Raw genomic sequence first — 144179 nt, forward strand, 5'->3', positions numbered from 1 at the left:
GAATGTCAAACCGCAATTTCAGGTCTCTCCAGAGATATTTAATTGGGTTCATGTCTGGGGTCTGGACATTTAGAGTTGTCCCTAAGCCACTCTTGTGTGGTCTTGGTTGTTTGCTTAGGGTTATTGTGGTGTCTGAAGGTGAACCTTTGGCCCAGTCTGAGGTACTAAATGCTTTGGACCAGGTTTTCATGAAGGATATCTCTGTATTTTGCTACGTTCAGCTTTTCCCTCAAACGTCAGCAGTCTACCAGCCCCTGCTTCTGAAAACCAACCACAAAGCATAATGCTACCACTACAATGCTTCACTGTTGAGATGGTTTTGCATCGGTGATGAAGGTGCCAGGTTTCCTCCAGACACGATGCATTTAATTGCAGAAAACCTTTAAATAGTTTCATTACAACAGCGAATCTTGTTTCTCACAGTCTGGGAGTCCTTTTTGGAAATTCCAATCAGGCTTTCATGTGTCTTGGCAAATGGAAGCCTCTCCTCACTGCTAGTTTGCCATAAAGGCCAGATCGGTGGAGTGTTGCAAATATGGTTGTCCTTCTGCAAGTCTCTGCTATCTCCATGAATATTCTCAGTTTGGCCAGCTCTAGGAAGTCCTGTCTGTGCCAAACTTAAATCTAAAAAAAAAAAAAAATGGCCACTGTGCTCTTGTGAACCTTCAATGCAGTTAACATGTGTTAGTGTTTCTCTGAACTGTGGCTTGACTTAATCCTGTCTCTAATCTCTGCAGGCAGGTACTTTGACTTCATCGCTTGGTTTGTGCTCTGATATGTGAAACATTATGTAGACAGATGCCTTTCCAAATAATGTCTAATCAATTTGTCACTGGTGGACTCTGAAGTGTAAAAACATCTCATAGATAACCCAGAGAACTGTGATGAATCTCAGCTAAATTTCAAGTGTCTTAGCAATAGGTCTGAATACTTATGTCACTGTGATATTTCAGGGTTTTGTTTTTTTATTTAAATACATTTGCAAAGTCTTCCAAACGCTGCACCTAGTCAACATATATACTCCCCAAACACAGCTTACCGTCAATTGAGGTGGGACCTGGGTGAGCTAGTAAAACTTCTCAAGTCAGGGTTTATAGTGCTAGGCGGTGACTGCAATGCAACTCCATGCTCGGCAGCATACAGGGGCAAGGCCCTTTGGGCCAGGCGTTTCCATAACATGGGGGCAAATGATAAACTCCTGCATAAATGCATCTAATATTGTGAATTAGTAAACATCTGGAGGGTGTGACAACCCAGGGAGCAGAATTATACCTTTTATTCCACCCCTCATGGAACAAACTCTCACATCGACCTGTTCCTAGTCCGATCACGCAGACATACATCTCTGCTAAAGGGGCTTTTTGATCCCAACCCACTGGTCATGGTGTGATGTAATTCCAGTAAAATACAAGTTTAGCAGGCTAAGATTGCCACAAGGCATATGTATGTATATGTGTTTGTAGTATCAGTTGGTTAATTACACGTAGCTAAGATACTGTCATCACTGTACTGACCAGGTGCAGGAATGTAAGAACTGGAATTACGCGTCCCTCTCCTTTGTATCAGATGAGCCACGTGGTTAGACCGGATGGATGAGTTTAGACTCTATTTATTAAATAGGTTAAGGGTATGTGTGGGTGTAGTTAATTGTGGGAGGAGCTACAGTGCTATATAAGGAATGTACTCTATGTATTCAGTACTCAGACTTTGCTGTATTTTGGTGACGCTAGTCCCTCTGAGTCCCGATCGGTGATCCAATAAAGAATCTCTTCCTTCCTGAAGAAACCTGTGTCCATCTCTCTGTGCTTGGCTTCCGTCAGTTTCTCCGGTATCATTTGGTGCATTGGCCGGGAAGCTCATCGTTCAACGGTAGCTGAGAGGCAGAGGCGTGAGACGGTCTATCTTTGCCCACGTTCTCTACGGCTGCACCCCTGAACTTCTGCGTGGACCTCCCTTCGTCTCGGCGCCACTGGTCTGTTGTCCAGGAGATCATCGGCCTCTACGTAAGAAGTGCTGGGGTGTCCCCGTCGATGAGTGTGAACTCAGGTTCAGGAACGAGGAGGTAAGACAACTGCTGTTTTAGACGGCAGGACCCACTAGGGGTATACCGATTGTGCGGTAGGCCCAAAGGGGTTTTGAATCTGTGTATCTGCCCCCTCTGTCGGAGGGAAGGAGCGAAGGCGCATCGCTCGATCGAACGCTCTTTAGTCAGACCGTTTGATTTGGTTAGTCAGGCGGGGTCCTGGTGTAAGATAGCCCTAGCCGGACACCGGTGTCTTGTCTAGACTAGCGTTCTAGGGTGTATATTACGTTCGCTAGGTCGGAGGGACCGGGAGACTAAGCGGCGCCTGTGTAAATTCGGTTCGCTAGTTCTCATCCTATCTGGGCTAAGTGGGAAGGCGTGTAAATTTGGAACCCACTAGACTTTTGATAGTACGACTAAGAGGCGCCTGTGTAAATTCGGTTCTCTAGCTCGTTGTATAGTGCGACTAAGAGGCGCCTGTGTAAATTCGGATCTCTAGCTCGCTATGTATATGTGGTGATTGGGCAGTGTGGCTAACCAAAACGGGTGTATATAGTTTTAGGTAGTCCATTCAAGGTACTGGCCAATAGTTTAGTTGGGAATTGTAAATGTGTTAACGATTGTTTTAGTAAAGTGTATATCTTGTTAGATAGCGCGAGCTCAGCCGTCTAGCGAGAGTGTTAATAGTGTGTTGCTGTATTATAGTGCACGGTACCATAACCCTGTATATTTACTGACATTATATAATAAGTACTAATCATTGTCGTCCATTGCATGTTTAACACCATAACCACTAATAATTGTATTGTGACCTTAACTTGTGCTTTGACCTATGCTAACCGTACTGTAACCGCTATTTGTAAAAGACGATGTTACTGGGGTGTGTTATAGACGGGTAATTCGTATATAGAGAATTATAGCGTGGGTGACTGTGTAGTTACGCCAAAGGGCATAATATTGATTATATAGTGACTGGTGTAGCAGCTGTGTGTGTACGGGAATTCCCTGAGTGTTTATTGTTATTGTGTACGTTTCACTTGGTAACCGTACCACGTGGTGCTGTTGCCAGAGGAAACGGGTGTGACTGTTGAATAGTACGCGTGTATAGTAATCGTTGTCGACGACGTTCCATTGTTAAGTATGGGTGCGTCGCAGTCAACGATTCCGGATCCCTTAGGATGTATGGTTAAGAATTTTAAAAAGGGATTCAAAGTTTGTGATTTTGGGGTAAAGATGTCTCCTGTACGTTTGGTCACTTTGTGTACTAGGGAGTGGCCTACTTTGGTTGCGGCATGGCCGCCACGTGGCAGTTTGGATCCAACTCTGGTACAGCGCTTACACGTGGCTGTATCAGGTAGGCCTGAACTTTACGGCCAGTTTCCTTATATTGATTGTTGGAGACAGGCCGTAAATGACTCGCCAAAATGGCTCCGGACATGCCACGAGGAACAGTGTCGCCTCATGGTAGCTAGGACTTGTTCGTCCACTAGGGCTGGTGTTAGGCCCATTTTGGACACGCCCCCTGAGTCCGAGATCCCTTTGCCGCCCCCTTACTTTCCGGTAAGAGGAAGTGACGCAAATACAGGAAGTCCTGTAACCCTTCCCTCATTACCCTCATCCACTTCCGCTTTCTCCTCCAGTACAGGATCCACCCCCCCTCGTACTAAATCTCCCCTTCCGGAACCAGAACCCACCCCCATTAGAAACGAATATCCTGATTTGGCGCCACTTCAGACTTCCGGTCAAGCTTCATCTAGCTCGGCCCGAAGTGTTCTATTCACTACCTTTTCCCAAAACCAACCTCCCACATCCCCATACCCTATATCTCCCCGACCGGAACCCATGACTGACGCTTCCCTACGTAGCCCCATCCAAACCCGACAGTTGACTGGTGCCCAACAATTAAAGCACTATCAGATGCCTCTTCGCTTAAATCCCGGGTCAGCTTATATCGATGCCGCAGGTCAAATGGCACACGCTGACCCTGTCTTCGTATATGTCCCTTTCACCACTACCGACCTTTTAAACTGGAAGACCCATAATTCCTCGTATACTGAGAAACCACAAGCCATGACTGATCTGTTCACCTCAATAGTACAGACGCATAATCCGACATGGGCTGATTGCCAGCAGTTACTAATGACTTTATTTAACAATGAGGAAAGGACAAGAATAAATCAAGCAGCCATTAAAGCATTAGAAGATAGAGCCCGTGCTTTGAACCAAGCTAATCCAGCAGCATGGGCCGCAACACATTATCCCAACACTGATCCCGATTGGAACGTAAATGGTGCTGATATGGTTCAACTCAGAGCCTATAGAGACGCTATAATTGCTGGCATGAAAGCCGGAGGAAAGAAGGCTATTAATATGTCAAAGACAGTTGAGGTGATCCAGAAAAGCGATGAAGCGCCCAGTGTCTTTTATGACCGATTATTGGAGGCGTACCGCTTGTACACCCCCTTTAATCCGGAAGACGCAGACAATTCCCGAATGGTTAACTCCGCCTTTGTCAGCCAAGCATACGGAGATATTAAGCGCAAGCTACAAAAGTTAGAAGGGTTTGCAGGTATGTCCATCACCCAACTAATGGAGGTAGCAAATAAGGTCTATATGAACAGGGATACAGAAAGTAAGAAAGAGGAAGAGCGCAAGATGCGTAAAAAGGCTGATATGCTAGCGGTAGCGATCGCAGGCGTAGATAAACGGGGCCCAGATAGAGGCAATAATAGATGGAGTAGGGAGCCTTTGAGTAGGAATCAGTGCGCGTATTGCAAGGAAGAAGGGCATTGGAGGAACGAATGTCCGCAAAGAGAGCAGTACGAGAGAGACCAACCCAGGGCAGGCTACGGAAACTTTAGAGGTAGAGCGAGAGGTAGAGGAGGCCCCGGAGGGAGTAATGGTTATAGAGGGAGTAATGGGAACAGAGGAAGTGTTAGGGAAGACAGGTATATTCCAGCAGCGCAAAGGTCCCGCGATAGAGAAGGTAGGGACTTTGTAGGATTGGCTGACACTGTCATGGAGGACTATTGATACCGACCGGGCTCCATCCCCCTTGGTCGAGCGGAGCCTATGGTCGATGTATCAATAGGGGGGAAAAGGAGTGCGTTCATGATCGACACTGGTGCTGAACATTCAGTGGTGACTAATCTAGTTGCTCCTCCATCTGGAAGGACTATTACTGTGATAGGAGCAACTGGAAGAAGTGCTGAAAAACCGGTTCTTAAAAGTCGACTCTGTACATTGGGAGGCCACGTAGTAAAACACCAATTCCTTTATATGCCTGAATGTCCAGTCCAATTGCTGGGACGTGATATGCTATCAAAATTACAAGCGCAGATTACGTTCCTACCAAATGGAACAACATCCTTAAAGTTTAATGGACCTTCAGGTATTATGACTTTATCCGTACCAAAGGAAGAAGAGTGGCGACTTTATACAGTGTTGACTAGCCAAAACCCTAGGAGTGATGAGACATTGTTTAACATACCAGGAGTTTGGGCAGAGAACAACCCACCAGGACTGGCCCGCAATATTCCACCAATAAAAATTGAACTGAAACATGGGGTTTATCCAGTGAGCCTAAGACAATATCACATTCCGCAGAAGGCTAAGAAGAACATCCAATCCTATCTGGATAAGTTCATACGGTATGGTATCCTAAAATTCTGTACTTCCCCCTGGAACACCCCATTGCTGCCTGTTCAAAAGCCCGGCACAGATGAGTATCGACCTGTGCAGGACTTAAGAGCAGTCAATGATGCGGTTGTTAGCATACATCCAGTTGTACCCAATCCATATAACCTGCTTGCTTTAATTCCGGGCGGGGCTACTTACTTCACAGTCTTAGATCTCAAAGATGCCTTCTTTTGCCTCCGAATTGCCGCAGAAAGTCAATGTATTTTCGCTTTCCAATGGGAGAACGCTGTAACGGGCTCAAAACGCCAAATGACTTGGACAAGACTGCCCCAAGGGTTTAAAAATTCACCTACCCTATTTGGTTCAGCCCTAAGTCAAGATCTATTGGATTTCCATCCCAGGAGAGTGTGTATTGTTACAATATGTAGATGACTTGTTGATAGCAGCAGTTACAAAAGAAATCTGTCAGCAAGCAACGCACGATCTACTACACATTCTCTGGAAGGCAGGATACAAGGTGTCTAGAAAGAAGGCTCAGTTGTGTTTGCCAACTGTCAAGTATCTAGGATTCCATATCTCTGAAGGTCAAAGAATTATGGGGCCAGAGAGAAAAGAAGCTGTCTGCCAAATACCAATACCCAAGAATAGAAGACAAGTGCGAGAATTCTTGGGGGCAGCAGGCTTCTGTAGGATATGGATTCCCAGTTATGCGATACTAGCAAAACCTCTGTACGCAGCTATCAAAGGTACAGAGCACGACCCCTTCTTATGGACCCAAGAACAGCAAACGGCATTTGAAGATGTGAAGAAGGCTTTGATGAGTGCCCCAGCATTAGGTCTACCTGATCACACACGACCATTCTACTTATATGTACACGAGCAAAGAAGAATGGCTGTGGGAGTATTGACACAGTACTTGGGATCATGGCAAAGACCTGTTGCCTACATGTCTAAGCAACTGGATGCAGTGGCCAGCGGACTTCCACCTTGTCTAAGAGCCGTAGCTGCAGCCGCCCTGCTAGTAGCTGAAGCCGATAAACTCACTCTGGGTCAAGAACTTTATGTACGAGTCCCACATGCAGTACAGACGTTGTTGGATTACAAAGGAAATCATTGGTTTAGTAACAGCCGTATGACCAAGTATCAAGCAATGTTGTGTGAAAACCCAAGAGTGCATTTAGAGACTGTAAACACCTTAAATCCAGCTACCCTTTTGCCACAACCTACTGAAAGTCAACATGATTGTTTGGAAGTAATGGATGAAGTATTCTCAAGTAGACCAGATCTTCGTGATTTTCCCATCCAGAACCCCGATGTTCAATATTACACCGACGGCAGTAGTTATGTGAAAGAAGGGATCCGCTATGCAGGATATGCAGTGACAACAATAGACAAGGTGATAGAAGCTCGGCCACTGGCGAAAGGAACATCAGCACAAAAGGCAGAATTAATAGCACTAACACGAGCGTTACAATTGGCTGAAGGTTTAAGAGTAAATATCTATACGGACTCTAAGTATGCGTTTTTAACCACTCATGCCCACGGAGCTTTGTATAAAGAAAGAGGACTACTGAATTCAGAAGGCAAAGAAATCAAGTACGCAGCTGAAATCCTACAACTATTGGAAGCAGTGTGGGAGCCGAAAGAAGTCGGTATCATACATTGTCGAGCGCATCTGAGAGGAGATGGTGATGTAACCAAGGGAAATCGGATGGCAGATAGTGCAGCTAAGCGTGCTGCTGAATCAGGAAGACAGGAGTATGTGGGGCATATAGCTGCTCTTATACCAACTCCACTGTCCCAATGGACTCCAGTTTATACAGCTCAAGAAGAGGAGTGGTTAAAGACTGAACCGGGAAAGTATCTGGAGAACAAGTGGTATCAGCTAGAAGATGGAAGAATAGTCATACCAGCATCACTAGCGGTAGAAATTGTCCAAAATTATCACAACGGGACACATTCTGGGAGAGACAGTACTGAAGAATCTCTCAGGAAACATTTCTACATACCAAGATTGTCCAACTTGACTCAGGCCATTGTACGCAGATGTGTAACGTGTGCTAAGAATAATGCAAGACAAGGACCAGTAAAGCCACCAGGAGTTCAGTTTATGGGGGGACTCCCCATGTCCGATCTACAAATAGACTTTACAGTGATGCCTAAATCGGGTGGACATCGTTACCTGCTGGTAATTGTGTGCACCTATTCAGGCTGGGTAGAAGCATGTCCTACTCGTACAGAGAAAGCAGGAGAAGTTGTAAGATTCCTGCTACGAGAAATAATACCCCGATATGGACTACCCTGTTCTATAGGATCGGACAATGGTCCAGCTTTTGTTCATCAGTGCCTACAACAACTGACTCATATGCTTGGTATAAAGTGGAGGCTTCATACTGCATATAGACCCCAGAGTTCTGGTAAGGTAGAGAGAATGAATAGAACTATAAAGAACCAGTTGGCTAAAATGTGTCAGGAAACCCAACTTAAGTGGAACGTTCTCTTACCCATAGCTTTATTGCGAATCCGCAGTACCCCTACCAGAAGGATGGGCCTCTCTCCTTTTGAAATCATGTATGGGCGACCACCTCCCGTACTTGGTAACTTAAGGGGGGACTTGAGTCAGTTGGGAGAAGGAATTACCCGGCAGCAGGTTGTAGAGTTGGGTAAGACTATGGAGGAGGTACAGAAATGGGTACAAGATAGATTACCTGTGAATATTTATCCCCCTGTTCATAGTTATCATCCAGGAGACCAAGTGTGGATTAAAGAGTGGAATAATGTACCGTTAGGGCCCAAGTGGAGAGGTCCTTATGTTGTTCTTTTGTCTACCCCTACAGCGATAAAAGTAGCCGAAGTAACTCCGTGGATACATCACTCCAGGGTTAAACCAGCAGCAGTCGATTCTTGGCAAATTACAGCAGATCCAGAGAATCCCTGCAAGATCCGGTTGAAACGCACTACTCAGTCGGAGTAACGAGGAATTATTGTGGATTACAAATTTTATTGTTACAGGTGTGAGTGAGAAGGCCATAATAAAGCCTGTCCGCTTACCATCACATAGTGTATAAGCCAGGAAAGTCTCGAAGGGACACCTGTGAAGACGAGCAGAACTCCATTCCCTGCAGCCCCTCACATCCTGGAAGCTGAGGCGCCATCGCACGGACGAAGACTGAGGATGACGGCGAAAGATGTGCTTTTGATAGTGTTTATTTATATGTGTTTTTATATTCAGGAAGGTAGAGGTACCGACACTCCTAGCTGTGAGGTATGCATTAAGACTACGAGAACAGGTAACCATATTTCCCAAACCCTAATTTGGCATTCACAATACGAATGTAAAGGAGAGGTATCAAGATGTAGATACCTAAATATAGACTATAGTGTGTGCCATTTAGGAGTAGGAGAACCTAAGTGCTTCAGTCCAGAGTATCAGCCTCGTACAATTTGGTTGACTCTCAGGAATGGAGATCCTCAGGGGACCCTAATTAATAAAACGGTGTTAGAATCCGTACATTCTTCGGGTGTTCTGCTATTTGATGCGTGTAAAGCGATATCGAGTGGTAGAAAGCCGTGGAATGTATGTGGGGATCTTAGATGGGAGAGGACGTATGGGTCTAACGATAAATATATTTGTCCCAGTAGCAAAAATAAATATGTAAGTCCTAGATGCCCAAATAGAGATTATAACTTTTGCCCATATTGGTCTTGTGTGGGGTGGGCAACTTGGGGACAGACAGTAGACAAAGACATGATAGTGACTAAGTTGCCGACTAGCCCTTATTGTAAGTCTATGGAATGCAACCCAGTCCATATACTCATTAATAACCCCGACAAGTTCTTAGATAAGTATGGAAATTTATTTGGGTTTCAAATATACGGGACGGGTTTAGATCCTGGGACATTATTGTTTATAGGAATAGAGACTGATACGGTATCCTCCCAGACTCATCAAGTATACCATTCCTTTTACGAAGAGATGAGTATAGATAATAAGATCCCCCATAATGCTAAAAACCTGTTCATCGATTTAGCTGAAAGTATTGCCGGTAGTCTTAATGTTACCAACTGCTATGTGTGTGGAGGTACTAACATGGGAGACCAATGGCCTTGGGAAGCAAAGGAGGTAATGTCCGGTTCTGAGGCAGTTGACCAACTAATATCTACACAAGCCGATTATCATTTGAGTGTTAGAGGTAAATCTGAGTGGAGATTAAAGACCTCCATCATAGGTTATGTTTGCATAGCAAGGAAAGGAATAATGTATAATACTTCTGTAGGAGAATTAACTTGTCTAGGGCAAAAAAGCTTATGATGATGATACTAAAAATACAACTTGGTGGTCGGCTTCAAATGTCTCAGAACCATCTAACCCGTTTGCTAGATATGCCAGTTTAAAGGATGTGTGGTTTGATTTATCCATCACATCTACCTGGAGAGCCCCAGCAAATTTGTACTGGATCTGTGGTAAGAAAGCCTATTCGGAGTTGCCACAGGACTGGGAAGGGGCATGTGTGTTGGGTATGCTCAAACCATCCTTCTTCTTGTTACCGATTGAAACAGGTGAGACTTTAGGTGTTAAAGTGTATGATGTGAATCATAGGAAGAAAAGGGGACCCATAGAGATAGGCGCCTGGGAAGATGATGAATGGCCTCCCCAGCGTATTATAGATTACTATGGGCCAGCCACGTGGGCAGAAGATGGTACCTTTGGTTATAGAACCCCAATTTATATGCTCAACCGTATTATAAGATTACAGGCGGTGGTTGAGATTATCACAAATGAGACATCACAAGCGCTCAATCTTCTAGCGAAGCATAATACCAGGATGAGGACAGCAGTGTACCAAAATAGATTAGCCTTGGATTACCTTTTGGCAGTAGAGGGAGGTGTATGTGGGAAGTTTAACCTGAGCAATTGCTGTCTTCAAATAGATGACGAAGGGCAAGCAATAGCTGAGCTTACTAGCCATATGGTTAAACTAGTGCATGTGCCTACTCAGGTATGGAAAGGGTACAATCCAAGTAGTTGGTTTGGTAGCTGGTATGAGTGGTTTGGAGGGCTTAAGGCAGTGGTAGGTGGAGTCCTACTGATTTTACTGTTGTGTCTACTCCTACCGTGTCTTATACCCTTAGTAGTTAGGTCTGTGCAAAGCCTGATAGGAAGTATAGCAGAGAGGAAGGCTGCTGCACAGATAATGGCGATATATAAGTATAAGGCTCTAGATCAGGGAGAACCAATGCAAGAAGATGAATGTTGAAGATTCACATCATAAGATAAGTCTGGTCTGGTTCATGGTAACCTGAGGTATATGCAAACCAAGGTTAAGTGATGCCTCAAGTAATTGTGAAATATCAGAGGCATCAAAGGGGGGAATGTGATGTAATTCCAGTAAAATACAAGTTTAGCAGGCTAAGATTGCCACAAGGCATATGTATGTATATGTGTTTGTAGTATCAGTTGGTTAATTACACGTAGCTAAGATACTGTCATCACTGTACTGACCAGGTGCAGGAATGTAAGAACTGGAATTACGCGTCCCTCTCCTTTGTATCAGATGAGCCACGTGGTTAGACCGGATGGATGAGTTTAGACTCTATTTATTAAATAGGTTAAGGGTATGTGTGGGTGTAGTTAATTGTGGGAGGAGCTACAGTGCTATATAAGGAATGTACTCTATGTATTCAGTACTCAGACTTTGCTGTATTTTGGTGACGCTAGTCCCTCTGAGTCCCGATCGGTGATCCAATAAAGAATCTCTTCCTTCCTGAAGAAACCTGTGTCCATCTCTCTGTGCTTGGCTTCCGTCAGTTTCTCCGGTATCAATGGCAACTGAATACATCCTTACTAAAAGATAGTGAAGTAGTGGAGGAACTGAGGGAGTATTTTCTTTTTGACACTGCAGAGGTATGTGCAGCTGCGATTTGGCCTGTAAAAAGCTACACATAAAGAAAATATATAAAACAATGTAAAACGTGTAAGGTTAGTGAATTGCAGGAAGCACTTCGCAGAGCTTCACAAATCTGTCCCAGACCCCCAATCTCTGGAGGCATTAAAAGGAATTAGGACTGCAATAAAGGGGACCCTTTTAGATAAAGTAGCCAGAGACATGACATGGTATGCGAATGGATACGTTCCTGGCCAGAACACTGCGTACCCGTCTGAAGCCAATTACAGCCTTGTGGCATCCAAAAGAGGTGTTAACCACTTCACCAAGTGCGATAGAGGAGCTCTTCATTATTACCATTCTATGTATTATGTTATTTATATAGCGCCAACAAATTCCGCAGCGCTTTACAGTGGGTGGACGATCAAACATGGAGTTGTAACTAGACAAGTTGAACACACAGGAACAGAGGGGTTGAGGGCACTGCTCAATGAGCAAACATGATAGAGGGAGTGGGGTAAAGTGACACAAAAGGTAAGGATAGTATTAGACTAATGACAGTTGCAAGAGAAGAGTCAGTTGGGAGCTATTAACAGTTCAATTGATATGCTTTTATGAAGAAGTGGGTTTTTAATGATTTTTTTGAAGGAGTGGAGACTGGGAAAGCATCTAACGAAGGAGGGAAGTGAGTTCCACAGGAACGGTGCAGCCCTCGAGAAGTCTCGAAGGCGAACATCAGAGGTGGGAGTACGGACAGAAGATAGACGTAAGTCTTCAGCAGAGCGTAAGGGCCTAGACGGGACATATTTGTGCATTAGATAGGTGGGAGCAGCATTATGTAGAGATTTGAAAGCAAGAACCAGAATTTTAAACTGAGGCTTATATCTTACAGGAAGCCAATGTAGGGACTGACAGAAGGGTGAGGTGCGAGCGGACAGGAAGATGAGCCTCGCCACCGCATTCATTATGGACTGTAACAGTGCAGGTTGGGAGCACGTAAGACCACTGAGAAGCGGATTACAGTAATAAAGGTGAGAAAGGACCGTGGAATGGACCAGCACCTTAGTTGCATCTGGCGTTAAGTAGGGTCGGATGCACGGAATGTTTTTGAGATGGAAGCAAAAGGGTTTGGCGATAGACTGAACATGAGGCGTGAAGGAAAGGTCAGAGTCAATGAGAGCACCTAAGCAGTAAGCCTGTGTGGTGGAGCTGATGGTAGCACCGTTGACTTGGAGGGAGACCGACACAGGAGTAGCAACACTTGAGGGAGGAAAGTCCAGAATTTCAGTTTTTGTCAAGTTGAGTTTAAGGAAGTGGGCAGTAATCCAGTTAGAAATAGCAGAGAGTCAGAGACACTAGTCAAGAGGGACGGGGAGAGAACAGGTAGATTTGCTTGTCATCCGCATAGAAATGATATTGGAAGCCAAAGACGCTAATGAGTTTTCCAAGGGAGTATAGATGGAAAACAGTAGGGGATCAAGGACTGAACCGTGAGGGACACCAACAGAGGAGTTGGGGAGAAGAAGCAGAGCCATAGAAAGAAACCCTGAAAGAGTGCTGGGAGAGGTACCTCTCCATACCGCTCTCGAAATCTGATTTTGGGACCACTGAAACACATACACATTCATCTGAAGCGGCAGATGACATAGGTTAGCGAAGAACATGCTATATAGACCCAAGTCGAGGGGGTAATTGCGCTTACTGAACCTACTCATGTATTATTATGCAGCTCAACTTGCTACTCCAGGCGAGAGACAGGTCAAATTAGAGACCAAGCTTATGGGCTTTTACATGTGGCTTACTAAGTCCCAACGAGCGCTACTTAGAACAGTGTCCAGGTATCCTTACCTCTCTAGCAGTATGAGATAGGATCAGATCTACATTTGAGCTCCGCTCCAACGTCTCCCTCCTGTATTGCAAGAACAAAGACTTCTCTCCCCAGGGATACGGTAACATAGTATCTCTGCAGGCCAGCGTCTTCTATTACTTATGGGAGGGAGACATGCTTGTGACAAATGACTCATTGAAGCAACGAGCTTCACAACTACTTATGCTATTTACAAATCAGAAATTTTGCCCAACAGATGGAGGTAGCTGGGACAAAACATACACGACCCACTTTCTTCGAAACGCTCTGTCAGTGGGACAGACCTCACGCATTTTACAGAAATGTCTGATCGCTGATATATACACCGATATCTGATCTTACTCCGAAGCCTGGAGCCCGCTACGGTACATAGAACAGTGGGAGAAGAACCTTGGTGGGGAGATTGATGGGGATGAATGGCAAGATATGTGGGAGACCGCAGCAAAGGTTTCAGCGTGGGTGATCTACCAGGAACAGATGTGTAAGGTTCTCATCAAGTGGAACACCACCCCGTTACAACTGCACAAGTTGGGAATATGCCCCTCAGACGATTGCTGGAGAATGTGCGGGATGAGGGGAACATGCGCTTATATGTGGTGGTTCTGGGAACCTTGGCAAACGTAAAAAAAGATGCAATATAACTTCTCCTTCTCATCTCCAACACTGACTCAATTTTGACAACTCGAGTGGGGTCTAGAGGACACTCTTTTCCCTGCAAACTGCCTGTCTGGGGATCCTTCGCTACGGTTCCGCTGGTGGCACCCTCACTCTGGGAGACCATGGGTTCAGGGCCACAGCATGTTGCGTTGGTGCCCAGGAGGGAGGTCATCCTGGTGTTATTAAAATGTTCCCATTCAGCGGGGGATGGAGCCTAGCGTCTGAGCCGAACGGACACCATCTGTCACAGCTCCCGAGATTTGACTCTCAATCTATCACAATCAGTGGTACTACAACACCATCAAACTTTTTACCAGTCCACTGCTTTGAGTACTGAGGGTAGGCCTTGTTTATGCGTGCAAAAACGATCAGCGCAAATCTGGGACCTACCTTGAGTAGCCAACCTCACAGGCCGTACTATGTGAATTATAATCCAACCTTGAGGAGCTGCACAGTTCTCCTTACAACCAGACTATCATGCTCAGCACACAAGCACCATCTGACTGAGATCCCAGAAACCACCACCGGATCAGAGTAAAGACTCCTTAGATATTGGGGCTATGCTACAACATCCTGTGGCCTCCAAAATGGCAGCCTGATATGAGGGCAGGCTGAGCACCACAGACTCTTCCATGGATCAAACACCACAGAATCCCCATCTCCAACTACTCTCCTGGCAGTAGCTGACCAGGACTGGATTGTGGCAGCAGTTCAGGGAAAAACCCCATTTGAATTTGAGACTTCTAAGCTGACATTTTTTTCTCAGGACCTAGCCAGGAATACGTTACAAAGGCAGAGATCACTGGGTACGGTCACAAGTCAACTGCGTGAAGCTGGAATAGAATACCGCTGGACTTTGTAACGAACCCCTTACAGCTACTACAACTACGTTGAAACTTACCTCCATGACGGCAGCAGATTCCTTCTTTTAAGCTCTGGGGATAATCCTGAAGGCCACCACATTGTCTGCTCCTCACACATGGGATCATGCACGAACAGAGCCCTAAAGGAGGCCGGGAGCAGCAACCTGATCTGCTTTATGTACCAAGCATTACATTTTATTGTTATATTTTTCTTTATTTACTTTCATCTCGAATCTGTTAGGTAGATAATTTGCTTTTGCATCACCTAGGCTATTCCACCACTACCCCTAGTGGGATCACACTGGTCTAAGATGGCTCCTATCAGCCATGAGAGAGTCTTTGGCTCTCAGGAATATTTACTATTCTTCCCCCCCCATACCCGTTGGTTAGGTGTCTTAAATCTTCTTGCAGGTACCTGGCATACTGTCTGCGACACCATTTATGCTGCCACCATATTATGTGTGTATAATCTAGATGTAATTACTTGCCTCGACGGCTTGTAGCAAAACCGTTCAATAGTCATTACCTTTTTGTTTGACACTGACACCTTACTATGGTACCTGCACTTACTACATTATACCTTCATCTCCATTCTCCTTTTTTTAAGTTTATCAAACGACAAAAAATAAGCTGGATTCTACTGAAAGCTACCCGTTATGACTATGTACAAAACTGTATATTGTTATTTATGTATTCTTTCTGATGCTTGTATGTTTGACTCAATAAAACAAAGAATGTAAACAAAACCGTGCTTAGTGGCAGCTGTGTAGCAGAGTGTACCACCTTAGCTAACTCCATAAGTAAAATACAAATGCCCAGGCCAGAAGAGGACATAGCTTTCTGATTCAACATAAAAAGATTACTTTGAAGAAGTAGAAATAAAAATGCCAAAAAAAAAAACCACTTGAAAACAACCGAGCCAGAGTTCCACCATAACTCAGCCAGGCTAGTCATGAGGTTGAGCGAGATATTCAGCACGCTGTTCAGCCTATCCCTGCCAAGGGTAGGACAGTCTCTCAAAAGGGTGCAGTTCTGCAAACTTATTAACTTATGTTTTGTTGGCAAAAATAAAATATGCCGACAGGGCAGGCCCCTTGTCGCCTGTCACTTTCCCCTCCTGCCGGTCACCCTAGCCTTCCCCCGGGCATTGGCAGATGCTTAATCCACATAGTGGCTGCACCGGGCCTGACTTTACCTCCCCCCCCCCTCTCCCTCTAGAATGCAAGCTCATTTGAGCAGAGCTCTCCACACCCTCTGTTCCTGTGTGTCCAACTCTTGTTGCAAATACTTGACTGTTAGTCTACCTATTATACTGTGCTACGGAATTTGTTGGCGCTTTATAAAGAATGTGTTTGTAAGATATGTATATTAGTTTGTACACATTATGCAAACTGTACACCCTCATCAGACTTAACATTCCAGCAGTATCCATTTTTCTGTTTAAATATTTAATGTCTGTAGAGCACACCTTGTTCTGAAGCATTTGTTTGTCCTCTTGCCACTTTTGAGAATTCTTTGTTCACAGAAATTCTGGATGGATAGAAATAGTAGCAGCATATAATCTGCTCTTTAGGTCCAAACTTAGGTTTGTAGTTTACATTGGGTTTCAGAGGGAATTCTGCCTACAGGTTAGAGATAATGGAGAGGGGAAGGCGAGGGGGGTATTACTTAATGAATAAACCCAAGTCAGTAAAAGTAAAGTCACATATTTGCAACTGACTCACCCATTTACTTCAAGTTTGGTAATGCTTCACAAGAAAGCAGACATTGCAATAAAAGTGTAGCCACTGAAAATATCCTTAAGACCTATTACCCAGCTCTTAACTTTGGTATAGCGACTGTATTTGACATGAAATGCTCATCCTGAAGTTTTACAATAAATAATCTTGCTGGCTAAATTGAGCAGTCAGTTGCCACCAATCTATCAGTTATCCACAAATGTAAGGTTAAAATAGCCAAACTGGAAACATTTTCCAAGTCTGCTATGCTTTCAGTTCAGTTACATTGGCCAAAAACAATTCTCAATTTAGAGTAAAACCTTGTAAAAAACACACATGCCTTTAAAAAGTGGAGCCCATATATTATTTCCTTAGATATCTATGCACAAAGCCAATGCAAGAAAACACTGGAAGTCACTAATTGGTATACAAGTAGAGTCATATTTGATAAATCACCCTTACCTCAAAATATACAATAGCCATCATTAGTGTACAAATGTGTTTTACCTTTCTCCACCTCCCCACCCAAATAGACTTTAAATTGTCAATGTCTGTTTCTTGGCTTTAGATTTAAAATACAAATTTTAAGACACTTTAGACGATATTGTATGACACGCATTATACCAAACTATTTATTGTATAAATAAATGCACTTGATGAGTTTCTTTAAATAAAAAATAAAAAAGTATTCAATAGTGAAAGTAGGGCTTCTTTGGCAGTTGCATTGTCTCTTGATGATCCATTGATAAAGATCAGAAGGGGCGGAGGGGAAGGATTACTTTCATCACATTTTACTGTGGTTGGTACAAGTGTAAGCCTTTTTATATACCGGTAGTTATGAATAAAATTCCAATTACTCTTCTAGAGTGTGTGTGTGTGTGTATATATATATATATATATATAATAAAGCAGAAGGATCTTGCACTCCGCCAATCAAAATACCAAGTGCCTGGTGCTTATCAGCCAAAAATAAAAAATAAAAAAATAGTCCGAGATAGCACTCCAAGGACTAATATAAAATATAACTTTTATTACCTTAACTGAAACATCAAAAGGTCAATGTTTCAGCTTGATCCCCTCAAGCTTTTGTCAGTCCTTGGAGTGCTCTCTCTGGATATATATATATATATACACACACACACACACACACACACACACACACACACAAATCAGGCAGAATAAAAAAAGTTTTTAGATCTGATCCTGCTAACACTATCAATTACATATTGCTTCTCACATCATTATCTCTTTTCTTTTGTAGAAAGCACCTTCCATGTGTTGAGCAGCACTCATTTGTATTATATATGGTCATTTCTAATAATGGTTTGCGCTTTTTTGTCCACATTTTATATCATCTCTTTTCTATTAGAGAAGGTGAGTGAGGATTTGGCATTCCTCTGACAAAAAGGGGTTAATGAGATGGTTTGTCTTGCTCCTAAATTGGCCCTGGCTCAGCAATTCAGCACAATTCACTATTTAAGGATTAGCAAGACGCTGCGTGCCCAGTATACGTGTAAAGGGTGCCCAGCCACACTAGAACCACCCTACTGTCAGTGTTATCAGGACCTTTCACAAGCAATTTCATATAGTGGAACAGTGGAAAGGTCCTTGATATTTTTAACAAGGTGCTGCAGAATATTTGTTTGTATGTTTGTTTTTTGGAAATAAGAATGTGCCCACCTGACAGAGCAGCCACTTTATTTTCACAGTTCCATCTCCAAGACACAGAGTGCAACTATTTCCTCAAACAAAACAAAATGCAGGAACATGATTAGCAGCTCAAAACTGTCATAAGTAACTGGCAGTTAAACGTTAAGATGAAATGCTCACTTTGAAGCATGTATATTCTCCTCCCCCCCCCCCCCCACCCAAAACAAAACAAAACAAAACAAAACAAAACAAACCCCACACACAGTCCACACAAAAGCGATTCTATCTTCATATGATGTGGACTGTGTACCAGATTTGGAATGTCCTTGACAAACCATATTCCCTTTTCGGATTGAATACATTATTCTGACTTAATATACAAGATAAAACAAGAATGTTCCTAATTTCTTACAATAATAATAAAAAAATATTTACAGTAAAACAGTCCAGATAGTTAAATATAAAATATTAAGATATCCAAGTTTGTGCCAGTGTGGAGAGAAATCAAGCAATCAACATGGACATCTTCAGAGAAGAAGACATTTCTTCTGTCTCCTCTTTAGTTTCTCTTCCTTTTTCATACTGTTCAGTGCAATTAAAGTGGCTTCTCTAAATACATTATCTACATTCTCCTGAAACTTGGCAGAGCATTCAAGGTACTCCACAGCCTGGATATTTTTACAGATTGCTTCACCCTGCAAGAAAACCAGATAATTATTATAGGTAACAATACATACATAATATATACAAAATAATTACTACCCAATAAAATCTGACATGAGCAAGGAATTCCAAGACACCCTTAGCTCACCGTTTGTAAATTTAAATTCATTTTTTTTAATTCTTCTTTGTAATAGAAATGTAGTGAAAAGAGCAGAATTTCCTGCTACTTGTATTTTTATAAAAAAATTTTTTTTTTGTGTGCAGATTTAATTTAATTAGCTTTGTATGTTCAATACAGTTTTGTTGTGAAATACATATTATTGGATATATAATAATTTAGGCAAGCACGTACATATGTATATAATGCATGAAACAAACTTTGCTTTTCAAAAAAAACATACTGCAGGTAAGAATGCTGTACTAAAACATGCCATGCAGACAGGTAAAAGTGACACTGGGTCTACCCGCTAATTCTAAATACATTCAGGAGTCCCTGTTATGATTGCAAGTAGTCCATGGGAAAAACCTGAGTGCTCAACAGTGTGGCAGGAAATTTTGAACAAAGAGAGAGTATCTCCTAATCATGAAATACACTGAAGGAGAGTACACAACACAGGCCCTGTAAAGAAGTATATTGGGCATATTGTATGCTCTCATGCTGGAGCTGCATAGGATGGCATCCATTCAGTTTGATGGCCAGGCCCCGTCCCTCAATTAGCTACTTTAAAGAGAAACTCCAAAACATTAATCACTACAGTTTATGGTGTGGTTTCTGATGCCAGGAGGCTGTGGGCAATATTCTTCAATTTTCAAAGCTTTCCCCCAAATAGTTTGACAGAGACCATGGGAGTCCCCAGCTCCCAGTCAAAATTCTCTCTCCAAATATAAAAAGTCTTCTATTTAAAATATTTATATTACATGAAAAGAACAAAACTAGTTTGAATTCCTTTTGCTAATAGTGCAACTGATGTACCGTAATAATTATTCAGTGTCTGCATCTACAAAGTACTTGTTCTTAGTTTATTATAACCATGTGGCACAATAACATTATTCTGTGGCAGTCATGGTTGTCACACAAATAATCTTAACAGTCTCATTACATTGCATCAACTCTTGGAGTTACAGATTAAAGGGATACTTTAAAAAGGGAATCCTGGCACCACCGATTCCTCTGCCTCCCTCGTTCCCCCCACCTCGCCAGTAAGTAAAGGGTTAATAACCCTTACTTACCTGATCCCAGCGCAGATATCCCTCAGCGCTGGGTCGAAGCTCCGCCCCCTTTCGACGTCCTGCGTTCTGAGCATGCGCAGCAAATGCCACGCGCGCATTAGACCTCCCCATAGGAACGCATTGAATCAATGCTTTCCTATTGGTAAAAATCTGACGCTGTAGCAGAGCGTGAGGACGTCCAGTGTCAGATAACGGACCAAAAGTCTGTTACGATTCCGGAAGCGCCCCCAGTGGCTGTCTAGTAGACAGCCATTGAAGGCAGACTTTGTGCTGCAATGTAAATATTGCAGTTCTCTGTAACAGCAATGTTTTACATTGCAGCACTAGGTGCACAAGGGACACAGCACCCAGACCACTTCAATTAGCTGAAGTGGTCTGGGTGCCAGGAGTGTCCCTTTAAATTACTATCTTTATGCGTTTCTTTTCTCGAAGGGAACCAGGTCTCTCTTTTGTAATCTGTTATTATATTAAGGAGGAGTCCGTTAGATAGTACATTTGTTTACACTTTTTTTCCCCACCAACAAAGAACTCAATGTGACTCCAGTCTTATAGGGATTTGGGTTCCTTTCTATAATGATCCCTCTGTGTGCATACATTTAAACCTCAGTACATAAAGGAGGAACTTTATATACAGTGGAATAGTGTGTTTTTTTTAGACTATTAATTTTCTCTTAAGCTTGCCTACTGTTTTAAAGTTTTTCTTTCACTGTATATTTTGCCAGTGTTCAAGTGAAATGCTTAATAAAATATAACAAGCTTTTGTGTTTGGACCTTTTTTAATACTCCTGTTTGGGGTAATTGGTTCACCATTTGTTTGTTCTTTGGGTTAGTCCCTAATTAATGCCCCTACAGCACAACCCCTAGGACCCCTATCCTAGTAGTGTCCTTAGTTTTTTGCACCACAATAATCTGCCTAACATTTTATTTAGCTTACAATGATTAGTTAGAAGGCAATTTACCAAAGTCAAGAGAACACAATTATATACAATACTGGAATCTCAAATAGTTGTCTAATTGAATGCAGGCTCACGCCATGTGTTTTGGCATTATGCTTTAGCACAGTGCAGAATATAGTATTTGCATAATTAAGTACATGTTTTAATGCTATGTGAATATGCGCCTAAGAAAACTTTTCATCCACTTAGGGCTGTAAAATGTCAACTGCTGTGTGAGCTTTGGACTAGTTTTATAGCCAGACCTATGAATAGTTTGCATTTTTTCATGCCATCAGTGAGAAGGGTTTGGCTACCCTTTCTGTGAAACAAGATCCTTACAGCTTCCAATTATGAAACAGATCTTCTCATTTTGACACGTCATTTAATAACAAAGGTTTAGTTTTCTTTTATAGTTTGATGACTCGATAATTTGTTACATTACAAATGGCTCATTACAATCAGTTAATCAAACTTGTCCCCCTAACGCAGTGATGGCTAACCATGACACCATAAATTGTTTCTGGACTACATTTCCCATGATGCTCAGCTAGCTTTTAGAGTCTAAAAGGTTAAAGGATCTGAACATGTATAGCTTGGAGGAAAGACAAGACAGGGGGGATATGATAGAAACATTTAAATACATAAAGGGAATCAACACAGTAAAGGAGGAGACTATATTTAAAAGACGAAAAACTACCACAACAAGAGGACATAGTCTTAAATTTTCTAAATACTTTCATTAGTCCCTGGCCTTATCTTATAGTTAGGATAGCCTTATGCCTATCCCACACATGCTTAAACTCCCTCACTGTGTTAACCTCTACCACTTCAGCTGGAAGGCTATTCCATGCATCCACTACCCTCTCAGTAAAGCAATACTTCCTGGTATTTTTTAAACCTTTGCCCCTCTAATTTAAGACTGTTCTCTTGTTGTGGTAGTTTTTCGTCTTGTAATGACCAGGACACTTCTGTCACCATAACCAGCCTAGGGATTACCCAGGCCACATGTTGTTGAACTGACCTGCTCTTGGGTTTAGGAATCATTAATTAGAATTGCATATGTTTCTACCTGATTATATGTAATTGGTTCCTGCTGAGATGTTTTCAGCTTACGCAGCCGTTCCTTGTCCTTACGCAGATCTGTCTTGCAGCCAATAAGGATTATGGGAACTCCTCGGCAGAAGTGATTCACTTCTGGATACCACTACAGAAACAGAAAAGGAATATGTGTGGGGGGTTGTTCACAGAAGCCTCCTAGGTTTGTTTTATAAATACAAACAAATATATACATACATATTTACATTGTATAGGTATATGTATTGAATATGAACTTTCATATATATTTTTTTATTTTTTTTTTAAAGGTCTATCATGTTTTTGGTTTAGTCAGCTACAAGAGTGGTCAGGAGCCGGATTCAAGAGTTTGGAAATGTAATTGTATAGATAAAATATATCCTGAAAAAGCAAAACGGTTTTATCGATAATAATTATATTATTGTGATAACAACATGAAAACTCTGTAAATAAAAAAACAATATGGACACACACATAGAACAAAATCTTACCTTTATTAAAACATTGTCAAAACTGGTGGGGCTTGTAACATCGTAGCAAATTAAAACCAGATTCACGTCTTGATAGGAAAGTGGGCGTAAACGATCATAATCTTCCTGTCCTGTAACATTTTGCAAAAGCAAAATTAGAACAAACATCACCACATGCAAATCAGGCAGAGAGCTTTTGGTTCGCTTAGAGGCAGGAAGCAGCGCTCTAGTTAAGAAGTCAAACCATTCTAAAACAGTTTGACCACTTACACTAGGGGGGGCATTTCTGCCACAATAACCAGAACACACTGTTCTGATTATGGTGCTCTGAGTGTTCCTAAAACATGTTCAGGGCTGTAGCAGAGAGCAGCACGATACGAAGCTCTGTACTGGGGCACTATAAAGGCATACATAATACTAGGTATGGGTCTGATGAGTGACTCCATCTTCCACCCCATGTGCAGCGAGGTCAATGGTAATAATTTGAGACGTATAATTCTGTTCCAATACAGAAAGAAAATTCAGTCTCCTGGCACTAATGAAAGTATTAAGAAAATTGGGCAGACTAGATGGGCCGAATGGTTCTCATCTGTCATTCTATGTTTCTATATTCTATTTTTTTTACATGGAATGTAGTTTAACTGATCAATATGCAAAAGAGGAGCAATCCATATAAAATAATTAAAACATACTAACCTGCAGAATACAGGTGCCATTAAAATGCTCAACTATCCCTTTAGAAGTTCACATAAACAGTATATGTTCTCAAACAGAGAGGGACACCAAAACATTAGCCCCCCAAAAAGTTATATTTGAGTTAATTCAGTTGTTGCAATGTACTTCAACACCACACAAACAAGTGTCTGAGTTGCAAAACAAAGATCTTCAGACAAAACCAGAAACATTTTCTTCAGCAGAAACAAACAACCCAGTGTTCAGCACAGTCAATAAAAACATATAGACTATGAGGTCATTTGAACATTGTCCTCTTCAACCTATTGTTCCTGTAAGTTTTCTTGTAATTGTCCTATTTATAGTTAAATCCCCCCTATAATAATATTGTAAAGCGCGGTGGAATCTGTTGGCGCTATATAAATGGCAATAATAATAATAATAATGAAAACATTTACACTGCTTATTTCACCCTCACCAACCTCTTGTCGAGGAGATAATTATAACAGAGGTGCACGCTGTTCCTGTCCACAGCGAGAGGTGGACCGGAATTTTAAGCAGTGCTTTTTTCCTAAACATAACATTAAGAATACCAAGTAGTTAGTGAAGTGAATAGAGAGGGGGGGAAAAAAAAAAGTTAACTTTTTGGGAACCAGAAGAATGTTCAAATACTTACTGACAGCCAATAACTATTCGCAAATGATACACATTACAAACATGGTAATCCCTGCCCTTCTCGGGGTCGAAATGTTATTTTTTTCTGCAATTCGGCATTGCGCCTTACAATTAACCACGGCTTGATGAAAACAGTAAAAACAGTACAGTGTGTGTACTCTACTTATTGCAAGAAAATAGTTTCTTGCAATGCATAAAATGTTACAATATACATTTTCCGGATAGCTGTCTTATTGTAAAAGCAGTATATTTACCTATTTTTTTTTTATGACCGTAAACACTTTCAGACAAGTATATGTCCACAGGTTTTGAACTACATTACCATCCGGCAATTGAACAAGCCAAGAATTATTATTGGTTTACAGTGCGCCTCTATTTAACACCCACTTATGAAAGGTAATCTGCTGGATATTCAGACTAAGATAACTGATTTCTGTCCTAAATACGGTTGTAATTAATAGTCCCAGTCACTCATCGTCCTTCATTGCAGCTTCTACTAGCTGCAAATATCCCTGTGTCTACCAATGAGGCACACAACATAAACCATTTGCCTTTTGACTTTGGTAGTTAAAAAGGGGATTAAAGGGGCCGTGGCTTGGACGTCGAGCTGAATGGTGGCTTGATTCTGTGGCTCTGCTCCAAGCACCCGTAATCCACTACAGTCCGCGACCCAGCATGCTCATCCAGACACAGAGTCATCCCACAACAAACGCCAACTAGGTGGCTACTAAAACCCCCCAAAAAGAAAACAAATCAAAGGAGGAGTCAGTGACGGCCCTTTTCGCTCCGGGTAGTAAGCCTCGACAGGGCTCGCAAGATGGCGCCCGCGACGGAGAGTACTCCTCCCCAGCCAGAGATGCCGGCCTAGACGACTCGCTCCTGCGCATTCCTATGCCACATGGGCGACCTCAAGACATACCTCACCCATGTGATCTCCCAAAGCACCAGGGAGATAAAAGCAGAGGTCCGATCGATGGGACAGCGGACGGCTGAGCTAAAGGAGAGGAGACTGGTAACGGCTCATAACCACCTGGCTGACTGCTCCTTGGATCTGTTACGTCGGATTTCGAAGCAAGAGATCGCGGTGGAAGACCTCTCCAACCGGTCCCGCTGAAATATTCTCCACCTGGCCCCAGACTTCTGCGACGCCAGATGGGAAATTGATAGAATCCACAGAGTGATGGGGCTCCAGCGGGATGAGGGTGAGCAGCCTAAAGGTTCCATTACTTTGAAACTAAAGCAGCTGTTTTGCGGGGTGTGAGGCACTCCGAGCTACGCATCCAAGACAGTGTTGGCCAATTATACCTGGATATCTGCCATACCACCCTGCGGAGACATAGGGATTGGCGGCCTCTGGTGGATTTGCTAAGGAGGAATAAGCCCTTCAAAATCATGGCCTTCTACAGAGGAAAGACGGTGGTAATGCTGCCCACAACACCACTCTCCAAGTTCCTGGAGGCACTACACATCGAGCCACCAGAAAGTTTCAAGCTCCCAGACCTCAAGTCCTACACCATCCAACATTTGCCTAGAAACAGAAACATAGAATGTGACGGCAGATAAGAACCATTCAGCCCATCCAGTCTGCCTAGAGAATGGCGCCAAATGGGTGAAGATGACACTGAGGAGGGCTGATCCGGCTGGACATACTTCTTTGGAGCCAAGTGAAGTTTACATTAAAAGTATGGGGATCCTTTCCGGATAGCTCCTATGGGGCTTTGGGTGGGCTGGGGACCCTGGGGGTGTGGGTGGCTGGCCAAATAGAGATTCCCTGTTTTGACCCCCCTCCACCCGCACAGTTCCCCTGGGCTCCGTTACCAATTGGCTGGCACTCTGCCCTCCACGGCGCACCCCACTTCAACCCAACAGCTGGGGGTGCCACACTGGGGGGGGCGCACATACGCCCCCTCTGCCCATGTGGCCCTGTTGTGCCTAATCATTAAATTCATGGAGCGACAATATCAAAAAGCAATAATCAATTACCCTTTTAAAATTATTGGTGGGCACCAAAACCCTATTCGGGATGAGTGAATAGAGTATTTGAGCAAGGGAAAAAAAAACATCAAGTACTTGTAAATAATCAATACAAACTTTGACTAACAAAGACTTCATTAATAATCATTCAGCTTAAAATTCAGCTTAAAGAAACAACTCAAAGAAACAGCTTAATAAAAACAGCTCAATAATACATCACCATAAGAGAGACTTGCTGCACTTGACTGAGAGAACTTCTGGCAGTCAGGCTGGAAGGACTGGGAAATCAGCTTAACCAGCAATACTCATCCGTATTACTCCAATGAGTGCCAAATTATCTCGTCTTTTCATAAGTTATTAATAATCAATGGGGTGAATATTCTGTACTTTTTTCACCAAATCTTATCAGTGCAGCCCAGCAAAAACCTTGCAAAAGCGTTGGATGGGACCTTACAGTTGGCCAGACTTTCAGTCCCACAACGTTTTGCCAGATCTGTGCGGTTTTTATCTCTTTTCTCATAACTATCTAAAAAGCTAGCTCTGTTCTCATAACTATCTAAAAAGCTATGCATGACTGAGTTTTGTGGTTATTAACATTTTCAGTACTGTGTACCAGCGCCATCTTGACCATCTATAATAGTTTGATTTGCTCAATAGTGATCATTCTTAATTAATATGGAATATTATCACAGGCCCTACCATGGTGACCTGTACCCCGATTACAAGGATTCGCCAAGCCCGATCCTCTTGCTCCAGGCCCCAAGACACAAATAATTGTCTCAATGCTAAAGGTCTGAATAACCACCGAAAACCGAGGCTCTTACACAGGGAAGAGGCAAAAGGCTGATATAGCCTTTATAGAAGAAACACACATACCGCACATACCATCTCCTGAACATTTATGCACCAAACTGATATGACCCTCAATTTTTCATGTCACTCCTCCCCTTGGTCCAGTCTAGGAAACACGATTTCCTCCTCATGGGAGGAGATTTCAATGCAGCACCATGTCCTGGAATCGACAGAAGGACCAGACAAGGGCTCCAGCGTTCGCACGGCTTGGGGGGGGTCAGGATAAGTGTTGCATAGAGACTCCCGAACCCCCCAGCACACGGGACTATACTTTTTATTTTGCACCCCACAGCTATTGCCGTATAGACATGTTCCAAGTAAACACAAAAATCTTTATGAAATACTCATATTAATTGTGTTGGAATTTCAATTAACTCTCCACAATAATGTAACCTCATGATAATTATGAGAACCACCAATATATCATTTGTGTTAAAATACACATTTACACATATCATTTATACATATTGCCAACAGAAACAAACATCTGCAAAAATCACACAAAGTCTTTCCAAGTTTTCTTTGTAGCCCATTGTGGAAAGATTTGTGAATAAGACAGTAATTATATTTGTTCCCATCACCTCGTCAAAGTACTTCTTACAAACACAGGTCTGAATAATTGAAATTGCAGTAACATGAAGGGGATGGTTAGAAGGATGGTGGTCAATGTATTATATAGAAAGTTAACTGTGCTCACAGTCCCGAGGAATAATGAAAAAGCACATGTACACTGAGAAAATCCAATGGACAACAATCAATCAATCTGCATTCCTTTTTTTAATGCAGTACCTATGTCATGTAATCAATGAGGAAGGGACAACAATCAAAAAGGAATAATTTTCAGCACTCTTAAATCCATGTTCAGGTTTTCAGACTGTCATGGAGGCAAAATGACACTTACCAAGTATTAGTAGTATGAAAAAGCCATTGTATGGTGAAACGTGTTAAGTGTATTTAAATATTGTTTATATAGTGCTTTTACACCATTTTATTTTTTTTATCATTTATTGTTTATCAATAAAAAGTACTTTTTTATTGGACCCGTTTGCTGCTGGGTTCCTGTACCCCATATCCTTGGTGGGGATAATACCACCTTGTGGAGCCATACTTGTGGAGCCACTCTATAGTACATCTGCATCCACAAGAACCTTCTATAGCGTCTGTACTCTACCATATCCTCAGGCAGGGACTATTCCGCCCAAGCGTCTAAGTTGGAGCTGCAGCTAAGCTCTTATAAAAAGTGTGAGTGCATATCATTTTATTTTCCCTCACCTTACTGTATTTTTTACGTACTTCACTATCAGTTTCCTATTTCTCATCTTTTTTATGGAATATATATATATATATATATATATATATATATATATATATATATATATATATATATATATCACACACACACCAAGGACATTCCAGGCGCTGCACCTCCTTCTCTGTTTTTGCTTCTCTACGGGACTGTCAGGATCGGGACAGGGATCCAACACGCAGAGTACAAACAGTAGCCAGATACGTATACCGGACCTTAGAATGGCCGGACTAACGTAAGTAGTACAGTATAGAATGGTCAAAGACAAGCCGAGGTCGAGGGTAACAGAGATAAGCAGAGTAAGGAAAACAAGCCGGGTCAAAACCAAAAGGGATAATAGAATACACAAGCACTGAGTGACTAGAACAAGCTAGAACCACGACAGGGCAATGAGCTAATGAAAGAAGCTCTGTTAAATACCCTGTTCAGAGCAGTAACCACGCCTCCGAGGCGTCCTGATTGGTCCTGCAGCAATTGAGTGACAGGTCGTTCCGGAGGAGTGTCCTGATGACAACTTCCTGCCTAGATGCTGTAAAAGGCAGTCACTCCCTCGCGGCCGGCCTTGCATGACCGGATAGACCGTGGGAAAGGGAGCCATCAGGCCGTCTGGATGGAGGAACAGCTAAGTCTCTACCTCTTTCGGAGGTAGAGACCGCAGGTACCCTGACAGTACCCCCCCCTCTCAGATACGCCCACCGGGCGGAATACACCAGGGCGAGAAGGGAATCGAGAGTGAAACGCCCTGCGGAGACGGGGAGCATGCACCTCCTCCTGAGGTACCCAACTTCTCTCCTCAGGACCATAACCCTTCCAATCGACCAGATATTGCAGTTTCCCCCGGGAGATTCGAGAATCAACGATGGAATTGACCTCATACTCCTCCTGACCCTCCACCTGAACTGAGCGGGGAGGGGCGATCGTGGAGGAGAACCTGTTACATATTAATGGTTTTAGCAAGGAAACATGAAATTAATTAGGAATGCGTAAGGCATTAGGCAACGCTAAACGATACGCAACTGGGTTAATTTGAGACAGTACCCTGTAAGGTCCAATATATCGAGGAGCAAACTTCATGGACGGCACTTTTAACCGAATGTTTCTAGTACTTAACCATACTCTATCGCCTGGAACAAACACCGGTGCTGCCCCTCTACGTTTGTCAGCGTGTTTTTTAACCAGCGTAGAATTGTGCAAAAGAATTTGTCGAGTTTGATCCCACAACTCTCTTAAATTGGCAACATGAACATCCACCGACGGTATCCCTTGAGAAGAAGACTCCGAAGGAAGGATGGAAGGATGAAAGCCATAATTCAAGAAAAAAGGGCTAGAATGCGTAGAATCACAAATGAGATTGTTATGTGCAAACTCCGCCCAAGGAATCAAACCGACCCAATCGTCCTGGTGTTCTGAAACGAAACAACGTAAATATTGTTCAACTTTTTGGTTAGTGCGTTCAGCAGCTCCATTGGACTGAGGATGATAGGCAGAGGAGAAATTCAATTTGATGCCTAGTTGGGAGCAGAATGATCTCCAAAAACGGGAAACAAATTGGGAGCCTCTGTCAGAGACAATTTGGGAAGGTATCCCATGCAAACGGAAAATCTCCCTGGCGAATATCTCCGCTAATTCGGGCGAAGATGGGAGTTTAGGTAAGGGAATGAAGTGAGCCATTTTAGTAAATCTGTCTACCACAGTGAGGATGACAGTCTGCTTTTTAGAGATAGGCAAATCAACAATGAAGTCCATTGCCAGGCAGGACCAAGGCTTTTCAGGAACCTCTAAAGGGTGCAGAAATCCGCATGGAAGCGAATGGGGTAGCTTGGTCTTGGTACAAACTTCACATGCCCCGATGAATTCTTTAATATCCTTGCGTAAGTCAGGCCACCAAAAATCTTTAGAGACCAGCGCATAAGTCTTGCGGATGCCAGGATGCCCAGCCACCTTGCTGTTATGGAGACAGCGTAGCACCTCCAGTTGGAGAGCGGCAGGAACGAAGTGTCGATCCCCAGGAGTCTGTTTGGGTGCCAAATGCTGAAACTTCATGATCTCAGAAAGCAATGGAGAGTGAATCCTGAGATTCGTGTTCGCGATGATATTCCCCTTAGGAACTATGGAGGACAGAAGTGGTTCAGTTATAGTGGATGGTTCATATTGACGAGACAAAGCATCGGCTTTAGAGTTCTTAGAACCAGGTCTATACGTAAGTACATAATTAAAGTGAGTGAGGAACAAAGCCCAGCGAGCCTGCCTGGCGGACAAGCGCTTAGCCTCCCCAATATAAGACAAGTTCTTATGATCCGTTAGGATAGTAACAGGGTGTAGTGTCCCTTCCAATAAATGTCTCCACTCCTTTAAAGCCTTAATGACCGCTAACAGTTCCCTCTCCCCGATGTCATATCTGCTCTCAGGCCCAGAAAATTTTTTAGAGAAGAAACCACAAGGGTGTAACGGTTTATCCACCCCTAACCTTTGAGACAGAACAGCCCCAACTCCTGTCTCAGAAGCATCGACCTCGAGCAAGAAAGGCAGAGTCGTATCAGGATGAACTAGAATGGGAGCTGAGGCAAAAAGTTCCTTGAGAGTCTTAAAAGCACCAAGAGCTTCCTCAGACCAGAACTTAGTATCAGCCCCTTGTTTGGTCATATTGGTAATAGGCGCAATGATAGAGGAGTAACCCTTAATGAAGCGCCTATAGTAGTTGGAAAAACCAATAAACCTTTGGATAGCTTTGAGTCCTTTAGGCAAAGGCCAGTCTAAAATAGATTGGAGTTTACCAGGATCCATTTTAAAACCTTCCCCAGAAATCACGTACCCAAGAAAGTCTACCTGAGACTGATCAAAACTGCACTTTTCCAATTTGCAGTATAGACCATGTTGCAGAAGTTTGTGTAACACCTTTCTGACCTGTCTATGGTGAGTCTCAATCTCCTTAGAGTGTATTAGTATGTCGTCCAGGTAAACAATAACACAATCATGCTGAAACTCCCTAAGTACCTCATTAATCAACTCTTGAAATACTGCAGGAGCATTGCATAGTCCAAATGGCATAACAGTGTATTCGTAATGGCCATACCGAGTATTGAATGCCGTCATCCACTCGTGACCTTGCTGGATTCTCACCAAATTGTAAGCCCCTCTGAGATCTAACTTGGTGAAGATTTTGGAGCCCTTAAGACGATCAAATAACTCGGTAATCAGTGGGATAGGATAGGCATTTCTGACAGCTATTTTATTCAAGCCTCGGTAATCGATACAAGGTCTCAGTGTGCCATCCTTCTTCTTAATGAAAAAGAACCCTGCCCCGGCCGGAGAAGAAGACCTCCTGATGAATCCCTTTTCTAAATTCTCCTGAATATACTCCTCTAGAACCGAGTTTTCCTGAACAGACAAAGGATATACATGGCCCCTCGGAGGCATAGTCCCAGGTAGAAGCTTAATTTTACAGTCAAATGACCTGTGTGGCGGCAAAGAATCGGCATTCTTCTTGTCAAACACTGCCCTTAAGTCTAGGTAAAGGTCTGGTATTTGTCTTTCTGTGGACTGAGTAGGATTCTCCTGTATGTTAATATTAGCTAATGGAGAAACCTTGCACAAACACCGATCCTGGCAGCCCTGGCCCCACGAGAGTATCTCCCCTAACTCCCAATCAATAATAGGGTTATGTTCTTTCAACCATGGGTACCCCAGAACTATGGGAACGGAAGGAGACGAAATGAGCAGAAGAGATAAATTCTCCACGTGTAGGATACCAACATTTAACTCAATGGGTATGGTCTCACGAAAGATAACAGGGTCTAGTAGTGGTCTACCATCTATGGCCTCAACGGCCAAGGGTGTCTCCCTTAGCTGGGATGGGAAATTGTTTTTACTAGCAAAGGCTTGGTCGATAAAATTCTCAGCAGCACCGGAATCTATCAAAGCCATAGCCCTTACTACTTCCCTCCCGCAAGTTAAGGAAACTGGTAGCAGAAGCCTGTGATCTTTATAATTAGGAGTAGAGGACAAAATAGAAACACCCAAGGCCTGTCCTCTAGAGAGACTTAGGTGCGAGCGTTTCCCGGGCGGTTAGAACAGTTCGAGAGTAAATGACCCTTAGCTCCACAATACATACACAAACCCTCTCTTCTCCTGTACTGTCTTTCCTCCTCAGAGAGGCGGGTATACCCTATCTGCATAGGTTTAGGAAGCAAAGATACCGTGGAGTCAGGACTTGGAAAAGCGGGGGCTAACCTAAAAGAAGGTCTCCGGTTCCTCTCTCGAGTGTTCTGTCTCTCTCTTAAACGTTCATCTATACGAGAGATGAACGAAATTAAATCCTCTAAATTCTCAGGGAGTTCTCTGGTAGCAACCTCATCAAGGATTACTTCAGATAAGCCATTCAAAAATACATCCATATACGCCTGCTCATTCCACTTGACCTCTGACGCCAGAGACCTGAACTCTAGTGCATAATCCACCAGTGTTCGGTTCTCCTGTCTCAGACGCAACAGTAATCTGGCTGCATTAACCTTTCTACCTGGAGGGTCAAATGTTCTTCTAAAAGCAGCTACAAAGGCGTTATAGTTATAAACTAATGGGTTATCGTTCTCCCATAATGGGTTGGCCCATCTCAGAGCTTTCTCAATAAGTAGGGTGATGATAAATCCTACCTTTGCCCTATCTGTAGGATAAGAGCGAGGTTGCAATTCAAAATGGATACTAATTTGGTTTAAGAAACCACGACACTTCTCAGGAACCCCACCATAGCGTACTGGGGGGGGTAATGCGAGAAGAAGCACCCACTGTGGCTACCTCTAGACCTGAACCGACAGGAGAAACAGGGGTATTACGTATCTCCTCTGGTGGGTTATTGGCACGAGATAATAGAGCCTGTAGCGCAAGCGCCATCTGATCCATTCTGTGATCCATGGCTTCAAACCTAGGATCAGGAGAGGCAAGCTGACTGTTTGTACTCGCAGGATCCATTGGCCCTGTCGTAATGTCAGGATCGGGACAGGGATCCAACACGCAGAGTACAAACAGTAGCCAGATACGTATACCGGACCTTAGAATGGCCGGACTAACGTAAGTAGTACAGTAGAGAATAGTCAAAGACAAGCCGAGGTCGAGGGTAACAGAGATAAGCAGAGTAAGGAAAACAAGCCGGGTCAAAACAAAAAGGGATAATAGAATACACAAGCACTGAGTGACTAGAACAAGCTAGAACCACGACAGGGCAATGAGCTAATGAAAGAAGCTCTGTTAAATACCCTGTTCAGAGCAGTAACCACGCCTCCGAGGAGTCCTGATTGGTCCTGCAGCAATTGAGTGACAGGTCGTTCCGGAGGAGTGTCCTGATGACAACTTCCTGCCTAGATGCTGTAAAAGGCAGTCACTCCCTCGCGGCCGGCCTTGCATGACCGGATAGACCGTGGGAAAGGGAGCCATCAGGCCGTCTGGATGGAGGAACAGCTAAGGTAGAGGTAGAGACCGCAGGTACCCTGACAGGGACAAGAGGGACCCCGGATTTGGTGACTTAACTGCCCTTTAGACTGTACCAATCCTGGACAAGCACTGAATATCCTGTTGCTTCTATCCCAAACCTTGCCTTGACTGGCTTTAATGGACATTGGAATGGCACATTGGAAAAATCTCCTGTTTCAATGTGTATAGGGATTTTGGATAGTGCACAGGTACATTATAATTTATTATAAAAAGTGTGGAAATATGTAGACCCAGCGCACAAGTAATACAATTAAAGCACTAAAAAATTAAACAGTTATTACGGATTGCCAAAAAATAAAATATATATATATATATATATGAAAATGTTTTGCAAAAGATAGCATTCCAATGACTAATCTAAAATTTTACTTTTATTTACCGCAAATAAAAAAATCACAAGGTACCAGGCACTGGACATATTGATTGGTGGAGTGCAAGATTCGTTTGTGTGTGTGTGTGTGTATATATATATATATATATATATATATATATATATATATATATATATATATATATATATATATATATATATAGACATACACACATATATACTACACATTACACACATATATACTACACAAATACGCACACAAATGAACCTGGTTTTATGTGGACATTCATATATTTAAAGCAAGAAGCAGTCTTACTCTCATAGGCTTAATGCTGACCAAAGAACCACGTTATCTTGTGGGTGCAGAAGTAGTTATAATGAAAGACTCCCGGATATGACATGCAGCCTATTATTAGTACAATGAGATGTTTTTTCGCAACCTACCAAAACCTATCAAGAGCTCTTCTATCCTTTACCTGCCTGGTGCAATCATTTTTAAAATGTACTCAAAATTACATTGTAAAGAGTAGTTCCTGATCTGTGCTCTGCAGTTTCCATATAACTATTTCACAAACTTTCAAAGTCAGTCACGAACTAAAATGTATTCATCACATCCGAGAGCAAAGATTTCCTTTAAACTGCACTATATTGTTTCACACATCACAACATACTTAATACTAGTATTAATATAGACATTTGTGATGCAAAAATTAGTGGTGCAATTAGAAGTGCATAAACAGTGTTGGCAGCACCTCACAATTGGTGTATACTTACCTCAGTGCTTGACAACAGAGCCAGCTACAAAAGTTAGAAGCTATTTTTTTTTTAAAACTAACAGCATTATTTTCAACAGCAAAAATACAATACTTGAAGAGACACTATAGTCACCAGAACTGCTACAGCTTAATGTAGTGGTTCTGGTGTCTATAGCTTATCCCTGCAGGCTTTTCAATGTAAACAATGCCGTTCCAAAGAAAATGCAGTGTTTACATTGCTGCCTAGTAACACCTGTAGTGACAGTCACTCCGATGGCTACTAGGGGTGCTTCATAGTCCAGTGCTGCAGTGTGTAGCACCTACGTTCAGTGTCTCCATGCTCTGCATGGAGGCGTATGATGTTCCCCATAGAGATGCATTGATTCAATGCATCTCTATGAGGATATCCGGATTGGTGCATCAGCCTCCCAAAGCTTTGGTATGGGAAAGCATTGACTTGGATAAGATTATCAAGATTGATGGTCTCAGCCATGGAGGTGGAGTCAGCCATGGTGAGACTGGCACAGCCTGGGGAAAAAGGTGAGTAAAAACACCTTTCCCATGCGATTGGACAGGAGCCGGTCACCTAAACAGACCCACTCACTGAGACACAGAAACACACTTACTGACTGACAGATACACTGACAGACAGACACTCTAGTCTAGAACATGAGGCTCGACAGTGCTCCCTCCACAAACAAGGTGAACCTGAGGCTGGCTAGATCTTGGTCGATACCAGAAGAAACAAGATGGTCCGGGCACTCAAGGTGTGTATCAAGGCAGTTTTATTGAAGATTTGCCAGTTTTATGTCCACTAATCGCATAATACACCTGGAGACGATACTTCTGGAATCTGTATCCATAAGTTTGTGTCAAAATGGGCAAAACATACAGTATGTATACAGGAGGATTAAAGAGTTACTCTGCTTTCAGAAGTGATAATGGTGGTAGGCATCTGTATGTGCAGCATTTCTCCTTGAAACTCTGCACATACGGATTAATCTGCACTTCCGACATTAATTGCAGACATTCATCTATTAGGATAATGTCCAAGGCCGAACATTAACTTCACTATGAATGTGCGTTAGGGTTAATGAAAAGTTGGCCAAACGATACGTGTAATCAGAGATTCTGTATATAAAAAGGGAAATGGACTGTCTGGGCAAAGTGATATCCTGCACAAAAGCCTTCTATGTGTGGGATGAGATCAGTACGTACACTTACACTTAACACAAACTGGGGTAGCAAAAAACGAGAAGGAAAATAAAGAAATGAAAAGGGAACGGTCTATCCTTTTTCTAGCAAAGTAGTTACCATTGTGAATATTGTCATTATGCAATGCAGGGTACATCTTGCAAGCAGTTCCTTCTGTCATATGCATCATACACTTCCTGGCAAAGTAACAGACCTGCATTGCAGTGCACGGAGTATTGTCGCTGTCAATACAAAGTGGTTTCTCACATAAATTGAGAAAGAAAAATACACATGTATAGTAGCTGTAATACAACTGTGTTATTATGTGACTTCTAATGCTGCCAATTCTGTGTTCACTTTGTTATATCCAAAGGGTTTCAATCAGAAAAAACAATACCAAACCCCCAAACTTAACATGTCAAGTGTCACAACTTCAGACCTCCCTTGCAAATGAAGACACTCAGGAACATTTAGAGAGAAGGAAGGGGAGAGGGGGGGGGGGGGGGGGGAGGAGGTAAATAAAAGCCATACTTCTATTAAAAATGTGTATTTATATATATTTATTTTTTTAGAGTTCCGAAGTAAACTTTAATGAAAAGAATAAAACCATCTGAGCTGTGGTGGGAGGGGGTTGGGTGTATTCAGAGTCTGTCCAAAACGGATACACATCTAAAGATCTTTATAGCCATCGCTTATTTACAGTGCTTTTTACCACGGTTTCTGCTCATAAATATGCCTCAGACTCTGCTAGTTATAGGTTGCAGAGAATAGGAAGGAAATCACGGTTGGATTCCGGCTCTAGCTCCTGAGATATTGGAGCTTTTCTTCAGTAGAACCAGAGGCTTGTTAAAACTATGATGGCAGCCTACTCCTCAGCATCATGATGGGAATATAGTCTAAAAGATGACCAGTCAGACATCCCTCAGATGGGGGTTAGTCCAACCATACTTCAACCCCAGAGCACAAATGTCCCATCCAAAAGTGCTCTACTAATAGGGACCACAACACGGTCTTATGGCAGCAATTTATCAGACCTTGCACTAAGCTACTACACGACCATGAAATCTCCTGTATGTAGGAACCCCTTAATTTTGTTGGCAGAAGAGAATGGCTAGACGTAACACCCTCACTTATGTGGAAGAAGCACCTACCTTCCATCGTTCTTTTGGACTCTCGCCAGACTCCTTGCCACCTCAGGTGCAACATAAATGAAATGTCGCCATCATTGCACTATTTGTCCTAGAACTCACAGGGCAACAGAACTCTCACTAGGTCTTCTAAACCTTTTATTTAGCTAGACGGGATCCCCAAGACTATGCTCTGCTTCCATTATGCAGTTTTCCCTTCCACATTTTACATACATTGTTTCTCTTTTATTTGCATCTTATTCTCATATCCTTTCTGGGAATATTAACCTGACTGATTAAAAAAAAAAAAAAAATTTTTTTGTTCATTTCACCCACTTTTGTTTCATTCATCAGTACAATCTGTTCTGTGTTTTACTTTTTTTTTCTAGCATGGTTTGTTTGTACCCAGGAACACTGACCTTTAGCACCTTAGAATTTGTATCTTTGGTATTTAAATCATTGAATATTAATGCGTAGGTATTGAACAAATGCCCTACTGTGCAAAAGAACAACGACATAGGCTCAGAAACCCTGATCTGAAGTTTAAAAGGCAGTTGATGGCACATAAGTTAAGTACCAAATAATTACTCATACTGTCAGGTGCTCTCCATTGCAATTTAGGAAGAAAGAGTCGCCTCATTGGAAAGAGGGTGCAAAGAAGAAGGTTCCTTGCTCCATGTGTAATTATATATATATCTACTCCATAGATAGCTGAACAAAAACAATCCAGTTTCCACATACAAGTCCATACTGATGTCAACAGTGTATTCAATGTAAAGCAATAAATAAGCACAAGCTTACAAATCAATGGTCATATACTGTGGGGATTCAGGCAATAAATTGTGCTTGAACAAAAGACAGCCAAGACAGGTATTATACAGCATACTTTGCTTACATTCCTTTCCCATTAAAAGGCAGTGCTAAACAATATTTTGCATGGGAAAAAAGGCGTATTTGGACATTGTAAATCTTTTTATATTCCAAAATGTACTAAACAGAGATTCCATTTAAATAATCAGTGACAAGGACAATACCATATCAGAGGAAAAAGCACATTGTAAAGTTTCAAAAAATAATTTTCAGCCCATACTTTACATGTGGAGTATCTATAAACTGGCCACATCATCTTTAACAGAGAAAGAATCAAACATAAGTGTTATATTTGTTTGTGATGAGCAGCTGTGTTCCTAACATGGCATGGGTAATTACAGTACCCATGAAATGTAAAGGTTACTTGAATATCATGTGAAATATAATTTACATGCATCGGCAGTGCCAAGTTTAGCCTTCACTGGCAGACAATGATCAGGGCTCTAAGTGTACATTTGGCGTCTTACCACAGACAAGTGTGTACTAGGGCCTGGCAAGCTAAATGTAGTGGAGGCTTTCATAGACAGGAACCAAGGAGCAGTTTAATGGGCAGGTAGAGGGTGAAATTGCACCATTGCATTCACAAACACACTGTTATCCCGTCACACAATGAACCCCTTCAGGACCGCTGACGGTTCAGGACCGTCAGCGGTAAAACGTGCGTTTGGACCGCTGACGGTCCTGAACCGTCATAGCGAAAAACGGGCTGCGGGAAGCGATCAAAGACCGCTCCCGCCAGTATAACGCTGTTACTATCTGCCAGACATCCCAGGCAGATAGTAACAGCCAATTGCGGCGTGTGAGCGATCCGCGATCGCTCACAATTGGCTGCTGTCAAAGTGGGTGTTACAAACACTCACTTTGACAGTGATCTCTGCCCCTCTCTCTTCTGTAGCGTTTTGTGAGGCGAGAGAGACAGAGATCGTGATAGTTTGTTGCAGCAGAAGTGTTCCAGAGCTTTATACAGTATCTAAAGTGAATTAGAAAAATCAGTTTTAACCCCTTCCCTGACAGATCTGTTACAGCAGTGCATTTGTACTGTCTGTATTTTGTTTTTTGCCCTTAAAGGGTTAAATTTGTTTTAAAAATCTGTGTCTTGGTCTGTCAGTTTCCTTCCCCAAAATCTCCATTAGATTTTTGTGACAGGAGTTAGTTTAGGGATTGCTGTTTAGTCTGTTTTAGTAAAAAAAAAAAAAAGTATAAAAAAAATTTGTTTTAGTCATGTATAAAACATGCAGCGTCTGTATAACTTGCAGGAGGCATATGCCTTCTTGGCGTCAGACTCTGACGCCACTGACACTGCGTCAGATTTTGACCCAGGTCAGTTTTCTGACACGTCTAATCAAGACGACATATCATCTGTATATGAGCCGGCTGAAGAAAGAAGCTGTGCTTCCTCTGCTCCGCCGAATGTGGAGGAGGACTGGGTACCTCCACAGTTAGCCGAGGCCAATGTCCCCCCCTTTTAGTGCCAACGCAGGCATTAATGTTAATGTGGATGGCTTCTCCCCAATGCAGTATGTAGAACTATTTTTAGGGGATACCATCTGGGAGGAGATTGCTTCCCAGACTAACTTGTATGCTACCCAATTTATTGATAACAATCCAGGTAGCTATACAGCCAGGGAGCATGACTGCCATCCCACAGATGTCCCAGAGCGTAAAAAATTCTGGGCTCTTACAATGCTCATGGGGATTATAAAGAAGCCATCGATTCGCTCATACTGGAGCACCAACCCAATAATGTCTAGTCCAGTATTCTTCCAAACCATGCCTAGAGCCAGATACGAGTTACTGCTGAGATTTTTACATTTCAGTGACAATACCCTCTGTCACCCTAGAGATCACCCCCAATACAATCGGCTTTATAAAATACGCCCACTGCTAGACCATTTTCAGGACAAATGTTTATACCCCCCAACAAAATTTATCCATAGATGAATCTCTAATGAAATACAAAGGGAGATTAGGGTTCAGACAATACATCCCCTCAAAGCGCTCTAGGTATGGCATAAAACTCTACAAACTGTGCGAGAGCGAAAGTGGATACACATTTGCCTTTCGTGTATATGAGGGGAAAGATGGTCAACTGGACCCTCCTGGCTGTCCTGACTCCCTGGGGACAAGTGGGAAACTTGTATGGGACCTACTAAACCCCTTGTTTAATAAAGGTTACCACCTTTATGTGGATATTTTTTATAGTAGTGTCCGTCTGTTTAAAACACTTTATGGTTTACAGACACTGGCCTGCGGCACTGCCAGAAAAAATTCCAAAGACTTTCCACGATCTCTCATAGATGCAAAATTTAAAAAAGGCGAATGTAAAGCACTTCACAAAGCTGAAGTGCTTGCACTAAAATTTAGGGACAGGAAGGATGTCAACATGCTAACCACCATCCATGACGAATGCATGTCAGACGTCTCTGTCCGGGGCAGAGTAGAGTCCAAACCGGTAAGCATCAGGGCGTATAATAAGTACATGGGGGGGTGTTGATTTGGCTGATGCAGCCATATCTTATTTTACGAAAAACCAAAGCATGGTATAAAAAGGTGGCTATCTGATGCAAATAGCAACCCACAACTCATTTTTGCTTTTTTTTTTTTTAAAAAAAATCATCCAGGGAAAACCACCTTTCTCCAATTTCAGTTGAAAATAATTTCTTTAACAATTTATGGATATGGACAAGTTCCAACAACGGTGCAAGCTGAGTCCAGACATTTTGTTTTTAAGTTACCGCCAACTGCTAGGAAAAAGAAACCCCCAGAAACGTTGCCGGGTCTGTTTTAAAAACGGGAAAAGGACAGACACCCCTTTTCACTGTCCTGATTGCCCTTCAAAACCAGGACTGTGTGTAGGAACATGTTTCAAGCTGTACCACACAGAACAGTTGTAAGAAGTGTTCCTGAATTTTTATTTTATTTTTTGTTTCTTTGTAAAGCAGCCATTTTTTGTTAGTCAGTTTCCTTCCCCCAAATCTCCAGTTAGATTCTATTTGCAGGAGTCAGTTTAAAGATTGCTGCTAAATGTACATTTGCTACCTGCACATTTGGCCTTACAAGTTTTCTGGCAGTAACACATAACCAGCTGGCCAAAACCAGATGACGTGTGCATAAAAACCAGAATAAAAAAATGACCACTACACTTTCTTTGGGGGGCAAAAAAGTCAAAACACCCCATCCTCTATAACCTTTGATGTCTACTTTATAAAAATATATACTATATATACTGTCATGATGGTAACATTAACTGGGGGGTGCAAAAATATGTCAAACTGAAGATAGACCAAGCATACCTATATATCAAGTTGAAAAACTGACATGTACAAGTTCTGATTGTTGCCTTTTGGCCCCCAAACAACCCAGCAACCCTATACATGGGAGGTATCACTGTACTCGGGAGATGTTGCTGAACATATTGGGCAGTGTTTGGCAGTGACACATAACAGGATCTGTAAATTCATGCCTAAAATACAATGTGTGTGGGAAAAAAAAATGAAAAACATTTACTAACTCAATGTTTGACAAAGCCTGGTGGCAGAATTAGTGCATGGAAAGTGTAAAAATACCACAGGGTGTCTACTTTTCAAAAATATATGGTTTGATGGGGGCAAAATACATTGGCCGGCTTCAAAAATGTTCCAAATAGGACATGCATGCAGGTTGACTACATGTCAAAATTCCAAGCTCGGAAACGGATATGCGCACCTGCAAAATGTGGCCTTTTAGCCCCTTAAACAACCCAATACACCTATACATGGGGAGTATCTCTGTACTCGGGAAATGTTGTTGAACACATATTGGGGTGTTTGGCAGTGACACATAACAGGATCTGTTAATTCATGCCTAAAGTACAATGTGTGTGGAAAAAAAACTGAAAAATATTTACTAACTCAATGTTTGACAAAGCCTGGTGGTAGAATTAGTGTATGGAAAGTGTTAAAATACCACCATGTGAAATACCCTAGGGTGTCTACTTTTCAAAAATATATGTTTTTTGGGGGGTAAAATACATTGGCCGGCTTCAAAAATGTCCCAAATAGGACATGCATGCAGGTTGACTACATGTCAAAATTCCAAGCTGGGAAACTGATATGCGCACCTGCCAAATGTGGCCTTTTAGCACCCCGACAACACGACACACCTATACATGGGGGGTATCCCTGTACTTGGGAGATGTTGCTGAACACATATTGGGGTGTTTGGTAGTGACACCTAACAGAATCTGTGAATTTATACCTGAATTGCAATTTATGTGAAAAAAATAAAAAATAAACTACCTATTCAAAGTTTGACAAAGGTTTGTGGTAAAATGGCTGCATAGAAAGTATCAAAACATAATATTTTGAAACAGCAATTTCCTACTTGTACTTATAGCCATATAACTTGCAAATAAAAGCAAAAAAAAACACAAACATTGGGTGTTTTTAAACTCAGGACAACATTTTGAATCTATTTAGCAGTTTGTTTCATTCGATTTTGTAGATGAGTAAAAGATTTTTTTAAGTAAAAGTCAAAAAAATTATTTTTTTTACATTTTTCACCATATTTTATTATTATTTTTTAATTAAATTATATGGCATGATAAAAATAATAGTATGTAAAGAACGCCCTTTTTGTCCTGAAAAAAACAATATATAATTTGTATGGGAACAGTAAATGAGAGAGCGGAAAATTACAGCTGAACACATACACTACAAAAGTGTTAAAATAGCTCTGGTCCTTAACATACAAACATCGCAAAAACTGTCCGGTCCTGAAGGGGTTAATACTCCACACAAATATATAAATGGGCGTACACAGCACATAACATTAGAGTGCACACCGAGAAAAAAAAAAAAAAAAAAAAAAAAACTTTGCTCAAATAATAGAAGTTTAGCTAAAAGTGGTACAAAATACACATTTTGTTCTAATAGGTTTATACAGTGACCTTCTTTAAAAACCAAACTAATCACACAAAACACACACTCACACAAAGGTGCCAGACCTAGACACTGGGCAGAGAGGGCATTTTGGCCTTGCATAAGGGTGTGCCTAGGCACACACTTGTACATACACCCTGTATTTACACACCTACTAAAAAGGTGGATGATCTCATCGAAGAAGGAGCAGCCTCACGGTGCCAGATTACCGGTAAATTGACCAGTGTTTGTTTGTTTTTGTTTTTTTAAAAATCACTTTAGAATTTTTGAAGTAAAAATAAATAAAATTATATTATATATGTTTCATTTTAAACAGCAATTTAAGTAGGATAGTGCAAAAATGCAATACATATGGCCAATAGCTTAAAAATACTAAAGTATTACAGATATTTCCTATTTTTTTAAATTTATTTTTCATAAATCATCAGGCAAGACATAATATGTAAAGCACTTAAGTAGGTGGAAAAAACAAACATACAAAGAATTGTTTCTATGGTCCAAGAGGTGGTATAGTAAGCAGATGTTTAGTGTGCACTATGAAACTTTATAAGTCGTTATTTGCAAACCGTGTAACATCAAATAGGAGAATCTACAACGGTTTCATCAATAACAGATGTCTAGAGAACAAGGTCCAGAAACAGAAAGTAAAAGCAAACAATTGAACTTCATAAACACAAGAGCATCAGCAACCAGAAAGGCAAGCCCAAGACAACTTTTTATCTGTACCGGAGTGGAAAAGACAATCAAAAATAATAAAAATCAAACATTCATACAGATGAATAGCAGGAGAACACATCAAGGAATTCAAAGAAACCCCCACATTTTAAGCTAAATGGCTGATTAATTCCATCATTCAAAAGCAGAATATGAAAATCATATCAACATTTTCTACTAGAAAGCTACTTACGATTAAAAAGTGGAACAGTCCACATTTGCATGGTATGAAATATCATTGGTCCTTAAGGGGTTAACCATTTTCAGATACAGTATTTAACAAGTTCTCTTCTAGCATTAAAGAAATACCAAGGTTTAGATAAGATGAAAAGTGTTTCCGAAAGATGCAGTGACCAGGATCAGTGACTTTTTAATAAGCTTTAAAAAAACAGAAGCGGGTGGGGATCTGTCAATATTTTAAATGGGTGATTTATTGCGACAATAATCTCCTATAAAAATAAATAAATAAAAAAAGTATGCAGCACAAGTCAAGTGACAGCTTAACAAAGCATACCAACACCTAAATCACATTAAAAGTTTGGGATGGCCCAAACAATCATGATTACAAAAGGAACTGCATCATATTTTTATTCAACAATAATTTTTTTCTAACCAGCCACCTTCGGTGACAGTTTAGATTTTTTACCCAATAAATGCTAAAAACTCTAGATGTATTGTAAAAAATATATATATATATTGTTGCGCATGTGTAAGGACACCCCAAGCATCATAACCACTACAGTTTATTTTAGTGGTTATGGTACTAGAGATTAAGGGTGTAGTTTTGGTCAAAAATTTTAGTGGTTTGGGAGAACCCAGAAGATTAATTTTAAAAAAAGTCCACTCAGCTATGCTGCAATTAGGGGCTGCAAGCAATTAACTTATGGTGGACCAAGATATGTTGAAGGAACACTTTGAAAAATATTTTGAATTTAAAGTGTTCCTTTCACCATGTAAATGACGGGCAATAGCCCATACACACAAATTAAATTAAAAAAAACATTGCTTACTTTCTCTAGTGGAGAGTCTTCACTTTCTGTTCAGACAAAAATAACACATGCACCAATCAAATGCGGTGATCGCCAAATAGAATATTCTCATAGGCAAGCAGTCTTGCACTACTTAGCTACCTAGCACCTCAGCAACTACAATAAACTGTTGTAAAAAATGTGGTCCCTAAAGTGACGAGTGCCCCTTTATTGGAGGCTTCAATAGATCAGCTCAAATCACCCATGACAAGTGGCATAATGCCAGCTAGGCACTTTACAGCACAACGCGGACAAGGGCACCATTGTAGCAAGCAATAAAGAAAAGAACAGAGATCATGTTATGTGTAAAAGAATGGGATGTATGAAACCTGTTCTCCTCCTGTAGAAGTAAGAGTTAAATGTCGCAGCTTATTTTTAGTCAGTTTTTTCATGCCAGAGGCTAAATACATCAATCTCGAACTGCCAGAACATTCAAAATAGAAAGATTCTATGCCCTCTAAAAATGCATGGCTTTACATCAAACACTTCCAGGTATCCCAGAAAGCAAATTCTATTATTTCATAAACAGACTACCTTGTAACCATAAAATCGCAAGCAGTTTTATTCCATGGTTCTTCAAGTGCATTCATCTGATAAAATCAACTGTTTCTTTGAAATTTTACAACTGGTTTAAAGGGACTCTGTCACCAACAAAAGATTTGAGTGACAAGTTTCATGGAAGTATACACTAGATCAGGGGTAGTCAACCTTTTTCTACCTACCGCCCACTAATGCATCTTTCTTGATGGAAAAATTTCCTTACCGCCCACCAGTTTTCGCGCAAGTGCAGAATATTTTTTAGAAAGGAGGGTGTTTTTAAAAATAAAATAAATGTACGTACATTTATCTTTTTATTTCTACTTTATCCATGTTTATAATGTTTTTTTAACTTTATAAAGTTTAATGAGAAAACAATAAAGTAAATTGAAATTACCTTTACTAGTGATTAATGAGGTCCTTGAGGTTGATGCTGCGAGACTAAATATTATCTGGTTCGATTTTCGTAAGGTGGATGGGGGGGGGGCTGTAAGGTGGGTAGGTGTTCTGTAAGCTGGGTAGTGGTTCTGTATGGTGGGTAGGGGTTCTGTATGGTGGGTAGGGGGACTGTGAGTTGGTATGGGGGCTGTGAGTTGGTATGGGGGCTGTGAGGTGGGTAGGGGGGCCATATAGTGGGTAGAGGGGCTGTAAGGTGGGTAGAGGGGCTGTAAGGTAGGTAGGGGGACTGCAAGGTGGGTAGGGGGACTGTGAGGTGGGTAGGGGGCTGCATAGTAGGTAGGGGGACTGTGAGGTGGATGGGGGACTGTGGGGTGAATAGGGGGGCAGTATAGTGGGTAGGAGAGCTGTGAGGTGGGTAGGGGGGCTCTATAGTGGGTAGGGGGTTGTATAGTGGGTAGGGGAGCTGTGAGGTGGGTAGGAGGGCAGTATAGTGGTTAGGGGAGCTGTGAGGTGGGTAGGGGGGCTCTATAGTGGGTAGGGGGGGTTGTATAGTGGGTAGGGGGGCTGTGAGGTGGGTAGGAGGGCAGTATAGTGGGTAGGGGAGCTGTGAGGTGGGTAGGGGGGCTCTATAGTGGGTAGGGGGGCTCTATAGTGGTTAGGGGAGCTGTGAGGTGGGTAGGAGAGCTGTGAGGTGGGTAGGGGGGCTCTATAGTGGGTAGGGGGGCAGTATAGTGGGTAGGGGAGCTGTGATGTGAGTAGGGGGGCAGCATAGTGGGTAGGGGAGCTGTGAGGTGGGATGGGGGGCTCTATAGTGGGTAGGGGGCTGTAAGGGGGGGTAGGGAGGCTCTATAGTGGGTAGGGGGCTTTGAGGTGGGTAGGGGGGCAGTATAGTGGGTAGGGGGCTGTGAGGTGGGTAGGGGGACATTATAGTGGGTAGGGGGCATTATAGTGAGTAGGGGGTCAGTTTAGTGGGTAGGGGCAGTGAGATGGGTAGGGGGGCTGTGAGGTGGGTAGGGGGGCAGTATAGTGGGTAGGGGGCTGTGCGGTGGGTAGGGGGGCATTATAGTGGGTAGGGGGCATTATAGTGAGTAGGGGGTCAGTATAGTGGGTAGGGGGCTGTGAGGTGGGTAGGGGGGCATTATAGTGGGTAGGGGGCATTATAGTGAGTAGGGGGTCAGTATAGTGGGTAGGGGGGCAGTGAGGTGGGTAGGGGCAGTGAGGTGGGTAGGGGGGCAGTATAGTGGGTAGGGGGCTGTGAGGTGGGTAGAGGGACTGTCTGTGAGGTGGGGGCATTTGAATGGTGGATAGGGGGCTGAAAAAGGTAAATACCTTTCAGTGTCCTCTTGGTACGGTGGGCAGCTTCCCAGTAACGTGTGGGGGTGGAGCTTGTGGGCAGGAGGCAGAGCTTCTGTTTGGGGGCGGGGCATGCGACCGGAATGATTTTAGATTGTGCAGGGAGACTGAGAGGTCTCCCTGCAGCTGCTGGCAGCCACACCAGCCCCCAGCTCCTCCCTCCTTCCTCCTTCCTCCCCTCGGACTGACAGGCTGGCACAGTCTGAGGGGAGGATTAATCAGAATGATTAGGTCTGTCAGCCCCAGCCACACCAGCCCAGCCACCCACTCTCTTAAACAGAGGATTTAGCCGCCGAAATCCCTACCGCCCACCTGGAATCCTGAAACGCCCACTAGTGGGCGGTAGGGACCAGGTTGACGACCCATGCACTAGATCATTGGTTCCCAAACCAGTCCTCATGGCACACCAACAGTCCAGTATAGATGCATTTCCCTTTTGATTTCATTGCAGATGCTGAAAAAACCTGGAATGATGGTGGGTCGTGAGAATTGGTTTCAGAACGCCTGCCCTTGATGATTTAGCCCAGACATCTCAGTCTATCTTAGCCATTTAAATCTGAACAAATTTGAAATATTCACATTAGTTTGGTGGTTAAAAAAAAATAAAAAATAAAAATAGATGTGGCTTTTTTAGTGCTAGGTGGGCCATATTGTTTGTGTGCCCTCTTTTTAGTTTGCTAAACATGCAGATTTTAATTCAGTGGAGCTAAACTCAAGAGGCAGCAATTGCCAAGAGCACCTGCCTTGTAAAGACTTTTCATTGAGCTGCATTGAGAAGTCTGATGGGACAGTCACAAAAAGTCTAGGCTGGGGAAGAAGGGGAGGGCTTACAAAGGCAGCAGAAATCAGAAGCTTTTGCAACTTGTTTTTAGAGTTAGCCCCAATAAAAATACATAGTTAAATGGATGCATGTTTTCATTGGCAGTATATCTACTAAATAGCGGGTGTGTGATGGGTGAGGAAGTTTTTGGTCAGTGGAGTGTCGTTTTAAAAATCACTAAAATCACTCAAAATCTGTTTAACAGAGATCCCTTGCACCGGTCCCTAACCACCACAACAAGCTGCAATAATGATGATGTTTATTTTATAAATAATGCTAGAACCAGTAAATGGTGCAAGCACATTTATTAACCATGAAATTATGGGCATTGCATCCTTTCATTTTCGTGAGGCTTCAAGTCTTTTCTACTCCATTTACTAAATTTCTAGTTCTTTCGCTAAAGATGTGTTGAACAACAATGTGTACTAGTAAGTATATTTAAAATTATAGAACATGAAAACGTTGTTTGTTTCGCACCACATAAAGATGAAGTTAGGAGCACATTATTGCAAGACTTATTTTTCATTGTTCTAATTAAATACACATTATATTGTGGAGTCACAAAAATATTTTATTTATTTATAGTATTTGTTTTATAACCATGATACACTTACATTTCTAAAAGACAAGTGCTCTCCTGATTTATTTTCCTTTTTGTACCATGAAACTATAGCTTACTCAGGAACAGGTTTGGCCACTGTTCATTTATAACCATCACCTTTTAAAAACCGGAAGGTCTACACACACAAAAAAAAATAAAAAATAGATGACAGTAATTTAAACTGTGGAATGAGGTGCAACTTGTGGGCCATGTTTACCAAACTACGTTACTATAACATTAGAAGGATAGATAGGGAAGCCAGCATGTTTTTTAGCGATACATTTAAGAAAAGTCAAGGTGCTGTAATGCAGAAAAAAGTTCAGTTGACTGATTCCCAACAAACAAACATAGGGTTCTATATACTATTTTGTGTGGTTGCCAAGGAACAGACGCGGAAGGTTTTCTGCAAAATAACTTACCCTGGGAACCCTTATTTTCTGAGTATACATGAAGAGATTATAAACCTCAACATTTAAGTGCAAAGAAAATAAGTTTTACCCTTATAGGGTTGGTTTTTACATGTTTGCAGTATCTTTAGTTGTTCTGTACATACTTCGTGCACAGAGTTTCTTCCACAAATAAACAGCTAGATCAACACTGGGCTTCTGCAGCTCTGCCGAAACTGGTCAGACGCTATTAGAGGTGGCTGTAGTGGTTATCATGCTTGCGTAACCTTTTAAAAGACATTCCACTTTCAAACGTCTTCACATCAAAGCATGGTAACGCGGATAGCGCCCAATGCTTCTCATTGTGGAAGCATTGCTGTAACGATTTAAAGGGGGACATTCCTCTCATCTTTTCAATTAGTGAGAGGCAAGTACATTAGGAATGTTCAAGCAGCATTCCTGTGAGAACTTTGTAGATGAAACTTATGATCAAGTGAACCAACAAGGTTTTCATTTATTCTGATTTGTTGTTTGCACTGGAAATTGCAAATCATGTGCACTTTGTTTAAAGGGACACTGTAGGCACACAGACCACTTCACCTCATTGAAGTTGCCTGGGTGCAATGTCCCATGTCCCTTAGTCCTACAGTGGTAATGACTGCAGTTTCTGAGAAACTGCAATAATTACCTGTGAGGGTTAACTCCTCCTCTAGTGGCAGTCTACCAGACAGCCACTACAGGGACTTCCGGTATCAAAACGGACCTTTGGTCCTTTATTTGATGCTGGACTACTGCACGCTCTGCATTAAGGACCTCCAGCATCAGATTTTTTCCCCATAGGAAAGCACTGAATAACGTTTTCCTATGGTGAAATCCTAATGCAAGAGCGGCCATTGTGTGGGCGGAGCCTGCCCCAGCGCCAAGGGACATTCAACGGCGCTGGATTCAGGTAAGTGACTGAAGGGGTTTTAACCCATTCAGCCCTATGGGAGGAGGGAACTGTAGGATTCTATAGTGCCAGGAAAACAGCTTTGTTTTCCTGGCACTATAGCATCCCCTTAAGTGTGTTGATAAAGGAAAAAAAAATATTTCAGTGTCACCCCCACAAAAAGTATAAATATAGGCAGTGGCCAGTGAGTAGAGCTACAATTTATTAAATGATACTCAAAATACTTCAGTTCCTCTCTGCTCACCAAAACCTGATCCAAAGATTTGACAAAATATGAGATTTCCCTACACCTTCAACTGATTAAATAACTAAATAGGAAAATCTACTCTGAAGTTGCAGTGTTCACCAGCATTTATATTCAGTGACACTTACAGTAGTCTGCTGGACCACTGTGATAGATAAAGGTCTTATAGAATCATGTGGGAGAGTTATAAGTGTTTTTTCTGTGACCTGAAAAATGGTGCAAAGATCTAAAAGCGGGGCAATGACCACGGAAGCCAGTAAAGTCAGCAGGCACACAGCACAGTAATACATCCCCCCTCTCCCCCCAGTGTTAGGGGAGACTTAGACCGGAGTAGGAGCCGCAAATTTTACGAGCGTAAAATGTCAATATACATTTGCCGGAGGCTGTGTCACAAAATATAGCCAGTCTTGAAGAGGTAGGACAAATGAAGCCCATAATTTTCAGGCTGGATCTGTTTTTGACCAACTACAATTACAGCATGGCCCTGATCACTAAGACCTCTGAATAGTAGTTGTGGTTTGACAATGACGTCAATATTTTTCACAGATGAATCCTGATGGACAGCTGTAAACTGCTTGTCAATGCTCCGAGCAATTGTCAGATATGTGCTTACACTGAACTTGCTTTGCTGGGTGTCTCTTCAACAGTGCTGCCTCTCTGACATGCGGAAACCAGACTCATTTCTCATATGAAATTAATGTTCTTTCAAGGGTTAATTAACATTCAGAGAAAAACAAACATCGTCATTCAGTGTGGGCAGGAGGCAATAGAGGGTGTAAGGAGAAAGGCATTTGACAGTATTTTGTGACCAAATCTGCAGATGTGACAAATGTTCTTTAAAAACACTTACAAATAACCCATACACTCCTAACACTTGCATTTCTAAGAAAAACAAAACTAAGCCTGTTAAGACCCACTTACCTTCCCCTCCCGCACCTAAGGCAGAGGGATAAGATACACTGGTCCCCACTCTTCCTTGTCTAGAAATGCATTCGCTGCAGTCTAGTAGGAAGGGAAGAGGAAGGACTATGTACACCATGCAGGTAGCAATAGCATTTTGTGAAGTCCTATGCTGTGCATATACCAGCTTCTATTCAGGTAACGGTTTATTGTGGATATTATAAGGTACCCCTGAACAGTAGTCCATCAACAATACAAGACAAATATTATTTATCATAACTTTTTAGATCAGAGAGAGTTATTTTTGTTTCAGAAGATAAACATGGCAGAATTAAAAGATAACTTGAGAACAACTTAGTTATAATTACCTGCTGTATCATACAAATGTAAGTCAACATCCTTGTTTCCAATTGTGATGGTGGTCATATACTTTTCAAACACCGAAGGTGCATAACGCTGTTAAGAAGACAGACAAAAAAAAATAATATATATATATATATATATATATATATATACACACACACACACATACACACACTGAATATATATCTCCTTTAACCCCTTAAGGACCAAACTTCTGGAATAAAAGGGAATCATGACATGTCACATGTCATGTGTCCTTAAGGGGTTAAAACAAGTAAGGCATCAAGAACAAAAATGGAACAAACAAAAGGCATGTTTTGTGAAATTTGGCATCAAAGGTTTTCTAGGAGACTTTTTTCCTCATTAACATTTTATTGAAAGTGATATTGAGGCATATCACAGTAATACAGTCTACAAAGTTAAGTCGATTGAAAAGATACAGCTTTAAAAAAAAAAAAAAACAACACAACAACAACCTTGTTTTGCAAAACAAAAGGGATGGTGAGAGGTGCCACAATGGGATAAAAGAAGGGTGAAGGAAACAAGCAAAATGTAGTTCCTCCACTACCAGAAGGAGGGAAGACTGTAAATCCCAATATGACATCAAACTAATGTAAAACATAACTATGGTTGCATACCTTTCCACTCCTAAAACTCCTGGTAGGTTGGGCATTAGTTCAAAATAAACAGGGGATGGGGAAGTACGCAATTAGAATTGAGCTGTCAATTCCAATGTCTGTTCTGGCAGTCTTATCTTGATTATTTGCATTAGTCTCCCCCATCATTTTACCGAGCAAACATTAAATGAAGTTTCACACTCTACATTAGAGCTTCCATTAACTCTTTTCCAGATGTAAACATTAAATGAAGTTTCACACTCTACATTAGAGCTTCCATTAACTCTTTTCCAGATGTAAAAGTAATGTCCGCCTATGCCTTTGCCAGATCCCTTTCCCATCTAATAGGACTTGTGAGTGACTGCTTATAAGAACCCACACATGGCTAAAGATGGTATATTAATCATAAATATCTATGTTGTAGGGGATTTTTTTAATCTTTATTTTACAGCCCACTCTTTGCAACTGAAATTGAGCATTATGAGCTTATATCATGCATGAGTGTGTGTGTTTGGAAACATTTTAGATATCTCTGCAAATTAAGTGTGTGAGAAAGCTACATTTCGTGGTTGAGACATCTACAGAGGACAGGAAGTTCTGGCTGGCGACACCTCAATATCTTCATATACACGCAGCTCATGGTGTAAAACAAAATACACAACAAACCTCTGTTGCTACACAATTCTTAAACATGAAGTATTACATGCAGGCATGCCGAAAATGGATTACATAAATTTCCGCAACATAGTTCTAAATAGATCTCCAGGACAAGATTGATCGTTTTTTTTTAGAGTTTATAAAATACCACATGCGTTGCTGACATCACTGGGGAGCCACACACCCACCTTGAGTTTCATTGCTTAAACATGAAACTCCACACCAACCTACAGGAGGACCAATATAAACAACCACTCCATGGAAAATGTTTTCAGCTCATTATTTGTGGCACCTGTTTTTACTGCCGGTTCTTTTATTAATAGAGCAATGTATTCGTTCCATTTAACTTGGCTACTGAAGCTGCAGCCCTGTATGTGCATCTTGACACAGATTATTAAAACGCAGACCAACTTGTCACACAGATGACACATCGATGTTGCAAATGTGAGGTTTATTGTGAGCACTTTCAAAGAAGGAAGATGTAGGAAGCTTGATGTCTACAGCAACACAAGCTGACTTTAGATGATTTGCCTCCTCCTTCAAACCTGCCGTGCAACTTTACAGCAGCAGTACACACATGGGTTTCCTGAACAAATAGGACTCTAATATATAGCTTTAAAACAGCAGAAGCAATGCTTAGTGCATGGAACATCAAGAACATTTAAAATATTTACATTCTTAAAATTCCAAGGTGCACAATCATTATTGAACCGGCTACTGCATTCCTGACTTTGGCACTAAGAAGAGAATCAGAGCAAATACACTAATTGTTTAACCTATGAAAACATTTTAGCTCCAGACACACAGTAATACAAAAGTACACAGTTGCTTTAGTTCAGAAAAATGATGTGCTAAACTTGCAACCAAATAGAAATAATGGCTTTTTGCATACTTTTATTGAATTTAAAAAAAAAAATTTAATTGGGACCATAATTTCCAGTTGACTCATACACAAACTTTCTATTTTTATGTAAAGCTGTTTACACATTTCAGTAAAGACAGGTATACAGTAGGTGCCAGGGCAATGTAAACACCAAGAAAAGAACCAAAACAACCCACTGTAAGCCAAAGAGGAACCCATATTTTTTTTTGTCTATTTTACTTGAATACTAAATGTGGGTGTTTTGATTCATTGCTACCTAATTAAGCCCCTTTCTTCTATTACACATATCATTCCTCTTCCATGCGTAGGATGTGGGAGACAGTTGACCACACCACTCTCTCATTTTACTTCTTCCCCTCTCTCCCTTCCATCTCCTTGTCTTCTTCCTACACCTTCCTTCTCCCCAACCCTCTTATCTCCTCTATTATCTACTCTGTTTCACTCCTTCTACTGTTATTTTCAAGAGTGTTTTAAAAAATTTTGTTGGTTCACCAGATTAGTATACTACTACTGCCCGAAGTACATCTCTACCCTATGTAGAATTTTGCCATTATTTGTGTTACAGGGTCAAATGACAGATATGCCAATTTCAGGTTTCAAAATTCCACTATTGCTGGAAGTCTAATGTTGATATGTCCACCGTGACAGGGAGTCTCCATTCATGTACCCTACTAGGACCAATAATTATTTCTCACAGTTGGTATGTAATTGCCGTGGCATAGTGTCCTATTCGGTTAAGTCAGCTAAAGATTCTTGCCCTAAATGGTCTGCTATAGAAGTCTTTTCCTATACAAGTATGCTTTCTAAGCAGTCTCATCCTATATTATAATGTTCACAATACAGCAATGCAGGACTCATCATTTCCACTCACCACTAAGGAGAGAAAATGTTTCCCCGGTGAAAGAAAATTAACCCCCTGGTGAGTGCTATGGATCCTCCCGTCTTGCAGTGTCAAAGGGGTTTTAGGACCTAGAGTAGGGCTTGACATTTTAAGTCCTGCTGTAATGTATCTATATAAATCTTCAATGATACGTTTGCTATACAGACTTGTCCTTCACTGTATAGTCCCTCTATATGACCTTTTCCTATTCCATGTTAACCACACTGTTGGGCTTTATACTGTAATGTTCGCTATATAGTCTTGTCCAGATCTGTATTGTTCAGTGTACAGTCTAGCTATATACTGTGATATCCACTATAGAGTCTTGCCCTTCATTGTATGTCCATTATATAGTCTTGTCCCATACATACACTTGTTCATTCAATGTTGGTTATACAGTCTGGTCCATTTTCAGTAATGTGTGCTATTTACTCTTCTCCAATAATGTAATGATCGCTGTACAGTCTACTCCTTCACGTTTACGGTTCCTTATCTGGACTGGTTCTATTCTGCACTGATCACTGTACAGTTTTGTACTCAACTGTAAATTCTCTATACCTACTCCCAGATGCCTTTCGGGACTTATGTATTACTAGCTGGTGATACGATGCAACAAAGTTAAACATTTTCTGGTTCACCAGTTGTTTAACCAAAACCTATGCATGAACATCAGCATAAACACTTTCAACAAGGACCTGCAATTTCCTAGGATACGGATTAGCACACTTACTCCATAAATACAGCCTCGATATTCCCCCGTTAACAGGCAAAATAAATGGGACATACTGCATCAATAAGTCTCCGAGAGCACCAAACACTGTCTCAGGATGTTATTATGCAATGCCAAACTTATATGAACAAAACCACCAACTTTTGTTTTCATCAAGAACTCGCCAGATTCACTCTGCAGTGATGAAAACATTTGGCCTCAAATCAACAGAATAGCTCAATTGGACTAAAGATGAGAAGCTCCCCAAACCTGCATGGTATATAAAGATACTCTCAGCCAATGATCATGGCCCTGCTTGGCTCAGTCAAGTTAACCAAATTCTCCAGAAGTAGGGTATGCAACTGTGGACTCCAAGAGGAAGTTGTCAAACTGTTCTATTATGGTTTGACAAACTACATTGGGTTGGTGCCAGGGGCTATTGTGTTTGAAGTGTTCCTTTACGTTGCGTTGTTGCCCATAGTGTTCAGTACTGTGTTCCTTCACTCCAGTAAATACACTTTTTTTCAGGTGAACTTGATGGACACGTGTCTCTTTTCAGGCAATGTAACTATGTAACAGAGCAGTGGATGCAATTAAAAATACATACTTCCACTGCTTTTCGGTGTTTCGGAAGCTTTGTTGGCTCATGATGCCTCTGGTGCATGCATGCTTAGACATCTAACGGGCCTGCACAATCCAAAATATTTCCAGCTGCAATGTACACACACGCACTGTGCATATTGCAATACAAATGTTAACCAATTTTCATACTTTGCTCTGCCAGCAAAGTGTGTAAGCTAATTTAGTAATCGTTTAAAAAATAAATTAAAAGAATATTTTTTGTATTTATTATTATTTTTTTTTTTTTTTAAGCACAGCCAATTGGTAAATATTCCTGTTTCTCTTTAAGTCTCTCTCATCACCCCTAATAATAACATAAGAGTATGTGTTTTTCTTAATCTGCAATAATAATAATAATCTTTCATATTGCTATGCTATTTTATTTTCATCCACATAAAAATGAAAAAAAAGTCACAACGAATTCTGAAAAACCTGCTACCTATATATAACATTGGTAATATGCATTCTTTGAAAATGGTATGGGTATTGGTTACTGGGTCAAATCAAATGCCCACGCAATGTTCTATCTACAAAGCAGCACTACTAAGTTTACTAATGTTAAATGTTACACAGATAAACTGAAGTGTTTCTATCATTATTTATAAACATGTCAATGCTGCACAGCACGTAACCAAAACAAGTGTGTCATAGAAAAAGAGTGGTGACGATGGCTCTGCTAAAAAACAATGCAGTCAAGCAGGAAGTTTGGTATAATTCCATAGAAGGTAAATGGCCATGTATCCTGAAGGAATATAGATTGTAAGGTGTAACAATTATATCGGTAACATATAATGTTTTTCACCTGCAAGAGCTAAAAAGAATAGGTTGGAATGGAGTTTGTGAGGACCATTGTGGGAAGACATGCAATGATGGTTAGAGATAGAGAATTAAAATTGTAGGGGATGTGCTTCTCTGAAGTAGTGGTGATGTAGAATTATGTGAATCAAAATGTAACACCCCATTATTTCCTGTGAAGAAGAAAACTCCAAAAGGTGAACCAGAGAAGTATAGAATGGTTCAGGATCTCCATGCAGTGAATGAAGCAACAGTCCTGGACACCCCTATTGTGCCAAACCCACACACTCTGCTCTCTGGGGTCCCACCTTCTGCAAAATACTTCACAGTCATTGATTTGGCCAATGCCTTCTTCAGTGTACCACTGGATCCAATTTGCCAATACCTGTTCGCTTTCACACATGAAATGCAACAGTACACATGGACTGTCATGCCCCAAGGGGCACAAAACTCTCCAAGTCAGTTTGCAAAGGCCATGTGCTCTATCCTTGATCCATGGCAAGCAGACCATCCAAAAGTTGTCCTGCTCCAGTATGTGGATGATTTACTGCTCTGTGGAGATGACATACCAACAACTGAAGAATGTTCAATTAGTCTCCTTTGCTATTTAGCAGAACAAGGATGCAAAGCTTCACTTCTCAAGCTGCAATTCTGTCAACCTACAGTAATCTTCCTTGGACATTGTCTATCTCAAGGCACCAGACATCTCACTCGTGACCGAGTTAGAGCAGTACTGGATATTCCACCTCCAAGGACTTCAAAATCTCTACATGCCTTCTTAGGCCTCATTTCCTACTGCCGAGCATGGATCCCAGAAGCCTCTCTGCTCATGCAACCACTCTATGATGCACTCAAGTCAGACCCATTCTGCCTGACCAATGAAGCACTGGATAATTTCAATACACTAAAACGTGCCATTGCATCTGCTCCTGCTCTAGGCCTACCAGACTATACCAAACCCTTCAAATTGTTTGTCTCTGAAAGACAAGGCCATGCTACAGGAGTCCTTACCCAAACAAATGACTTAAGAGGCCGTCAAAGGCCTATTGGATTTTTCTCCTGCCAGCTGGATATCGTGGCCAGAGGGACCCCTTCTTGCCTTAGGGCCGTTTTTGCAGCAAGAGAACTCATTGAAAGAACTGCAGACCTGGTCCTTGGCCACCCTCTAGTTGTCTTGGCCCCTCATGACATTTCTGCCATCATCAACCAAGTACAACTCAAGCATGTGTCTCCTGCAAGACACCTACGTCTCCAATGTCATCTCCTGTTACCTGACAACATTACCATACAAAGATGTCAAGTTCTCAATCCGTCCACTCTTCTCCCACTACCTGAGGGAGGTATCCACTATGGGTTTATCATGGATGAAACCTACATCTACCTTCTTACTGGTACCATTAAGAAAATGCATCCTGATTTATCCTTTCATGATGAACAAGCTCCTCTCTGCGAGGGACCAGGATATGCCTTCTGTACCATGTGGTATAAGCCAAACAGCACTCCTGAGCCTTGCTACGAAGATGAGCTTTATCACCTGGTGGAGGTGAAACTCACTGCTCAAGATTTCTACTGTGACTCTGAAGGCAACAGCATGGCCTTGATTCAATTACCTTCAGAACTCAAATACTTGTACCGTCATTGGGATACTGCCATTCCACATGTCCCTGTCACCAAGTTGAAAACAAAATCATGGAATGATCTTGGGCCCATGGCAAAATTATGGGCCACCATGGATGAATCACAGCTACAGGAAAATGGCATTGCCAAGTACCCAACAACTGACATTCTTGAAGCATGGCCACGCCACTTCCTGGAGAATGAATTTCAAGATCTGGTCATAGTGAATGATTATGACCCAGAGACACCTCATGACTGTTTTGAACAGATGAAAATGGAGACAATACATCTACCAACTGTACATGAGAATCCATTAATAAATCCTGATTTCACTCTGTTTGTGGACGGTTCAAGGTATGCTGATGAAGAAGGAAAATACCACACAGGATATGCCGTAACCACAACAGATGAAGTTATCAAATCATCATCTTTACCCCCAGCAATGTCTGCACAAGAAGCTGAATTGCAAGCCCTGACTTCAGCATGCAAAATCTCCGAAGGAAAACGTGCCAACATCTATACAGATTCAAGATACGCTCTGGGTGTGGCACATGACTTCGGCCTAATTTGGAAAACAAGAGGATTTCTTACCACAGCCAGTACACCAGTCAAACACAGCTCTGCAATCAAGGAGCTAATGGATGCCCTCCTACTCCCTGAAGAAGTGGCCATCTTGAAAGTGAAGGCACATGGGAAGTTGGATACAGATGAAGCAAAGGGCAACCACTTAGCTGATCAGGCTGCTAAGCAAGCGGCAAGAAAATTGCAGGAAGTGGATGAAGAAGTGTCCGGACACGAAGATATTCCTATTTTTACCTTGCAGACCCTTCCTACTGACCTAAGAATCTTACGGGAACAGCAAGCTACAACCCCCGAAGAAATACAGAAATGGAAGAAGAAAGGAGCAGTCCTGAAGGATGGAGTATATTACAACAACTTTAGATTCTGCCTCCCTAAGAACTTATACCCAGCAGTTGTCCAATGGGCACATGGACCTGCTCACCTGTCAAAAGATTTAATGGCGGCCCTCATACAGAAGTATTATGAAGCACCTGGAATCACAACATTGATCAACAGCTTCTGTAGGGCCTGTGTCATTTGTGCAAAATGCAACCCAGGGAAACCAACCAAGGTGCCCTTGAAACACTTGGCTAAGCCCATGTACCCATTCCAGAGAATTCAGATTGATCACATACAAATGCCCAAGAGTGGGCCTCATGAGTATGCACTAGTAATAGTGGACATTTTCTCAGGCTGGCCAGAAGCCTACCCAGTGGCCAATATCACTGCCAAGACAACAGCAAAACGTCTACTTGCAGATATTGTATGTAGGTTTGGACTTCCAGAAGTCATTGAAAGTGACCAGGGCCCAGCCTTTACAGCAACAGTGACTAAAGAAATTTGGACTGCTCTGGGAGTGACCCTAGCCTTTCACACCCCTTACCACCCACAAAGTAGTGGCAAAGTGGAACGCATGAATGGCACCCTAAAAGCCAGAATGTTAAAAATGTCACAAGAAACAAAGATGCCCTGGCCAGAAAGCTTGTCAATAGCTTTATTCAGTGTTAGGCACACACCTAGAGGGAAGCACTCACTATCCCCATATGAGATTCTATTTGGGACTGCACCCAGACTAGGTTGTTATTACCCGCAACAGTTGCAGCTTCAAACTGATGTTTTAGTAGACTATGTAACTGAACTTGCAAATGCCTTGAACAAGATACATGCCCAAGTTTTCTCTTCAATTCCAGATCCTGAATCTGATACGGGTACCCACAACCTGCTTCCCGGAGATTGGGTTCTGGTCAAGAAATTTGTGCGGAAACACACCCTGGAACCAAGGTTTGACGGACCATTCCAAGTTCTCTTAATCACTTCAACCTCCGTCAAGTTGGCCGGCAGGCCACATTGGATCCACGCTTCCCATTGCAAGAAAGCTCCTGCCCCAGAGGAAGCAGATACCGCACAACCATGTACCTCTGGTACATCATCTCCTTAATTAGCCTAATTAAGGCCCAGCAAGTAGCCATTACCAAAGATGCCAGTGGGTATACCTTCTGGTACAATTCTTCATGTACCCGTGTGGCTACTTACACTTTTGATTACTGTGACATTGTAGATTGCCCATTCCCTACGTCACAAATTCAAAATATCTATAGAGATATCCCTCATTCAAAGGACCCCTATGTTTGTGTAGTTGACAAACAATGGGGGCATAATTGTAACCATTGGGGGGCGGCGGGATGGAATGCCGGGCCTGCCTGGGGTTACAAACCAAAAAGTGCCTTATCTAAAGTAGATGATCATGGTAGATCCCTTCTCCAAAGAATGACTCTGAGGAAGCCTGGAGGAGGTATACCTATGAAATGAATCCTAAATATTGAGCATCCCAGTCCAACAGATGCAGATCAGTATGTAATGGGAATGTATTGGAAGAAAGGTTCCTATAACAATCTAGGGCACTTCTACCTTAAAGATATGTTCCACTCCCCAGAGTGGCAAGGGGCCACCCATATGGTCTCAAATCCATTAAAACCACACAGCCAGTCCTTTAAAGACATGATGGCCATTGCAAACCCCACCTTTGAAGATACCATGGCCGCTTAAACAGGTTTTAATGATGTTAATCTATGGTTGGAATGGATGAAATATAATGCCAACAAACATAACAGAACCGCATGCTGTGTGTGTGGTGGTGCCCGGCCTCACCTCGGCACCGTACCTTTAACCTTGCCAGTAGATATAGAAGAATGTGTTTTGAGTCTTTTTGCCTATCACTACAATTTCAATAGGTCCCTCTGCAAAGCATGGACAGTGGAATATCCTCTCTTAGCCAAGGATGTCAAACCCCCAGATGGTGTTTATAAAGGTAATTACACTTGTTATGCTAATTATGATGGAATTGGTAAATTCTTGGGTAACTTCTCCAAAGGGTATTGTGCCACCTACAGAACTGTCTCCATGAACCTGCTGCAATTCCATACTAGGTCATTGGGGGATATTTACTGGTTGTGTGGGGATTTACAGCTAAGATCCAGGATGGACAAGGAATGGTGGGGGGGGGGGGTGTACTCTAGCTAAAGCCATCATGCCTATACATATTATCTCTGACACACACCCTGACACACATGAGTCCAAACACACACCAACCAAGGTAAAGCGTGAAGCCCCAGTAAAAGGCAGTTTTGACCCTCACATTTACATTGATGCCATTGGGGTGCCTAGGGGGGTGCCCAATGAATTTAAAGCAAGAGATGAAGTTGCTGCAGGATTTGAATCACTTTTTACCATAGTTACTGCAAACAAGAATTTGAATTGGATAAATTACATTTATTACAACCAACAACGCTTTGTTAACTACACCAGGGATGCCCTCCAGGGATTAGCCGAACAGCTGCAGGCTACATCCCAAATGTCCTTCCAGAATAGAATGGCCTTAGACATGATTCTAGCTGAAAAACGGGGTGTATGTAAAATTGTGCCCGACACCATGACATGTTGTACTTACATCCCAGAAAATACAGGCCCTAATGGTAAAGTCACCTTAGCCATAGAAAAATTAAATGAGCTCTCTGAAGAGTTAAAAAGGAATTCTGGGATAAAAGATCCCTGGGAAAGATGGTTTGGTTGGATGACAGGATGGCAAAAAGCTTTAATGCATATTGGTATGGCAATACTAATTTCTCTTTTTATCTTTGCTCTTCTCGTTTGTTGTGTCCTCCCTTGTCTGAGAAAATTCCTACAGAAGACTGTAGACCAGGCAACACCAACTTTTGCACATTTGGCAGTTAATGACCAAGATTTTCAAGATCTCAACTCACCCTGTATACCGCTGCAAACTATCCCTTTTGTTGATAAAGTGCAAGAGTTCTAGGTAGGGACCATCTTAGGGACAGCATCCGTCTGTAATGGGTAAAGTCTCCCGTGTGGAGAAGTGGTGGACAAGCCACCGTGGGCCACCCATGGGAGTGAAGCGTTCGAGAGCCATGCTGACGGATGAGTTAGCCTACTAGGGTCAGATTAAGGGACAGAATTGCACTTTGCATTAACACCTAGCTAGCGGCCACGGGGTTTCTGTGCCTTTGGGCTAACACGTCTTCTGGTATTAACAAATAAAGTTTATCTTTTTAGAATCTAACATTTCATAGGGGGGACTGATGTAGAATTATTAAAAACCTGTATTGAACCTGTGTTGAATTTTTGCACTAACTCCATTTTAACCCACATTACCTGACAGATCCTCCATTTTAAACTACATTACATGACAGAATTTCCTAACAGCATTTAGTGTAATGAATAGAGACTGTATTTTCTATAAAGACATGACTAACCCCGGAATTACTGAATCTCCTGTAACATGCAACAAAGTATAGCCAAGGCCATGGGAAGCTGGCCTAATGAAATGTTCTATTCATAAAAAGAACCCTGAACCTGACCACGAGTCTGACATCACTAACTACGCAAAATGACGCCCAAGCCCCCCTTCCCACCGAGTAAGCCTCGTGCTGGGTAAGATGGCGCTTGAGCCATCTGTCCACACCCGTGTCCAGAACAATACCACCTCCGGTGGGAGGACACCTAGCTAACCACTTAGTTCTTGAGCCAATTAATAATATTGATGGGTGGACATTGACATAGCCACTTAACATTTAATCCAATTAATGATGTTTATTTACTGATATCAATGATGATGTAATTTTGCTCTTATAAGGGTCTGCGAGCCCGCTTTTAATCAGATGCCATTAAATTTTCTCGAAGTTATTTTAACCTGAACTCCGTGTGTCAGTGTGAATTTACTTCTGCGTATACCCAATTTAATCATCTCAGATTTGGACAGGAACAGATAGACATTTAAACATATTTGTTTATTTCTAAATTAATCTACATCAGTGGGAATTAGGCATACCTTAGCGCTAGAAATACAAAGTTGTATTCCCTCACCCGATTACTCTGCCTTCTCCGACATCACCTGATGGGGGGGGGGGGGGGGTAATGCACATGCGTGGCGAGTGCTACAAGCACATTAGGCACGCTATATAAGAAAGCATTGCTGCAATATTTTCAGGTGATTTTATGGATTCTGGATATCCTCATGGAAAATGTTGCCTAGCAAGCAGGAAGTGCCTCTAATTGACAGCCACTAGAGGCAGTCTTAACCCTGCAATGTAATTATTGCAGTTTCTCAGAAACTGCAACAATTAACATTACAGGGTTAAGGAGACATGGATATTGCAATGAAATGAAGTGGTCTGAATGCCTATAGTGTTCCTGCAAGGGTTTTTTTAAAGTAACACCTTCCACAGTGGAACAGTTTTACGTCTAATTCTCCACTACCTCAGTGTCAGGATCGGGACAGGGATCCAACACGCAAAGTACAAACAGGTACAGGATACGTATACCGGACCTTAGAATGGCCGGACTAACGTACGGAGAGTATAGAGAATGGTCAGAGACAAGCCGAGGTCGAGGGAACGAGAGGACAGGTAAGCGAGGAACAAGCCGGGTCAAGGATAACAGAGGTAAACAGAGTAAGACAAACGAGCCGGGTCGGAACCAAAAGGATAACTGAAAAACACCAGAGCACTGTGTGACTAGACAGGCTAGAACCACGACAGGGCAATGAGCAACAGGGCGAAGTATGTTTAAATACCCTGGCTAGAGGGGATAGACACGCCTCCGACGAGTCCTGATTAGTCTCCAATGGATTGAGTGACAGGTCGTTCAGGATTGGCGTCATGACGTCGGTCTCCGGGCACCATGCTACATAAGGAAGTGACTCCCTCGCGGCCGGCGTTTATGTGACCGGGTCGACCGCGAGGAACAGGAGAAACCTGGCGTCCGGACGGAAAAACGTTTAAGTCTCTACCTCTCTCGGAGGCAGAGACTTCAGGTACCCTGACAGTACCCCCCCTCTCAGATACGCCCACCGGGCGGAAGGAACCGGGACGAGATGGGAAGCGGGCGTGATACGCCCTGCGGAGACGAGGAGCATGAACATCCTCTTGAGGTACCCAACTCCTCTCCTCAGGACCATATCCCTTCCAATCGACCAGGTATTGTACCTTCCCCCGGGATATTCGAGAATCAATAATAGAGTTAACCTCATACTCCTCCTGACCCTCCACCTGAACAGAGCGAGGAGGGGCTGTTGTGGAGGAAAATCTGTTGCATATAAGTGGTTTCAGCAATGAAACATGAAATGAGTTAGGGATGCGTAAGGTAGTAGGCAGAGCTAGACGATACGCAACTGGATTGATACGAGTCAGCACCCTGTAAGGTCCAATATAACGGGGAGCGAACTTCATGGAAGGCACTTTTAAACGGATGTTCCTTGTGCTCAGCCATACCCTATCACCTGGAACAAAGACCGGGGCCGCCCTTCTACGTTTATCAGCGTGTTTCTTAACCAGCATAGAGTTGTGCATAAGGATTTGTCGAGTCTGATCCCACAACTTCCTCAAATTGGCAACATGAACATCAACCGACGGCACCCCCTGGGAAGGGGAAGCCGACGGAAGAATAGACGGATGAAAGCCATAATTCATGAAGAAGGGGCTTGAATGAGTAGAATCTCAAACGAGATTATTGTGTGCAAACTCCGCCCAAGGAATCAAACCGACCCAATCATCCTGGTGTTCGGAAACAAAACATCGTAAATATTGTTCAATTTTCTGGTTGGTACGTTCAGCAGCTCCGTTAGACTGAGGATGATAGGCAGAAGAAAAGTTCAATTTGATACCAAGTTGCGAACAGAAGGACCTCCAAAAACGGGAAATAAATTGGGAGCCTCTGTCAGATACAATTTGAGAGGGTATCCCATGTAGGCGAAAAATCTCCCTAGCGAATATCTCTGCCAATTCGGGAGAAGACGGGAGTTTAGGCAGAGGAATGAAGTGAGCCATCTTAGTGAATCTGTCTACCACGGTGAGGATAACAGTCTGTTTTTTAGAGATAGGTAGATCGACAATAAAGTCCATGGCCAAACAGGACCATGGTTTCTCTGGAACCTCCAAGGGGTGCAGGAATCCACATGGGAGCGTATGGGGTTGTTTGGTTTTAGTACAAACCTCACATGCAGCGATGAAATCTTTAGTATCCCTACGTAAAGCAGACCACCAGAAGTCTTTAGAGATCAAAGCATACGTCTTGCGAATACCAGGATGTCCCGCCACTTTGCTGTCATGGAAACACTGCAACAGTTCCAGTTGAAGAGCAGGAGGAACGAAATGTCGACCCGCAGGAGTCTGTTTAGGTGCTAGATGTTGCAGCTTAATGATCTCGGCCAGTAACGGGGAATGAATCCTGAGATTCGTATTAGCAACAATATTGCATTTCGGAACTATAGAAGAAAGAACCGGTTCAGGTACAGTAGAAGGTTCATATTGGCGAGATAAAGCATCGGCTTTAGAGTTCTTAGAACCAGGTCTGTAAGTCAGCACATAATTGAAGTGAGTCAGGAATAAGGACCAACGAGTTTGCCTAGAGGACAAACGCTTAGCCTCCCCAATATAGGACAAGTTCTTGTGGTCCGTCAAAATAGTAATAGGGTGTAAGGTCCCCTCCAATAAATGTCTCCACTCCTTTAGAGCTTTAATGACCGCTAACAGTTCCCTGTCTCCGATGTCATATCTGCTCTCAGGCCCAGAAAGTTTCTTGGAAAAAAAACCACAGGGGTGTAATGATTTGTCCACCCCTAATCTTTGTGACAAAACCGCACCTACTCCTGTCTCAGAGGCATCGACCTCGAGTAGAAACGGCAAAGTCGTATCAGGATGGACTAATATCGGAGCAGAAGCAAAAAGTTCTTTGAGATTCTTGAAAGCAGCGAGAGCTTCAGTAGACCACGTCTTAGTATCCGCGCCCTGTTTGGTCATATTGGTAATGGGCGCAATAATAGAAGAATAACCCTTAATGAAGCGCCTATAATAATTGGAAAACCCAATAAACCTCTGAATAGCCTTGAGTCCCTTAGGCAATGGCCAATCTAAAATAGACTGAAGTTTGTCAGGGTCCATTTTAAAGCCTTCCCCAGAAATCACGTATCCAAGAAAGTCTATCTGGGTCTGGTCAAAACTGCATTTTTCCAACTTACAGTATAAACCGTGTTGCAGAAGTTTGTGTAATGCCTTTCTGACTTGTCTATGGTGGGTTTCAATCTCTCTAGAGTGTATGAGTATGTCATCCAGGTAGACAATAACACAATCATGTTGAAACTCCCTAAGAACTTCGTTAATCAAATCTTGAAAAACTGCAGGTGCATTACAAAGACCAAAAGGCATGACCGTGTACTCATAATGACCATAGCGGGTATTAAACGCTGTCTTCCACTCGTGGCCTTGCTGAATTCTCACCAAGTTGTATGCCCCTCTGAGGTCCAACTTGGTGAAAATTTTAGAGCCCTTTAGCCGATCAAAGAGCTCGGTAATCAAGGGGATAGGATAGGCATTTCTGATGGTTATTTTATTCAGACCTCGGTAATCGATACAAGGTCTGAGTGAACCATCCTTCTTTTTTACAAAAAAAAATCCAGCCCCGGCAGGAGAGGAAGATCTCCTAATGAATCCCTTGTCTAAATTCTCCTGAATATACTCCTCTAAAACAGAATTCTCTTTAGTAGATAGAGGGTATACATTGCCCCTGGGAGGCATGGTACCAGGTAATAGATTAATTTTACAATCAAATGTCCTGTGTGGAGGTAGTGTATCAGCGTTCTTCTTGTCGAACACTGCTTTTAAGTCCAGGTACAGAGGAGGTATCTGTATCCCCGTAGACTGGTTAGAACTGTCTGGTGTGTTAATTACAGCCAAAGGAGATACCCTGCGTAAACACCTCTCCTGACAACCCTGTCGATAAAATTCTCAGCAGCTCCGGAATCTATCAAGGCCATAGTCTTTAGTACTCCCTTCTCCCACGTTAAAGAAACTGGTAGCAGAAGCCTGTGATCTTTATAATTATGCGTAGAGGACAAAATAGAAACACCCAAGGCCTGTCCTCTAGAGAAACTTAGGTGCGGGCGTTTCCCGAGCGAATGGGACAATTCAGGCGCAAGTGACCTCTGACTCCACAATACATACATAATCCTTCCCTTCTCCTGTACTGTCTCTCCTCTTCTGAGAGGCGAGTATTGCCTATCTGCATAGGTTCAGGAAACAGTGGGGTATTGGAATCAGGGCTTAGAAATGCGGGTGCTAATTTAAAGGCAGGTCTCAGGTTCCTCTCTCGAGTGTTCTGTCTCTCTCTTAAACGCTCATCAATACGAGAAATGAACGAAATTAAATCCTCTAAATTCTCAGGGAGCTCCCTAGTAGCAACCTCGTCAAGGATAACATCTGATAGACCGTTCAAGAATACATCCATATAAGCCTGCTCATTCCACTTGACTTCTGCCGCCAGAGACCTGAACTCTAGTGCATAATCCACTAGTGTTCGGTTCTCCTGTCTCAGGCGCAACAGTAATCTGGCTGCATTGACCTTTCTACCAGGCGGGTCAAAAGTTCTTCTAAAGGCAGCTACAAAGGCATTATAATTATATACCAACGGGTTATCGTTCTCCCATAATGGGTTGGCCCATCTCAGAGCTTTCTCAATGAGTAAGGTGATAATAAATCCAACCTTTGCCCTATCGGTAGGATAGGATCGAGGTTGCAATTCAAAGTGAATACTGATCTGGTTTAAAAAACCACGACACTTCTCAGGTGAACCACCATAGCGTACTGGTGGGGTAATACGGGACGAGGCACCTACAGTGGCTACCTCTAGGCATGAACTTACAGAGGAAATTGGAGTAGGACGCGTCTCCTCTGGTGGGTTATTAGCACGAGATAATAACGCCTGTAGTGCTAAGGCCATTTGGTCCATTCTGTGTTCCATGGCGTCAAACCTGGAATCAGAGGAACCAACCTGACTGTTTGTACCTGCAGGATCCATTGGCCCTGTCGTAATGTCAGGATCGGGACAGGGATCCAACACGCAAAGTACAAACAGGTACAGGATACGTATACCGGACCTTAGAATGGCCGGACTAACGTACGGAGAGTATAGAGAATGGTCAGAGACAAGCCGAGGTCGAGGGAACGAGAGGACAGGTAAGCGAGGAACAAGCCGGGTCAAGGATAACAGAGGTAAACAGAGTAAGACAAACGAGCCGGGTCGGAACCAAAAGGATAACTGAAAAACACCAGAGCACTTTGTGACTAGACAGGCTAGAACCACGACAGGGCAATGAGCAACAGGGCGAAGTATGTTTAAATACCCTGGCTAGAGGGGATAGACACGCCTCCGACGAGTCCTGATTAGTCTCCAATGGATTGAGTGACAGGTCGTTCCGGATTGGCGTCATGACGTCGGTCTCCGGGCGCCATGCTACATAAGGAAGTGACTCCCTCGCGGCCGGCGTTTATGTGACCGGGTCGACCGCGAGGAACAGGAGAAACCTGGCGTCCGGATGGAAAAACGTTTAAGTCTCTACCTCTCTCGGAGGCAGAGACTTCAGGTACCCTGACACTCAGCCACACAACCAGAAGCTCACTGTCTGAGCTAAGCTGTGCACTGCAGGGCTTAGCTCACTGACCGAGAGTGATCAGCCTTTTTCTGGGGCCTTGAAATGCAACAGAGACTGGAATGTAGAAACTGTATGGTATAATTGCATGTTAATAGAGATTTTCATGCAAATCCAACGAGTGCTCTAGTTTTATTTCTCTGTATATACATAAATATATATATATATATATATTGTCCTGCTGAATTTTGACCCTGAAGAAGGTCCCGAACGGGGACTGAAACGTTGGTCGTAATTTTTAATCAACTTTAATAAAAATTGGAAGTTTTAAGTCCGGAGAGCAGCCTATTTCATTTGGATCATAAATATATATATATTCATACATACACATGCATACTAATAGGCAGCGCATGAAAAACGTTGCCCTGCAATATGTAAGATTTACATGATACAGCCAGTGGTGTATTTTGGTTTTGTGCTGCCCTAGACATGACTAAACCCAGGCACCCCCTAATCTAAATTTGCTCCACCCCTTCCTGTTAAGGTCACACCTCTCCCTGTTTAAGACCAACCCTTCCTTTTTAGGCTCAACCCTTTCATCTTGGACAGAGCCGGCGCTACCTGTTAGGCGGACTAGGCAGCCGCCTAGGGCGCCCCTTGGGAAGGGGCGCCGCCAGGAGCGCCGACCCCCCTCATGCTGCAGCCGCCCGAGCGCTCTGTAGAGAGCCTCAGGCAGTTGCAGCTCTGCCCGGGCTGGTGCGTCCATGAGGGCGCACCGCCCGGGCGCAGCATGAGGAGAGGGGCTGACAGGAGGGAAGCGCTCAGCGCTCCCTCCTATCACTCCCTCACTGTAGCGTGGCCGAGCGCTGTATGGTCCGCGGGTACAGGGAGCATCTGTCTCCTGTACCCGGCCGGACTAACAGGAAGTGCACTGAGTGTGCACTTCCTGTTAGTCCGGCCGGGTACAGGAAACAAAAGCTCCCTGTACCCGCGGACCATACAGAGCTCGGCCACGCTACAATAGAAGTGGGGGGGGGGGAGAAAGAGAGTGGGGAGGAGGAAGGGGGAGAAAGAGAGTGGGGAGGAGGAAGGGGGGAGAAAGAGTGGGGAGGGGGGAAGAAAGAGAGTGGGAAGGGAGGGAGGGGGGAAGAAAGAGAGTGGGAGGGAGGGAGGGGGGGAGAAAGAGAGTGGGGAGGGAGGGGGAGAAAGAGAGTGGGGAGGGAGGGGGAGAAAGAGAGTGGGGAGGGAGGGGGAGAAAGAGAGTGGGGAGGGAGGGAGGGAGGGAGGGGGAGAAAGAGAGTGGGGAGGGAGGGAGGGAGGGGGGAGAAAGAGAGTAGGGAGAGAGGGAAGGGGGAGGGGGGGAGAAAGAGTGGGGAGAGAGGGAGAAAGAGAGTGGGGAGAGAGGGAAGGGGGAGGGGGGAGAAAGAGTGGGGAGAGAGGGAGGGGGAGGGAGGGAGAAAGAGAGTGGGGAGAGAGGGGAGAGAGGGAGGGGGGAGAAAGAGAGTGGGGAGGGAGGGAGGGGGGGAGAAAGAGAGTGGGGAGGGAGGGAGGGGGGGAGAAAGAGAGTGGGGAGGGAGGGGGGAGAAAGAGAGTGGGGAGGGAGGGGGGAGAAAGAGAGTGGGGAGGGAGGGAGGAGAAAGAGTGGGGAGGGAGGGAGGAGAAAGAGTGGGGAGGGAGGGAGGGAGGAGAAAGAGTGGGGAGGGAGGGAGGGAGGAGAAAGAGTGGGGAGGGAGGGAGGGAGGAGAAAGAGTGGGGAGGGAGGGAGGGAGGAGAAAGAGTGGGGAGGGAGGGAGGGAGGAGAAAGAGTGGGGAGGGAGGGAGGAGAAAGAGTGGGGAGGGAGGGGGAGAAAGAGTGGGGAGGGAGGGGGAGAAAGAGTGGGGAAGGAGGGGGAGAAAGAGTGGGGAGGGAGGGGGAGAAAGAGTGGGGAGGGAGGGGGAGAGAGAGTGGGGAGGGAGGGGGGGAGAGAGTGGGGAGGGAGGGGGGGAGAGAGTGGGGAGGGAGGGGGAGAGAGAGTGGGGAGGGAGGGGGAGAAAGAGTGGGGAGGGAGGGGGAGAAAGAGTGGGGAGGGAGGGGGAGAAAGAGTGGGGAGGGAGGGGGAGAAAGAGTGGGGAGGGAGGGGGAGAAAGAGTGGGGAGGGAGGGGGAGAAAGAGTGGGGAGGGAGGGGGAGAAAGAGTGGGGAGGGAGGGGGAGAAAGAGTGGGGAGGGAGGGGGAGAAAGAGAGTGGGGAGGGAGGGGGAGAAAGAGAGTGGGGAGGGAGGGGGAGAAAGAGAGTGGGGAGGGAGGGGGAGAAAAAGAGTGGGGAGGGAGGGGGGAGAAAGAGAGTGGGGAGGGAGGGGGGAGAAAGAGAGTGGGGAGGGAGGGGGGAGAAAGAGAGTGGGGAGGGAGGGGGGAGAAAGAGAGTGGGGAGGGGGGAGAAAGAGAGTGGGGAGGGGGGAGAAAGAGAGTGGGGAGGGGGAGAAAGAGAGTGGGGAGGGGGAGAAAGAGAGTGGGGAGGGGGAGAAAGAGAGTGGGGAGAAAGAGAGTGGGGAGGGAGGGAAGGAGGGGGAGAGAGTGGGGGGAAAGAGTGGGGGGGGAAGAGTGGGGAGGGAGAAAGAGTGACAAGGAAGGGAGGGGGAGAAAGAGTGACAAGGGAGGGAGGGGGAGAAAGAGTGACAAGGGAGGGAGGGGGAGAAAGAGTGACAAGGGAGGGAGGGGGAGAAAGAGTGACAAGGGAGGGAGGGGGAGAAAGAGTGACAAGGGAGGGAGGGGGAGAAAGAGTGACAAGGGAGGGAGGGGGAGAAAGAGTGACAAGGGAGGGAGGGGGAGAAAGAGTGACAAGGGAGGGAGGGGGAGAAAGATTGACAAGGGAGGGAGGGGGAGAGAGATTGACAAGGGAGGGAGGGGGAGAAAAAGAGAGTGACAAGGGAGGGAGGGAGGAGAAAGATTGACATCCATCACACACACACACACACACAATCATGCAACCCTTACACACACAGAAACACACAATGCATTCCTTACACACACTCAATGCACCCCTTACAGACGCACACACTGCATCCTGTACATACACAGAAACACACCTTGCAGCCCTTACACATACAAACACAGATTCACACAATGCATTCCTTACACACATATCAGGACATCCCCTACACACTCCATCCCCTGTGAACAAACTCATTGGTGGAACATGAAGGTGGACCCTGAGCTGTGTAAAGGACCCCCAAAAAAGGGAGCTGCTTCCCGTTCTCCCAGAACATTGATTTTTGTGACCACAGTTACAAACAGCCTCCAGAGATCCTGTGCCAGACTGCAGCTAGAGCCCATCATCATCCTCATCTGGTTGTAAGTAGGCAATCTAGTATATTATTCGTGGCACTAATCTCTAATTTACCTCACATTAAAGAAACACTATAGTCCCCAGAACCACTGCAGCTTAATGTAGTGGTTCTGGTGTCTATAGCCTGTCCTTGCAGGCCTTTTAATGTAAACACGGCGGCACTGCAGCACTGGCGTTAGTTAACATGGCAGATCATATAGGTGGGGCATTGTGATGTCACATGGGGGGGGGCGGCAAACTTTACTTTTGCCTACGGCGGCAAAAATCCTTGCACCGGCCCTGATCTTAGAGCACCACCTCTTCCTACCTCATCCCTTGAAGCATACGCCCTCACTGACACACATACACTCTCATTGGCTTACACACTGTTTATCCAACACACACTTTCATTGACAGAAACACACTGACACTCCCCCTCACTGATTTGACACAGTGACAGACATACACACTCAGTGATTGACACACACTCATTGATTTGACAGACACACACTCACGGTAAAAGTTGCTGGGGCGTCCAAGTCGGAGTTTGGGGACTGCATTTTTTGCTGCTCCCCTGAAATGTCCCTTCCAAGACAAATGCCTTGTTAGCCTTGGGATAGATACAGCGCTTGATACAGAATTCTTGATTGATTTAAAAGGTGCAGTCTTAGTGCCATAAATACTGCACTCCTGCAGTTCTTTAAACACCACTTTTTTTTTTCTATCAGCTCATCTAAGTCAAACCTTGCTGAGTGCCCCTCTCAAGACTCTGCATCCCCAGGTGATATACAAAATATATTTTTAGATTGCACATTAGTGTCTACTGAAATATGTTTAATAAGCAATTAACCCTGCACATAATGTCTTACCCTGTATTAGAACAGCATGCACATGAATTTTGGTGGGAGTGTCACTGACACTTTTCCATCTAATTTGTTTAGAGCAATTTATTAAATTAGTTGGGTCGTTTCACTAACGCAATGAATTTCTGAATACTTTTTCCACCACTGTAAATTTGGCTGCCTTCTGAAGTGAAATTCGAGAAAACAGGTGAAAACAGCCATTACTTTAATATATAAGATCAAAATACTGTAATGACAGAATGTAACTGCTGCTTTGATAGATACTTTGATAAATAGTTTCCCCTTTGTCTCTCCTTGCATTTCAGGTATTGCTATCCCACGTCCTGGACTAATCATTCAGAATATTTTTTTTTTTTCGAAAGTGCTTACTAAAAACAAATATCTATAAATAGCCTGATTGAAATGCCCTTAGTTTTCAAATTGAACGCATCAAGATTCAACACCAGGGGTAGGCTACCTTCGGCACTCCAGATGTTGTGGACTACATCCCCATAATGCTGACAAAGCATCATGGGAGGTGTAGTCCAAAACATCTGGAGTGCCGAAGGTTGCCTATGCCTGTTCTACACGTTTCAATCCACTGGGACACACAGGGCTATTAAAATAAATAAAACAAATTAAAAAGACGTCAAAATACCCAATATGACTATAGTGCTTTTGTTCTAAAATGTCACAATTCCGGTTGCAAAGTGCTGCAATTTGTTAGCAAATAAACCCTATTCCAGAAACAGAAGCATCTTACATAAATGTGTTCTGATATACGTCTCACATGAGTTGACTTATTTTATACAAAATGCTACCAGTATATGTATGGAGACTTTTCAATTTTAACATTTGCCTTTGTGCAGGTGCGAACGTAGCTAGAAAAGGAGCATGTAGCTAGAAAAGGAGCATGTAGAGAGCTCTGTGCCCCTGAACACTTTGTATTATACCAGTGATATATCCAGGCACCAGCTAGGCGTTCTTACCGCCACAGCGTTGCACAGATATCACCTGATATAATCACTGGGGTCTAGCACAGGGGATCTCCAAAGCATGGGTAGAGTTTTATATATATATACACACACACACACACACACACACACACACACACACATTTTTGTTTTACATCTTAGCAGCAAGTTATCCGACAATAAAACTTTCCATAAGTAAATTAAAAATATATGAAGTGGTCCATGTTACTCAACACCACCCCCCCCCCCCCCCCCGACGTATAGGTGCCCCACAGAAGTATGAGTAATAAGTACTCCCCCCACAGATATGAGTAATAAGTACTCCCCACAGATGTATGGTAATAAGTACTCCCCACAGATGTATGGTAATAAGTACTCCCCACAGATGTATGGTTATGAGTGCCCCCCAGAGGTATGAGTGCCCCCCAGAGGTATGGGTAATAAGTACCCCCCCCCATATAGGAGTACCCTCCTCGAAGTGTGAGTAATAAATGCTCCCCCTCTCCAGAAGTGTAAGTATGAGTGCCCCTCATGCTGCAGGTGTCCTCACTCACCTCGGGGAAGGCTCCCTTAGCATATACCATTAAAAGCGAGGTCTTGCCGCAGCCACCATCTCCAACAATTACTATCTTCACCTCCTTCTTGCCCTTGTCCCGGCTCCTGCCGGTGTGAGCGCTCCCGTTGGGTTGTTGTGTCATGCTGAGCGGCTCTCGGAGTCAGTCCGGAGTCAGTCCATGGGTGAGGAGGGAGAGCCAGCAGTACAGCGCAGTACCCCCCGCCGGCCACACGGCGCACTGAGAGCAGGACCCGGTCTACACCCAGAGCCCTCACTGGGCGGCTGGGTCACGTGTCAGGCCGCCCGTACACACGCCCAGTTATCCAACAAGCTGTCAGACACACACAGGCTTTCTAATAAATAAACATACAGATAGACAAAAAAAAAAGAAAATAACTAAAGCTTATCTTACAAGTGGAGAATCCCTAAACAGTCTGACAGTAAAGCTCTGTTTGTATAACTGTATTATGATGTGTCCCAGTGATATAATAAAATATAAACACTGGGATACAATGAGCTCTGTGTATTACAGATATAGGATCTGACTGATTGCCATCTGGCAGTGGTAAATGGCAACACAATCCTACCATGTGTAACAGAAAAGTGTGCCATGGGCCAAAACGCAAACTTCAGGCTCAAATAGTCAAGCAGAGCCTATAGCGGAGGTAGAGAATGTTTCAATTTAGTTTTTTGCCTGAATTTTGGAAAAGAGAAGAACCAGCTGCTTAAACGGAATCTTACCTGACCCTCCGCTGCCCCATCGCGATCTCCTTACAGACATGGCTGCTATACGTCTGTAACACCCACCTCTGTCCTCCCGCTTTTCCCCTTGTGTCTTTTTTTGTTTTGTTTAGTTTTTTTCCCATCTTGGGGACACTTGGCTTCATTGTCAGCATTCGAACCAAGTGACGTCAATCAATCCGTTTCTATACTCCCTAGCCAGCATTAGCACCATCATCTAAGGAGTTATGATAGCAACTACAGCATACCTGTGGGAGGTTTGACAGATTGGAGAAAAAACGATTTTTAAATCTATACATTTACTAGCAAAACTGCTAGCACACTATATAGATGAAATTTCATGTTCTTTCCAAAAATTGCTTTATTGGCACTATAGGTTCCCGGACATCTGGCCACCCCCTTTCCTATAAAAAAAAATAAAATTTTAAACTAATATAAAGATTTTGGGTTCCTGACCCTATAGTGTTCCTTTAAGGTCATCTTATGGTCAATGCTTTTTTTTACTAATGAGTGTCAGGACAGCCAAACACTGCAATATAAATTTAAACATAAAGAAAATAATTTGAAGGGAAAAAATCCCCCTGTTGTGCTGAAAGGGTGATAAACCACTTTATCACTTACCTGATTCCAGTGCCGATGTCTCTCGGCGCTGGGTCAGGCTCAGGCTATGTTCCTCCTCTGCCGATATCAGCCAGTGGATGGACCTAATGCGCATGCGCGGAAAGTGCCTCGCTTGCATTAGAACTTCCCCTATAATTTTGTGTGAAGCTAGATGTTCTCATGCACCAAAAGTCACATAACCACCCAGAAGTCCCACTAATGGCTGTCTAGTAGACAGCCATCATAATTACCATTGCAGGGTTAAGGGACCTGGGACACCTACCTATAGTGTCCCTTTAAGGATTGCACAAAAATCTGACAAGTGACATTTCTGCTTTAAGTCTAGTGTGGGGAAATTTTGTTTTTTTCTGAATCCACACAACAAGCCTTCATCATTTTGGAACTTGGAGGAGAATATCAGATACATACATAAAGGGTACATATTTGTGGAACATTATATAAAGGGAAACTAACACTTCTCTGTAAGTTACACCCTTGAAAGTTGCCTACCCATGACCTATAACTTGTGTTATCCTTTTTTCATGAGATGCTTTGTTTTCCTTTAAATACATATTAAAATAACACTATAGCATTAGGAATACAAAACTGCATTCCTAACACTACAATGTACCTCTGCTTCCACGCTCAGAGCTATCTGGGATCCTAATGCGCATGGGTAGCGGGCTTGCTTTAGGCCTTCCACATAGGAAAGCATTGACTCAATGCTTTCTTAAGGAGTTTTCCAAGACGTTGGACATCCTCATGCAAAGCATTGTTTCACAGAGTTAATCTCCATGAAACTGCAAAGCGCCTCTAGTGGCTGTCACTAGAGGCAGAGTTAAACCTGCAATGTAAACAGTTTCTCTAAAAGAGGATGATTGCTCCAAGACCACTTAAATGCGATGAAGTGGTCTAGTTGCCTGTAGTGGCCCTTTAAAGATGTAGCAACTGACATCCCTATCCATTTCTAATGCAAGGCACAGATTGCTATGGAGCAGGAGAAAAAAAAAATATTGTGAGTTATGTATAAAAAGTACTCCAAAGTACTCCGATTGTAAACACTGAATCCCTTTTCATTTTTGTCGCTGATTCTGCCCCTTTTCATTTATTTTTATATTTTCTTTCTCTCGTGCTTTAATACACATTTATTGAACTAAAGTGAGAATCTAAAGTGAATTTCAAGTTTAAAGGAACACTATAGGGTCAGGAACACACTATTTAGGTGGCTTGCCAGCAAGCAGTGGCCACTGGAGGTGGCAATGTAAACACTGCCTTTTCTGTGAAAAGGCAGTGTTTACATTAAAATACCTGCAGGGGCTGCCTATACTCACCAGAACAACTATATTAAGATGTAGTTATTCTGGTGACTGTAGTGTCCCTTTAACTTAATTCTCACTTTAGTAAATAATGTTTTTAACAATTCGTGTTAGCAATAATGTTAAAAATCCTTAAAGTGACAGTTCTCCTTTAAGAGGCATGGTCCTTTGGTTTAAAAAAAACTTTAACTTGGAAGCACAAATATTTTCTGAAACCCCTCAACTACAATCAGCAGAGTGACAGCTCAGGAAAATCTGAAAAATATATAAATATCCTCAACACCATCTTCCTCATTTAATTCCTGGTTAAATGAATAACCTAGGTTTGTTAATTTAACCGGGAATTTGCCCTGAGATGTTCAAAATTTAGACCAAAATAGCCAAGTTCAAAGATTATTCCAACTCTGTTGTCAAATATGTATTGTATGACCTCATTTATGTGTGGTGATTTAATAGCTTTCCAGTGTCGGGTGATAATTGTCGTTGCGGAAATTAGACTATGGCCTAGTATAATTTTTTTTATAATTTGGTAAATTTAAGGGGATTTGCTTGAAGAGACAAAGCTCTGGTGTCAAATTATCAATTGAATTGTCAACAGTTTTTTTTTTCTCTTCTTTATTTTGTCGTGCATTTGGTACATTACAGGTATTGCGATTTACGTTAAGAGAAACAATCCGTGTCGTAGTGTAATACATGAAAAAAAAGTAGTAGGTGTTTGCATTTGAAGCTTAAGTGACCTAAGTTAGATGGGGTAACACCTGTATTGTTGATAACTAAGTGGGCCAACTGTGGCGGAACCAACCTCGCCACTGTGCACTGGAGAAGCCTGGTTGCTCGCCTGCTCCCTTTAGACTATGGCCCTGCAGTTCAAACCTGTTATTTTCCCTGCCGAAAGGTTTATTTGTGCCTTTCTGCGGACTGTTAAAGCCATGCTACCCCAGATAGCTATGCCATGGAGCCCAGCCGTATACTGAAAGACTGTATGAAAGACTTTGGCTCCATGGCGATTGAACTGTATATATGTGATCTGAGCGCCATCCGGTAATAATGTGCGCTCAGATCTAAGCTATCTGGGGATAGGTAGAATGTGTATGTTCTATGTGATAAATGTAACAGTATGTATTTTTATGTCTTTTATTGTCCTTTGTCTGCCATGTGGCTAATGGAGTTTTGCCTCTGTCCTTGGAGATAATTGGACTACTTCTCAATTATCTCCAGGATAGAAGACTCTGTGGAACTGGTTTTGGGCAGAAAAGCCATGCTTCATTTGGTCACAAAGGACTTCGATCTATCTTTTGAACCAATGAACCAATTTGGATGATTTTGACATATGTTTGTATTTGGAGTATGCTGCTTATGAAAATGTATGTTTGTGACGTGTATATTTTATAAGTTATAAATATTGTATAAAAAACGTATTCCTCTGCCTGTGATAATGAGATTACCCATTGTGTTCAGTAATCATATCACAGGCAGAGGGGAGGATTTTGTGTAGGAGTGTCTGTGTGTATTGTACGGATTGATTGGATGTTCTGTAATACCCTGTGGGCTGTACTGTGGTTGTGGATTGGGAATAAAAGAGACTGTATGTGCCAGGACAGTCAGATTCTGCTTAACCCTCAAAACGAAGTGTCGTCTTGTTATTGGGGGAATTGGATTGTATGCTGACTGCCAGGAGTGTAACCCTTTTGTATGGTTTTCCTGTTCGGCTGTTTCCAGGATTCGTAGAGTTTGCAGTTCAGGAGATTGGTGCTTACAGTTGCTGCCTGTGCATCTGGAAAGGGGAATATCGCCTAAACGGTTTTTAACCTCGGGTGAGCAAAACGGTCCATTACACCAACCTTCGGGTCATATTAGTAAGCTCCATATCCCTGGAGATGGGGGTAGGGAGGGAGTGCATGGCAGATAAGTTGTCTTGGTAGCCGCATATATTTAAGCTAGGAAGCTCATAATATTCAGCTGACCCCTGGGGGGCATATAAGTAATATAGCAACGTAGCAGTTTAAGTATAAAATTAAAGAAAATAAAACAACTTCAACGGAAACAATTATAACACTGGGGTTTGAAACCCAGGTGAGTGGGTACTGGCATGTCCCTGTTGTTGCCTCATCCCGGAGCCGTTGAACCTGCAGATGTAAAGATCGCCACATTATCTACGTCCCAGCGGTGAGTAGACTTGTTGTTCTTTGAGGTGGTGGTCATTGTAAGTGCCAAAGACTGTAGAAAAGAGTCCATCTGGGATACTGCAGTTAACTTGAAGCATTGCCCATTCTGTTCTGCCGTGAGCGACCTTCGTAAGCCCCATCTATATGGGATCCCTACTTTTCTCAATTGGGTCATCACCTCTTTCAAGGATGCTCGTCATTGCAGCATCAATCTACTGAGGTCTTGAAAGAAGCTGAGTTCATGTTGTTCGAATATGAAAGGTGATTGGCCTTTCGTTGTGGCCAGAAAAGCCTCTTTGTCAGACAGTGACCTGAAGCTCAAGATCACATCCCTGGGGCCAGCTTTAACGATGTCAGGGATCCCCCTGATTTTCAGATTGCGTTGGCGTGAAATGTCTTCAAGCTGTCTCACCCTAACACTGAGCGCTGTTTATGCATTGGAGACCTTGTGGATCTGAGTGGCAGCAGTGTTCTGCTGGATTCCCAGGCTCTGGATGTTGTCCTCTGTGGCTTTTATTCTGCCCAACAGTGTGATCAAGTCTGCTTTGAGACCGCCATTTCGTAGGAGAAGAAGGCTTTGAGGTTGGTAGTCGTCTTTGTGATGTCGGCTTAAGTAGCCCACTGAGGTTCCGGTTGTCGTTTAGACAGAGCTTTGCCACCGCGAGGCTGTGGCCGGAGCTCTACACGGTCCCCTGCTTCATCCTCGGACACTGACGTGGAGCCATTAGGTGAGTCAGGCAGCAGGTAAAACAAGGATTAGTTAGATTAAAAACAAAAGAAGGAAGGTATGTAGATGAGGATAAAGGTCTAGCTGACTGCCTCAATGAATATTTTTGTTCGGTATTTACAGATGAAAATGAAGGAAAGGGACCTCGGTTAAGAAAAAGGATAAATGAGTCATTTATTACATGTGAGTTTACAGAGGAAGAGGTTCTATTTCAACTGTCAAAAGTAAAGACAAATAAGTCAATGGGACCTGATGGAATACACCCAAAGCTATTAAAAGAGCTTAGTGGTGTACTAGCAAAACCATTAACAGATTTATTTAACCAATCATTGATAACAGGAGTAGTCCCAGAAGATTGGAAGTTGGCGAATGTTGTGCCCATTCACAAGAAAGGTAATAGGGAGGAGTCGGGCAACTATAGGCCAGTAAGCCTTACTTCAGTAGTGGGGAAAGTGATGGAAACCATGTTAAAGGATAGGATTGTTGAACATCTAAAAACACATGGATTTCAAGATCAGAGACAACATGGGTTTACTTCAGGGAGATCATGCCAAACTAATCTTATTGATTTTTTTGATTGGGTAACTAAAGTTATAGATCAGGGTGGTGCAGTAGACATTGCTTACCTAGATTTCAGTAAGGCTTTTGACACTGTTGCACATAGAAGGCTTATCAATAAACTACAATCTTTGAGTTTGGATTCCAATATTGTTGAATGGGTAAGGCAGTGGCTGAGTGACAGGCAACAGAGGGTTGTAGTCAATGGAGTATATTCGAAGCTTGGGCTTGTCACCAGTGGGGTACCTCAGGGATCTGTACTTGGACCCATTCTCTTTAATATTTTTATTAGTGATATTGCAGAAGGTCTTGATGGTAAGGTGTGTCTTTTTGCGGATGATACTAAGATATGTAACAGGGTTGATGTTCCAGGAGGGATAAGCCAAATGGCAAATGATTTAGGTAAACTAGAAAAATGGTCAGAGTTGTGGCAACTGACATTTAATGTGGATAAGTGCAAGATAATGCATCTTGGACGTAAAAACCCAAGGACAGAGTACAGAATATTTGATAGACTCCTAACCTCAACATCTGAGGAAAGGGATTTAGGGGTGATTATTTCTGATGACTTAAAGGTAGGCAGACAATGTAATCGAGCAGCAGGAAATGCTAGCAGAATGCTTGGTTGTATAGGGAGAGGTATTAGCAGTAGAAAGAGGGAAGTGCTCATGCCATTGTACAGAACACTGGTGAGACCTCACTTGGAGTACTGTACACAGTACTGGAGACCATATCTTCAGAAGGATATTGATACCTTAGAGAGAGTTCAAAGAAGGGCTACTAAACTGGTTCATGGATTGCAGGATAAAACTTACCAGGAAAGGTTAAAGGATCTTAACATGTATAGCTTGGAGGAAAGACGAGACAGGGGGGATATGATAGAAACATTTAAATACATAAAGGGAATCAACACAGTAAAGGAGGAGACTATATTTAAAAGAAGAAAAACTACCACAACCAGAGGACATAGTCTAAAATTAGAAGGACAAAGGTTTAAAAATAATATCAGGAAGTATTACTTTACTGAGAGGGTAGTGGATGCATGGAATAGCCTTCCAGCTGAAGTGGTAGAGGTAAACACAGTAAAGGAGTTTAAGCATGCGTGGGATAGGCATAAGGCTATCCTAACTATAAGATAATGCCAGGGACTAATGAAAGTATTTAGAAAACTGGGCAGACTAGATGGGCTGAATGGTTCTTATCTGCCGTCACATTCTATGTTTCTATGTTTCTATGTTGGCCATCTTGGACTTACCTGACTGTGTATGTAGAAGCCCGATATCTTGGGCATGCTCTCCTCCTGCGCCTCAGGATTTTCTGGAGTGTTTCCCCATTGTCTCCTGTAGCAGGCAAAGTCTCAGTGAGGGTAAAAGTAGCGGTATTGCGGGTCCGATTACCTATTATTGCCTCCGTCTCGCCGGAGCTCAGGAGACGTGCGACCGTGCGGTATCCAAGTTCAGGTTTTTAAGTGAATTGTCAACAGTTTTAATTAATATATGTATCAAATTCCAATAAGTGCTAATTTTAGGGCACAACCACAGCATTTGATACAAAGATCCCCTAGAATGTATTTGTATGTGATAGATTCAATTTGTGTAATCTGGAGGGGGTAAGGTACCAATGGTATAAAATTTTATAATGGGACTCTAAATGTGCCTAATACCCCTCAATGCATTTACAAAGTTAATCCATTCTGTGATGTTAAATATTTTACCCAGTTCTCCCTCCCATTTTATTATTGGATCACATTTTTTATTTAGTTCCCCGGCCAAATGAGTGTAGCCTATAGAAATGGCTCCCATCCGAGCAGGCCCGAATAGTATATTTTTTTCTAACTTTGATAATTCCAATTTACTTTGGTCCTGAAAGGCCACAATTAACAATAATCATATTATTTATTTATTTATAATTCTTTATTTTTGACGTGCATGAGATTACAAACAGCTTGCGGAGCCACAACAGCCGTAGCAAGTACTTTATAAAGAAAAACAGTAAAACATTGTTGTGGCATTCGAGACAGTTGCACTTTTTATAGAAATAGTAATAATAAAGTTGTACAAGTGATGGGTTCGCTAATACTTAAGCTTTCAATGGGTATATAAGCAGCTTGGGAGCCCTGTGCAGCAAAAAAACTTAAAACAGTACATCATGTTGAGCCAGGATGATTTAGTCTGATACGTTTTTAGCACTATGGCAATATCAAGGAATTTGCAGGAAATGTACTCAAATGACTTAGAACTAAAAACAACGTTGCTGCAATGAAGGCATATGCCTAGATAAGGGAGAGACCTTATAATAGTAAAGAGTTGTAAAACAAGATGGACTTTAGGTTACTCTATGCTGAATAAAAACAAGCTACCATAAGCTTAACCAGCCTGTCAGGCCTGAATATTGTGAACAGGTTGTGAAAAGGAAGCCACTTGGGAACCATGCCTGCATAGCGTTAGAGAAGAGAGCCATTGGGGCCTAGCATCATGTGGGATATTTATTTATTTCCACCTAGACTGCGGCCTGGCATCATAAAGCGTGTCAGCCAGCCCACCCCTATTACTGGAATAGCAGTGTCCCACAAAGGAAACCAAAGCCCCCAGTTCTCCAACTTACATCTCAGCATATCCTCACGCTTTTTTCCGCCGTGGTGTCTTGGGATTGTTGGGCTCATTTGTATGGAGCATAGAGCTGTCATCTGGCAAGGGAGACTCTGGCACCAGGCAGCAGTTCCATGCTGGGGTATGGTTCCCTTCTGGCCCCAGATCTGTAAGAGAGCTTGCGCTGGTCGAGGAGTGGAGCCTTGTAAGTGGGATCGACCCCGGTCGGGGTGAGGCTTATGTAGGCTGCGGCTGCCAGCAGTGTTAAGCCTCCGGGCTCAAGGTGCTCGTCGCTTCTTCTTCCTCCTCCTTCCAGCTTTCAGGACAATGTCGCGGCCATGTGAGGCAGGCTGTGGGTTGAGGACTCTTCCAGGGTTTGTTAGTGTGGAGTGTGCCTCATCTCCCCTCTCTGCTCTGTGGCCCACCGTAGCCCAGAATTGAGACCAAAAGTTCTCGAAGGCCTGTTTTATCCACGCTTTGTGGGAGGCCCAGGTTGTTGCGGCGGCCATCTTGTAAAGTTGTCACGGCTGTGAGATCACACAGGTTGTCGCTTTTTGCTCTCAGCGGCTGTATTCCGCTGCCGTAGGTCAATCCGCTAGTGGGGACCGGGATATCCCCCACCGGTCCAGAGGGGGGGGGGACAGGGCACAGAGACGAGCAGCAGCAGCTGCGTGAGGTGGAGCGGCCGTCTCCACCAATGCAGCAGGCCTCGGACACTGGCAGTGCTGGTATCACACAGCCTGTCTTCTTGGACGCATTCACCCTGCTTACCTCGCTTGGGCAAGTAGCTAGGGCAAGATTGCTTTGGAGATTGGGTTCAATATCCCCAATTTCTGGTCAGATTCTAGATTTTTGTCGAGGAGCTGGAGCACACGTCTGCCTCGGTCGGCTGTCAGGCCCCGCCCCCCAATAATCATATTATTTAACGTATTTACTCGAATCAAATAAGCCATTGAATATAATACGCACCTGGAAGCTGAAAAATATTCATGCTGGCGACTGTAATTCACATTTATACTATACTACTATACAACATTGTGCTACAATGAAAATGTTTATTGCCATATACCATAGTAACATTGATGGTATTTAAATTTTACTGTTACATGTTAAGTCCATTATTTCTTAAGCTCTCTTTCAAGAACACAATTTACCTGTATGAATTCACCTGTTTGAATTCATCTGTGTGAATTCGCTGGAAGGCAAGTCGCTCAAAAATTTAGAATTTTGCCCGAATGTAATGTTTATTTGTGGAAGAAACTCTGTGCACGAAGTATGTACAGAACAACTAAAGATACTGCAAACATGTAAAAACCAACCCTATAAGGGTAAAACTTATTTTCTTTTATTGATACTTCATTGAAAATATTCCAAGAATATAGAAAATATCGCACACAAGAATATAAAAATAAAATTAGCCTATGAATACCTGGCTAGGACGAAATGCGTAAGGCGTGTGGTGTGCTCAGGGTAAATTATTTTTGATAGTCTCGTGTCCAATATTTTTCTATATCCTACTCTTGCAATATTTTAATGCAGTATCAATAAAACAAGGTTTATCCTTGTAATGTTAATGATTTTCGCAGGTTGGATGTTGTACTGGCTGCTACTCTGACCTCGTATTGTCTTCAATTGGACTTGGTCTAACCAACAGCCGGGCAGGTGACCCGTTTTCTAATTTTGTTCTAGAGTGAATAACGCTGTTTGTATGTAGTGTATGTGTAGTGTGTGTATTTGCGTGTAGTATGTGTTTAATATGTGTATATCTGTATGTAGTGTGGGTATTTGTGTGTTTGTATGTGTGTCTCTGTGTATGTGTAGTGTGTGTGTCTGTATGTGTGTAGTTTGTGTATACTGTATGTGTGTAATGTGTATCTGTGTGTGTAGTGTGTGTATCTGTATGTCTGTGTATCTGTATGTATGGTAGTGTGTGTATGTGTCGAGTGTCTGTGTGTATATCTCCCGGTGTATCATTGTGTCTGTACATCTTTTTTTTTTGGGGGGGGGGGGGAAGCATTTCCTACTTGGATCCAGGCAGCACAATGTCTTGGGCCGGCCCTGATTATATTTATTGCAAAGCTGTATTTCATTACTGTATGTGTATGATGACTGTCTTCAGGGGGTGAGTGTGACAGGGTGAGTAATGGAATAACTGTGGCAGGGTGAGTGTGACAGGGTGAGTAAGTAATGGAATAAATGTGACAGGGTGAGTGTGACAGGGTGACTAATGGAATAACTGTGGCAGGGTGAGTGTGACAAGGTGAGTAATGGAATAAATGTGACAGGGTGACTGTGACATGGTGAGTAATGGAATAACTGTGGCAGGGTGAGTGTGACAGGCTGAGAAGGGAGAATGAGAGAAGGTTGGGGTCATTGAGACAGTGAGGGATGGTGAGTGTGACATGATTACAGGGGGTTAATGTGACTGGGTGACTGTGACAGGGTAAGGGGAGTGAGTGTGCCAGGATTAGGGGGATTTATGTGACACGGTGAGTGTGGTATGGCTGGGGGGAAGAATGTTTAGGGCTAGAAATGTAGTATTGGGGTACATTATTTGTTTAATTTTAAGATAATTTTAGATAAATGGTATCACACTCACAAATATTGAGTGGATTAAGTGCCACTCCCATTTTCCAGGTTCAGGAGGGACAAGGCTCTTTGTGTACGATGGATCCAATAGACAGAGGTATAAGTATCCGGATCGGATCGGACCGGACTGGACTGCTGCTATGTGAGATCTTTGGCTTTAGTTATGGCAAAATTTGCAAACAAAATTAATTTGCAATAAACACATTAAATTTGCAATTATGCTAATCGTACATACATGATTGCAAGGTATGGTTGCATAGCGTGGCAGTTGTGTATACTTTAAAGTGCCAATGTAAAGGGCTTATTGGAAACAAAAACAAACACCAATATTCACATTAAACTTTTATTGAAAAAATAAACATCTAAAAATAATGAAAAATAGGCTTGCAGGTACCCCTCATCGCTTATATATTTGTTCCAAAGGTGCACGCTCTGCATGGAGACGCTGAACGTTCCTCGTAGAGATTCATTGAGTCAATCCATCTGTATGAGGAAATGCTGACTGGTGCAGCGTATGTTTGTATTCGGATCACTATAGTGTTTGTTACGACACTCACCGCCAGATAGATGAAGCCGCCGTTTAGTAAATAATCCCCTTTTCCAGAAATGCTGATTTTGTACAGCCGACCGTCAAACTCCCGAACGGAGGATACGAACGCGGCAACTCCCGATCATCAAATCAGTCGAACTCCTTCCACAGCTAGAAATAACGAAAGCGCTGTCCCAGTAATAATTCCCCCCACAAACGAGACCAAGCTCCGTCTTGAGGGTCAAACAGGAATGTGTTTAATGGGGGCTACCTGCCCGGTATTTATGCAGGTCTCCCACAAGGTGGACACTCCCCTAGGGGACCTTGTGGAAGACTGTAACACATATTGGACAGTAGCCAATCGCAGTGGCTTCAATCTAAGCCCTTCCCATCTTACCCATAAATCCTTCTTCTCTATCCCGGAGATAATTGGGAAGAAACCTAATTATCTCCAAGGATAGAGGCAAATCGCCATTTTAAATACAGTAAGAAAAATACATTAAAATACATAAATGAAGAAATACCGAATAAATATGGTAACGTATCCCCAGATAGCCTGGATCTGAGGGCATATTCCTACCGAATAGCGCTCAGATCCGATGTACACAGTTCAATCGCCATGGAGCCAAAGTCTCTCATAAGTCCTTCAGTATACGAATGACTCCATGGGACGGCTATCTGGGCGAAGTCCACATGTACGTTATAAAACTCCCGAACTGACCACGTTCGTATGCCTCGACGAAATAGAAGGCGGGCGGCAGTTTCCAGCGGTGTTCGGTAGATAAAGTGTCCGTTTTTAGTTCCATAGGATCGTCACCAAACACCGCTGATCTTCCTTGTGTCCCAAAATGGCCGCCGCCAATGGTCGGCATACGAACGACGACCACCCCTACGAATGGAATGGAGAGGTGTCTGCGGTTAACCACAACGTTCTAATTAGGGCCAAGAGGTTAACCAGCAGCACACTCCTCTCCTGGGTGGCCGTCTGATCGGTAGTTTCAATCGGTATTCCAGAACCACACGAACAGGGGCATACGGACAGGAAATCCAACGAAATAAAGGCAAACAGACGAACCAGCAATATTAGTCTGTACAGATGAATCTGTCACAGTGTTCCTTTAAAACATTGCAGTTTCAGAGAGCTGAACACACCTATAGTGGCTGTCCTCATAGAACAGCACTGCTTCCAATGCTTCTCTATGAGAAACATTTGTTTGGAGGAGTGTGATGCTTGCCACTCATTCGCTTCTTGTTAACAATGCTTGTGTGTAAGAATCACTGAGTTGGACGAGACGTCTTCTGATGACAAAGGAGGTGGAGCCTGCAACAATGATGTCATGAGGCTGGAAACAAGCTAAGTAAAATTATTACCACTATCATGTTCGAACAAAAAGGGGTGAAGGGGCTCACTGTAAAAGCTTGGAACTTATAGTCCCGAAAAAAAGAATATTATTTTCAGGACTATAGTTTCCCTTTAACACTTAAAGGATCACTATAGGGTCAGGAACACAAACATGTATTCCTGATCCTTTAGTGTTAAAACCACCATTTAGCCCCCCTGGGCACCTCATGCCTCCACAAATATAGTAAAAATCTTACTGTATTCAAGCCTGAAGCTGTACCTCTGCATGCTGTTAGACTCAGAAAAACAAGCAGTCTGATGACATCATCAGAAGTGGTAGCCTGATACAATCACAATGCTTCCCCATAGGATTGGCTGAGACTGACAAAGAGGCAGATCAGGGGCAGAGTGAGCATGATTCAAACGCAGCCCTGGCCAATCAGCATCTCCTCATAGAGATTAATTGAATCAATGAATCTCTATGAGGAAAGTTCAGTGTCTGCATGCAGAGGGAGGAGACACTGGATGTTTGGATGCATTTTAGGCAGCCATGACCCAGGAAGGATCTCTAACAGCCATATAAGGAGTGGCCAATGAAGTTATCACTAGGCTGTAAATGTAAATACTTAATTTTCTCTGAAAAGACAGTGTTTACAGAAAAAAGCTTGAAGGTAATGATTCTACTCACCAGAACAAATTCAATAAGCTGTAGTTGTTCTGGTGACTATAGTGTCCCTTTAATGAATGATTGCTGCCGGGGGATTCCAGAAACTATAAACACTTTAATGAGATGAAGCAGTTACATTGCCTGCAGTGGTATTTTAACTTTCAAAATTTAGGACGTGTGTTGCACAGAGTTTGTTTTCTGAATGTTAATGAATCAGACAATGGAAATTCCAATTCATTATGAGGCATCGTTTTAAAGAAAGACTTCATATCAGCTGCTATTGCTGTGTTCAAAGTTCACTGTTATCTGTATTTACTTTGCAAGTAAGTCACTAGATTTCATTAAAAAAAGAAAAAAGAGAACTATCAAAAATACCTTTGGCTAATCCAAAACAAACCTTGAAATGTGTAATAGGTTTAAATATTTTGGAGCTGATTCAGTGGCTTGCTAGTGAGTGACTATGAGACTTCTTCATACCTCATCATGATTCATAAACTTATAATGAATACAAAGGTTGCTACAGATACAGGCTATAAATATTTTTCGATCTATGATGCATTTACCAATATGGGTCAACCCCGACGATCAGTTTACATACATTTAAACAAAGACAAATCGGTACCTTGTACAAAACATGCATACCAACTATTGCTTCTACGTGACTTCCTAATGGGATTATTTAAAGAAAACCTGTCAAAAGGAAAGTGACATTTATGCCAAAATAGCTGACCTGGAAAAATATCAGAGTTTTTATCACTTTGACCGAAAATGGTCATTTACTTATCAATTCAATATCTGCTTTGCGCAAATTTGTTAATGTTGAGAAAACGATGCAAAATAATCCCAGACAATTTAGAGGTACATTAATAAGGTGAATCACAATTTTCAAGAACTTGTGTCTTCTCTTTTTACTAAGCTTCTAATTAACCTGGGACAGTTTAGTAACCATTTTTAAAAATAGCATGACTACAACTTACATTCCTGTCAAACATAGAGAAGTAGAAGGGCTCGTTTATGTATAGGCTGCAATAGCAAGTTATTTTTGTCACACCTACTTTGGGTGATAAAAAGGATATTTGTCCATCTATACCATGGGTAGTCAACCTGGTCCCTACAGCCCACTAGTGGACGTTTCAGGATTCCAGGTGGGCGGTAGGGATTTCGGCGACTAAATCCTCTTTTTGATAGGATTTCTCCTTTTTAGAATGGGAGGGCGGGCGAACGTCTTGGGGGCCCAATATTTCAGTGACTGGCAGGAAGGAAGCGCTCCCCCCTGCCAGGCCACCTTCTGGACCCCCCAGCACGGCAGAGTTCTAATCCGAGGCGGCGAGGCAGCTCTAACCTCTCTGCTCTGCTCCCTCGCACAATGTTTGCTGATGCCTGCGAGGGAGCAGAGAGTTAAGAGCTCCCTCGCCAGCCTTGGATTAGAACTCTGCCGACTGCCGAAGTGAAGCCCCACTGGATCCCAGGGACAGATCCACACCAGCTCTCCAGGTAGGGAGGCTGGGTGGACGTTTAATATTAATAATTTGTGTGTCTGTAAGTGTATTTGTGAGTGTGTTTGTCTGTGAGTTTGTGTGTCTGTAAGTGTATGTGTGAGTGTGTTTGTCTGTGAGTTTGTGTGTCTGTAAGTGTATGTGTGAGTGTGTTTGTCTGTGAGTGTGTGTGTTTGTCTGTGAGTGTGTGTGTGTGTGTGTCTGTAAGTGTGAGTGTGTTTGTGTCTGTAAGTGTGAGTGTGTGTGTGTCTGTAAGTATATGTGTGTATGTGTGAGTGTGTGTATGTTTGTCTGTGTGTATGTGTTTGTGTGTGAGTGAGTGTGTGTGTGTCTGTAAGTGTATGTGTGAGTGTGTTTGTCTGTGAGTGTGTGTGTCTGTAATTGTATGTGTGAGTGTGTGCATGTGTTTGTCTGTGAGCAGAGTACTTGTAGAATAGAAGAAAGAAGGAGCAGAGTATTTGTTGAATAGGAGAAAGAAAGAGCAGAGTACTTGTAAAAATGAGAAAGTAGGAGCAGAGTACTTGTAAAAAGGAGAAAGAAGGAGCAGAGTACTTGTAAGAAGGAGTAGAGTACTTGTAAAAAGGAGAAAGAAGGAAAATGAGAGAATTGTTGCTGGCTAATAATAGTAAGTGGGCTGCCTGGCTCAGCCTTCATACTGGGCATTGCTATAAGGAAGGTTAAAAAATAGAAAAAAGGGGGGGGGAAGGGGGGGAGGGGAATTGAGGAGGTAGAGGAGGGGAGCTGATGCACAGATGAGAAATCATATTATGAGCAAACAGTGAAATCGTCTGAATATCACCGAAAGAGGAGACCTTCGTTTGTACGAAAATCGAACCAGATATCAAATATTTAGTCTCGCAGCATCAACCTCAAGGATCTCATTAATCACTAGTAAAGGTAATTTCAATTTACTTTGTTTTCTCATTAAACTTTATAAAGTTAAAAACATTATAAACATGCATAAAGTAGAAATAAAAAGATAAATGTACGTACATTTATTTATTTTTTAAAACACCCTCCTTTCTAAAACTGGTGGGCGGTAAGGAAATTTTTCCATCAAGAAAGATGCATTAGTGGGCGGTGGGTAGAAAAAGGTTGACTACCACTGATCTATACTAATACTTCAGAACTACTCTGAACTATTGCAAAGTAAGTGTTTTTGCCTTATATTTATCAAATAACTTGCATATCCTATTTTGCAAGCAACAATGTGCCCTTTTAAAGGCATTTAGTGAATTTGATAGCACAAGCTCTTGTTGCAGTGAATGCTGAATTGTAATGTTTATACTGTAAACAACCTTTTCTGCTGTCATAACTTGAATATTTTTACACAGTGGTAGTTTATGTATGCTATAGGCATTTTTGAATATGTAGCTAAATCAAGTTTTTTTTTTTATTGGAGATATGTATGTGTATGCAGTTTTGACAGATATAAAATTATTTTATACGAAGTACACCGATTCCACAATGTTTTGTGCAGCACTCTATTGATATATGCTAGCTAGGGCCACTTTGACTTTTTTGTATCTTAGAAATGTATTCTACCACCTGAGGAACTTACTGAATCTGCGGCCCTAGCCTGCAAAGTTTGAACGTTATACTTTCGGTTTCCTATTTATGTTTATGTTTTTTGCACATCAGCCTCACCCACATGACAACGCAACAACGAGATTGGGACGCCTAGGAATAGGGAGCCCTAGCTTACCATGACACAACCAAGCCTGTTGTTATACCATGCACGACAAAAAGAAAGAATTAAAAAAAAAAAAAAAAAAGCAGCTCACTCGGGACACACACATGATGACTTAAATTTAAAATAAGTGCATAATCACGTTCACAGTATTTGTCTAATGCTTGTTATATGTAAATGTTTGAAATACTACTGTGATATACATGCATCGTTGTTACTCAATGCACAGCAAAATAAAGAATAAAAAAAAAAAAAATGTATTCTAGAACAGGGGTAACCAAAACATAGAACTACAAATCACATCTTACTCTCTAAGATTCTTAAATAGTAGGGTCGTTATTGTATAAACCCTATTTTTGCTGCAATAGACCCAGCCAGATATAATTTAATATATTCTAGGGGGACTTTTTAAGGTATGTCTAACTCATTAGGATATAACATATATGAGTACCTGAGTACATAGGTTTAGCATACTATAACCAGTAAAGTCTAAAGAATTTTACCTTAAATTGTAATCTGCATGTCATTACACCTTATGTGCTCTTTATAGATTAGAAATATGTGCAATTACAGATTTATGACTTTTAATTTTTTAACATCTTCACGGAACAAACTCCTGGGATACTCCCTCTCTTGCACACAATTTATGATATATTTCCTTTGGATTATATTAAATGGTACACTATATCTTTGATGTGTGTGATTAATGGGCCACGGTTAGGGAGACAGTTCCTCCCTTGCTTGAAGCACTAAAAGCTGTTGGTTTGCTTGCAGATTTAAGAACTACCTGGAAGGAACAATGTCTTTGCCAGAAAAACTTAACTCTCAGCACACCGCAGAACATGAATATAGGATAATGTCGGGTTCTTCTCTAATGTTTTTCCATGAAGAGAATAAACATATTAAAAATGTTAAAAAAAAAAAAAATAGAACGTAAAGTTGAAAATGGAGTATCACTGCAACACAGAGCAAGATGGCGCAAGTGCCCCTCCCTAGAAATTGCCCTTCATTTGATTTAAATGGTGTCTAAGAGTGACAGCGCTTATTTATTTGCCCTCCCCTTTCAAAAAATGAAAAAAATCTGTGGATACCCTCCTTGGTAAGCAATGGAGGTAAACAAAAACATCTCAGAAAGAAGAATTTGTGTGTTTTCAAGGCGCTTTCAGTTAATAATTGAATAGAATGATAGCAGCTACCACACAAATAGGGACTCTCTACCCTATAGATTAGTACAAAAAAGATGAAGTGCTCACTCAGTATTGGAAATTAATAATAAAAACCACCACTGGTGTGTGTGTGGAGCGCTTACAAATTTGTTGACTCACCCATATGGGTTAACATACATATGTATGGAAAACGTGACTCATAGCGATATATCTGAAACAAATGTAAATGCAAGAAATAGTGCAGATAACGTTTTCAATAAGTGCAGTGAGGGAATATTCTATATGGTCTCACTCACATGTAGCAGAGCCCTATAGGATAGGCTCAGATCTCAATGGCCTGCGTGTGCTTATGGTGACACAGTACCCAATCGGTCCTCTAGGCGTCTGGAGATCCTTATGCATACATGAGAGAGAGAGAGAAAACAAGGGGAAGAGGAGAAACCCTAGTGCGGTCAATCCCAATGTACAATGTCAAATAGTGCAGAAAAAGTGGCTTCTCACCTGATGTGGAGCCCTATACCTGGCTCCTGGTGTGTAGGTGTCTGTGCCTTTAAGGGGGCAACTACCCTTCTTTAAGCAGCAACAATGGAAGATGGATTCCAAATATAAAACAAAATGTATTAAATAAAGTAGTAAAAAACTTACAAATAAAGTATGAACAAAATTGTGAGAAATTTTAAAATGTGGAATCTTCAATCCTCCAGCCGAAACATGTTTCACTGTACCCAGACAGCTTTTTCAATCGTGTATATGTGCATCAATGTGTATATGTCACATTTTTTTGTTAAAATAGTTTAAAGGGAAACAGTCACTTTATCCAGGAACTGGGCACCAGCATCATAGCTTCCTGTCAATCATTGTTATGAGCTCTGTCCTTTGCACTTGGAAGTCAGCAAGGAGAAAGCATACAGAGAAGATGAAATATATTTGCCACGTCTTTACCTTGTTTAAACAGTTATCATGTACGTGGCGGAACCAGCCTCGCCACTGGGCATTGGAGAAGACTGATTGCCAGCCTCCTGCCCTGTGACTATGGCCCCATGTTGAAATGCTTGATTTTCCCCTGTAAAGACCCGAAAGCCGGGTCATTCGGTACTGTGATAGAATTTATCTTGATTCCAAGGCTCAAGCTTATAGGTGTCATATAATGATATCCTATATCAAAATTGGCTAACTTGGACTCAGGAAATACTTGATGCTTAAACAACACTTGAGACCATATATATCTAAGTTCTGGGAGCAGAGAGCCCCCACCTAAGATGTCTCTACTCTAATCATTTTGTTCTCTCTTACCATGAAACTTATTTGTTATGTGTACATGACGCTCATCCCTATGTCTTATCTGTATTCCCTTGCTATTTTTGTTCTAAGAGTATTTGCACGTAAGCACTTACTTTTTAATGTATAAAACCCAGCTGATGAATAAAACGTCAGAGGCTTATTTTGAATACCAACAGGTGTCTGGTGTCTAATTCTCGCTTCTCCAAGTGCACTTGTAATAACAATTTGGGTTTCCTCTGAATATAACAAAGATCAACATTCTGATCCACAACAATTTGGTGCCGTGACCCCGGGGGTCTGACGGTCGAGAGCCTCGGACACTAGTGTACAGGTGGGCGTCCCTCTGACAGTGAAATCAGCTGTACAGGAAGGTAAGAAAAACTTTTTTTCTACCTTTAGCAATTTCACTCTCAGATCCACGTCCTACTAGTCTGTCTGGGTAAAGAATGACTTAAAAACGTCTGATCTAAAGAACTTGTTTTCTGTGGTATTATGGTTATATTCAGGTGGAGGTTGTGTTATGTCTTGTGAAAGGAATCTTGAGATAGTGGAATATAACTGTGGGTTGTAAGTTATTTTTATTGTTTGCCTTGTCATTTGTTTTATAATTTGAGTTAGAATCCTCCAAGGGCAGATCTTCTGATCTGTGTTTAGAAGACAAAACTGTTTTCATTCCACTGCATTGGTCATAAGTGTTTTATGCACTGTTATTGTACAGTTTGTCTTGTGTAAGGAAGTAATTAACCCTTACAAGTTTTAAGATGGGTAGCTCTGAAAGTACCCAAGGGGGATTTACAGCTTTGACTATTGTCAAGCATCACAAAGGACAAGGAGCAATTAAGAATGTTAAGAGGTTACTTAAGAAAGCTGGCATGCCCTCAGAGGGCACTCTAGACCCACATTTATGGAGTGAATTTATGGCAAATTACAGAGGTTGGTTAGAAGATAATGACTTGGTAGAAGTTGCACAAAAATGGCATGATACTGCTGTTGAATTAACTAAATGTGGTTGTAGAGAAACCACCAGAAAAGGTGTACCATATTATCAATGTTTTGGACCTCTAGGGTCCCAGAATGGGCAAGAAGGAGGGTAGTCCATCAGACTTAAGGAACCCCTAGTTGCCCCCATAGACACCCCAGTGGGGCCATTAGCTCCACAATTTTCTACTCCCATGATACCCAAAGTTGAGAGCGTATACCATGAGAACAGACAGCCGAGCTCAGGTATCCAATACTGGGAAGAATATAAGCCCTGGACACCCAGTGAACAACTAGCAATAATACATCAGCTGGCAGATGTTGAAAAGGCCCCCTTAGCTCTAGTCCAGTCTCTATCTACAATTCAAGCTACTTACCAGTGTACTTGGATGGATTTAAAAAAGATTGTTGCCCTAAAAGCTGGCCCCATTTGGGCTAGAATAATTGCTAAATATACTGATGCCCATGAAGATAACCTCAGAAAAATCAACTTGCAAACAGATGAATGGTTTAGAACCAAGTCTGCATCTGGAGCATGCTATGTCACTGCAATGAGAGAATGGGCTAAGGTAAAGACAGATGAACTAGCCCATAAATTAGGAGATATGCTACAAGGGAAAGATGAATTTGTAGAAACATTCTTCACCAGACTACAGATGGCTTGGGAGGCATTGGGTTACACTGATGTTTTAACCACTTCGACCAGACTGCTTATTAACTGCTTCATGGATGGTATCCACATACCCATAAGGACTGGTCTCCAAAATGCTAGACCTGAGTGGAGAAGTTTATCCTATGGTGATCTGGTGAAGGTGGCTAGGGTAGTAGAAGCTAATCTAAATACTAGAAAGAGGAGCACACCTCTAATGGCTGTAACTGTCCCTAGAGCTGATGGAGACAGAAGGCCGGTAGACTGCTGGAATTGTGGCAGGAAAGGACACATTAAACGTAACTGCAAATGTCCTCCTAAAAATAGAAAACCCCAGGATTCTAATGATAACTCCCAAGACAGCCAACCACCTCCACCACCCCCCCCCCCCTCCCCCAATAGGAAATTGGCAAACCAGTGTCCCTACATATTATAAATATCCCTGACTCTGCAGGACCCTCACCCATTATCAATGTTACACTTCCTGGGTCCGAATAGTCCCTTTCCTGTTGGACACTGGCACTGCTAAATCAATGTTACAGGAAAAATATGTGTTCCCGTATGAGAAATCTAATGATGTAGTATCATGTGTAGGGGTGGATGGTATCGAAAATGACATTCCCCTTACCCACAAGCTGAAATTGAAGCTACACGACTCTACTGCCCTTGTAACAAGGCTACTTGTCAGCCCTCGTGCCCCTGTTAATCTACTAGGCAGTGATATACTGTCTGCTCTTAGTGCAAATATCCAGTATAGCCCCACTGGAAAAGTAACATTGTCTGTGCCTTTGGAGGACAAACAAATGATATATCTTTCAAATGTTCTGGCAACTCTCACTATGCCCAGCCATGTGCCAGAACCTACCATTGACTTGTCCTCAGTCCCTGATTCCTTATGGGCTACAGGGAAGACAGATACAGGCAGACTCTCTGTGCCCCCAGTCAAAGTGAATCTCCTGCCCGGAGCCAAACCTCCCTATCAAAAACAATACCCCCTAAGCCCAGCACAGGAAGATGCTATTTCGCAATCTGTGCAAGAGTTTCTGCAGGCAGGGGTAATTGTCCAGACCACCTCCCCTTGTAACACACCATTGTTCCCAATTAAGAAAAAGCAAGAGAAAGGGAAACCTGTGGTCTACCGTATGGTACATGATTTGAGGGCAATTAATGCTGTAACTGAACTGATTGCCCCTAATGTTCCCAACCCACACACCTTGTTGGCACACATACCACCTTCCTCTAAGGTATTTACTGTTATTGACTTGGCAAATGCATTTTTCAGTGTCCCCCTGGATCCCGACAGTCAGTTTTTATTTGCATTTACACATAAACACAAGCAGTACACTTGGACAGTATTGCCACAGGGCGCACAAAACTCACCCACTATGTACAGCATGGCTATGGCACAGATTCTTGAAGAGTGGCAAAGGCCAAATAACGTAATTTTATTGCAGTATATCGATGATCTACTCCTATGTTGCGATAATATGGAATCTTGTATTGTAAACACTCTTTCCTTGCTAAATTTCTTAGCAGAAGCAGGCTGTAAAGCGACAAAAACGAAACTGCAAGCATGTGTTGAGAAAGTTATTTTCCTAGGACATTGCATTTCCCAGGGCATAAAACATCTCACGGAAAGTAGAAAGACTGCAGTTCAAAATATTAATCCCCCCCCCGCAGCCTAGCCCAGCTTCGTACATTTCTCGGTTTGATATCTTACTGCCGTCCTTGGCTGCGTTCAGTAGCTATCTACATGCAACCACTGTATGATTGTCTTGCCAACGAAAACAAACCATTTAAATTAACCCATGCGGCAGAAAATGCCTTCTATACCCTTAAGATACTGGTAACATCAGCTCCGGCACTGGGTTTCCCAGATTACAGAAATAATTTTAACCTGTTCTGTATTGAGCAATCAGGTTATGCTACATCTGTCCTTACACAGGACCATGGTGGTAAACAAAGACCAATAGCATACTACTCCACCAGATTGGACCCTGTTGCCAGGGGTGCCCCCTGATGTGTTAGGGCAGTGGCGGCTGTTACTGCCCTCCTGGACAAAGCCACTGATATTGTTTTAGATAATCCGGTGACCATATACACACCACATGATATCAACAGCATACTGTCACCTAATGCATGGGCGTAGGAACCCAAAAAAATCTGGGGGGGATAGCATTTTTACTCGCCGGGTATATTCTTATTCCGTAAACTAGGAGTTGTTTATCCCATTGTACAGCGCTACGGAATTTGCAGTCGCTATATAAATGATTAAATAATAACATTAAAGGGTCACTACAAGGAAGGGGTTTTACTTACCCGTATACAGCGCCGGGATCCTCCTGATTAGAACCACCCCTACCCTTCCCATGAATATTAGAACCACCCATACCCCTTCCATGCACAAAAGAACCCCACCTACCCCTTTCACGCATTTTAACCCCCTACCCCTTCCATGCATATTAGTACCCCCCTAACCACTTCCATGCATATTAGTACCCCCTAACCCCTTCCATGCATATTAAAACCCACCCTACCTCTTCCATTCATATTAGTACTCCCCTAACCCCTTCCAATAATTTTTCTACCTCCCCCCTCCTCCCATCCATATTTGTAGCCCCCCCTAAACCCTTCCAATTATTTTTCTACCTACCCCTCTCCCCCTATCCTTATTAGTAGCCCCCCTAACCCTTTCCAATTATTTTTCTGCCATGTTAACTAACGCCAGTGCTGGAGTGCCGCCGTGTTTACATTAAAAAGTCTGCAGGGACAGGCTATAGACACCAGAACCACTACATTAAGCTGCAGTGCTTCTGGGGACTATAGTGTTTCTTTAATGTGAGGTAAATTAGAGATTAGTGCCACGAATAATATGCTAGATTTCCTACTTACAACCAGATGAGGATGATGATGGGCTCTAGCTGCAGTCTGGCTCCACTGGTCTGGTGTAGAACAGGCTCTCTGGAGGCTGTTTGTAACTGTGGTCCCAAAAATCAATGTTCTGTGAGAACGGGAATCAGCTCCATTTTTTGGGGGCCCTTTACACAGCTCAAGGTCTGGGTCCCAGGGTCCACCTTCACGTTCCACCAATGAGTTTGTTCACAGGGGGTGGAGTGTGTAGGGGATGTCCTGATATGTGTGTAAGGAATGCATTGTGTGAATCTGTGTTTGTATGTGTAAGGGCTGCAAGGTGTGATTCTGTGTATGTACGGGATGCAGTGTGTGCGTCTGTAAGGGGTGCATTGAGTGTGTGTACGGGGTGCATTGAGTGTGTGTAAGGAATGCATTGTGTGTTTCTGTGTGTGTAAGGATTGTGTAAGGATTGCATGATTGTGTGATTGTGTGTGTGCTCCCCCCCCTCCCTCCCTGTTTCTTTCTCCCCCCCCCTCCCTCCCTGTTTCTTTCTCCCCCCCCCTCCCTCCCTGTTTCTTTCTCCCCCCCCCTCCCTCCCTGTTTCTTTCTCCCCCCCCCTCCCTCCCTGTTTCTTTCTCCCCCCCCCTCCCTCCCTGTTTCTTTCTCCCCCCCCCTCCCTCCCTGTTTCTTTCTCCCCCCCCTCCCTCCCTGTTTCTTTCTCCCCCCCCTCCCTCCCTGTTTCTTTCTCCCCCCCCTCCCTCCCTGTTTCTTTCTCCCCCCCCCTCCCTCCCTGTTTCTTTCTCCCCCCCCTCCCTCCCTGTTTCTTTCTCCCCCCCCTCCCTCCCTGTTTCTTTCTCCCCCCCCCTCCCTCCCTGTTTCTTTCTCCCCCCCCCTCCCTCCCTGTTTCTTCCCCCCCCTCCCTCCCTGTTTCTTCCCCCCCCCTCTCCCTCCCTGTTTCTTCCTCCCCCCTCTCCCTCCCTGTTTCTTTCTCCCCCCTCTCCCTCCCTGTTTCTTTCTCCCCCCTCTCCCTCCCTGTTTCTTTCTCCCCCCTCTCCCTCCCTGTTTCTTTCTCCCCCCTCTCCCTCCCTGTTTCTTTCTCCCCCCTCTCCCTCCCTGTTTCTTTCTCCCCCCTCTCCCTCCCTGTTTCTTTCTCCCCCCTCTCCCTCCCTGTTTCTTTCTCCCCCCTCTCCCTCCCTGTTTCTTTCTCCCCCCTCTCCCTCCCTGTTTCTTTCTCCCCCCTCTCCCTCCCTGTTTCTTTCTCCCCCCTCTCCCTCCCTGTTTCTTTCTCCCCCCTCTCCCTCCCTGTTTCTTTATCCCCCCTCTCCCTCCCTGTTTCTTTATCCCCCCTCCCTCCCTGTTTCTTTATCCCCCCTCCCTCCCTGTTTCTTTATCCCCCCTCCCTGTTTCTTTATCCCCCCTCCCTGTTTCTTTATCCCCCCCTCCCTGTTTATTCCCCCCTCCCTCCCTGTTTCTTTATCCCCCCCTGTTTCTTTATCCCCCCTCCGTTTCTTTATCCCCCCTCCCTCCCTGTTTCTTTATACCCCCCCTCCCTCCCTGTTTCTTTATCCCCCCCTCCCTCCCTGTTTCTTTATCCCGCCCCCTGCCTCCCTGTTTCTTTATCCCCCCCCCTCCCTGTTTCTTTATCCCCCCCCTCCCTGTTTCTTTATCCCCCCCCTCCTTGTTTCTTTCTTCCCCCCTCCCCTACCTGTGTTGTAGCGTGGCCGAGCTGTGTACTGTCCGCGGGTACAGGGAGCTTTTGTTTCCTGTATCCGGCGGACTAACAGGAAGTGCACACTCAGTGTTCACTTCCTTTTAGTCCGGCCGGGTACAGGAGGCAGGTTCTCCCTGTACCGGCGGACTATACAGGGCTCGGCCACGCTACATTGAGGGAGTGACAGGAGGGAGCGCTGATTAGGAGGATCTTATATTACAGTGTATTCCCTCCTGTCAGCCCCTCTCCTCTGGCTGCGCCCGGGCGGTGCGCCCTCATGGACGCACCAGCCCGGGCAGAGCTGCAGCCGCCTGAGGCTCTCTGCAGAGCGCTCGGGCGGCTGCAGCAGAAGGGGGGCCGGCGGAGCTGGGGGGGATTTCCCCATTGCCTGTCCCCCCCGCATGATTTGCTGGGGGGGATGCGTCCCCCCCATCCCCCCCGGTTCCTACGCCCATGACCTAATGTTACTCTTAAAATGTGTATGGTGTTAAATCCATCTACATTACTTCCCCTGGATTTAAAAGAGGGGAGTGGGGATAGTAGGAATGGTACTTGTACTTCTGATCTTTTTGTAAATTCACTTTCACCAGATGAGTTAGCTGATGCCCAGGTACCCCATGATTGTGCAGCACTAATGGCACAAGAAACAGCAGTTTTTTTGCATGTCATTGATTCTCCATTATCTAATGCAGATTTTGAGTTTTTTGTAGATGGTTCCAGATATGCTGATGAGAAGGGTAATTTCCACACTGGATATGCTGTAGTCTCTGCACATGAGGTAATACAAGCTGAACCACTCGCTCCTCACTGCTCTGCACAGGAGGCAGAGCTGAAGGCACTCGCTGAAGTGTGTAAAATGGCTTCTGGTAAGACTGCTAATATTTATACAGACTCTCGCTATGCTTTTGGTATAGCCCATGATTTTGGCCCTATATGGCGGGCTCGTGATTTTCTCACCTCAGCCGGAACTCCATTCAAGAATTCTGAAGCCGTGAGTGCACTTATGGACGCTATCCTGTTACCCACTCAAGTAGGCATCATCAAGGTGGCAGCTCACGTGAAGATCACAGATGAAATCTCAAGAGGAAACCACAAAGCAGACAAAGCTGCCAAGCGAGCAGCAATTCAAGTTCATCCCTCTACAGGTAATACCTTCCTACAAGTTGTTCTTACAGATGACGCCGTTGACTACAATATACTGTTGAGCTTATAAAGACAGGCAAGCAAGGAAGAACATGACCTCTGGAGGAAACAAGATGCAGAACCTGATGATGACAGATGACAGAGGAAAGGTAAAAGACTGTGTTTGCCACAAGTGTTGTACCCCATGATGGCCCATATTGCCCATGGACCTACACATCTATCCAAGATGCACATGAACAGCATAGTAAACACCCATTGGGTAGCACCCAGATTTACTGTTGTAGCAGCTAAACACACCCAAGCTTGCATGATTTGTGCTAGAAACAATCCAGGACAGGCTGTCAAAACACCAAGTAAGCACACACCAAGGCCACTTTACCCGTTTCAAAGACTGCAGATAGACTATATTCAACTACCTAAGGTAGGAGTGTATGAATATGTGTTGGTGTGCATTGATCTCTTTTCAGGTTGGCCTGAGGCCTACCCAGTGTCGAAAGCCACAACGAAGGTCACAGCAAGTAAGCTTCTGAAGGAACTGGTATGTAGATATGGAGTACCTGAAGTGATTGAAAGTGACAGAGGTAGCCATTTCACTGGGGAAATAATGCAAGAAATTATGAAAGCCTTAGGGATCAGTTAGGCCTTCCACACCCCTTATCACCCCCAGAGTAGTGGGAAAGTAGAAAGGGCAAATGGCACCTTAAAGAACAAGATTGCAAAAGCCATGCAAGACACAGGGAAGCCCTGGACTAAATGCCTTCCCCTAGCACTCTTTTCTATGAGATTCACCCCCAATTCCAGACATGGCCTATCCCCTTTTGAGATCCTGTTTGGATGTGCCCCAAAGACAGGCCTCTATTTTCCTTAAACCCTCCAGATGCAGCATGGTAGTATGACTGCCTATGTTCAGGCCCTACACCAAAGATTAGGCAGGGTGCATAAACAAGTCTTTGATTCTATTCCAGATCCAGACTCTGATTCTGCAACTCATAAACTGCAGCCTGGTGATTGGGTGGTGATAAAGAGGCATGTAAGGAAAGGACTTGAACCACGCTTTGACGGTCCATTCCAAGTGCTCTTGACTACGGCTACCTCGGTTAACCCCTTAAGGACCAAACGTCTGGAATAAAAGGGAATCATGACGTGTCAGACATGTCATGTGTCCTTAAGGGGTTAAACTAGAAGGAAAAGCCACGTGGATACACGCCAGTCACTGTAAACAAGTCACTCCGACTGATCCACCGACATGAAGCTGTTCTTATCCTTTACCATTTTATGCTGTGTTCGGATATGCTACTCTGACTTGAGACCAGAAAATAATAATGCATGACAGGAAAATATATGGTTGCAGATAGCAAAGGCTTTTAATTTAACCTCCTTTTGCCTCAACCCTCTCCTCAGTACTGAAAACGCCATAGAATCTTGTCTTATAGCTGTCCCTACCCCCATCTCACTCTTGAGGAAGTACCTACATACCCATAGACCCCATAAATATCTATCCGAGTAGTTAATGCTGTAGCCTGTTCCCTTGCAAAAGGTTTAAATGCCACTTCACAGGCCCTAGAAGAGCTACTTATGGACAACCAGGCAAATAAGAAGGCAATCCTTGAGAATAGAGCAGCCATTGACTACTTACTAATGAAACATGACTTAGGCTGTGAAGCTATTGAAGGAATGTGCTGTTTTAACCTATCTGACCATGGCACTATGAACCATAAACATATAAAATATTTACATGACTTAGTACAGGATATCAAACAGGATACTGGCTTCTTTGGGGATTGGGATTGGACATTTGGGCTAGGAACATGGTTGACTTTACTAATTAAGAACATTTTGTACTTTTTTTGCTATTAGCTGTATTTGTCATTATGGCTATTTTTCTAACCTTTAGATTTTTTTCATGTCTACTAACCTCTCTATGTAAAAGCAAACCTACTGTTGGTCGTACCTTAACTTACATTCCAGCTCCGACTTTGGAAAGGTTTTATGATGTTACTTTGCTTAACAAATGAAGGAACTCTCCTCTGCTGATTCTGGTGGTCTCTCAGTCCAAGGGAACCGTGGTGAAACAATAAATGAAAGTCCCACATGCTTTGGCTAGCAGGCCTGGAAATACCTTGGACATTTGGGTGACCCTTGGATCAAAAGAGGGGATTGTGATAGAATTTATCTTGATTCCAAGGCTCAAGCTTATAGGTGTCATATAATGATATCCTATATAAAAATTGGCTAACTTGGACTCAGGAAATGCTTGATGCTTAAACAACACTATAAAGACCATATATGTCTAAGTTCTGGGAGCAGAGAGCCCCCACCTAAGATGTCTCTACTCTAATCATTTTGTTCTCTCTTACCTTGAAACTTATTTGTTATGTGTACATGACGCTCATCCCTATGTCTTATCTGTACTCCCTTGCTATTACTGTTCTATGAGTATTTGCACGTAAGCACTTACTTTTTAATGTATAAAACCCAGCTGATGAATAAAACGTCAGAGGCTTATTTTGAATACCAACAGGTGTCTGGTGTCTAATTCTCGCTTCTCCAAGTGCACTTTTAACAACAATTTGGGTTTCCTCTGAATATAACAAAAGAAAACATTCTGATCCACAACAGTACTTTCCCTATGTGAGCAGTGTTACCCCAGATAGCTACGCCATGGAGCCCATTCGTATAACGAAAGACTATGTGAAAGACTTTGACTCCATGGCAATTGAACTGTATGTATGTGATCTGAGCACCATTCAGTCATAATGTGCGCTCAGATCTAAGCTATCTGGGGATACGTTGAATGTACCTGTTTTATGCAATAACTGCACAGTTATATATTTGTATGTATTTTATTGTATTTTGCTACCATGTGGCTAATGGAGTTTTGCCTCTGTCCTTGGAGATAATTGGATTACTTCCCAATTATCTCCAGGATAGAAGACTCTGTGGAACTGGTTTTGGGCAGAAAAGCCATGCTTCATTTGGTCAAATAGGACTTTCCCTTAACGTTTTAACCCCTGAACCGATTGCCTCATTTGGTCAAATAGGACTTTCCCTTAACGTTTTAACCCCTGAACCGATTGCCCTGATTTTTGAGTATGTGTATATTTCAAGCATGCTGATTCTGAAAATGTATGTTTTATGTGAATGGCATGTACAGGGAGTGCAGAATTATTAGGCAAATGAGTATTTTGACCACATCATCCTCTTTATGCATGTTGTCTTACTCCAAGCTGTATAGGCTCGAAAGCCTACTACCAATTAAGCATATTAGGTGATGTGCATCTCTGTAATGAGAAGGGGTGTGGTCTAATGACATCAACACCCTATATCAGGTGTGCATAATTATTAGGCAACTTCCTTTCCTTTGGCAAAATGGGTCAAAAGAAGGACTTGACAGGCTCAGAAAAGTCAAAAATAGTGAGATATCTTGCAGAGGGATGCAGCACTCTTAAAATTGCAAAGCTTCTGAAGCGTGATCATCGAACAATCAAGCGTTTCATTCAAAATAGTCAACAGGGTCGCAAGAAGCGTGTGGAGAAACCAAGGCGCAAAATAACTGCCCATGAACTGAGAAAAGTCAAGCGTGCAGCTGCCAAGATGCCACTTGCCACCAGTTTGGCCATATTTCAGAGCTGCAACATCACTGGAGTGCCCAAAAGCACAAGGTGTGCAATACTCAGAGACATGGCCAAGGTAAGAAAGGCTGAAAGACGACCACCACTGAACAAGACACACAAGCTGAAACGTCAAGACTGGGCCAAGAAATATCTCAAGACTGATTTTTCTAAGGTTTTATGGACTGATGAAATGAGAGTGAGTCTTGATGGGCCAGATGGATGGATTGGTAAAGGGCAGAGAGCTCCAGTCCGACTCAGACGCCAGCAAGGTGGAGGTGGAGTACTGGTTTGGGCCTTTTCGGGTTGAGGATGGAGTCAAGCTCAACTCCCAGTCCTACTGCCAGTTTCTTGAAGACACCTTCTTCAAGCAGTGGTACAGGAAGAAGTCTGCATCCTTCAAGAAAAACATGATTTTCATGCAGGACAATGCTCCATCACACGCGTCCAAGTACTCCACAGCGTGGCTGGCAAGAAAGGGTATAAGAGAAGAAAATCTAATGACATGGCCTCCTTGTTCACCTGATCTGAACCCCATTGAGAACCTGTGGTCCATCATCAAATGTGAGATTTACAAGGAGGGAAAACAGTACACCTCTCTGAACAGTGTCTGGGAGGCTGTGGTTGCTGCTGCACGCAATGTTGATGGTGAACAGATCAAAACAATGACAGAATCCATGGATGGCAGGCTTTTGAGTGTCCTTGCAAAGAAAGGTGGCTATATTGGTCACTGATTTGTTTTTGTTATGTTTTTGAATGTCAGAAATGTATATTTGTGAATGTTGAGATGTTATATTGGTTTCACTGGTAAAAATAAATAATTGAAATGGGTATATATTTGTTTTTTGTTAAGGTGCCTAATAATTATGCACAGTAATAGTCACCTGCACACACAGATATCCCCCTAAAATAGCTATAACTAAAAACAAACTAAAAACTACTTCCACAAATATTCAGCTTTGATATTAATGAGGTTTTTGGGTTCATTGAGAACATGGTTGTTGTTCAATAATAAAATGAATCCTCAAAAATACAACTTGCCTAATAATTCTGCACTCCCTGTATATTTTGGAAGTTATTAATATTTTGTAAAAACGGTATTTCTCTGCCTGTGATAATTATATTAGAGGCACCCCCTGCTTCACTACCAACTGCAGAAGTAGGGGACCTCATAGGTCCTGGAGAGACCCACAGATGGCAGGTGGAGAGCCTGGGTGTAGTGGTTATGGTGCATTTTCTTTCATATAAATGAAAAAAAAAAGTAGTTCCCCTTAAACTTAATTGCGGGAGGTGTCAAGCATGCAGGGAGACCACAATTAAGAATTAAAAAAAACAGTTGATTTCATAGCCAATGTAACCCGGAAAAAAATATGAAATTGATTATTTTATGACTTGTAGCACCAATAACGTAATTCACCTTTTAACATGCGATTGTGGTCTCCAATATGTGGGAAGAACCACAAGACCACTAAAAGTACGGATTGGAGAACATATCCGAAACATAAGAAATACATTTCAAAACCACTCAGTATCAGGCTCAGCCCACTTTTTTAGAAAAACCTAATGGAAACCCAAAAAGTTTCAATTTTATGGGTGTTCAAAATCTTGAGAAACCCTGGAGAGGAGGTGATATTTTAAAAGAAATTTAAAAAGTCAGAAATGAAATGTATTTTCGAACTAGAAACCTTATCTCCCAGGGGACTCAACATTGATTTTGAGATTTTTAACTATATTTAATACAGTCTGTGGTATGTGCAATACTTATTAGGGAATATAGTGTCTTGCTCTATTTAATGTGTTTATATTGTGTTTTTTATAAACATTATCTATATTTATACACGTATTTTCTATGTTTTTTCCTTTTCATGGAAGATGAACTATATGTCCTCTTGGAGAGGATCCAATCTGCATCTGTATTCCGTGGGAATACTTCCGGTCTTTTTATACATACTATCCAAGAAATTGGGAGAACTCTAAAGTTGGAGATGTGGACCCCGTTCACAAAGAAACCGGAAGGCGCATTAAAACGGTGCTTACAACTATCAACCGTCATCGTAAACGGCACTGGAAATGACGTGACACATATACATTGTGTAACGCGTGTATATTCCGAAGCTGGAAAATAAGTAGAGGCAGCCTTGTGGACGCACAGAAAATGACGCAGCACGCCTGGGGGGTGTGCCGCATTTGATTTTTGGTGCCAAGGGTTGCACATTTAAAAGGAAGACCAACGAGGAAGAAGATATCACCCACCTGACAAGGGCATCTGACGAAACGCGTTGTTGACTATCCATAAGGGCTTATGCTGCACCATACTTACTTATAGGTGCACTTGTATCATTATCTTTTCTGGGGAGAAACTGACAACCAGAAGTTTCTTACCTGAGTAATACGGTTATCCCATTTAAGCTGACATACATGAGCTAATTATATACAGGCTCCTAAAAATTTGAGTGAGATACTAAAGACCAAGATCTGAGGGGGCGGAGCTAGCAAGCAACCTGAGCGGACGCAGTGAACAAAGCTCCGTACACAAAACAGCATTAACAGTGATTTACCGGGGGATAATACGGCCAATATCGCTGCCAATACTCACCACTGATAAGAGAGGCAATCATGGGCAGAAAATCCAAAAAATCCAGACCCAACAAAGGCCCCACGAGCAAAGATATTGCTGAGCTGCTGCGAAGCTCCCAACAGGCCGCATGGGCCAAAATGGCGCTGGGTGACAAAATGTCTTCCTACTCCTCAGAAGAAGCACTACCCGACTTGGGAGAGGGAGCCTCGTTTACTCTACCAAAAAAACGCAGCCTCAAACCATCGCCCACCGGGGACCCGGTCACAGCAGAGCTACTTCAGAGTATGCTGGCTGATCTACGGAAAAACATAGCAGCTGATATGGCCTACTATAAAACGGACTTGGACAGCGCCACGACCAAACTCACCCAGCTGGAAGCCTCCTCCAACACCCATGAAGCCAGGCTCACCGCAGTCGAAGAAAATGTGGCCAGCCTGCAGAAACAACAGCTTGCTGCTACAGAGAAAATGGACGCCCTGGAGGATCAGAGACGGAGATCCAATCTAAAGGTGCGGGGGGTACCGGACGCTGTGGACCTCACGGACTTACCCCACTTCATCCGCCGCCTCTTCGCAGCACTGCTGCCACCGAAACAAGTGAAAGCCATTCGACTAGATGGGGTGTTTAGACTCCCAAAACTGACAAACGCACCAGCACCGACAATGGCAGACCTGATCCTCCGGTTCCAGTCCCTGCAGGATAAAGCCTCACTGCTAACCGCAGATTAAGTGCCCACACAGGGAGACCACGCATTCTTATTACACCTATGCCTACTATGTTTTAAATATTCTAACCTTAAAAAAATAGTGCAATCCTGAGCAGAGTCATGACAAGACACCGCTATGCACGCTCTAAGACTAATATGTCAATCTCGCTATATTGATACATGAATGTAAACATTTTTATTGCACTACAAAATAAAGAATTAAAAAAAAAAAAGACCAAGATCTGAATAATATTTTTAATAATGTATATTAGCTGTGCTACTGCCCTATTGTGAGCATTTTGTCTTTCTGCATCATTCTGAAAATCCTGCCAAGGGTATATACACTTTCTGTTTTGTGACACGTGTGTTGTATTATATGGTGATAAATATCACAGTTAATTAGTTAAGTGCGCTATCCACCATTTGGTGTGGTTTTTTTCCCCATTAACCGCCTTTTTATACACAATATCTGGGCACCTTTATGTAGACAAAACAGGACCTTGATTTGCTATTGAAAACAATCTAATCATAATTTGTCTATTGTTATTATTTGGAATGCCCTGACATATTCTGAAGGTCTGTACAACGGATAAACAAGATAAGCATACAAGTACAAGGGATGGGAGCTGCTCAAATGTGGTTTGAAGATTTTAAGAAGTTATTATGAAAGATTTAAAGTTGGATCACTATAAGCAATTGTCCTTCAGTACCAATAGAAAAATTAAATAGTATCTACCATGAGGAGCAAGATAGTCAAAAACATCAATTTACAAGATTCTAGATTAGATCTGCCATTTCCTGCTAATACCATGGTACGCACTGCAGCTTGTCCCAAGCTCATATTTATTCTCTTTATTGTTACATTACATTCTAAATCTCATTTAAACATTGTAGTAAAAATATATAGTGTGCAATGTGTATTCCAATGTGTACAAACTGATTGATCTGCATGATTTCTTGGTTTTGTGAGTGTTTCCGGGAATGTCACAGTTCTTGGTCCAGTTATGCATACCTCCCAACATTTCAAATGGACAAATAGAGACACTTTCAGATTAGGGATGGTGAGTGGGGGTGTGACCAGGGGCAGGGCTGTCCTGAGAATATTTAGGTGACTGATTAATAATTTATGCAACTAAAATGTAATTTACATCAATGTAACTTATTTACACAGATTGTTTTCTAGAGCCATTTATTGTAGTTTAACCCCTTAAGGACACATGACGTGTGACATGTCATGATTCCCTTTTATTCCAGAAGTTTGGTCCTTAAGGGGTTAAAGGCACATTACCGTATTATTGCTGCGGAGCTCTGTTATGCAGTCAGAAACACCAATAATATGGAGCTCCTAGAGAAGAGGGATATTAAGACAGAAAAGAGGGAATTACGCCCAGATAGGCACACGAGGTATGTGTCTGATGTATTTAGCTGTGCCATGGTGCTATAGTGTGTTAAAGGGACATTATATGCATCCAGACCACTTCACATAATTGAAGTGGTCTGGGTGCAGTGTTCTGTCCCCCCCTAGCCTTGCAATGCAAACCATGGATGCAGGCTGATACTGCCCCTAGTGGCTCTTCCTGCTGTTTCACAGAGTTTGACTCCATGAAACGCTAGATGTCCTCTCGCTGTGCATGAGTACATCCAGCATCTTCAAATCCCCTGTAGGAATGTATTGATTCAATGCTTTCCTATGGGAAGGCCTAATGCAAGAGTGACGCTCGCTGTGCACATTAGGTTTCCACTCGGCGCTGGCATCGAAGGAGCCAGAGACGGACCTCAGCGCTACAATAAAGTAAGTGAGGAAAGTTTTTATAATTTTAACATCCATGGGGAGGGTGAGAGGCAGGGCCGGACTGGCCCACCGGGATACCAGGAAATTTCCCGGTGGGCCGCAGCACCTGGGGCTGGGCTGACAGCCCTAATGGTCACTGATCCTGTGATCCCGTCCGGCTATGTGTGAGCTGTGCTGCCGCACAGGAGCCCATGGGAGCAGGGGGAGCCAGGCGGCCGGCACACCTCACACATAGCCGTCCGGGATCCTAAAAAAAAAAAAATATTGCGGCGGTGGCGGAGCTAGCATGCGGCGGGGCGGAGCTTAGCGTGCGGCGGAGCTTAGCGTGCGGCAGGGGCGGAGTTTCCTGTGTGGCAGGGGCCCTGGTAACTGCAGCATGGGAAGCAAGAAGGAGTCCCTGCTTTCCCAACAACCAGACCCCAGGAGCTCCAAGCAGGAGGTAAGAAGCAGGTCAGTGTGTCTGTATGTGACTGTCTGTGAGTGTGTGACTGTTTGTGTGTGTGTGTGTGTGTGTGACTGTCTGTCTGTGTGTGACTGTCTGCCTGTGTGTGTTACTGTCTGTGTGTGTGACTGTCTTCCTGTGTGTGTGACTGTCTCTGTGTGTGGTTGTCTGCCTGTGTGTGTGACTGTCTGCCTGTGTGTGTGACTTTGTGTGTGTGTGTGTAACTGTCTGCCTGTGTGTGTGACTGTCTCTGTGTGTGGCTGTCTGCCTGTGTGTTTGTGTGACTGTCTGCCTGTGTGTGTAACTGTGTGTGTGTGACTGTCTGCCTGTGTGTGTGACTGTCTGCTTGTGTGTGTGACTGTCTGCTTGTGTGTGTGACTGTCTGTGTGTGTGTGTGACTGTCTGCCTGTGTGTGTGTGTGTGACTGTCTGCTTGTGTGTGTGACTGTCTGCTTGTGTGTGTGACTGTCTGCCTTTGTGTGTGTGTGTGTGTGTAACTGTCTGACTGTGTGTGTGTGTGTGTGTGACTGTGTGTGTGTGACTGTCTGCCTGTGTGTGTGTGACTGTGTGTGTGTGGCTGCCTGTGTGTGTGTGTGAGACTGTCTGCATGTGAGTGTGTGTGTGTCACTGCGTGTGTGTATGACTGTCTGCCTGTGTGTGTGTGTGGCTGCCTGTGTGTGACTGTCTGCCTGTGTGTGTGTGAGTGTGTGGCCATCTGCCTGTGTATGTGGCTGTCTGCCTGTGTGTTTGAATGTCTGCCTGTGTGTGTGTGTGTGTGCCTGTCTGTGTGTGTGGCTGTCTGCCTGTCTCTGTATGTGTGGATGTTTGCCTCAGTGTCAGTGACTGTCTGCCTCTCTGTGTGTGTGGATGACTTTGTGTGTGTGCATCTGCTAGTGAGTGAGTGAGCAAGCTTGTGTGTGTGTGTGTGTGCATGCGCGCATCTGCTAGTGATGGAGCCTCTGTGTGTGTGCGCCTGCTAGTGAGTTTGTGTGTGTGTGTGTGTGCCTGCTAGTGAGTGTGCTTGTATGTGTGTCAGTGAGCTTGTCTGTAGGGATCATATGTGTGTGTGTGTGTGTGTGTTAGTGAGCTTGTCTGTAAGGAGCATGGGTGTGTCGGAGCCTGTCTGTGGTGAGCATGTGTGTACAGTGAGCTTGTCTGTAGTAAGCATGTGTGTGATCGTGAGCTTGTCTGTAGTGACCAAATGTGTGTCAGTAAGCTTGTCTGTAGTGAGCATGTGTGTGTCAGTGAGCTTGTCTGTAGTGAATCTGTGTGTTAGTGAGCTCTTCTGTAGGGAGCATGTGTGTGTCAATGGGCTTGTCTGTAGGGAGAGTGTGTGCGCATCAGTGAGCTTGTCTGTAGTGAGCGTGTGTGTGTGTGACAGTGAGCTTGTCTGTAGTAAGCTTGTGTGTGTGCCAGTAACCTTGTCTGTGATTGTACTATACTTGTATAAGTGATTGGCTCAGTGCACATTCCTTATTGGCATCTTGCACTTTAGCACTTGCACTTTACTGCCCAGTTCAGTATCATGTTCTGTTAAACTACTGTACCTAAGGGTTCCTTGCCTATTGTGGCTTTTATATTCTTGATGTATTACACATATGTTGTGCTGTGATTGTTTTTATATATTTCTTCATTAATAAACTTTTGCTGTTTTTTTTTATAATTCTTTATTTTTGTAGTGCATAAGCTTATAACAGATGGTTGTGAGGTACCCCAAAGGCAATCCTCCACCGCATTATAGACATTTGAACATTGAGGTACAAGATAGGTCTAGCACAATTTTTATGTTTAGAGATAGTTTAAGTAGTAAGCAGTAAAAGGTTTAACAGCTAACTCTGACTCATGACTGAAGATAACATCGCTGGTATATCTAGTCAGCTAATTTTGAGCATCATAGAGTAACATTCAATCTACAAGATATAGGCTTAGTCTAGCTTTTCGACAAGAGTGGTTTACGAATGGTTTAATGGTTTAGCAGCGGGTTTAACCCCTGGTACGCCTCTGGTTTCATAGTGTGATTGTAGAAACGTTTGCTGTTTTTACTTCACCATCAATATTCCTTTTCAATCCCTTATTTTAATGTACCAATATAGTGACTGTGGCGCCCTGTTCTTTCTAGTGTTTTGTTTTTGACAATTGGAGTTGGAGTGTCCTTTATACAGGACTTGCCTGCACTTGGTTTTTATTACTGTCCACCCACCCACCTTTCCATTTCTTTCTTTCTTTCTGAAGGGGTTTTACCCCCTTCAGCGATGTGGGATGGGGGACGAGGGGCAGGGGGGCACTCCAGGATTCTACAGTGCCAGGAAAACGGGTTTGTTTTTCTGGCACTAGAGAATCCCTTTAAATGGAGTCCCAAGGGTTACCTGCTGTAGCCATTCGGAGTCAAGCTTAGCCAATCCGAGGCTGAAGGTAACGGCTTACAACCCCAAGGAGGATGAATACAGTAAAAATTTTGCATCCATCATATTATTTGGCTACAAAACTATTTTGCAATAGAATGTTACATACTGTATGTTAAAATATACAGCAGTGACACTCAGCTATGTTTGTGCGCCTCCTGCTGGCTTGCATGTGTACAGGAAGTACAGTAAAATGTGACAGGCATTGCTTCATATGCTGCTGTATAAGGAAGGCCTGAGGAATAGGTTGCTCATCGATGTGGCCACAGGCAATTTTATTTCCTTGCTTTATTAAGATTTAAAAACAAATTATATTGATAGCCCTGACTCATAAAATAAGCAAGTATTCACTTCATTGTTTATTGGGGGAGGAGGGAGTGAATAAACATTTATCTTCCAAAAGAATATACACATCAACTTTTAAAACTTATACATGACCATTTTAATATAGTGTCCCCACACCCCAGCTGTCTGCTAAATACAAGTTTGTATTTTGCACTTACATTAATATTATTAAAGGGGTACTACAGGCACCAAAACAACTTTAGCTTAAAGGGACTCTATAGTCACCATATAAAAGCAAGAAAGACAGGTCCCCCAGCCTTCCTTCTTGCTTTTATATGAACTTTCATTCATTAAAAAAAAAATAATCGGTGGTTTTATATTAAAAACTTACCTCCGTTCCAGCGCCGAGCTCCCCGCTAGGCCGCGCCCCCTTTTTCGTCAAAATGACGAAATCGCGGGGCCCAATGGGACGGCTTCGCGCTGGACCAATCGCGTTCTTCATAGAGCGGCATTGAATGCCGCCCTATGAAGAACCTGAGCGCTTTACCGCGCATGTGCGCGGAATGCGCGTTCGCGAGCTGAGCTGTCTGACTGACAGCTCAGCTCGCTTTCTAAAATTATCAATAATAATTTAGGGCCCCCACCCGCCCTGTGCGGCGGGTGGGGGCCCTAAAATTATCAATGAGGGGGGGGGCCTACTGTCCCCCCCCCCGGCCCCCACCCCTGTGCGGCGGGTGGGGGCCCTAAAATTATCAATGAGGGGGGGACCTACTGTCCCCCCCCGGCCCCCACCCCTGTGCGGCGGGTGGGGGCCCTAAAATTATCAATGAGGGGGGGGACCTACTGTCCCCCCCCGGCCCCCACCCCTGTGCGGCGGGTGGGGGCCCTAAAATTATCAATGAGGGGGGGGGACCTACTGTCCCCCCCCGGCCCCCACCCCTGAGCGGCGGGTGGGGGCCCTACAATTATCAATAAGGGGGGGGACCTACTGTCCCCCCCCGGCCCCCACCCCTGTGCGGCGGGTGGGGGCCCTAAAATTATCAATGAGGGGGGGGACCTACTGCCCCCCCCGGCCCCCACCCCTGAGCGGCGGGTGGGGGCCCTAAAATGATCAGTAAGGGGGGGGGAACCTACTGTCCCCCCCCGGCCCCCACCCCTGTGCGGCGGGTGGGGGCCCTAAAATGATCAATAAGGGGGGGGACCTACTGTCCCCCCCCCCCCGGCCCCCACCCCTGAGCGGCGGGTGGGGGCCCTAAAATGATCAATAAGGGGGGGGACCTACTGTCCCCCCCCCCGGCCCCCACCCCTGAGCGGCGGGTGGGGGCCCTAAAATTATCAATAAGGGGGGGGACCTATTGTCCCCCCCCGCCCCCACCCCTGAGCGGTGGGTGGGGGCCCTAAATACAAAGGGGGGGGGGACCCTAGTTAACCCTCCCCCCCCAAAAAAAAATATCTCCCTACCTACCCCCCTCACCCTAAAAATAATGAGGGGGGACCATTAACTAAAAACCTGTAAAAAAATGAGATAAAATCAACTTACCATTCGATGTTTTCTTTCTTCTAAAATCTTCTTTCTTCAGCCCCAAAAAAGGCCAAATAAAAATCCATAATAACCGACGCAATTAAAAAAAAAAAAAAAAAAAAACGAGCGCAAAAAATAATAATCCATCTTCACCCATGGAGGGCTCCGCGCAGACTGAGCTCCGCAGGGCGGGGGAAGGCTTATAAAGCCTTGCCCCGCCCTGCAATTAGGCTAAGAACACTCTGATTGGTGGGTTTAAGCCAATCAGAGTGCTCTTTGTCATTTTACAAGCGTGGGAAAGTTCTTTGGAATTTTCCCACGCTTGTAAAATGACAAAGAGCACTGTGATTGGATGGATTTCAAGCCATCCAATCACAGTGCTCTTTGTCATTTTACAAGCGTGGGAAAGTTCTTTGGAATTTTCCCACGCTTGTAAAATGACACAGAGCAATGTGATTGGATGGCTTGAAATCCATCCAATCACAGTGCTCTGTGTCACTAAGAGCCTGTCGGGGGTAACCCGGTCAGTATTGCATTGGTCTATGCAGAGAGGTTCATGAGTAAGTGCCTCTCGGCACCCAACGGGGTGCAATATAAATGGAGGGGGTTTTGAGTGCATTTTAAGCCTGGTTCATACCAGCACGTAGTTGGCTAGTTACTAGGGGGGAGTAAAGCATTGTATAATTGCCATTGTATAATTCTTGGTTACTTTTTGGGTTATTACATCTCGTAATCGTCTCTTGTGCAGTATACCTGCCTCAAGGCCAGCATCAGATCTGTCAGGAAAATGTAAAAAACCCATATAAAACAACAAAGAAAAAAAAAAAGGAAAAACGGAAAATAACACAGTTATAACATTCTGTGGCACATTATGAGTTCTGCGAATGTCTCAGGTAAGCGACTTGCACACGCTGGTTAATGCCATCTGCACTCGGGCTGCAGTTGTAGTCAAGTGTCTGAAGTCTGAAAACGTCCTGATCGTGGTGTAAACGGGATGACGTTGGCAGGGTCCCAAGACCTTTGGGGTGACCCTGAAGTTGGACCTACCTCCTGTTCTCCTAATCCCAACAAAGCAAGGAGGTTTGGAGCATCAGACCCCGAGGAAAATGTATGTATAGTTCCATTATGTGTAGCTAGCAGTGTCCCAGGGGCTCCCCACCGATAGGCCACCCACGTGGCTCTCAGTTGCGATGTGAGAGGACCAAGAGATTTGCGTCAGAGGAGAGTGGCCTTCGTGAGATCCTGGAAGCAGAATAGAGAGGAGCCCCCGAAGGACAGTGGGGTCTTGCCCTTCAGGGCCAGCATGCTTTGGTTTTTGTCCAGGGCGGATATGCATCGGAGAATTGCATCTCGGGTCTGGTTAGTTGGTGATTTAGATGCTCCTGGTATGCGATAGACTCCGTCAATTGTCACTCTTTTGGCTACTGGGTTAGACAGGATTGTTGCCAGCAGCCGCCAAACATAGTGTGGTAGTTCTTCCGCCAATATTGCATTTGGGACCTACGGATCTTAATGTGGTTACGGCGCTGCCTGTCTTCAAGTGCAGTTAGTCTGAGTGACATGGACTCTTGCTGCCTTTGGAGGTGGGTGAGAGAATCTCTCATGGCTGAGGAGTCGATGTGAATAGCAATGATAGCTGCTTCAGCAGTGTTAACGCAGTCAGTGACTGTTTGTATGTCAGTGTTGATGCCCGTCAGGTCTGCCGCCCATAGCTTGTGAATATCTGCTAATAATATTTTCAGGTCATTCTTGGTAGTGGGAGCTGTGCCATCAAATGGTTCAGAAAAAGCAGTTTGGCTGAGATCTGTGTTGGGCCTCACATCTGATGGTACCTGTACTGCCTCTATGGCTGGAGCTATCAAATGCAGGGCCTCGGTGGGAGGGTGTCTGGCCTGGGTGGAAGAGGACTCTGTAACATCGAGCCTATGTCCAGACCATCCGCGGGAGCAGTTAGCTTCTGGGATCTGCGTTCCATAGCTGGCATGTGTTCTGGCTGTGCGGGGGACCCAGGTATCGTGCTTGGGTATTTCCCTGCCGCTGAGCTGTTTAGGAGCGTTTCCAGGCCGAAAATGTTCAGTACGTGGTAGGTAGACTGTCTTGCATCTCAGCTTAGATTGTTTTGGGGGGTAAAATAAAAGCATCGACAGATGCAGTGTGCCTTCAGGAGTTGTGTTAGATTTTAGAAGCTGGATGGGTTTGCGAATAGAAGATATTAATCAAGTTTCTCAAGGGCCGTGAGGAGCTGGCAGAAATGGCGTCTGGTCAGGGTGATCGTTAGTTCCGCCCCCCAAGCTAAAGTTATTTTGATGCCTGTAGTGTCCCTTTAATAATAAGGCACTGTTATTCAAGAGAGATGAAGTTATGGAAACACAGTCCCCTAGTAAGTACATAGCCAGGTGTACCAGGCTGTTTAACCCCTTAAGGACCAAACTTCTGGAATAAAAGGGAATCATGACATGTCACACATGTCATGTGTCCTTAAGGGGTTAAGTACACCCAAAAGACCATGGTATGCGATGAACATAAACATCTTGCCATTATACTCACCATTGATAAATCGACATCTTTAAATTTATGGGTCCAATTAAAGGTTCCTGAGACAAAGGACTTTGGCTCCTTGTATACTTATGTATAACATCATCAAAACTAAATATCCACCTTCTCATGTACCGGCCTCCTTCCTTGTTGACTGCCACATACATGTTAATGAAGTACCGGAACCAAAAGGTAAGGATAGCCCATATTTACATCTGTTAGACCCGTGACCAGGAAGCAGTGGATTCTTAGATTGCATAGTTTGAAAGACTCATGTCACCAGAAATTGGAACAAGCCTAGTGTTTAATATATCTAATAATTGCATTCCCTTGTCTGCGTTGTTATAAATGCCACCTTCAGTATTTACTACAATTGGTTTACTACTATTGTGAGGGCTTGTGCTTTTGTAACCCAGGAACATAGGCATCTGATTATCAACAGGTATAAGAAAAGTGACTAAAATGCTATTAAACAGGTCATGCAAGTTCAATGGCTCAAGATCAGAGGATCAGCAGAATAACTTGACAAGGTGCTGCCCTCCTGAAAGCAACCATTTCAGTGCTTCTCAAGACCCCACAGTAGCTAGGGAGGGCTCCAATTAGGGATTTATTAAAGCAAAACATGTGCTAGATGTTCTAGGTGCAAGTGCTAAACGTTGGAGACATATTGGAATTCATGATGATTACTCCATATTTAGCTCATTGGCCCAGAATAGCAACAGTTGTTGCCTTCATAAATCTCGCCCTATGTGTGCAATGTAGTAAAGGCTAAACAGTTAATCACAGTCTGATGACTGTGATGGGAGACATGCAAAGCTGGCAATTCCTCATTCGAATCCCCAAACGCAGTTGGAAAACTATCACCCAACCTATGTTGTCTCTATTTACCCTGGCAAATAAATGTAAAACAACCAACTCACTTTCCTTTGTTAGCCCAGTTAATATACAAAATAAACATATATACACCCTGTTCTAAATTATTATGCAAATTCTATTTAAGTGTCACAAAGCTTAAATATTTTGTTTTTCAGTTTAATTAATGGACACCTGTGATAATTAGATTGCCAGGTGAGCCCAATTTAAGGAAAAACTACTAAAGGAGGGTGTTCCTCATTATTAAGCAGAGCACCATTTTCATGCAGTATGGGTAAGAAAAGATCTCTCTGCTGCCGAAAAGAATGCAATAGTTCAATGCCTTGGACGAGGTATGAAAAAATTAGATATTTCACGAAAACTTAAGCGTGATCAGCGCACTATTAAGAGATTTGTGACTGATTCAGAGCACAGACGGGTTTGTGCAGATTAAGGCACATTGAGGAAGATTTCTGCCAGATCCATGTATCGGATCAAGAGAGCAGCTGCTAAAATACCATTACATAGCAGCAAACAGATATTTGAAGCTGCTGGTGCCTTTGGAGTCCCACGGACATCAAGGTGTAGAGTCCTCCAGAGCCTTGCAACTGTGCATAAACTTTCTATTCGGCCACCACTAACCAATGCTCACAAGCAGAAATGGCTGCATTGGGCAGAAAAATACATGAAGACTAATTTTCAAACAGTCCTGTTCACTGATGAGTGCCGTGCAACCCTGAATGGTCCAGATGGATGGACTAGTGGATGGTTGGTGGACGGCCACCCTGTTCCAACAAGGCTGCGACGTCAGCAAGGCTGTGGTGGAGTCATGTTTTGGTCCGGAATCATGGGAAGAGAGCTGGTCGGTCCCTTTAGGGTCCCCGAAGGTGTAAAGATGACCTCTGCAAAGTATGTGGAGTTTCTGATTGACCACTTTCTTCCCTGGTACAGAAGGAAGAACTATGCTTTCCGTAATAAAATCATCTTCATGCGTGACAATGCACCATCTCATTCTGCAAAGAATACCTCTGCATCAATGGCTGGTATGGGAATAAAAGGAGAGAAAGTCATGTTGTGGCCTCCATCCTCCCCTGACCTCAATCCTATTGAGAACCGTTGGAGCATCCTCAAGCAAAAGATCTATGAGGGTGGGAGGCAGTTTACATCCAAACAGCAGCTCTGGGAGGCTATTCTGACATCTTGCAAACAAATTCAAGCAGAAACTGTCCAAAAACTCACAAGTTCAATGGATGCAAGACTTGTGAAGCTGCTATCAAATAAGGAGTCCTATGTTAAAATGTAACGTGACCTGTTAAAATGTTTCAAAAGTTAAAATGTTGCTATAAGTTTGATTGAAATAGCTTTTGATTTCAGTAAATATGCTGCAAACACAACAAATGACAATTTTCAGTTCTTTACAACTTATAAATTGTTTTGAAACTTACTGTGCATAATAATTTGGAACAGTGCATTGTAAGTTTTGTATGTTTAGGAGGTTATTAGGAGGTTTGTTCAATAAAATTTGAATTGTACTCTTAATAGTTGATAACATGAGAATTATGCTGACTGTTATTTACATCAATTATTTAGGTAAGTGAGAAAAATATCATTTGCATAATAATTTGGAACAGGGTGTATTCCTACCTTCCTACTGCAAAGTATTATTAGGAAGGGTTTGGAGTATTTAAATTTATTTGTTGAACATTAAATAACAATGTTCCTATGTTGGTTATAACATGGTAACAAACACGTTCCCGTACACAACTGAAATTAAATAAAGTGCATTGTTTTCTTGTTTGTGTTAACATGACATGTGAATGATTACTAGATCGGGATAATGCTCTAAAGTGAGAATTGTTGGGAATTTAGAATAAATTTCACATTTAAAGGCCAGCATAGCCACATTTTAAGCACAAATGTCACTTTAGTGAACAACTCTGACTGTCTTCAATAATATTTTGTATCTTATTAGTTTGACTTAGATGAAAATCAAATCACATTTTATGAACAGTCAATGCAGAAGTCCAGTACATTTCTAAGGGTTCACTAGATTTTTCTTGCAACTGGAAGTGTAGAAGAAAATGTCAGCTGTTTAATTTGTTAATATTGTATAATGCAAGCACGGAATACATTATGTATGTGTACATATATTTCTAGAAAGATTTAGGAAAGAGTCCCCAAAATGCCAAAGTCTATAGAAATGGAAGGAGGTTACTTGGTTTTAGGTTTAATAGGGTATACGTTTACAATAAATAAAGTGTTTTTAAAAAATAATTTAAAAAATAATACGCCCAGCAATATAGACTTTGTCTAAACCACTAATTTTGTGGGATAATAAACAAGTGACCGGACAACATATAAAATTAATTCAACAAGCTATTGATTTTGTAATATAGCTAAGCTGGGTCTATCCAAAGTCCACGGGCTGAATCTCAATACTAAGTGCACAACCAATTTCCCAACACAAGGAAATGTAACTCGCCCTTTGCATGGCACTGTACCTAGTCATGATACTACCAATGTACTCCTATTAATCATAGTGTCTGGCACTTTCAATTCTCTGTTCAAGAGAAATGGAGGTATCCTTGTCCTTATTATTTTTCGTGGCCACCACTTACTCCTCTTCAAATGATCAAGGTTGGAGGCAAATGTTGCAGATTAAGGTTTTTGGGGTTTTTTTTTGGGGGGGGGGGGGAGGGGGGCAGGGGGAACCTACTGACCTTTGATACAACTATACTGTCTGAAAATTATCCATGGCCATGTTATACGCGACAAACTTTTGTTTTGTTTTACTTATGTTGTATTGTTAAATGCAAAAAAGTGAATGTGAATGCTTCATGTACACTCTTCACTGATATACTAGTGCTGCTCCATTTCTTGTGTACACTGACTCTGTATCTGTTCCATGACAAAATTTCTGTAGCTGAAACTATGCTTGACATATGTGCTGTATTTAACATTCACAATAAAAAAAGTGTTTTTTTAAAAAAAAATAAAAATTCTTAATTGATTTTACGTAAATGTGCTGGTCTACAGCAGCGTTTCCCAATTGGTGTTCCAATAGAACAAAATTGGGTTTCGGCGGCATTTAGCCACATCCAAGAAAGCCGCCGCTACCTGCTGTTCTCGGAAGGTCAGAAACAGCATAGATCGCGCAAACGCGATCTCATAAGAGATCTCAGGAGCACGATCTTAAGCCCGCCCTGCCGTCAGCACGCCTTGCCATCAGAGCCCCCCTAGCGCCCACCTTGCCGCCTGCCCTGCTATCAGCCAGCCGCTTAGCACTGCCGTGAGAGAGCCCACACAGCCATCAGCCATCCCGCCCAGCAGTCAGCCATTTTCTATCACTCGTGGTAGAGGAGTAGTGATGTACCGAACTGTTCGCCGGCGAATAGTTCCCGGCGAACATAGCATGTTCGCGTCCGCCACCGCGGGCGAACACATGCGGTGTTCGGTCCGCCCCCTATTCATCATCATTGAGTAAACTTTGACCCTGTACCTCACAGTCAGCAGACACATTACAGCCAATCAGCAGCACACCCTCCCTAGCAGACCCTCCCACCTACTGGACAGCATCCATTTTAGATTAATTCGGAAGCTGCAACCATTTTTAATTTTTTTTTTCAATTTATTATTTTATTTTTTTTAGTGCATATAAATTTTACAAGTAGATACTACCCCCAGACACTGTGTTACTGCAGATACTCCCTCCAGACACCCTGTGTTACTGCAGATACTCCCCCCAGACACTCTGTGTTACTGCAGATACTCCCTCCAGACACTGACACAGAGCAGAATAGGGACTGTTCCCCTTGGCAGATATGGATTGACACCTATCCTAAGGATCCCTGATAAACACTGACACGGAGCCCTCCATGGGTGAAGATGGATTAATTTTTTTTTGTGCTCGGGTTTTTTATTTTATTTGGGGCTTTTTTGGGGCTAAAAAAATGAAGATTTTAGAAGAAGAAGACGTTGAATAGTAAGTTGAATTTTACTTTACAGGGTAGTAATTTTATTCCCCCTTCACTATTTTTTAGGGTGAGGGGGGTAGGTAGGGGCTTTTTTATTTGGTTGTGTGACTAGGGGCTTGGGGACACACACTGCATACACACTATACACACACTGCACACACTATGCATACACACACTATAACACTATACACACACTGCACTAACTATACACACAATAAACACACACACTATAACACTATACACACACTGCACTAACTATACACACAATATACACACACACACTGCATACACACTATACACACACTGCATACACACTATACACACACTGCATAAACATACACACACTGCATAAACATACACACACTGCATAAACATACACACACTGCATAAACATACATTTTAAAAAAAATTGCAGCTGTTTTTTACATTTCAAAGTTGAGGAGGGGGGTGCCAAATAAAGGATCTGCCCCAGGTGCCAAATGCTCCAGGTACGCCCCTGTATAAAGGGGAGCCATGTTACTCTGTATATAGAGAGGAGCCATGTTTACACTGTATATAGAGGGGAGCCATGTTACTCTGTATATAGAGAGGAGCCATGTTTACACTGTATATAGAGGGGAGCCATGTTACTCTGTATATAGAGGGGAGCCATGTTACACTATATACAGTGGAAACATGGCTCCCTCTATATACAGAGTAACATGGCTCCCTCTATATACAGAGGGGAGCCATGTTTACACGGTATATAGAGGGAAGCCATGTTATTCTGTATATAGAGGGAGCCATGTTTACACGGTATATAGAGGGAAGCCATGTTACTCTGTATATAGAGAGGAGCCATGTTTACACTGTATATAGAGGGAACCATGTTTACACTGTATATAGAGGGGAGCCATGCTACTCTGTATATAGAGGGGAGCCATGTTACTCTGTATATAGAGAGGAGCCATGTTACTCTGTATATAGAGGGGAGCCATGTTTACACTGTATATAGAGGGGAGCCATGTTACTCTGTATATAGAGGGGAGCCATGTTACTCTGTATATAGAGGGGAGCCATGTTTACACTGTATATAGAGGGGAGCCATGTTTACACTGTATATAGAGGGGAGCCATGTTACTCTGTATATAGAGGGAGCCATGTTTACACTGTATATAGAGGGGAGCCATGTTTACACTGTATATAGAGGGGAGCCATGTTTACACTGTATATAGAGGGGAGCCATGTTTACACTGTATATAGAGGGGAGCCATGTTTACACAGTATACAGAGGGAGCCATGTTTACACAGTATACAGAGGGAGCCATGTTACTCTGTATATAGAGGGAGCCATGTTACTCTGTATATAGAGGGAGCCATGTTTACTCTGTATATAGAGGACTGTTTGCGGTGCGTTAAACGGGGAGTTTGGCTGTCACTGTGAAGCGGGCGTAACCCTTACACTACCTGATCGATACAACATCATACCTGATGTTTTTGAAATTCTTTATTTTTGGTATGCAGGTTTGTACAACAGTGCCTGTTTCGCCCCAACAGCGTTTGCAGGCTCGATTTTCATATTCATAGTACAGCATTTGAGACATGTGGAGTATGCATAAATTTTTTAAGGGAATAAAATAACATTGCGGTAAACCAAACTTAAGCTATCTGGTAGTATAAATGATTGATATTAGATTGGCCTTACTGATTAAGGTAGCGCGTTGTATTTCTTATGCCTATACATTGTCTAGAAACAATTTGTGATGGTATGTGCATGCTAGCGAGTAAGATAGGTGTGTTCTAAGCATATTATCCTGCCAGTCTTTTACCAGTTAGTGTAGGGAAGAGACGTGTGTAGCATGGGTAGGCAACGAGCCTAAACTAAAATTTAACGTATATGCTTTTATATGCTGTGTCTCAGTATCGCAGATTCGTCTGTCTGTGGACTGGGATTAAGCCATAGTGCAAGGTATTGGTAGAAAAACTATATTTTTGTTCGAAAGGGTGGCCCATAAGGGTTAAAGGGCCTCTCCACAGAGAAGTCTACCTACCAGCTCGTTACTGTCGGCTGTCTCAAGTGAGACATTATATTTAACGGTACCTCTGACTGTAGATCATCACTGACCATCTAAATTTATATATAGTACACTGATTAGGAGCAGGAGATCAGTTGTTGGCATAGTAATTGGCAATTTTAGCTGAAACAGTTATTACCATGTGTTAAACGGCAAACTGTATCAGTAGTCCCCGCTACGAGATGTATAGCATGCCTGTCCTAACTATCCCAGACAAGTTAAAGCTGTATTGGCGTTGCCTTAAGGTAAGGGTTAGTTGGTCTACAGGCATAGGACTAGGTAAGGGTCTGAGATAGGTAGTGCTCCACAAAAGTGGGTAAAAATCAAAAGAAAATTTTGAAAACAAAATTAATTCGCTATAGGGGTCCCTGTCTCCTTGCAAACTCATTTGTTACTGGAGTTGCAGTTCAGGGTGAGCCCCTCAATATTTGGACTTGTATCGACGTTTAGACTTGTAGTGCGAGGGAGCCTGCCGAGGCGGGCATAGTGCTCAGTAAGGTAGATATGGCCGCATGGTAGAGGGTTTACTACTCGGTGGTCCCCTGAACTATGTGGTATGTGTAGGGCGAGTATATCCCCTCTGCGCCTCCTCTTGCAATTCAGACAGGCAACAGTGCTACATCAACAGTAATAATAAGAGAAAATAATAACAAAAAAATAAAAAAAAACGAGAAATGAAACGATAAGAATAACACATAAAAGGAAACACTCCTTGGTCAAAGGAAAAGTCCCCTGCTAGACAGAGTACATACTACTAGGTGTGTCCCGTATGGTAGGAGGCCGTGGGTGGTCAAGTCATACATCAACAGCAGCAGGTTTGTGGCCTGGAAGCTCACCGCAGGGTGATAGGGTTGTCCGGCTGCGGTCGGGCGCACGCATCCACCAACATCACAGCAAACTCCCAGGTGCGATGGGTGGGGGTTGGGTGCGATGGGCCCCCATGTAGATTATCCATATTGATTAGCTAGGTGGTGACTGCTGCGTAAGAGTCCGGTGTTGAGCCCTTGGGGGCAAATGGCGTGATCCTTGCCGGATCCCAGGTGCGTACTGGTGAGATGAGGCTGGTTTGTCCCCCCTGGGAGAGCAAGTCCTGCGGTAGGCCCAGGGACCGTAGTATTGCTTCAGCGTCCTTGATGTTCTGGATCTGGTGTAAGTTTGCCCCCTGTCGAATTTGGAGCGTACGGGGTAGTTTCCAGCGGTAGTCTATCTTGTGGCGTTGCAGCAAGGTGGTGAGTGGCCGGAGCGACCGCCGCCACGCCAGGGTGCTACTGGAGAGATCAGCATAGAAAGTCAGTTCCATGGTCTCAAATTGGAGAGGTGTTTTTCCTCTTAGGGCGGTAAGGACTGCAGCTTTGTCTCTCCCATTGTGGAATACCAGTATAACGTCCCTTGAGGCCGTGGCTGGAGCGCCCGTGGGTTTGGGGATCCGAAAGAGGTCAGCAGGTTCAATCGTTTTGGCTTGTCTGGGTGGTAAGATGGTCGAGAACAGTCGCCTCACCACTTGTGGCAGTTCCTGCTCCGGTACTGCCTCTGAAAGCCCTCTCATTTTCAGGTTTTGTCTCCGCCTAGAGTCTTCCTGGGCAGCGAGGCGTCTTTCGTGCTGCTGGGCCTGTGAGTGTAAGTCGTGCACCGCCTGCTGTAGCGTGGTAATGTTTTGGGCATTTGTTTGTGTGGAGCCCTCTAGCGTGCTGATGCGGCCTGTCAGGCCTTGTAGGTCGCTTTTCAGTGCCGTGACATCTGCAAGTATGTTCCTCTGCAGATCTGCTAATAGCGTTTTCAGTATCGCCGTGGTGACCGGCTCGGAGTCTGCTCCCTGCTTGCTCTGTTTAGCCATTGGTGTTGGGGCAGGGGCAGGCTGATATTCTCCATCTGCCTCTTCGGATAGTTCATCGGAGAAATCCGAGCAGCCGCCATGTTGTGCTCACTGGCGCCTCGGATTTGTCCCCACATTTCTCCGATAGTCAGCCCGGTCCCGGGCTTGTTTGGTACCGATTTTTTCGTCTTTCGCCCCATGTGGTCTCGGGGGGTCTTTCCAGGCGTTTGGGGTTTGCAGGGGTTTAGGCCAGCCGTTAATTCCGCCGTGTGTAGCTCGGAGCTGCAGGCACATGCGACCGTTCGCTTCAGCGTTCAAGCTCCGCCCCATACCTGATGTTTTAAAGCACGTTATTCCAAACAATTTAGGAATGTTAGGTGATTTATGCCCTTTATGGATTAAAACCAGACTCTGCATCAACTATGTAATTTTCCATGGGAGTTTTGCCATGGATCCCCCTCCGGCATGCCACAGTCCAGGTGTTAGTCCCCTTGAAACAACTTTTCCATCACTATTGTGGCCAGAAAGAGTCCCTGTGTGTTTTAAAATTCGCCTGTCCATTGAAGTCTATGGCGGTTCACCCGGTTCGCCCGTTCGCGAACATTTGCGGAAGTTCGCGTTCGCCGTTCGCGAACTGAAAATTTCGGGTTCGCGACAACACTATAGAGGAGTGATAGAGAGTGGAGTTGATAGTTAAAGCTGTGTTATTGTCATAGAAAGCTATGTTAAGTAGGGACATTGAAAGCTCTGTTAGGTAGGGACATTGAAATTCTCTGTAAGGGACATTAAAAGGCTTTGTAAGGGACATTGAATGACTCTGTGAGGGGCAAAAACCAGTTAACTATATTTTTCAAAGTGTTTAAATCTTTTTCTTCCAAGTCCAACTCAAAAATCCTGCTTTAGTTCGGTTCTTTCTAAATCAGCATTCTTTTCAGTCAGGTTGTGAGATCTGTATTTTTCAGTGTTTTTTTTTTTTTTTTTTTCTTACCAATAAACTATGAATTTGGAAAGCTGGTTAATGCAGGAAACTCTACCTGTTCGGCACTTATAGAAACTGAGAAAGAAGATACTACTAAAAATCCAGAAAACATGCCCGAAATAATTGTAATCTACTGTTCCTCAAATAGTAGAGACAAGTGACAAGTAAAAAAAACAAAACAGTACTCAATGCTAACCAATCTTTTTCTCAAACAAAGAAAAGAAAATATGATGACAGCTACTTGTCATTCGGATTCACAAGTGCCAGAAATGAAGATTGTCCTGAAGCACAATGCTTACTTTGCAATAAAATATTGCCAGTTATTAGCACCTGCTAATTTACATCGTCATTTTGAGCAAAACTACACAGAGTAAAAAGATAAAGACAATTACTTTTTCAAGCTAAAGGAGTACAAGAAGAGTAAACAATTTATGAGCAAACAATTTCGAAATGCTAATGAGAAAGCCACAGAGGTAACAGTGAGTTACCGCGTGGCACTTGCAGGAGAAGCACACACAATTGGGGGAATCACTAATAAAACCATGTGCAAATAGTGTCATGTATTTTAAGTGAGAAGTTAAGTAAAAAAAATTGAAGCTGTGCCACTTTCCAACAACACAGTTTTGAGCCGTTTTCATGATCTTGCTGATGACATCCATACTGTACTAATTTCTCGACTGCATCAATATGATGGGTACTCACTGCAATTAGACGAGTCCGCAGATGTTGCAGGACTTTCAATTTTGTTGGTTTTTGTTAGATATAATTTTGACAAACAGATTGAAGAAGACTTGATTCTATGTGAAACTTGGAAAACTCGTAAGAACATCTTTAACTGTATCCAGAAGTTCATGAACACACACAGTATAAATTGGGACAAATGTGTAAATGTGTGCAGTGATAGTGCCAAAGCAATGGTTGGGAAAGTGGCAGGCGCTGTGACACGAATAAGAAATGTAGCAAAAAACTGTTTTGTTATTAAACCTGCCTTTATGTTAGTCATGCCATCTTTCTGTGTGTGCATTCTTCACAGACATGCACTGGTAGCTAAAAAATATTTTAATCTCACTTAAAACTGTGCTAGACGAATCGGTCCAGATTATTAATTTTATAAAAAGTCGACCATTACAGTCACGACTATTTAAAATTATATGTGAAGATATGGGTTGTCACCAATCTGCTCTGCTTTTGCATTCAGAAGTCCATTGGCTATCACAAGGTAAAGTCCCTGTTAGAATGTTTGAATTGCGTCAAGAGTTGTTTGCATATTATCAGGAGCATAAAGTTGGATTATCTGATCGATTTACAAACACTCTGTGGTTATCCAATGTAGCATATCTTGCAGACATATTCACAAAATTAAATGACTTTGTTTATCACTCCAAGGAAAAAAACAGTAATATTTTTAATTCAAGAGATAAAATATTTTCACTGTCTTGTAAGCTGCAGTTTTGGACCTCATCTGTTGAGCAAAATAATTTTAACTCTTTGCCAACACTTAACGATTTTCTTGAAGAATCAGAAATTGAACTTGAAGATGAAATTCGCAATGAAATTGTAGATCGTCTTCGCCATTTAATCACATTTATTAATCAGTATTTTCCATTCTTGAATGAAAACAACGAGTGGGTTTGAAAACCATTTATAAAAGACAAGCCAGACAATTTTTTCTGATGTAGATTTTGAGAATCTGAACGATTTAACTTCTGACAGTCAACTAAGCCAAAAATGTAAAGAAGTTTCTCTTATTGCTTTTTGGGGTGATTTACGCGAAGAACACCCAGAATTGTCCAAGTGGGCAATCAAAGTTCTCTTGCCATTCGCCAGCACATACTTATGTGAAATTGGATTCTCGCTTTACTCTGCAACAAAAACAAAGTATCAACATGACGCAACTGCAGACATGCAAATACAATTGTCAACAATTAAACCAGATATAAAAAAAAATTGCCAGCAAAAGAAAACATTACACTCTGCGCAATGAAAGCTTTGCGCTGCGCTGCGCTACTCTACGGCACACATTTTTTTGTTGGGGTTCCAAAGTTTTGCTAAACCATGTCAAAGGGATCCAAGGGAAAAATGAAATGGGAAACCCTAGACTAAAGTGATCACACATTTCTATTCAAGTTTAGCCTTTTACCATTTACAAGATCTTATGTCATACAATCACCTTTCTACTTTAACCACTAGAGGTCTCCTCAGCCCATATTTTTATAATAACCAATGCCTGGTTAGCCAGTTTTGCATTGCTTGTTCTTTTTATTCATGTACTATGCACACTAAACAGAACTAAATAACTCATATTTTGACATTGTTGTTTTCTAAGGGCAGTTAGAGGATGCAATTGTGTACTAGAAATCTATTTATCTATCTATGTCTGTTTGTCTATCCATCTTTCTTTATCCTTGATGACTTTCAATGACAGATAAACCAGTGCAACTCATAATAAAAAGGATGATAAATTAGACAATACTTGTCAGAAATTATTGTTTCATTTACCATCTTGCATGAATATGAACTGTTTGCCTACAGGAACCGATTGCTTAGTTGGTTCCGTATGCATTTACATAACACGAGCTTGGCATCCTGAAACATCAGGGGAAGCACATTCAGGATTATTGACCACACCAGGTATTACAAGAAATTACTGGGGAATGTCAAATTTTGAGCCAAGAAAGCTGATTTGGACCATTTGTTGTGTGAAAATGTTTGAGAATACGTTGGCCTAAAATTTACATTTCACTGGTCAATTCTCACCATGTTTCTGGATTCGTTATGAAACCTGTCTTTATGTTAGTCATGCCATCTTTCTGTGTGTGAATGTATCCCACAGTTGTATACTGTGCTCTAGATATGTAAACGTGATTTGAAAAAAGCAGACAGTTCTTTCTAAATACTTTTGTTTCCCAGCTAAGCGCATGTTTGCAATGTTATCTTCAAGCCATACCAGCAATCCATAAAATGTTTGTCAATAACAGTGAGTCCTGGCTGGATTCATTCTATCGGGAATAGATCACTTTAAGAGCTCTCTAACAATGCCAGCTCTTTTCAATTACTCAAAGTGCTGCAGTCAGCGCTCTACATCATTGTGATCAACTGTAAACAACCAAGGTGCAGGCCACAAGGTCTCCCACTATACCACCAGGGATCCCGCCCAGCGTCCCTCCACTGGGCCACCAGGGATTATTTTAATCTCCCTCCACCCCCCTCCCCCCCCTAAAGTTCTGCTAAGCTATAAGGAGGAATAGGGAAATTAAAACATATACTCAACCTCCTCTCCCAACACCCACAACACTCACACAGCTCAGCTTCCCCCCCTTCCCCAGAAACACTTCTTAACACAATACCCAAGTACCACACACGCACACTCTGCCTCCCACACACACATATACATGGGCCACCAGCATACTTTCAGGGCACTGCCACTTCGGCCCAGTGTGCGTGGTCGCAGGATGACCGGCAGGAGGGAATCGCTGCAATGTGCTGCTCCTCTCCTGCAGCTATCTGTAGCGTGGCCAAGTGGCCAAGTCTAAAAAAGGGGGTGACTTTTTTAGGGCACAACCCCCGAGAGGGGGAACTACCGACACAATTCAGACAAACACGGTACAGGGGGAGGGCACGCAAAAGATACTAAGCACCGATATTAAGGTTCTTAATCTCTCTGACACTACACTCACTGAATTGCAATCTCAAGTTTTGATGAAGGGTTTATCATTTGTTCCGGTACCCCTTTTAATAAATTTGACTGGATTAAGGACATCCATTTGTTTGGTAGACGTCTGGCCCTTCATAAGTTTTTCTACACCATCAATGAAAAAAGAGCCAAAGATCTCGGCTTTAGTGTCAGAGAATACCAATGCCTTAGTGATTTAGTGTCCCTTCTGGAGGATAACGATGTTACCTCTCCACAGCCCTACACTGATTTATGCCCTAAAAGCAAATTCACCCCTAATATCAGGGATTACAAAAATGTCGATTTGTTCATAGAGTCTGTATGCAACATGATACAGAAACTTAAAGTCGACTCCCTTGAACCCCGGCCTCACAGTAACCTCTCGGGGGATGAATGGCGAGCCCTCCGTAGCCTGCGGGACAACGAGGACATCATAATTAAACCGGCAGATAAGGGTGGAAATATTGTGGTTTTGAATAAAGCGCATTACATCCAGTTAGCAACTAACATTCTTCAGGATGAAACAACCTATCGTATCCTGAAATCCGACCCCTCCACTAAATTCTTATCTGACCTCAAGGTTATTTTGGACTTAGCATTTGATAAAGGTATCTTGGGTAGAGATGAACACAACTACATTTATAATAAAAATCCAGTGGTTTCTACGTTCTACTGCCTACCCAAGGTGCACAAAAAAATCGATCCAACTAACAGCTAGACCTATCGTGTCGGGGGTTAATAATTTAACGAACAGGGCCAGTCTATATGTAGATACAATACTTAGACCATATGTCGAAAAATTACCCTCATACTTGAGAGATACAAAGGACACATTGAAATGTCTAGCGTCTCTCAATATACCAAGTAATGCACTGTTGTGCAGTCTCGACGTCGAGGCCCTGTATTCATCGATCCCCCACACCCAAGGTCTAATGCATACCAAATGCTATTTAGACACACGGGGTCCTTTACATGAATGCCATACGCAATTCGTGATCAAATTGCTGAGATTTGTACTGACCCACAATTTCTTCCTCTTTGATGGACAGTTCTACCACCAGGTGCAGGGTACTGCTATGGGTACGGCTTGTGCCCCATCATATGCCAACCTGCACCTGGGGTGGTGGGAAGAAAATGTGGTGTTTTCAAACGTCAATACTGCCTTCACAAAATACATCTTCCTGTGGAAGAGATTTATTGATGATGTCCTCGTTGTCTGGACAGGCACGGAGGAGTCCTTCAGATCCTTTGTGGAAAGTCTGAATTCCAATGATCTCAATCTAAGATTTACGTTTGAGATTGGTGGATCCACACTTAATTTTCTTGACTGCACCTTTAGCATCTCCAAAGATTCGGAGATAGACACTACCCTCTATAGGAAGCCCACCTCAACAAATACCATGTTGAGGTGGGACAGCTACCACCCAACCCCCCTTAAAAACGGGATTCCGGTCGGACAATACCTCCGCTTAAGGAGAAATTGCTCAACGGTGGAGGAATTCACCAATCAAGCGAAACTCCTCAGAATAAGATTCAAAGAGAGGGGATACCCCAATCGCTGCCTCAAGAGGGGTTATCAAAGGGCATTGTTGAGTAATAGGGAGGACCTTTTAAAGGATAAGGCAACACCATCCAAACAGGAGCCTATTCTTTGCATAGCAACGTTTGACTCTGGATGGGACCAGACCAAACGAATTTTGGGCAGGTTCTGGCCACTGATTTCTCAAGATCCCCAACTTAAGGGAGCCGTGACTCCATTTGTCTCTCTTACCGCACGAAGAGGTAGAAATCTAAAAGATGTCCTGGTTTCTAGCCATCTGTCCTCTAGATGTGCCACAAAAAAATGGCTCTCAGTGCAGGGGACCTACCAATGTGGCAAGTGTGTAGCCTGCCAATATATGATGAAAGATTCAAAAATGCTTCCTAATCTGATTGACAAATCTGTATGTCAAGTGAAACATTTCTTTAATTGCAACACGAAAGGCATCATATACCTCTTGACCTGCAGCTGTGGACTTAGGTATGTGGGGAAAACTATACGCCCCTTTAAGAGGCGAGTTATGGAACACATACACTCAGTCAGAAACCTCAAAGACACCCCAGTCGCTAGACACATTAGGAATTTCCATCATGGCGATACGAGAGGGGTAAAATTTGCAGGGGTTGAGAAAGTTCTATTGGGTCGTAGAGGAGGAGACTTGGATCGCACCCTCCTCAGAAGAGAATCCTTCTGGATTTACAGTTTTAATACACTGGCCCCTAACGGTCTAAATGAGGGGTTTACGTTTACTCCCTTCATCGAAAAATGAGTTACTCCGAGAGTATTATTATATTTCATCATCAGTAATGCATCTCTCCTTAATGATACTATCATTATTATTTTTGTAAATATCCACATTGTATATATTTAAGATTCTTTGTAAATACTTTTGTCATCATTTGATTAACATGGATTACATATGACTGTCCCTTTAAGACATGTGAGCTTTGGATACTGTCACCTTTAATAAACATCATTAGATCTACCTTAATATGTCACTTTACCAGGATAATTATTTTTATTATTTTTTCATCAGTATGGGACCAGATTCACCTTGCCGTTCTGTTATAAACATGTGCCATATTGTATACATATGAGTAAAGAGGATTTGCCAATCCTTACTCTTTCAGTTTATTCATTATCCGCATGCATTTAGGGTTCTTTATGTTTCTTTCAATTGAGTGTTTAGGTGATGGGACTCCGGAGTCGCATTAGCATACCCTGTCAATCATCCAGTGACGTATTCAGAAGGGCGGTACGGACTTGAACGCCGTTTTTTGGCGCGAACGGGTCCGCAACTCCCTCTGCATGTTGCCGGCTCGTATCATATAAAAGAGCAGGCAAGGGGACAGTACGACGCTTTACCTCTGACGAAGGCGCATTTAGAAGCGCTGAAACGCGCGTTAGGTAGTTTAGTCAGGAGTGGTTCCAGACTTAGAGATCTTAGTCAGCTTTTGATTATATGCTCTAGACTTTGGGCTTTAGGAGGTTTATTAGGAGGGAATTCTCCACGATTTGGCGTTTTATTTTAGCCTTATTCTTACACACTCACTCTGTTGAATGTGGGTGGTCTGCTGCATTGATTCTGTATGGGAATCTCTGTAGATATACGATTTTTTGGTTTCATTACTGATACTACTAGTGCTACTTTATATATTTGTGCAACTTTGTTGCCTGTGAGCACTAGCTCTTCCAGATCTTCTAGCCTTCCCATATAGGAGCGTTTGGAAGATTTTTTTCAGTTTTTCACTGGTTCCCCCTTTTCCTCCTTTAGCTGTGACTAGTCTTGACATTAGATCTCGCCTCATAGGTGGTTCTTAAGGACGACCATTTGATTTTTCTAACATTGTTATTGTCCACTACCACATTTATTTGGACTCCACTCCTTATTTATTTATTTATTATTTATTATTTTTTGTTCTCTCTGTTATTTTTTCTATTAGTATTCTCATCGTTTTATTATATCCTTATTAAAGGTTAAGTTTTAGCATTACAATTAGGAAGGGGTTTCCTACCTTGGGCAGTCTGGGGTTGAGTTTAGGTGTTACCTATCTCTCTCTAGACTTTCCTCCTTTATACAATTTTTCTTTATACGTATGTAAGGATTACCCCCTTTTGGATTCCCCGGACACACTTACAGGCTGGTTGCCTCAGGCAACTGGCTTCTTTCGTTTTTTCCGGCCAAGCGGGCTGCAGTCTGACTGGAAGAGCTCACTTCCTATCAGACCGGGTACTGCGGTGAACAGATACAGGAGGGGTGAGACAATGGAGGGACTGTGGGGGGGAGACAGGACACATTGAGGGGCTGGGGGAAGGGAATGGGACACATGGAGGTGCTGTGGGGAATGAGACACATGGAGGGGATTGGGTGGAGAGAATGAGACACATGGATGGGCTGGGGGGGAGAGAATAAGATACATGGAGGGACTGGGGGAATGAGACACATGGAGGGGCTTGGGTGGGAATGAGACACATAGGGGGCTGGGGGGAACGAGACACAGAGGGGTTGGAGGGGAGTGAGACACATGGAGGGGCTAGAGTGGGACTTAGACACATGGAGGGAATTGGGGGAAAAGTGAGACACATAGAGGGGCTCAGGGAATGAGACACATGGAGAGATTGGGTGGAGAGAATGAGACACATGGATGGGCCGGGGGGAGAGAATAAGGCACATGGAGGGACTGGGGGAATGAGACACATGGAGGGGCTTGGCTGGGAATGAGACACATGGATGGGCTGGGGGAGAGAATAACACATGGAGGGACTGGGGAAAATGAGACATATGGAGGGGATTGGGGGGAAAGTGAGACACAGAGGGGCTGGGGGGAATGAGACACATGGAGGGAATTGAGTGGAGAGAATGAGACACATGGATGGGCTGGGGGAGAGAATAAGACATGGAGGGACTGGGGTAATGAGACATATGGAGGGGATTGGGGGAAAATGAGACACATAGAGGGACTGGGAGGGAATGAGACACATGGAGGGGATTGGGGGAAAATGAGACACATGGAGGGACTGGGAGGGAATGAGACACATGGAGGGACTGGGAGGGAATGAGACACATGGAGGGACTGGGAGGGAATGAGACACATGGAGGGACTGGGAGGGAATGAGACACATGGAGGGACTGGGAGGGAATGAGACACATGGAGGGACTGGGAGGGAATGAGACACATGGAGGGGCTGGGAGGGGGATGAGACACATGGAGGGACTGGGAGGGAATGAGACACATGGAGGGACTGGGAGGGAATGAGACACATGGAGGGACTGGGAGGGAATGAGACACATGGAGGGGCTGGGAGGGGGATGAGACACATTGAGGGACTGGAGGAAAATGAGACACATGGAGGGGCTTGGGGGAGGGAATGAGAAGCTTGGGGGAGGGAATGAGAAGCATGGAGGGACTGGTGGAAAATGAGACACATGGAGAGGTGGGGAGAAGAAGACCAATGGAGAAGCTAGGGGGAGGGAATGAGACACATGGATGGGCTGGGGGGGGGGGGGGAGACAGACACATGGAGCGGCTGAGGCAGTGGCGTACACACAATCCATGGGGTCCTGGTGCAAAACTGCTCCGTGGGCCCCCTTTCCTCTCTCCCCTGATCCGTGGGCCCCCCCCCCCACACACATACATAGACACAAACACAGAGACAAACACACATACACAAAATGTTTCCTACCTTTTTGAGACTTTCCCTGGGGTCCAGTGGGGGCTCAGCCTGGTGGGAGTCAGAGTTCCCACTCTGACTCCCTCTGTCAAGGTGGCGGTCCGATGCCCGGGACCCAGACACTATCCGGGCGGCGGTGCAGGACCGGGACCCAATATGCCTGATGATCCAAGTAGGAGTCCCAGTGTGGAGTAGATTAGCAGGGTCTGGAGCAGGGTAACTGCACGCCCCCTGGTGTTGAGCACCAGCGTTTGTGCGGCCACAAACCAAGACCCTGTAGCAGCTTAGTAGAAGCCAGAGCAGACATATAAGGAGATGTATCCAGTACTAAAAACAAGATAAAGCTAGGATAGACACCAAACAAGAAAACAAGACAAAACTAGTAGAACCCAGAACCAGAGAAGGATAGTAAGCTAAACCCAGAACATATACACAAGACATGAGGAAAACAAGAACATAACATGGGCAAGACTGGACAGGACTGTGTATACAAACTAAAACAAGACAAGATATATTAGGCAAAACAAGAGGAGGCATAACTAAGCACTAATGAGAAAAGTATGGGGATTTAGTTACACTATATGATCATACATTGCATAAGCCTGCCACAACGCCAATGTACCCCATATTCGGCAGGTCCTACACTGCCTAATGTTCACCAAAAGAACCATACTAGACCAATAGTACTTACCTGCAAGAAAGAGCAGAAGTCTTGAGCAGCTGCTAGCAGGAACTCTGGAACCAAAGGGAAAATAGAAAACAACGGGTGTGGCAAAAAACAAACATTTAAATGAAACCAAGAGACTGGGAAATCCAGGGACGGAATATAAGAATGAACCCAGAAACCCAGCAATAAAGAAAACCAGACACAGAATAGAAAACCAAGAAATACTAAAAACCAAGAAATACTAAACAAGAATAGTAACAGGAGTACTGGATCCAAGTCCAGACATAGAACAGAGCAGCGCAGATCATGACACCCTCCTCCTTCCTGCTTCCTCCCATGCGGGCTCTGATAGCTGGGAGGAGTGACCAGGGAGATCTCATCACAGGGGGCCTGGTTGCGCTGTTAAAGCGCCCAGCGCAGACCGGGCCCCCTGACAAACCATATCCATCAGGTGGCTCTGACAGCATGGGCCACCCGATGGACCCCTTAACATGCGGCCCCGGCGGTTTGCCACATGAACGGGGCCGCAAAACGTGGCAGCTGGTACCCGGTCACCGGGGTCCACAAGGTGGCTGGGCCCCCTGGAGTGACGGGCCCGGTCGCAGCTGTGACCGCGGTATGTACGCCACTGGGCTGAGGGGAGAATAAGACACATAGAGGGGGCGGGGGGATAAGACACCTTGGTAGCCTGGTGGTTTCTAGTTACACCTCTATACAGCACTCAGTCCCCTCCTCACACAACAGTCAGCCATCACTCACAGCCACACTCAGCCTGCACCTCCCCACAACACTCTCTCCTCCACACACAACACTATGCCTTCCAAGCATCCCATCCTGCCTTAGTTCCCTGGACACCAAAAAAGTGACTTTCCGTCGAGATCTGCCACACTCCATACCTAAGGCCTAGCATGACAGCCGATCTCCCAACATGGGAACCGAACCGAGCAGCAACTATACCAACACCCCTCATCCCCCCCCCCCTCTGGACCGGTGGGGGTCATCCCGGTCCCAGTTGGAAAAACCCTCAGACCTACAGCAGGGAAGTACCCGGCCGGAACAAAGCTTGCATACAGTAACCAAAATGGCCACCGAGCCACAACCTCATGATAGCCTGCTTGCCTGGAGAGAGGGCTTTGAGGCCGGGTTCAATAAGATCTATGAAGACTTTTGGAGGCAATTAGAGAGCAGACCCAAAGCATGTCACTCACCCGCCACAATGCCACATGAAGCGGAAACGGAAATTCCCTGAGACGACATAAGACAGGGGCCAAGTAAGTGCCCACCCCGCCGCTCGCCTTACCAGCGGTCTCCCCGGACACACAGACGTAAAGCAGCACCACATCGCCGCAAACCCGCCTTACCGCACAGCTGGCACTGCGCCGTGCGACACCTTGGAGGGGCACAAAAACACACCTGCACACTGCCCTACCAGGAGAATCTCACCGGGCAGAACTGCTCACAGGCGCTGAGAAGGCTTGAAGACCATAGCCCAGATAATCAACTCCACTATTTGCTGGTGGACACAGCGAAGGAACACACAGGACTTTGGGGCTGGAGGCGCCCGAGCATGCAGAAAGGTGGACATAGCCTGTTCTCATCCTGCATGGTCTATAATGCTCAACACGTTTCATGTATATCGGAACTTTAATTAAAACATATATGTATAGCTCATTGTCGACACACGTCTTGGCCACAATACAGGATAACGTTACTATATGGTTTCAAACAGATGCGAGGGTGGCTTACTTGGCTTACCATAACGCTGCTCAGTAAATGCACCTCTAGACATGCGGCCTATTGCTTTAAAGTTAACCTCCTTTGCTGAGGCCTGCATAGCATAGCACAACTGTCCCAAGCTCTAAGGATCACCGGCCTGGGGCATCCCTAGGGATTTACTCCTGTCTCCAACTGCTACTTACTACTCTTATAAAATGTGCTGTTTTGATCTGCCATGAAAAGGTTATGTTATGTGAAACGCTCGCATCGGCACTAAAAGTTGAAGCACGTTATTACCATTACTGTTTGACTATTATAAGTTAGCATGACTTTTATTACTAATCACACTTGCTTATCTTCTGGCATTCATAGCACCAACCTGTTAACGTATAAAATAGTGCAGCTCATGTGACATTTTAAGCAAAGCTTTGTCTCGTAGGTTGCATACTCCTGCCAAAATGTCTATATAATGCCTATAATCATACAAAATGTACAAAGCAAGTCATTAACCCTGTTGTTATACCTTTTTTTTTTTTTAATTGTGCATGTCTTTCTCATTGCCCTACTACATGTAAGCTATCGATTGTGAATCTATTGTCATTGGCTGTTGGGGCATGAAAAAATTGTATGTATTTTTTGTGCACTACAAAAATAAAGAATAAAAAAAATTTAAAAAAATAGACGCACTTGCACTGATTAGCACTGAAACAGTGCTCCTTGTAGGGTCTGCCCTAAGTGAGCCGGCCAGCATGATGGACAGGCAGCTTGGCATGCATTCATGATAGGCTGACCTGAAATTAATTTGGGCAAACGTGCCCCCTTTCTAGGTGGGTACAACCCTTTGGGGAGGGTGTTATGGAAACAATCGCACCATTGGTCTGGCCCCTTTTCCTCCCTCCCACCAGCATCCAGGTTTGCAGGACAATGGAGTTGGAACATATGCAACACTCAGGCAACCAATAGACACAACACTCAGCTACCCCATTCACAGAACAAAACAGGGCCCTAGAGAGAATAATAGGAGATGATAAACACGGATTTATTTGTATGCTACATAAGTATATCACATACAAAGTAACCCTGTGCTTTTTTTTTTATACCAGCCCAATACTGAATTGTGCCAACATGGTGTGTATTTCTATAAGTGGACAGAAATGCATGAAATTGAAGAAAAAGAAAAAAAACGCCACTTCCTCTCTAGATCCCCAATGTTTTCACAGCACCACCCTTACCTCATTATTAGGCCCCATCTCATTGCCAAGTCCAATGTCTTCAATGGGCTCATTTTTTCAACTTAAATTATCCCCCCCATATAATTCTCAACTCCACCCACCTCACCCTCAGCAATCCCACCTCATTGTCAGATCCCTATGTTACTTCCTGTTTCCCCAATTATGTCCCATTCGATCACTAGTCACCCACCTCATTTCCATTACCCAAATTTTACTCTCAGGTGACCCAACTTATACAAAGCCCTTATCTACTTTTTAGCTTCCCCTGATGCTCCATCTTAAACACCAGTCACACCTCATCTTCAGTTCCCTCAATTTTGTCACTGATCCCTTGTAATTGCAACCCTGCCTTGGTGGACAACTAGCTAATTTTGCCTAGTCGAAGTTCCCTGGTCATACTGGTGTCATCCCCATACTTCCACTCTAGTCTGATAGCCAGAAGCAGATGATTCTTCTTATGCAGGTCACTTTAATATTGTGGTGCAATGGAATCCTCAATATGATACCGTGCAGTTTTTCCGCTAGTATAGAGTTCCCAAATGGCATGATGTATGCGTTACTGGCTGCGAGACTAGAACAGCCACATTTGCTACTTGCAGTAAGTAGAGGAAATAGAAAAAAAACTTACCTTATTAAAGAAATCAAGACAGCGCATAGGGACTCTAGGAAAATATTCTGGGTGTTGACCTACAACAGCAGCTGGATTATTCAAAAAAAATCTGAATTTTAGATAACTGAAACCTGAATAGCAAACTTTATTGGAACATTTCTTACCCCTAAAGCACAGAGTTTGCCACACATGCACCATAAGACCCCAGTGGTTCTCTATGAGAAAAGTATTGGATTGACACAGGAGAGCCGAAATAGATCTCCTACGAGCAGAGCAGAACAGAACTTTGGTTGGAAAGGAAACAGGCTCACTGCTGGATTAGAGGTAAGCAACTATAGTCATATAACCAATTTTAGCATAAATTTTGCCATTTGGATTTCATTTCACTACATGTTAAAATATAGTGAAAATCTCTGCCAGTGTCACTTGCAGGCTGAATTGTTGGGATCTTGTAACTGCAGCATCTACCCTGCCCGTCAGTGAAATTACAGGCAAAAGGTTTGAATAGAAACATCATACAGGACAGATCTTGCACACAGTCAGCCAAAAGAGTATATGCTATCTGGGGCTGAGCATTCCTTAGAGTTAAATGTCATATGAACTTGATGAAAAGCTGAGAAAACTAGACATGTGCAATTCGTTTTGTTCGTAATATACATTCGGACGAATTTCGTGAAATTCAGACATTCTGATGCTTACAAATGTCCGAAGTTCGAATTGCCGAATTTCCAAATTGCAGAAGTGCCAAATTGCCAAAGTTGGTTAGAGTTAGGGTTTAGGGTTAGGGTCCGAATTACCGAACTTCCGAATTGCAGAAGTTCCGAATGCCATTGGTCCGAATTGCCGAAGACAGCAACTTTTTTTTTACTTACCTGAATTTCCAAACCAAATTTTTTTTGGTCATGCACATCGTTAGAGAAAAATGTGGAAATAAGAGTCTTATACAATGAGGGAAGCAAAAGGCAACAACGACGAGGATCTGTATAATATTTTACAATATTTCTCTATAATAGGTGAACTGAGTGATACTAACCCACTCATGTAAACCTAGTGGAGCGCTAACTATAAATAACTTGTCCTTAAACAATAAGGGAGCAATAGAGATATTTACAGAGTATACTAGACAAGAGCAAGATAGGAACAATAGTGTAATAAGTCCAAAATAAAGGATAAAGTGTGATGGGTAATGGATGCACTCAGGGCCGGCCCAAGACATTGTGCTGCCTGGGTCCAAAGATAGAATGCTGCCCTCCCCAAAACCACGCCTAACAAAACCACGCCCACATCCAGGGGTGCACTGTGTGTCTGTGTGTGTGCTGGGGATGTATAGAGTGTATGTCTGTGTGCTAGGGGTGCACTGTGTGTGTGCTGGGGATGTATAGTGTGTATGTCTGTGTGTGTGCTGGGGATGTATAGTGTGTATGTCTGTGTGCTAGGGGTGCACTGTGTGTCTGTGTGTGTGCTGGGGATGTATAGCGTGCACTGTGTGTATGTACTGGGGATGAATAGTCTGTATGTCCGTGTGCTAGGGGTGCACTGTGTGTGTGCGCTGGGGATGTATAGTGTGTATGTCTGTGTGCTAGTGGTGCACTGTGTGTCTGTATGTGTGCTGGGGATGTATAGTGTGTATGTCTGTGTGCTAGTGGTGCACTGTGTGTCTGTATGTGTGCTGGGGATGTATAGTGTGTATGTCTGTGTGCTAGAGGTGCACTGTGTGTGCTGGGGATGTATAGTGTGTATGTCTGTGTGCTAGAGGTGCACTGTGTGTGCTGGGGATGTATAGTGTGTATGTCTGTGTGCTAGTGGTGCACTGTGTGTCTGTATGTGTGCTGGGGATGTATAGTGTGTATGTCTGTGTGCTAGAGGTGCACTGTGTGTGCTGGGGATGTATAGTGTGTATGTCTGTGTGCTAGAGGTGCACTGTGTGTGCTGGGGATGTATAGCGTATATGTCTGTGTGCTAGGAGTGCAGTGTGTGCGCTGGGGATACAGCGTGTCTGTATACTGGGTTGCAGTGTGTGGGCCTGTTTGTGTGCTGCAGCCACAAATGACACCTACCTTTGTTGTAGCTGCAGTGGTGTGGCTTCTGACTGGAGTTTAACCAAACTCCTAGAGTCCTGTCCTACTCCTGTCTGCCTACTCCTCCATCACGGGGCTCTGTGCCCTACCGCTGCTGCAGCACCCAGATAATACGACATAGAAGGTCCGGTGCCCGCCCACAGCACTGCCACAATGTTTTAAGAACAGTAAATCATTGAAGTTCGGGCGCTCGGATCAGGTTATCAGAGAGTTCCAGAACTTCAGTGGGAAATGTGTGTATAACCCTCCCTTCCCAGACACCTCTATCATGGTTCACATTTTGAGCGGCATGAAAGCTCGCCCCCACAGAGGGGAAAGTTTTCCCAAACTGCTGTTAAATTATGAAAGGGGTGGCAAAATTGCCCCCCCTGTCAAGGTGCTGCCTGGAGCTATTGCCCTATCAGGTTCAATGGACGGGCCGGCTCTGGATGCACTCACATGGAGCAGAGCCTAAAACAAAATACATCAAAAAAAATATATATGCTGTCCACAGGTCTGTCCAGTGCAATTGAGACACGTTTCGTTGATTATCTCAGCTTTTTCAATCAATATTTTGCTTTCTTCTAATTCAATCCCTTGCGTTCCTTTGAGGGGAGTATGTTCATTCTTCTTATGTAGGTGGATGGTTTCCTGGAAAGAAGGTTGGAGGCTATAGGTATTACAGTACTTGTCATCTGTGAATGTTTATACAGTATACTTGTGAATGTATATTGTATGACAGTAGCTTAAATAATTCTACCTGTGGGAGGGTCAAAGATTTCTAGAAATATAGTATGTTATGAAACAATAGCTACATTTAAAAAAAAACATTTTTTCCATTATTAGCTTTGATTAATATTGTTGGATACGCTTTCCAAGTGATTTAATATCTTTTGATAAACTTTTAAAATGCAGGTTTTTTCATTGATATTGTTAGGAAATTTTAAAGTTATTAAAGGGACACTATAGTCACCTGAACAACTTTAGCTTAATGAAGCAGTTTTGGTGTATAGAACATGCCCCTGCAGCCTCACTGCTCAATCCTCTGCCATTTAGGAGTTAAATCCCTTTGTTTATGAACCCTAGTCACACCTCCCTGCATGTGACTTGCAAAGCCTTCCATAAACACTTCCTGTAAAGAGAGCCCTATTTAGGCTTTCTTTATTGCAAGTTCTGTTTAATTAAGGTTTTCTTATCCCCTGCTATGTTAATAGCTTGCTAGGCCCTGCAAGAGCCTCCTGTATGTGATTAAAGTTCAATTTAGAGATTGAGATACAATTATTTAAGGTAAATTACATCTGTTTGAAAGTGAAACCAGTTTGTTTTTTTTCATGCAGGCTCTGTCAATTATAGCCAGGGGAGGTGTGGCTAGGGCTGCATAAACAGAAACAAAGTGATTTAACTCCTAAATCAGTGAAATTGCAGGGGAATGATCTATACACTAAAACTGCTTTATTTAGCTAAAGTAATTTAGGTGACTATAGTGTTCCTTTAATGAGTAGTATTGTATGTTGTTCATGTTATATGCATGCTTAAGTTCTTTAACTTGCAGCATCACTCGCCAATTCAGCCTATCATATGCAAATTCAGCAGAGTCAATTACATATAGCAGAATCTAACGCTCAACCATCTAAAAACATCACCAACTGCTACTGTAGCTCACATAGAGATTTCATATTACAGTCAGTGACTTTACAACACTTTGTATGTCATAGATATCTGGTGTTGCAGGTCGCCTTACCTGAATTAAAAGTATTGCTACAGGATATTGACACATGGCATTTAAAAAGTATAAGAAGCCTTAAAGAAAGAATGGACTTTTCAATTGAGGAAGACTAAAAAGAAAACAAAAATCCCATGTAATACATTTTATTTTCATGTATTCTGCAGAATTAACTCTAGTACATAAAAAAATCATTCACTCTCGTAAACTCGAGTTTTGGTTTCCAGCTTGTAGAGAAACAAATTGCTCTGCCAGAAGCTATTAGTCACTGATACAATGACTGTCAGTTTGCTAAAATTGTAAGCTCACCCCCTGCTTCCAAACAGTACACAAAGTTTCAAAGGGTCATATTATTCTTACCGTCAGGGAGGGAGGTGGAGTAAATGGACTCTACCATTTCCCAATTAGCTTCACATTAGAATTCCAGTGATTGAGAAGGATTGCTACAGTTCAAAATAAATTTAATATAAAAATATATGATATGATTTAATTGTATTTACTGTATACGGGCATTATGCTCCAAAGCCGACATTCTGTGCCATTTTTCACAATTTGTAGTGCTAGAGATGCATTCAGGGTCATTAAAAGTACCTATAAACAAAGTAATTGACCAGTAATTTATTTTTGTCACATATACTGAATGTGAGAAAATTGCATGTTTGCTTTTATACCAACATTTCCAACCCGGTGTAAATTATTAATAGAAATTGTGTAAACTCACATAATTTACATTTTTACATTTGTCTGCAAAGCAATTTATACACAAAACTGCTAACTTTTGATATGTTCGTATGCTAGCTATGCATCCATTGTTTCATATACATGCTATGCTATATTTTTTCAATTAAGTGTTCAGTACTGAAAGGGTTAAAATCGT

General features: G+C 43.2%; 1 protein-coding gene across 1 annotated transcript; it reads right to left on the reverse strand.

Annotated features, from left to right (window-relative positions):
* Window positions 1–18549: 18549 nt before the first annotated feature.
* RHOF (ras homolog family member F, filopodia associated) lies at window positions 18550–74393 on the reverse strand. The gene is made up of 5 exons (XM_063456988.1): window positions 74078–74393; window positions 51133–51220; window positions 22696–22805; window positions 22200–22334; window positions 18550–18997 (listed from the first exon to the last, which is right to left on the reverse strand). Exons 1-5 carry the CDS (start codon window positions 74219–74221, stop codon window positions 18830–18832), a joined length of 645 nt encoding a protein of 214 aa, XP_063313058.1. The 5' UTR covers window positions 74222–74393; the 3' UTR covers window positions 18550–18829.
* Window positions 74394–144179: the final 69786 nt, after the last annotated feature.

The sequence above is a fragment of the Pelobates fuscus genome, chromosome 5 (genome assembly GCF_036172605.1).
Source record: "Pelobates fuscus isolate aPelFus1 chromosome 5, aPelFus1.pri, whole genome shotgun sequence".
NCBI lineage: Eukaryota > Metazoa > Chordata > Amphibia > Anura > Pelobatidae > Pelobates > Pelobates fuscus.

Excerpts from the sequence above, each read along its gene's own strand:
- RHOF (XM_063456988.1), bottom strand. The coding sequence starts at position 74,221 with ATGACACAACAACCCAACGGGAGCGCTCACACCGGCAGGAGCCGGGAC. Across the intron at positions 51,221-74,077 it reads CTAAGGGAGCCTTCCCCGAG|CGTTATGCACCTTCGGTGTT; the intron begins GTGAGTGAGGAC and ends TCTTCTTAACAG. Across the intron at positions 22,335-22,695 it reads TTGACAATGTTTTAATAAAG|TGGTATCCAGAAGTGAATCA; the intron begins GTAAGATTTTGT and ends CTGTTTCTGTAG.